This window comes from Tympanuchus pallidicinctus, unplaced genomic scaffold (assembly GCF_026119805.1).
Source record: "Tympanuchus pallidicinctus isolate F22 unplaced genomic scaffold, pur_lepc_1.0 scaffold10, whole genome shotgun sequence".
Taxonomy (NCBI): Eukaryota; Metazoa; Chordata; class Aves; order Galliformes; family Phasianidae; genus Tympanuchus; species Tympanuchus pallidicinctus.
The window spans coordinates 859,414-982,517 of record NW_026294619.1 but is presented as its reverse complement, the minus strand read 5'-3'; the positions used below and the strand labels follow the sequence as shown (position 1 = coordinate 982,517).

Sequence of the window (123,104 nt, the reverse complement as noted above, 5' to 3'; positions counted from 1 at the left end):
AATGCTCCTGTGCTTTACAAGTTGCTATAACACCCATCCCTGGGAGTATTAAACCCACTTATGGACTTCTCCGCTGAATGTCCTTCATGTCACTTCCACCACGGGGCAAGAACAGTCCTGTACAGGCTGACCTCTCAGCAGTGCAGAAGCATGCTTGTTTAATTGCCAGCAATATGATTCACTTGCTCTGCCAGGAACACCACACTTTCATTCTAGTCCACCTTCCATATTCCAGCTACAGATTTAGAGGACAAAATGGTAAGAAAAACCGTGCAAGTCTCAATAAAATGAGAGAAGAAGGGGAGAAAAGCCAAAGGACTGAACCAGTTCAGAGCATATGCCAGCTTTCGTCATCTGTCTGTCTGTCTTTTTCTGCTGCCCTGTACAGGAATGTGCAGCGCTCTTTTAGTAGGCAGTGCTACCAAGGAGAGCTTTGTCAAAACAAGCAGGACTAAACAAGGTTGCTGTATGCATATGAGGAAAGTGCCGGGGGTGCCATATCAGCTACTGATGGGAGTGGTTCCTGTACTGAGTCTGGAAAGCTTTGCCCCGTACTGAAAGGGGTTCAGCGTTAGGATGAAATGTGAGCCATTTTGATAGGATTGGATGTGAACCAAGTAGAACAAGACTGCTCAACAAGTCGTGGGAATGGGCTGTACATGTGAGAGTTTGGGTCACACTGAGTGAAGAAAGTGCAGCCTCGGTGACTGCAGCTGTTTGTTGGCACTGGATCCTGTCCCTGTTGGCAGCCAGACACCCACCTGCTGCTGCATCAGCCTTGCAGAATGGCACAAGGCAGGAGGAGGCAGGAGCAACTCCGAGTGACAAAATGCCAAAAGAAACATGACTCCTACCCTACCTCTGGGTCCCTGCATCTTCCTCCTGGGCTGCCAGACCATGAGTAGTGCTGAGCACACTGCGGTGCTGACTGACAAAAGCAGGCAGGCTGGAAAGAGACTCCAACAGCCAGAGGAACAGAGAGCAAGCACACAGAGGCATTGCATCCTGGCTACAGGAAGAAAAAGAGGGACCTGTGCTCTGAGTACACACTCCTGAGCCAGAGAAAAGCTATTTCCAACTGGGCCTCAGCCCACTGCAGGGGCGTAGGGAGGGAGACACAGGCAAAAATATGTGAATAATGCACACAGCCAACCTCTTCCTGGCTCACCTACCAGCTTCAGAAATTAACGAGTTTCATTTTCAGCAGCATTCCCAGCAGTGCCTCAACTTACTTAAGTCCTGTTTTGCTTCCCGTTCTTGGGGGAATCAATGAGACTCATTGGTAGTTAAAGCCTAATCAGAATGAAGGGATGCAAATAGCAGCAATCAGGCAGCAACTCAGAACCAGTTCTGCTATCATGACTCAAACACAGCAGCTGCCTCATAGAGCAGTGGCCACTTTTATCTTCCCATTTGCTCCAAATTACTGCTTAATTATAATGAAGTCATCAAGTTTGTTTATCAAAATAAGTTTAGTTCGGTGTCAGTCATTTCATTGATTAGCATCCCCATCTGGGGGCCTTGCTGAGAACCACCTTCTGCACTCCTAAAGGCAGTCAGTCTGCAGGAAGGGAATGCTGCCATGTGCCAGAGAGTGGCTGAAATCACAGAAGCTGCAGCAAGGCCTGAAATCCAGCACAGGTGCGTCACTGCATGACACCTAGGAACAGGAACTCATTCACAAGCTGTGTGAATCGGTAATGAATCCAACCCAGCATCGATAAAGGCAGAGCACACAAATGGCCTGACACCAGGGGGCTGCTGTTCAGGTCTGGCAATAACAAAGCTTTAATACGCCCAGAATAGAAAGGAAGCGACTGCCTTATCAAGTGAATGCCATGGATAAAGAGCTCGGCTGTCAGGTGACAGATGTGGAAAACCACCATGCAGAGAGGGCAGAAAGGAAACAAAAAAAAATCTCAATGCAAAGAGAAGAAAAACATAAATCAAAACAGGCAGGTGGGTCAGCTCCGTGCTGGGAAGGGCAATGGAGCATCGCTGCTTAGTGCCTGCCTCCATACCATGCATCTGTTCTGCTGCGTGCATCCTTTGCAGTAAGGGTGACAGAGCACTGGCATAGGCTGCCCAGAGAGGTTGTGCAGCCTCCTTCCATGGAGATATTCAAGACCCATCTGGATATTTACCTATGTGACTTACGTGCTTTAGCAGGGGAGTTGGACTTTGATATGTTGAGGTCTCTTCCAACCCCTGTGATTCTGTGATTGTGTGATTAAAGCCCAGGATGTGGCCTTTTGTGCATGGGCCCCATTAACACCTTTTGAAACTCACCATTCCCATGAAAACTTGGTGCCCAATGCTTCTTTCTGACGTCAGGATAACAGCCACTCCAAAACCACCACATCTGAAGTTCACAGCTCCAACATGCTCTCAGGCTGCTCAAAGCCAACTGCACAGGATCGCCAGTCCAGTTATAAAGGAAACCTCAAAAGGACACTTCTGACAAAGGATCTGGCAAAGTTCAGAAGTGAAAGGAGAACAACTAGGAGTGGAAAATATCTCAGAGGAGGCAGGTATGGGAAGATAGAGGTTGTTTGCACCAAGGAGTAGCTGCAGATGAGAAGACGTGATAAAGCAATTACAACAAAGAAGATGGCAGGAGGCACCCATCCTCCCTTTCTTTTAATATACGACGGCCACACAATGAAAATCATGAATCCAAGGTCAGGCATTGTTTAAAATTAACAAAAATAGTTGAACTTGCACGGTCCATGCAACAATCTGGAAGGGAAATGAAACCATGTGATGTGAAGCTTAGCCAAAGCAGAAGGTGTTAGTGAGCAGTGCCACCACACATGGGCAGATCACTTCCCTGCCAGCTCCTCCTTCAGTCTGAGGAGCCTCAGGTGGCTCCTGTGTGCAGCCTCCTCCTGCACAAGCAAACCTTCCTGCCTGTGTCAAAGACACAGAAGCTGAGCATAGGATGAGAGCCAAGCAGCTTTCAGCAGGCCACCGATGTGAGGCTTCCCCACAAGACCAGTCTGCACCAAGAGACACAGCTCACACCCACCGCTCAGGGAAACTCTGCTAACACAACCAATCTCAAACACCAGCAAGGTGAGCACCTGAGCTCACCACACCAAGATGTTTTTCATATTTTTTTTTCTCATTATTTAAAATGAAGGCTTTGGCTGGAGATTTTGTTAGTTACAAGAGTTCTAACACTGTCCCCCAGTTGCATTCAGTGTGAGCACTGCACAGCTGCTCCATGAGAAACGCAGCCAGCTGAAAGCCACCTCTGCACTTCAACATCAGCTGCAGAAACCACTGCAGAATGCTCCTAGTGGATGGCTGTGGAATTCAACAGTAACGTACAAACACGGTGATATTTTATTTGTTTGTCCTGTACACAATTACACATAAAAACTTCCATGTGATCTTTGTTTTAATTAAATAATCTAGTTCATTTCATATGTAGTAAATTCATTAGGCTTTGTTTTAAATTACAAGAACAATTAACTTAAATACTGTGCTTTTAGTAATTAATAGTTTCCACAGTTCCATAAACATGTCTCAGCACCATCTGACCTTTGGAAGGCTCAGCATGGTAAATTCATAGCAGCTTCCACATCCCTGTTCAGAAGATGGTTCACAGTGATGACCACAGAAACACAGGCAGGACACCTGCTGCTGCCTGCTGGTGTGCTGGGCATTGCCCCGAGCAGCTCATGGTGTCGTCCAAAAACGAGAAAGCCATGTTTCACATCTACAGCTCCAGGTCCTGCAGGTCTCCCCAGCTTGGTCCAATTTTCACTTTAACATTCAGTTTTACTGAGAGTTTGACAGCATTTTCCATCTCGTGCTTGACAATCTGAGCTACCTGCAAGAAAACACACACTGAGTTTTGCAGCACTGTGTAGGACCCAAAACACAGCAGCTCGGTGCTCTTTCTGTTGGTAGCTGTGGTGGTTGGGCATCTGAAGCTCTTCCATGCATTCACTGGCACTGACTTCCCACTGATGGACATGTAAAGGAACAATTCTATCCTGATTAGGATTTATGAACTGGGAAGCTGCTTGAAACAAGTAACATTTTATGCATTGCAGATTTGGGTTTCAGATTATTTAAAATTACTTTAAAAAAAGCAAAAAACAAAAAACAGAAGTAAATTCCCATTGAATGCTTCAGAGTACAGCACTCTCCTCTTCCACTTTGTTTGCGTAAGTGAGCATTTCATGGAGTCTGCTCTAAAAACAGCAATGTACAGGAAGCAACACAAAAAATAAGCCAGTGCAAAGAGCTGAAGAGCTGTGCTCGTCCTCCTTTCAGTGTGAGAGGCAACCTGTGAAACAAATTCTATGGAATGCTGAGAAATACAAGTTGATTTGCCCTCAGTTTGGTTGCAGCAACTCCAACTTGCTGCCCTCTGAAGACATTTCTAAGAAAATCTTCATTTAGGTACAGTGTTGGGAACCCAGAGGATATTTTTGCTCTGGACGTTCTGGATTGTGAGACTGGGTATTTTTTACCATGGTAAATAGCTGTCATGGACCAAAAGCCCACATGGAGCCAGCCTGTTCTGCTTCCTTGTATGAGAGAATCTTTTCATCCACACTCATCCCATGAACCACAGCTGAGTAAGAAGCAGCTCTGAAATGATTGAGGCACATCTCAGCCAGAAACTGCTGAGGCAGACTGTGAGAGCTGTCCAGATATCCAACCCTTCAGAGCTTTTCATTCCTCACGGAGCCCACAGGAAAAATTACCTCATAACACTTTCACAGAATCATAGAAATTTTGCTGGGGAAGGGACAAAGGATGCTGAGAAGATCATAGCAGATATGCTTACAACAGCATTACGAAGCAGAGGGAGATCTGTCTTACAAAATCTACACTCTTACCATATTTCATAATTTCTCGATAACCTAGAAAAAGCCTTTGAAATAGGACATAATTCAGTACAGACAAGTATAGAGAATGGGGAAGTAGGACAGAAAACTAGGGTAGAAATAATCTCCTGTTCAAAATTAGGATGAAAAATAACCATCCGTGGATGAGAAGAAAAAAAAGGCATTATCAGAAATTAAAAGCTGAACAGAGCCTAAGGCAGGCACACTGTTGTGTGAAAGCAAGCAAATGCAATTCTGGGATATGGAAAAAGAAAATGTTGCTTGTGTGACATATGGATCAGTTCTCCACTCTACAGAAAACCACTGCAGCCTTGATTAAGAGCTGGGAGCAGTATTCCAAAAGAAACGTGAACCCTGTAGAGGGAGTTCTCTGAGAACAGCAACAGGCCCAGCAGCCTGCCCAGTGAGCAACACGGGACAGCACCACTGCCTTCACAGCTACAGCCTACAGAAGACAGCAGTAGAGATGCAAGAACCTGTGTGGGTCCCCTGGGGAAGCTGATGGGACGAGACAGGTCGTGCACCAACCCTCATCTGGGGGAATTTGGGCTCTGAATTTCCTGCACATTAAACAAGCGTTGCCGTTTCCAGTGTTCTCAATGGCCAGCTAAAACACACTGGGAAAAATACTGGCCAACTTGTATACATAAAAATGATGTTGGTGGGATTGAGTAGGCAGTTAAAAAAACATCTAGAAAGCACCTAGCCTTTGATTCCCAATCTAGCCCAGAATTTAATATTCCTTCCTGACTCCTCCTTGCTGAGATCGGCACAGCAGGTTGGAGGTTGAGCCACTTTCTCCCATTTTGGTAATATTCTCACCATGTTGCTGTTGTGAGGAGCTCTGAAAGCTCCCTCCTTCCACTTTGTCATCCTGCACAGACTATAAAAGCTCTGATATCTCATACTTTTCATATCTTTAGCTCAAGGAAAAACAGCTGTTACCCCAATTTGGTCTTCTAAGAGAGGCAGGTTAGCTCAGAAATGAAATGAAAACCAGAGGATCACTTGCATTGTTTCTCTCCCAAACTGTCTGCGAGGACACTGTTGACTGCAACATAGACTACTAGATATATGAGAAGATATTTTTAGTTTTCCTTTGTGCATTTTCACAGCTGAAAATAAGCTGAAGCCAGCATCAAGCATGTGACCACACAAACTTGTCTGAATACAAATTACTATTGCAGCCAAGAGACACACGACTTACAGTGCAATAAAATTTTGGTGCCAGCAAGATGAAAAAGTCACCAACACAGCAACCAAGTTATTCTCATTTTTTACTAAAAAGTGTTTAGTGGGCATGGAGGTGATGGACTGATGATTGGAGCAGATAATCTTAGTGGCCTTCTCCAACCATAATGGTTATATGACTCTATGATTCTATGAAAAGGACTTATTAATTCAGACCCTACTTTGAGTAAGGGCTTGAGTGGGGTGGATTTAAAGAGATCCTTCCCAGCCTGTATCATTTCACTAGAGGAAAATTCTAATGGTGCATTTGAAAGCAGGCAGCATTATCACAAAAAGGGTCCTTTCTGGCCCTACAAACAATTAAGTGAAAGGACAGGAAGCATATTGTCATTTTGGTAGAAGGAAATCCTTGAAAAACTTGCAAGCTCAATCAGTAACACAAATGGAAAGTCTGGGAAATATGCCTTGGGTACATGACATGCATTGTTCTATTTGATTGCCAGAGAATCAATTCTCTAATTTCCTTCAGAGATCAGAAACCACTAATGATTGCACTGGAACTGAAGGCTGTTCTTGAAAAAATATAAAACAGTAAATAAGTATAAATAAATAATATGAAAATCCTTGCACATCGCCCCAGTTCTGCTGGGGATACCGTGGTAACTTCAGTTCAGTGTCTAAAGGCATTAAGGCCTATGCTCTAGAGAGTTTTCAGTTCTCTACAAAATGGAAATTAGGACCCTTTTAATATCTGTGAGCTCCTGCCCGGACTGAAGAAGCAGATGTCCGATTAGAGCTGGCAAAACAAGCAGAATCTGGGATTCAAGAGAATAATATTAAACATTTTGTTTTAAGAAATTTGAAAAATCTTGCTCAGATTCATCACTACTGCTGTCTCTGCTTGCTACTGGGACGTGGTCTTCTGTTGTTTGGAATGCATATGGGCAGAACTTAAACAGGAGGACACCCCAAAGATGCAGGGGCACATCCTGGGAGCCTTCCTGGATTTGTGCTCAGGAGTTGGGCAAACACTTTGCTGCCAGCACGCAGCTGAGAGGCTTACTGCTGAGAGCTGTCAGACACCAGCATGCAGAGGCACAGGAGCTCCTGAGCAGGAGAAGAGCATACACAAACAATTATGCACATTCATTATACCTTAAATCCATGCAGCACATTCATTGTATCTACCATACTGCTACCCCTAACAATATTGCCAGAAAGATGGGTATGCAGAGATGAGGAAAGAGTACCAAATGCAGACATCTTCTTTCCCTACATAGGATACAAACTACAGTGGTATGTACTACATGCACTGAGTTAGGCAGAAGAAGACAAAGAGAATAAAGAGAGAGGCAAAAATACATGCAAACTTAGGAATTTCCAAATGATAAATACTTTCCCCTGCAGCTATCAATAGTACTAAGCTATTTCACTCATGTCTTGAGGAGAAACTAGAAGAACTGCTCCAACAGGCACTGGAAAAGAAGCTATGAACTTCAGTCACAGGGATGGTTCAAGTCTGAAAGTAAAGGAATCAAGAATATAAATGTAATTTTTCAACCAATTTAATATTTCTTTCATAGGCCCTTTAGCACACATCAAGAAAGGATCCATCTTAATTAAGGCTTGTATAAACATCCTAATGCTGTAGACAGCTAAAAAAATCAACTGCACAGACCTACCTGGATCACATCATCTTCTGCAACTTCATAGAGGAGCTCATCATGGAGCTGAAGGATAAAGAAACCTCCACTGATGGGATGCAACATCTCTCTGTTTCTCTTCCTTGACAGCCTTCCTACATAGGTGAAGAGCACAGTTTGTTAGATACCACCAAACAGAAGCATGGTTTTGCAACCAAAAAAACCTTCACACATTCCTAATGCTATGAAAAAGAATACAATGAAAATGAAAAATCCCATGTCAATGGACAAAACCAGAAAACTTTTATATCCTGTCAATATTTGTTTACCTACTGAGGCAAAAAAAAATTGTAAAACGAAAAGCATTTTAAATACAAATATTTCAGCCTTAATTTGCAAAGATGTGAATCAGAACAGAAACAAGAGACAGTTGTGTCTCCTGAACCATCTGCTTTAAAAGTAAATTTTAAACAAAATCATGCTGAGTTTAATCAGAACTTGTCTATAATGTTCTCTCTGACAATGAATTAGGATCCTGGTTTTTCCCAAAATAATTTTAATGGCTAGTTTAAAAACACAGTAATCTCCACCTAAATGCAATTAGCTGAAACAGTAACTACTACTTCTGATTAAAAATGATAATAAAAATTAAAAAGCAGTTTTTGAAATAGCTGGTAAACAGCTGACCAAAAAAAAATATCATCCTCAAGGACCTCATGGGCACTTTACGGGTTCAAGAGCACCCTCAGCAAGTTTGCCAGTGACAAGAAGCTGAGTGGTGTGGTTGACATGTTAGAATGAAGGGATGCCATTCAGAGGGACCTCAGCAAACCCAAAAGGTGGGCCCTTGCAAACCAAATGAGATTCAACATAGCAAAGTACAAGGTTCTTCAGTCGGAGTAATCCCAGGTATGTATTCAGACTGGGAGAACTCCTTGAGAGTAGCCCTGCAGAGAAGGACTTGGGGGTTCTGGTGAATGAAAAACTCAACATGAGCCAGCAGCTTGGAAGGCCAATAGTATCCTGGGCTTCACCAGGATAGGAGTAGCCAGCAGCGATAGGGAGGTGCTTGTCCCTTTGCCTTTGTGAGGCCTCATCTGGAGTACTGCATAGAGGTGTGGGACCCCCAACACAGGAAAGATGTGGAGCTGTTGGAGAGGGTCCAGAGAAGAGCCACAAGGATGATCAGAGGGCTGGAGCACCTCTCCTGCAAAGACAGGCTGAGGGAGCTTCTCCAGGCTTAGTCAGAGACCTCATTGCAGCCTTCCAGTAAGTAACAGGAGATTAAAAGGAGGGGAAACAATTTTTTTTACTCAGATACCAAATGGGGAATAGTTTTAAGCTCAAGGTTTAGATTAGATATCAGGGGGAAATTCTTCACAGAGTGGTGAGGTGCTGGAAAGGGCTGCTCGGGGAGGCTATGGATGCTCCATGCTGAGTTGAATGAGGCCCTGGGAAACCTGGTCTAGTATCAGATCTGGAGACTGTTGGCCCTGCCTGTGGAGGGGGAGGGTCAGAATTTGATGATCCTTGGGGTCCCTTCCAATCCAAGCCATTCTACAATTCTTACTCACCACAAGTAACAGTTCTATGGCAAAAGTTGAATGCATACAAACAAAAATCCTAACACACACTCAAAAATTATTTGTTTTGCAGGTTAGCTAAAGGAGGACTGGAGCTCACAACTACATTAAGGGTTTCACTGCTTGTTCCTCACATAAACCTCACACTCAACATAGCTGCTTCAAGAAGCCACATGACACAGTGTGCATCTCTGAAGGGAGAGGCACCTACAACTTGCTCAAATGGAATTCTTTCAAGTTCTTGAAGTAGCTTGTGCTGTGAGAAGCAAAAACTGTCTCAAAGGAATCTACTCTCCCTCCTACTTATTCTCCCTGGTGGCCAAAGACCATCAGCTTCTGCCTCTGGAGAGGCAAGTTGCTGTAGATGCATGCCAACTGTCCATAGCAAACCTCTGAAATTTGCCTCCCTAAAACAAAGCTCCTTGAGATTTTGAGAGATTTGAGAATTAATTATTTACTTTTCCTTCTCATGTTCAAAAATCATTATTCACATTAAGACAGCTTCACGCTTCAGGCTGAAGCACAGAGCTATCAATGAAACACAGCATTCTGTCCCTTATTTCTTTCTAAAAATATATGATTGATGAACAAAACGCTGTCTACATTATACACAGGAAATCCTCATAGCACTTCTCTGGGAATGGGTACCCCAGCATAGCTTTGCTATCTGCAGCCAGAAGAAATTTGTGCTGATAATTGCTTCATTGTACCACCATCGTGGAGCCTCTGTACATCAAAGGTCAGCAAATTCTGAACTTAATTCTAACTAATGAAGTATATATATATATATTTGTGGAACTAGAAGTTATTTCACTCTATCTTTTCACAGCTTTTGAAGCCTGTGTATCTGCTCAGTCTCTTCTTCCTACTTTTCAACAAATCTGTAGCAGCAACAGAATGTGCAACATCTACTTTGAGGCAAAATAGAGTTTCTAATATAATCACAGCATTTTCTTTACTGTGCCTGTTGAACAGACATTCTCTCTCATTCCTTACAACTCCTTTGCCTGTTGAGCACATTCGTATTACTGTCAGGAAATAAAATTTGTGTCCCCCCGAAGACAAAGCCCCAAAGATTTTACAGACACTTAGTGCAAGGAAGAGGTGCATATACCTGTCTTATCTCTTTGGAATGAGTTCTCCCGATGTCCATGGGACTTGGTCACAGAAGAGAGAGCTTCCAAGCGTCTCTGAATGTTCACAGTGGCTGTTTTGACAATGTCAGCAGCAGATCCCTGAACAGTTGTGTTCACAGCCTGGCGCTCTGCCTAAACAAAAATACTTTTTCTCAAAACCCACCCAAAAAAATAAATGCCACTTGTACTTCATTAAAAAATAATAAGTGTATGGCCAAGTCCAGGCACAGTAAAACCTCCAGAGTTCAGTGTACCCACCTGAGACATTATAAACTAACTTCCTGCACAGTACTTCTCCAGCTGACTGAGAAGAGCAGTATATACACACATTTAAAATGCATTGCTGGTATCAGAGGCAATAACCTGAAAAGTCACATGCCACGAGAGGGAGAATGATAGTACACATGGTTGTGAGCTTTCGTAAGAGCCGGAAAGTCTCCCAGATAATCGAAGCACCATGCCTATCTTCAAAACTATCTATCAAAACTATTTATCAGGAATGGATAATGATCAGTTTTACTACACTAGCCTCTAACTGCCCCATCACAGCTGTGCAAAACCACACCAAACTGCACTATCATACAATGGCAGGTTTTCTACACAAGGAAAACTCCACCAGTCCCCTCCTCCAACAAGAAAAGTGTATTTGTAAATTCTTCTCTGTCTCTCAGCTTCGAACTGAGATGTGTCAAAAAGTAATGAGGAAGCTGAATAAAGGGGAAGATAATGCATTAATTGATCTTTAGTAAGATTTTAAAGAATAAATCAAAGTTGAAGAGAGAGTACATCCACAAAGCTTCCCACTGAAGATCCCTTCAGTTTAAATAGCCAAATAATCTCAAATAAAAGTTTTAAACATCTCCAGGTTTCACTTTCAACTACCTAAAGTACGAACTCCCACACCCTGTTCTTGTTCCACTCAAATCTTTAATTCCACACAACCTGACTCAGCTTCCTACTGAGAAGTGCAATGCTTCCTCCCCACTGAAATGCCAACACCTCTCCAGGAAGTCAATCACTCTTACTGAAGTACAGAGCCCATGACAGACGTGTCCAAAATGACCTTGAAAAAAATAACACCAATATGTAGGCATATACAAGTAAATATCTAACAAATCAGAGCAATTTTCCTTTGAAAGTACACAATAAAAGGAACAAATACCCCAAAATGTAGGACTTTTAATTCCCTTTCTTCAACTGATGAAAGCATGTAACACGCAAAGACTGCTGAGTGGGAACAGCACAGCCTGAAGAGTTAAAATGCATCACAATGTGGAGGCTTTTTAAAATCATGTCCACTTATATCAATAAATTACTCACTCAGTTCCAACGTGGGAGTTCTGAAGTGAGACACAGTGATGACAGCTGCACACCCAGTAACACAAGACTTACGTCAAACAGATCATGACAAAAGCTTTGTTATTTGCAGAAGAACTGGGGGAACAATGAAGTAAGTGACAAGGGGAAGCTGCAACCAAAATGGCTCACAGACCCTTTAGAACACAGCTGTGGATAATCTGGAGGAATTCAACACCAAAAAAGGGGAAAGTACTGCACCCAACTTACATGAGCTTTACTGTAGGGATTTGAATCTCTGATAGCTGGCAGGTATCTCCGTCTCCCCAGTATGGTCTGCACAAACCCATCTCTTCTGCAGTTCTTTACTGTTTCCTGCAAGAATTTCTGAATACCTGTAAAAGGAAGAGAAAGTGTTCATTAAGACAAGTTGATTAAGTTGACTAAGACAACTGATGCTTTACACTGATTCCTCACTGGTGTAAATAAAGACTGTCTGGGAAACTCAAGCCACACATTTTACATTTCCTTTAGACCCTGTCAGTGAAGGAGACAAAGCACACGATCACTTATTCAGCCTATTCTCAAGCTCTGCTGGGAAACTTATAAATGCTTATGAGGTACAAAAGAAGGCATAGTGTCAGGAATCTGGCTGTGCCTAAGGAAGTAGGAAGTAATTTCTGTATGGTGGCCAGGCACAGAGGATCATGTACACACTATTGGTAATGGAGAGGTCAGGACCTGGAGCAACACTGGAAAGATAAGCAGCAGAAAGAGGGTAAGTTGAAAGCAGAAGTCAGAGCTCTTGATGACTCAGGTTGGCTTACTTCAGACTGTCACTTCAGATTCTAGGATGAAAAGCTCACCCACCTGTGCTCTGCAAAGGAAGGAGTCAATCCATCAAAGGTGTTAAAAATAAATTTAGGTCAAAGAAAGATGAGACGCAGAAGAGCCCCTTTCACTGCAAGTTCAAGTAACAACTGCACTGAACTGGAAAAAGTTAACTTCAATTACTTTTCAAGGCTTTCAAAATACAAAACATAAAAGGAGCAGTTCAAGATCAAGACTGGCAGCAGTAGCCAATCAGTTAGGTTCGTAATTTAGCAACAGCGATATACAGAAGTGAAAATTCATAGGAACTGAAATTACAATATGTGGTGTTTGTATGCTGCAATTGCAATTGCACGTACATTGGGAAGGGAAGGACATGGGAAGTCATTTCTAACAGTCTTTGAAGGACAGACTATCAGAAATTACCGAAGACTAAACAGACTCAGCATCTGTCTCCTAAAGAAACAAACCCCAAACCTTGAAAACATACCTTACTTGTTCATTTCTAAGTGTTATGATTAGAGATAGTTCCTCCCAGTTGCCCTGCATTCATTTTCTGATTGTAGCCCTATTCTTTCTGTAGCTTTCCTAAAAATTTATGTGCAGCTTTGTAAAAAGACATTGCTGCATTTCTAAGCATGGAAGAACTACTCTGAACAACTGGATAAGAATGTAATAGTTACAAGCACAACAGCTAAAAGTTCAAAGAAATCAGAAGACAAAAACAGAAGAGACTAGTATTTATATTTAAAAATTATAAATGTGATCTGGAATCCATTACACATCCCTTAAAACCGTATGTTTTAATAAAGAAAAGAGTATTTCTTATTCATTAAAGTTGAGACCTTTAAAATTAATCCCCGGGGCTGATAAATGTAATAACCAGACAGTGGTTCTCTCAGGACAAATACAATATGAGAGTAGAGTAAAACGTTATGGAGTACCAAACTGGTCTGTTCATAGACTGGACTTCAGCAAAATGAAAAGCTTTTTCAAAAAAAAAAAAATTGGAGGAGTGAGAGAGCAAAGATGAATTCAGGATTTGAAGAGACATGGAGTGAAGGGAATTTAGAAACAGAAAAACAACAAACAAAACAAAAAAGAAAAAAAAAAGAGCTCCCAAATAGTCTTATCCTAACCTGTGTATCTTGATTTGAAGGATTCGATGTAATTGGCAGCTTCATTGTCATCAATGCCCATCTGCTCGCCTAAAGATTTTGCTCCTATTCCATAGATGATTCCATAGCAAATCTGCCAGAGGACAGGCAAAGAACCATAATAATGTGGTGAGCCATGCAGAGAAGAACAAGCCAAAACAAAATGTGATTCACTGGAAGGCAAGTGTATCGTAACAAGGGCAAGGATTCAGGAACAGAGACGACCTCTAAGTGCAGCCATTTATTCTCCATTTCTCCACTCTTATCCCCTAAAACTCAGAAGCTCCAGCTGAAACTTACTGAAAGCAGGAGGACTTACAAAGCAATTACTGAACAGTCACAGCCAAACTCAAACTGCAAATGACATTCCTGTGACTCCCAATGTTTTGAACACCAAACCTTTCTGCCCAGAAAGCTGATCTTTTTTTTTGTTTTCCTGAAATACACCTGCTTAGCTTGTTGCCTGGTGCTGTCTCCAACAGCTTCAGAATCAATCATCTTCCATTTTGCTGCGATGCTCTTAAAGACATCGGTACCCCTGTTCAAGGCTTCAATGAGTTGACAGTCACGAGACAAATGTGCAAGGATCCTCAATTCAAGCTGACAATAATCAGCAGCCAAGATAAAACCACCTGAAGTCAACAAATTAGGACAAGTCATTATTTTATATATTACTCCAACAACATTCCAACCACACAATTCTCCATCTCCTGAGAACCTTCAAACAGAAGGTTTGAATTGCATCTTCTTGACTGTTGACATCATTTATGCCCATGTGGGCATTTGCTAGTAAACCACAGAACTTCCTTTCATTTGCAGCTTATCTCACAGAGGCTAACCACAGTGAAAAGGACTGATGCTTCTTAGGTAGTTGCACCTTCTGCAGTGGAAGTTATATGCAGCTGTTTCTATGCAACTTCAGACTCTGTTTTTTTGTGAATACTTTCAGGAATCACTTTTGCACCTGGTAAAAGTTCTACTTGTCAACAGTAGAAATAAAATCGAACCTAATAATATCTAAAATCTATCAAATGTACCCAGACAATTATCTGTCCAGGTACTTGTGTACAAATCTAGCACCTGATGGGAATGCCCAACACAGAGACCAGACCAGCAGGCTTATATTGAGCCAGAGCAGTGTGAAAGCAGGCATTAGAATACAGAATGCTAGATACAGTGTGTATTAAGAGCTCTATAGACAGAGTGCAATTTGTGTATTAAAAGCTCTGCAAATATATCTCCTCACAAAATATGTATTCTTAAAGAGCAAATGAAGGTGTGAACATTTGATTTATAACATTAGAATATTTTACTGAGTTGAAATATTCTCCTTTACAGCCTTCCTGTGAGTAATTTTGAGACCATGCTACCAACTGCATTTGTTTCCCAAGGAGGCTACTCAGATATGTACTGTCAGCATTTCTTAACTCTTCATCAGATCTAGGATGTTTTTGTTAATTACATTCTTAACAAATAGCTTGCACAGAAAGGGATCTGAGTGTTACCTGGGAAGGGGACAAAGGCATGCCGCATGCTAACAGAAAACGGGATTCCTCTTCCTTCAGCTCTGTCTTCAGCCCAAGTATTTACACCATTAGGCAAAACACTGGAACGCTTTCTACCTCTGTGGAGACAAAGAATCACTTTTCTTCACCAATTTCTAAAACATTAAAAGATGCATAACCATTTTTGCCACAGAGAAGCCATGCATGCAAACAAGACAGTAACTTCTATTCCCCGATCCATAAAAAAAATTGACTATGGGAGAATTAGCCAGAGGCCATATGCAAAACTGAATGGATTTACAGAGCAGATTTAGAGGTAATTATTCCTACTACATTCAGAGTTCAGTTCAGAAATTGGGTGATTCCACTCCAAAACAGGGAAGATTAAAAGCTCCAGATCTGTGATAAATGCATTCCAGAAACAAAGCAAAGAAGCTCTACAGGAATCTTGGAAATTCAGTACTCCAGCCTGAGTGCCAGGTCTTTTATTAGTACTGGTCTCTTAAGTGGAACATCTATGCTACCCAATTGTAAAGAAAGAACTCCTCCACTCTAGCACCATGAGTGTATGAGTGCACACAGACATAGGCCTTTAAAAATAGAGCTGAAGTTGCAGATGACATGCTTATGACATACAGTACATTTCCTCGCTAAGGACTAAGCAATACATGGACCCCAAGGCAACCTTATTTTCTTTCTCTCAAGATTTGCGTCTCCTTGTTCCAAAGTCCTGCCTATCTGCAGCTGCAGATGGAATTGTATCCATCAGTGCAGCAACTAAACACAACTGTGACATTTAGAGTGCACACTGTGACTCTTCTTTCATCAGTCACCAGCCTACCAGCCAGTTGATTGTGTTCTTCACTGGAAGTCCAGTCAAAGCCCTTAATTAACCTTTGAAACTTGGGTTAGGGACTGTGAGATCCTAGCTAATTCCAGGAGAGCAAAGTGTGGAAGACATCATCTGCTCTTCCTTTGGGCACTCCATTTTCTTCTTATTCCTTATCTTTTCAGAGATGGTAGGGATCAAGATGAAGGACTGCATAAAAATCATGGAAAACAGGTTGTATGATGCTGTTGAATGAAAGTTCCCAACTTCTTTAAATGAGTAATGGTTTTTATCACTATGTAATTTTGTTATATTCCTTTGGTCAGAAGATTCTTAGAGCAAGATGAAAGAGAGAACCAAGCACAGTAATTACAGACAGTTTGGATTCAAGTTCAGGAGGCCTATCATATTTGGACTACAAGACAATCTCTTTTGTGCCAGCAGTCTGTGATTGTGCACCTTCCCAACACAATGACTTAATTAAGGAATGTAGAAACTTGCCTAGAAAGCAGGCCTCTCTCAAAGTTTAGCAAGGATTCCATTCCTTCAATGATCTGCTTCTCTACAGAACCCAGCCTCCTCTACAACTGTCCAGCTAAGCTACTGCAAGCCCAAGCACTGCCAGTGCTGTTTGTCAAGACAATGCTTCTGCCTCCATGGCTAGGTCTGGTTCCTTTTCTAGAGAAGAGGCATTGTGAAGATTCTGTTACTTCTGGGCTCTCTTCCTCTGACCTACTCAAGGCACAAGGATATAATACACATGGTAAGAAAAAAAAAGAGAGAAGAGCCAGAAAATTTCTGAAAATTCTCACATCTTTCTGTGCGACAAAGATGATAAAAGTCACTCAGGTGACGTATATATGACAAGAATCTGAGTGGAAGAAGAAAAGAAACTGAAAGGACAGAATCTCACCACTAAGTATGAAGTCCCTGGGCTCACTAGCTGGCTGCCAAAAGTCAACTTTGCTACTCACTAGACTTACACACACTTCTAATTTTGACATCACTATATGCCAGTGAATAGGGTTCTTAGATTAAAAAATAGATTCAGAAATCTTGCTTTGCAGCCTAGGTGCTTTTGAAGGCTGATATCTTTATCACACATGAAATTACTAACAAAGAACAAAAATGTATATCCGTGTTCCCTGACACAGGGAGATGTACAGCATAAAATGGCTGACCTCTCTTCTTCTTCTTCCACAATATCCCACCCCTCTTCAGCACAGCTTTTAGAAAGTTAAAACAGATCCTAACCAGTTAGTTACTTTTCAGACTCACACTTTCCATCCAACAGTAGCGTGTACAACACTAGTCTGATTGCTGCTGAAATTCATAAATGACTATAAAAAGTAACTACATGAGGCCACGTGCTATCAGTATTATTATATCTTTCACACGTCACTGATTTTTTTCTTATTTATACTTCTGAATCAAGCATTTTTAGTATTTATTCCCCTGAAAGTGTAAGGGAAACACTGAGAAATTAGTCACATTGATAATGACAGCAGCCACAGGCAAAGACAGAAAAAAAAAATCACAACTCAACCACATTTTGGTCAGGGGAGTAAACACAAACTTTGCCAAGATCCTCCTTACCTGACCCTGGAAACAGCACAAGAATAAACACCTCTATTGGTTCTGAAGGGTGGGCTTTCTTCAACTACAATTGGCATTTCAATCTCAAAATCTCTTGGCACATTCTGGATATTTGGCTCTGCAAAACTTACTCGACCTGAGAAGGAAGATGAGGTATAATTAAATAAGAGTCCAAAAAGAAGCTCTCCAATTGGGAACACACCAATCTCTCCAATTGGTTTTGCATTATAGTGCAAAACACAATTGCCAAGTGTTTTGGGGAAAAGAAAAAAATAAAAAAGAAAACTGAAGAAAAAGAAAAATAATTTATGATTAATGAGCTCATGCTCATTAAGCTGGTTCCTGTGCAACATTTTCTTATAGCTAACAGGAAATTCCAAGATCCAGAATCTGTTCTGGGGTCAGAGATTTGCAAGATAATATGCAAGAAATAAATTATACTTCTCACAGGACAAATACATCTATGTAGGTCTCTCCAAAAGTAATGCCTCCTATTTATTTTCATGGAAACTACAACAGATGCAAAGAGTGCATTAACACTATTTGGTAGAGAAAATTCTCAGCTACAACACACTATTTTTCAACATGGTAACCATAATTAGCTATGTATTTTTATCATCAATGAACAAGAGCCTGCAGACCATGTTTGTAAAAATCTGCACCAACAGAGGTGACTTACTGTCACTGTTGCCACTGTTGAAATGCACTACCCACTTCCTCCCTGTGCTCACACCCACTGTTTGGACTCCATAAACATTCAGCAAACATCAATGAATGTTAATGGATGCCATTTTTTTCCATATGGAGGACTCATGTTACATACCCTTGCTTCATACATGCTTCCACGTCAGTTGCCATTTCATCAGACTGCCCCTCTGCTGCCATCTGTCATGCAGCAACAACATGTAATGGAATATTGGTGGGAAGGTTCAGCCTCTACTGCCATACTGCCAACATCTAACTCTGACATTGTGGGCCAACATAATAAAACAGGAGGTGTTACTTTTGGAGTAAACCTCATATTTTAACACATTTGGACTTACAGGACAGATAAATGTGAAACAGATATTTACGTATTCTCATTTGGTTTGAAAGAAAGCACAGGCTTGATTTCTTTACTCTTTTCCCCACAGAAAAGCTGTCAAAATTCAATAACAAGGAAGGATTTTGCAGACATTTCTTTACCTGTAGCTGTGTGAGTTTGTGACACAGGATATATCCTTTCCATTCCTAGAGCAGAATTGAATCGTTTTTCCCTCTGTAGTGGAAACACCACTTTAGAAATGGCATTGTTGATTCTTCTCCATTCCAGTATGAGCCCTGGCAACGGGTGAAGTGTCTTTAATTTCTCCAAAACATCCTTAGTGGAGAGAAACACAGTTGTAATTAATTGCCTTAAAAGCTTTATTAATAAAGCTTTGTCTTGCAGCTTTGTGGGAAGAAGTATCTCCATCAGTGAGCTTCCAGTGTCACTGACTGTAAATCAAATGGATATCTCTTCTACTTATACTGTCTACACCAGAACAATGAAAACACCATAAGACACAAGCAAGGCAATGATGTCTCTTTGGACTTCTTACATCCACCATTATTGGTCTGCACCAATCGATAAGTCACCTGAAATGAGCAAAAAAGCATTGCTTGCCATGAGTCCTCTATGTTGCCTCCTCTTGCATAGTGTTAATGATTCTCTTCCATTAACTTGTGTATTTACCTCCCTGTTGGAGGTGGGCAGGCTTGCCCATGGTAGGTGTTGGAACTAGATGACCTTTAAAGGTCCCTTCCAACTCAATGCATTCTGTGATTGCTTCCTATTTTCATGCTAGGAACACAATGAAGCTCTTGAACATGCTCCTTGAAAGGCAAAGTTCATCACTAGCAATAAAGGGACTAAAATCAAAAGATAATGTCATGCAGATATTTCTCCAGTACAGCATTTTTCGTATGCAGCAGGCTGTTATTGCCTCTGCCTTTTGCATCACAAAAGGAGGGAATCCTCACTGTGCTTTTGCTTCTCGGTTCTTCCACCACGAGAATACTTAATTCTTCACTGCTACTTAAGTTTTAAAGATCTTTAAAGATTTAAATATTTGCTTTCCAGTCACTGACTACACTGAACAAGGGGACACAACAACACGTTAATGAGTACTGAAAACGGGGAACAAAGGTGTTAGCCTGCATCACTTGTCTGACAAGAGCACCTATTAGCCTGCAGAAGTTGATATTATTGCAGCTGCACAGTGTCTAGCACCTGCTCAGCATGTTGATCACCTTCACATACATACAAAGCTTTTGAACTACTAAATTCAACATGCCATAACATCAACCATTCTGAAGACAAATTCTGTGAAGCACCAAATACAGACTGGGCATTAGCTGGTAGGGAAGATACTGTATTTAATCACCATGATATTTAAGTGCCTTTCAAGCTTATGTTGAAAGACACTTTTACTATTGGCTTTACAAAATCATTAACTATTTTGGTCTTGATTCAAATTCTGCCTGACTATTCTCACTGAAACTATTAGGTTCTCACTAAAATTGTGCTTTAGAAGATTAGGAGGAGTTAACAGCTCTGCTAAATGAGAAGGCAAATTTAAATTTCCAGTGGTAACTGGAGGAATAAAAGGCAAGAAAAAGTTTACTTTTGTCTAAATCAACATATCTAATTCCAACAGCACACGTGTGAAGTAAGAATTTTTCAGACAATTTCAGATTAGAACCAGACTTTACTGTACCTTGGTTGTGCTGAACTGCTTGCTCAACCTAACCCGGTTTCCTTTAATAGTTGTTCTTCTGGTGTAACCCAGAGTTTTCTTGTTCCCTTGAGCTTTCGTATCTCCATTTTGTGGCAACTTCAGCTCTAGGAACAAAACCTGAAAAAGGCCAGCATCTCAGATCAGTTTCTGCACGCTGCTCCTAGGAGAATGTAGCACTTGAACAGCTTATTGCAGCCAGAGGATAGCAGGAAAGCTCCAAGTAATTAAAAAGCTGATTAAAGATCTATGCTATCAAAGTCATCTCTCCTTATTTTAATTAACTACAAAATGCAATCTAGAATATCATTTTCTAAGTACTGTAAGTTTGAGTTCAGATGTATGTTTTTAGGAAAGGTAATTAACTCCATCCATTAAGTGAGTTTACTGTTATAAAACATGGAATTAAGAAGACTAAAAATGGGAAGAACATTAGTGAAGAAAAGCAGTGTTAGTGGAGAATTATTCAGCATAACAACTGGCATATAAGAATTCAGCATAACAACACTGGCACTGAAGGAGGTGGCCACAGAACATTAGTTTTTCTAACAAATTGCCAAAATATGGAAAACGAAATACATGCTCACTACTTGACAGATACAAAGCAGTTCTTCACTTTCCATTCTGTGCAGCATTATACACTGTTTTACAGGTATTGCATTTAATTTCATCGCTGGGAGAAGGGAATAGAAGTTTCTCTATCACAAGTTTATTTAGCACAAAAGTTTTGCTGCCACAAAATAAGAAGAGCAAAGCTCCACTAAACTATAAAAAAAATACTTCATGTGATTTCAAACAAGATTTCTGTATGAAAAACAAGCAGAAAACAGAGAAATATTTCTTCCCCTTTTCTATGAAGCAGAATAAAATCAGAGTTGAGCATTATTTGAGGAGTTCTAACTCACACAAATACTGCAAAACAAAACTTCTGCATTTGCAACATGGGTGGAATATTTCTGGAACTTCCTTTAGTGATCACTGTTTGCAAATTCCATAACAAGCCCCTCAAAAAGAAATTAGTGTATCAAACAGAACTAATCTGAAGAAAATATATGCATAGCATTTCTAATCTATTCCTGGGATGACATGAAACATACATAAAAAACAGAAAGTAATGTTCTTCAGAAATAAAAGTATTAGTAATTCAAATCCAAATCTGTTTCTTAGGCTTTTTAAAAAGAAATCCATTCTATAAACAAATGTTCAGATTCTTAAAAACAGATTGCAATTCTTTCTAAACTTGTAAAACAATCTTCTCTTTCATGTCTGTGTTAAAGACAAAAGCAATATCCCAGCTTGTTCAGATCATGTGATACCACATCTAATGTATGTAAAATACTGCTGTTGCATCAAAGCAACAGCCTTGCACCATTAACCCAAAATAATCCAAAAGCTTTTTGACTGGCAGGTGATCTCATGCTTCATGAGGAGCCAGGTCCTATAAAGACAACAATTTCATTTCCACTTCATTTCTACCTCCTTCATTCTGCAGAACTTAGCAGAAATCTTAACGATCACTATCAAGCAGAAGATGCACAGCACCTTGCAGGCAGCAAGTTCATAATGAGCACAGACAAATAAACTCTGACCAGAGTTCCTTCTTCATACAGAGTCTTCCCATGAGAGTTTTTCATTCAATGAAAGCTAAAACACCTGGAGGATATCTTCTGAAAAGTACTCCACCTCCCATCCGAGTTCTCACATACCTCTGCAATGTCATCAGGGCTGGTCAAGGAGAAACTATGGCCTGCCAGTTGATAAGCCTTGGTCTCAATCTCAGTTAGTTTAGCTTGCATGACCTGTTTCTGGGTTTCATATGCTGCTGTGCTAAAACCAATGCCGTTCAGCTCCAGCAGAGCCAAGCAATAATGGTTGGGCATCTCCACTTTAGAAAACACATCTGGAGTAAGAACAAATGTCAAGAAAAACTTATATAACATCAAAAACATATTAACTGTCACAGATTTGTTAAAAAAAAATAAAATAAAAAAAAAAGCAACAGGGAACCCTTGGATTTAAAAAAACCCAAGTGTCCTGACACACTGAGACCTTTTAATAGACCTAGTTTAAATATTTCTTTTTCTGGAATATTTCATAGTAAAACATTTATATCAAAAGTTGGTAAGTTAACTTCTGTCAAAAAAAGTGGTTTTTTTCCTAATACACATCTCCTTGGATATCAACATTTTATGAACTGCGGATGTGATTAATGTAAAGCTTTCTAACTGGACAAACTTTCATTCCACCACCTACATCTTTTAAAAATGTTCTAAGGTTTAGCTGTCACAATCAGAGCCTAGACCCCATATCACCACAACCTCTTTTCAGGTAATTATAGGGAGCAATTAGGTCTCCTCTGAGCCTCCTCTTCTCCAGACTGAACAATCCCATCTCCCTCAGCTGCCCTCCATAAGACTTTTGCTTCAGACCCCTCACAGCTTTGTTGCCCATCTCTGGACACACTCCAGCATCTCAGTGTCTTTTTTGCAGTGAGGGGCCCAAAACTGAACACAGTACTTAAGATGTGACCTCACCACAGCTGTGTACAGAGGGAACAAACACAGAAAGACCCCTCAGAGTAGCCAAGGTACTCACCTGGGAGGTAAGGATCCTTTTTGATTCAGAGATTCTAAACACACTATAATCCAGATGGGTTCCTCAGCCAATGGAACCAATGGATACTCGGGATACAAAAAAAGCATCTTAAATCCTATAATGAACTCCCAAACTCTCCTCTGGTTAATTTGTTTTTGCAAAACAGATGTATTTCCAAAGAAAGTTCCCTCTTTTCTTCTAAAAGATTCGATTTTTACCACAGAATAAGTCCCAAACCTCTTCTGTTCTCCACTGATCACTTACTTTGTGGTAGTATAGCTACCCTATCTCTGCCCTCGAGAGGAGGAGGTCTATTTACCTGTCAGATTTTCCTTCTGTAGTTCACTATGGAGTTGGTTCATGACATTGAAGATGAGCACAGACTCTATTGCTGCTCTGTACCGCCCAGAATGATCTTCACTGGAGCTCAGCCCCAGACTCTGCACCCCCTGGCCAGTGCTTATCCCTTCCAGGAGAGGTAGCTCACTGGGTAGAAAGTTAGTTACCATGTTGTGAAGGGTACGTTCCTTTGAGCCAGAATCAAGCAGCCAACAAGCAACCTTAAAAAGACACTTCCATGAGACTTTTTCTCCATTTTAATCATAATACAACCTTAATACTTGACTGGGGGTTAAGGCAAGTTTATAGCGCACATCATTCTTCATTTGTCAGACAGACTGGAATAATTTGTGGAAAAGTTACGTGATTTCAGATGAAACTTCTAAGAGGTCATGTCACTTACATGCTTTATTCTCACTGAAAATTAATTCTACACATTTCAAAGTCTTGCCTATTGTCAACTTAAAGCATCTAAGGGTACTATTCTTCATTGTTTTACTTATATCATCCTAAAACAAAGAGGATTCAATATGACAACCAGGATCAAAATGTGTTTACTCTGAAAACTGAGTTTGTAAAAATCAGGACTTGCTATTGATCTAGAATATATGAGCCAAGCTGAGCTCTTCTATTTTCTCCATATCAGCACCAACAGCAAGAATATTGTGAGGCAAATTTTATTCTCAGTAAGCCTCATGCCTCCCACTGTTTTCAAAGCAATTCTGCTCATAACTATATTTCAAATTGTTGTGTCAAAACAGGATGAAGCACAGGTTTCTTTTACGTTGTCTCTGACATACAAGCAGAAGATTAAAAATGCGTACATATGTAGGGTCTGTGGGAGGTGTGGGGGTGTGACTGTGTATGTATGTATGTATCTATTCATTGCATTGCTACAATGAATAAGTATGACTCCTTTTCATATACAGAACAGTGTGGGGAAAGGTGCTACTTTTATTGCTCTATAATTTTAGCCACACATCAGTATGAAAAGCTAAGTTTGTCCTTCTGTTGAACAGCTTTGCTACTTACCTGCAGGCTTTAATATTGCCTTGATGCTATTCAGCCCACACGTGATGTAAGATATAAATACCGACCCTAGAAATTTCTGTACTTCTAAAGCTTTTCCTAATAAGGACAAGAAGGCCATTTTAACTCTTTCAAGAGTTTCACTTGAATTGTAGATGGCATTCATAACTTTTGAAATTACATATAAATTTAGTTTCGTTTTGAGAAAATAGTGGTAGTAGAGTAATCCAGACACACAGCAGATAAACTCTTTGGTAACAAAATCTTCTAATCTCAGATTCAATAATATGATCAGAAATGCTTCCAACATTTCAGTCTCTGGCTTTTTATAAGCAACAGTACAAGAGTTCAGCCCTGTCCACTGCGACGGGTGAGATTTAAACTCATCCTCTCAATTTAAGTATTCAGGAATGAAATATTAATGTGTTATAAATAACATTGAATCTGGCCTGTTTCTCTTGTAGGCAACATGAACACACACTTTGCATGAAAATTTCTCTTAATATTGTTCTACATTTTCCACTGGAAAAAAATTTCCCAAAACCCTCTGATGTACATTCATATTCAAATCTAAATTACAGAAGCACCAGAAGGTACTCCTGCATTTCCACTTATGTGTTTCACCCAAGTTAAATTTCTTAAACCTGCCAACCTTTGGGTCCTCAAAACTTCCTTCCAAGGAGATGCCACAAGCCAGCAGCAGGGTCTTGTAGTGCTGAATGAAGTTGTACATGACAAGTGAGCGCTCGTGCTTCTCCTGCAGGTACAGCTGCAGATGATGCAGTCTCTCTGTTACAGATAGGTTTTTGTCCAAAGGTGGTGGTGCCAAACTCGGACTGATTTCTAAAGTAGAAAATGCAAACGTAATCAACATTTTACCCAATGTAAAAGAAAAGAGAGATAATCTTAAATGCAACTAACTAACATAAAAAAAGTACACTAGGACAGTAAATTAGTAACAATAAACCTATACAGACTTTATCTATTTTTTCAAAATAGACGTGATTCCAAAAAACATGCTGTGTTTATACTACTAAATAAGGAGGGCCAGGAATCAAAACTTAGCGACAAGAGCAGACTAGGCCTTATTCTAATGTCAGATTTAGAGTGAAAGCTAAAAGAGGTTGAAAGAGAAAAGCAGGTAAGCTAAAGAGAAAGCAGGAGTAAGTCAAGATGTAAGTGGTCCACCACTCGAGCAGCAGTTCTTTGCTTGTGCCAATCACCTGGTAGTACAAATCTATAGATAGCAACTTGTTCAAGCCTGCTGAACACTTAAAGTGATGAAAAATAACATGGTTAAATTACTCCATCACACAACTGAGCTGAGTAAAGAATAACCGTAACACTTCCAAAAAACTATCACAAGTACTTTCTTGAAATGCATTGTCACATAAAGCAGCACAGCCTGTCTGCTCACTTACCAGTCTGGTCTTGCATCTGCTGTAAAGATATATAGTAGGCATCTTTTCCACCCCAACAGACTGCCAGTCCAACTACCAATATGTCTTCACAGTATTGGACAGGAAATCCATCATCTTTGACCTGCATCGACTGGGGAGAATTTCCTAAGGGAATATTTTTAAGTTATAATTACAAAATGACATCTATAAATATAGGAGAGTTTGGTTCTGGAAAATGTAGACACATACAGCTGAGCTTAAATTTGTTAAATGTGAATATATACCTTTATTTCTATCTATATGGAGAAAATATCTGTGTTTCTCTTTTTTTTCAGGGGGGGAGGAAAGGGGGAAGGTGAAGATGTTTAGGACGCAGCAGTTTCTCTTCTCTTGTAGTAGAAACAATCACAAATGCAGCATTCCTGCAAAACTCCTAGAAATCTCTTCAGAAGTTCAGGCAGAACAACACTGCTTCCTTTCACTCTGTAAAACGTTACAGATTTGTCCATCGAAACTATATTTTCATAGAGAAATATTTTTTTGTTGTTGTTATTATGATTATACAGGTAGCAAAAAATATAACTCCATCTTATGTTTGTAAATAAATAGCTTATATGGCAGCAAACAATCTGCAGCAAATGCATACTTCTGTGGGAAAGAAAGTTAAACACTATTGCAAGAATCCAGAGGCTGACCCTGAATTTCATACTCAGATACAGTTTATCAAATTAATATTCTCCAACCATGGAAATATTTGCTTCAGAAGCACTCTCACAAGTACTGCTGCCTGGTAGAGATCCTGAACAATCCCTAGAGGTCACTGTTAAATACATAATTTTATTTAAATTTATACTAAAATTTATGACATGGAATGATACGTGTGATAAAGGGACCGCACAACAGATTTGTTTAAAATTAGATATGAAATGTTAAATACGTTTAGATGTTTTCATATATACAGACAAGCTACTAACACTTCACTGCAACCAGCAAAGACCTAAGAGTGCAATGTCTGACATCAGTTCTCCATTCTCTACTAACATTTATCTCCTTTGCTTTACTGAGATAGACAACATTAAATTAGTGCCAGTAATTTTCCTCCTTTTTCAAATTCTTTTCTTCATCACTGCTGCTTTAAGCTGAAGATGCCATCATGTTGTTCACAAACATGGAACTAACCTTGTTTGAATCTGCCACCAATTGTTGATTTGGTTGACAAAAGACATTTTCTTCTTTCACATGCCACTGAGATGGAGAATCTGCTTTTCTCCTTCCATTCTGCAAGAAAAGTCTGGAAAAGTGTTTTGTCACCTGCTACATCAACAATAGTGAACCCTTCAGTACTTGAGGGAGTGAGTGGAAAAACATCCTGAGACAGCTGCAGTGAAAAGTCTTCGTCTATAGTGGAATCATCTTTTATGTCATCAGCCTCAGTTGAGGCTACCCTGTCAATTGCCTGCTGCTCCGCGTCCCTCTCGCAATTGTGCTGTGGCAGAACCAGTTGCTCTTCATTCATGCTGGCAACCTGTCTCTTCCTTGCAGATTTCACAGAGAAAGATACAGAACTTTTTGGAAAAAGCTCTTTGGGAGGTGTTGGAGGAATAAATCCATTACAATTATCTGGTGGAGGATAAGATGTCCTGTTGCTTCCCCTGAGCATAAGCGTTACACAGTCTGATTTTTGATTATCCGAGTCTTTTGTTTTGTTTTCTTTAACTTTGCAATAGTCTTTTAAATCCCAACAATTAGGCAAAGGCTCTAGCTGATGATGTTCAAATTCAAAAATTGCATCTGGCTTTTGATTAGCAATTGAAGCAACTAAATTTCCTTTCAGACAGGAGTTTCTTACATTTACTTGAACAAGTTCAGTGCCTGAAGGACTAGGCCATTTGTCTAGTACATCCTGAAGTCCTGGACTCAGTTCAAACGAGTGGTCAGTCCACACTAATGGATGGGTTTTCTTATCTAATATTTGCTGACTACACTGGAGCTTTTTACCATGATCCACTTCTAAATCCTTTGGATTGGAATCATTTTCACAAATCACCATGTTTCTTAATTTAGACTGACTGTGAGATGTACAAGGAAAATCTCCTAAAAAAGTTGGGGAGTTTGCATGATCTAAAACTTCAGCTATGGGATCAGAGAATACTAGAGATGCATCATTATTCTGTGCTGGATCCTCATGCTCCCTCCGATTGTCACTGGCATCAGATTTATTCTCAGCAAGACCACTTGCAGGAAACAAAGCTCCCTGCCTCCCCTCAGCTTCCTTTCTGTCAGTTTCCATGATGTTCACAGCTGAGAGATCACTGGCATTAGTGAAGCTATCATCAAACAACAAGCTATCACTCATATTCAGGCTTGTTTCCGTGACAGGATGGTATTCTTCTTCCACAAAGTTCTCCCTATCAAGAGGGCAGGTTGCATTATTGGGACCTCTAGAAGCACTCTCCCCTTTCACTGAATTTTGGGTCTGATAATACTGTAGAAAACTGTTTAGCTGAGAATCAGTCACTGAGTAGTCACTTCCTTTAAGGACAGGTGCAGATTCTATTTCTTTTGCTACAGGCTGTGCATTAAGGTCTTCAGATTCCAAAATTTTGTTATTGCAGTGCTGATCTGTGTTTTTTATAACACTATTTGTTGTGATAATACTTGATAAGCCTAGTTTCCTTACTGTTGCATCTAGCCTTTCCCCAGTAGCATTCCCAGACTGCAAAGTGCTCAGTTTCATGCAGATTTCCTGCTGAGGTACTACTGCCAGTTCTGAATCCTGTATTCCCTGCTGTCGCGTGATTTCAGCTGCTGCCTCCTGTTTTATTATCCTCTCGGTCTGAGTATCCAACTGGAAGCTATCTTCAAAGTCTGTAGAGACACAAATCAAACCAGAGGATGGACAATTCTGAACATCATCTGCATCACAAACAGCTCTGGATTTTACTATAGAGTCTTTCATAAAATCCTTAGGATGATCGTAGCCTTTTTGTAGTGCTCCAGCTTGTAACAATTTTCCATTGGGTATTTTGTTCCCATTTATACCACCATTCTGGATCTCAGCATGGTAGAATTTATCACCACCAGGACAAAAGTACACAGACTTCTGTTTCCTATTGTCATCAAGGACACATATATTTCCAGAGCAGTTAGTATTTACATTACAATGACCTGCAGCTAAAGCAGTATGATGCTTATGAACCTTCAACTCAGCAGAGCTCACATCTGTTTGCATTTTATTGATCTTATTGTACTTATCAGCAGTAGTTTTATTTCTCTGTATTCTAGCCTTAGAAGGTATTACTTTACTTTCTACATTATCATGTGTCTCCTTGTTGATGTGTGGAATACTCTGTAATGTAACAGTTGCCTGAAAATCTGCTCTCTCCATATGCTTGCCTTCATTGGACTTAGAAAGTTCTGTAAATAAAATATCCAATTTATCTTTTCTCCCTACATTATTTTCCCTCATTTGTACAGAATTTGAAACCTTCTGAGTTACAGACATTTTTTCTGGACATTGCTCATTGTTTTGGTCTGAAAATAAGTTATCTTTAGAAATGCTGGAGAGGAAAGCAGAAGGTTTTTTAATGTCCATGACAACCACATTTGAATCTTCAAGCAGTGACTTCTGCAGTTTAGAAGAAGCGTTTTTGTTCCTAGTCCGGTTTAAATGTGTGTCCTCACTTCTTAACAATCTAGAGGCTGAAGACATTTTTGCTAATGTTGGTGTCTTTCCTTGCTCAGTATGGAGTTCTGGATTTACTCCTTCGGAATCTGTCTTGTTTTTAACCCTAAGAATTCCTTCCACATTTTCTTTGTCTCTGCCTATATTGGGCCATTTTCTAGCACTGTGGGCAGCATCACCATTTCTTTCATCTGCTTGAGCCTGTTTTTTGCATGTGACTTCACCCTCAAATCTATAGTGTGCTGTACTACTGCTTAGCCGCCTTTTATACCCCTTTTTAGTATCTGATATGTTTCCAGACTGAGAGCCAAGGCCTTCATGATTCTGAACTCCACACTCTTTTTTGTTTAACATCACAGAAGATTCAGAAGATAGCTCTCCAACTGGCTTATGTAGTGTGTCTTCCATCTCTGACTCACTGCTGATCATAGATGATGCCTCAAGAAAAGACTCTGTGTTCCACTGCACTCCCATCGCTGCCAAGTCCTGCTGAAGAAGTTCCCTGGCTTCCTCCACAATGAGGGAAGCTGCTTCACTTTCTGTTAAGCCCTTCATTCCAGCCATCCAGATGCTGCGCACAGTCCGACGCTCCTCTACCGATTCTTCATCTTCATCCACAGCCCTGCGACCACTAAGGGAAAGGCAACAAAGAGATGTGAAATTTATGCAGAAAATAACAAACAACGTGAGGAGGTGACCTTATTCTGCTCTGCTCCTATTTCAGTTAGTGCTTCTGTGAAGCCATAATGCTATGTCCAAAATGCATCTTGCTTAATAGGAGATAACAATTTCAGTTTTCTACCAAATTTCAATGATGTCAGTGAAAGATATTACTGACTACATCTACAGTGCATACCCTAGAAGAATTCCAAGCTTCTGCATCCAAATACGTGCCCCAGATAAGTCTCAGCTCCCTCCCAGGATAAAATCTAGGTCTGAATTGATCCTCTTCCATGAAGTCATGCAAAGAAAGGTAATCTCAGGAGCACGAAATCAGAGAGGTATCATGGCAGAGTCCAACAGGTACCTGATGTACGAATTTTGCCATTACACTAACATGAAAATCTCAAGAGAATCTGAAATTAAATACAGTAATAAACCATGCACTCATTTGATCATATGGCAGAGCACGAAAGCATTAGTCTTTTAGAGGCAGCAAATAGCCTCCAAAAACCATTTTCAATTCAGGAAGAGGAAAATTCAGGTCTCACAGTCTCTTGCTGCAAATACAACATGTTATTATTCATTTCAAAGTAATCATGTAATTACTGTGATCAGTCACAGAGACTTACAAGTTATTTTTAAGTAACATTTAGCAACAAGTCCCAAAAGATTGTCGAATTTAATTACAGGTTTCATCCTGAAATCCTTCACCTTGTAAATGAACTTCTGACTTGACTTCTAGACTCACTGATTTCTCACCTTTTGAATGGTACTGAGTTCTTCAGAGCAGTTGCTACATCACCAGGACTGGCTTTAGCAAGATCAGCAACTGTGACAAAGCCAGCGTTGTAAAGCATCCTTGCACGCTGTGCATTCAGCAGAGAGACTCGTACCAGGTCACAAAGCTCCCTGTGAACCCCGAAAGTGAGGCGGCTCTGGAACTGGGAGAGCAACAGCTCCATGTTGTGCCAACCCAATCGATTACAGAAAACTGTTACCATGCCTGGAACACAGAAGTTGCATCAGTCTCAACTCCACATCTGAACAGTCATCCTCTTCTCATTTCTCTTTCCCAGTACTTACAGAAACGGCCACCTAATTCATGTTTATTACAACATTCTGCTTAGGAACTGCTCTTGCAGAAGTCAATTTTATCTAGAACTAATCAGTTCATAAGTGAGGTAGAAATTCTGAACAAGACTGCTTTTTTAAAGACTCTAGTTATGCAAATACGAAATGAAACACATGCATATCCTGTAACAGGATATAAACCAAACACACTGAAGAAGAGTGGAAAAGCAATGATGAGAGGCACTAAGAGAAGGCACTCTGCAGTGACATCCTTACAAGAAGAACTTGACTTGCTCAATTTCAGTTACTGACAGCACTACAGGAGCTAGCGAAGTTCACTATAAAGATTATAGCTGCAGTCCTCAGAACATGGGAGGAGGAAAAGAGCAGGGAAAAGACAGTTTCTTACTCATAGATTGTATTTATAAGAGTATGAAAATAACTGAAAGACGCAGCACACTTCACTGCCATATTTTAACAGTAATTATAGAATACAGCTCTTTTTATCATCTCTCCTAACTATATGTCATGTCAACAGTTCATTTTACTTTCCAAATTACTCTTGATCCTGCACTTACCTACTTGATTGCTGAAAAAATGATTAACACTGGGAATAGAGAATTGTGAAACCATTATAACAAGAAGTTATTTATACTATCAAAATTAATTTAAACTACTCAGCATCAGTTGGCGTGACCTTTTCATTTTGGGGCTTTGACTCATGCTGCAACCCACACATAGGGTTTCACAAGTTGAGATAAAACTATATTAGAAACTGAAGCTCCATCTACAGAGTAATGAAAGACTTGGTTTAAATAACAGAAAGAAATTATCACATGGTGAGCAGCTACCTCTACTCTTACACAGCTGTCTGAAAGAGGTTATGGTAAATATGACCTCTCTGACCTCTTGTTATTTGGTGATAAATGACCTGGAAACTATTCACTCTGATTTTAAAACTGTAAAATTATGTTTTATGATCTATTACCTTTGTAACCAGGAAAAAGCCACTCTGTCTCAGAGATCCAAGACCTAATCCATTCTGAAATGTTCTCTTTCTGATACAGTAAAGATTCAGAATTGACTTGTACGTTTTTCCACACTTAGTATCAATCAAACTTTGTTTCTGCACGTTACACAGATGGTTCCCATAGCCATTAGCATGCTTCAGCACTGCTTGATTTCACCCAGCTGGCCCCATTCCCACAGCATGCACCAGGGTTCCATCTTAAAGCAGGGGCAGCCACAGATAAAGCTATAAATTTGGAAGTGGTTTTAGAAGACTGCTTGTTGCTATACACTGTGACTCTTATCTCCTTACCTGGAAGGAAAGAAAATAGACTACCTGAAGTTTCCTGCTGAGTTTTTGCACACAAAACTCACCTGCATAGGTGGCAGCAGACTGCTGTAAGGACTGAAGTTGGCCACGACTACAACCATATTTGTTGGTCATATCTTTTAAGGGAACTTCACTGATCAAATCCAGGAGGGCAAGACTGGTGAAAAATCTAAAGAATAAAAAAAAAAAGCATCCTCAGAGATCATCATCCAGGTCACATTAGAGTACTCTGTGAATAGGATAGACAGAGTAGTACTATAGCATAGCACAATAAAGAAACACAGAAGTTGGCTTCCAAATAACACGACACAAACATCTTCTGGCAGTGCGTTTTTGGTACAGAGCACACTGAGCCCATGGTGTCTGTAGATATATCTGATCTGATCAGGTCAGTCAGCAAGAAAACCACTCCCTGAAAACAAAGAATCTATCAATTCTTCAAGCTACAGACTCCTGTCTTTGCACATTCAGATCTGTTTGTGGCTACCTTTTGTGGATGGCCATTTGTCTGTACTGTTTTTCGGTTTTAGCTGTAATTTTGCCTTTTACAGAGCGAGCCAGAAAGCCTTCTTCAATCCCCACCAGCTCAGCCACACGCTTCATTGAGGCAGGCAGCTTCTCCCATAAGCAGAAAAACTGGTACCAATCAATTGTGGTCCAATCCTCATACACTGGGGTGACCTAAGAAAACAAGATAATGCCAAAAACTATTTCGGAGAAACAGAGCAGCTCTCAGTAAACAAAAATGCAGTCTATAGAATGTGGTTGAGGCATCCCACACATAACTCAGAGGCACTGAGTCATAACCACGTACCTTGAAAAAAGTGAAAGATTTTCTAACCTAGTTTTTTAATATTTGTACTGATTAGATATGAGATATGATACGATTCATGTGGGTATTCTAACAATGAAAGAACTTGGATTCTTTGCCAGATTGCTCCATAAATCTGAGCCACTGTAAGATTTTTTAAGTAGTGTTTTTATTCTCTTTTAACAGAAGTGACAGATTATCTATCAGCCTCTTAGAACCACATACTGCCATAACACCTGATAAAGTAGGGAACACAGGTTTTGCCAGTAATTATTGAACCTTACCTTTACCTTGAGGACACTAAGTCTCAACTATTACTTACACTAACAAAAAAAGCTATTCAAAGCTTTCACATACTTTTAGACAGAAAAACAATTCTGTTATCATTCAGTCAGCACAGTCAGTTTGAATATACGAGGGTATAACTGGGGCTGTTCAGTCTGGGGAAAAGTAGGCTGAGGGGAGACCTTATTGCTCTCTTCCAGTGTCTGAAAGGTGCTGACAGCAAGAGCAGGGCTGGCTTCTTCTCACTGGTGACAGGACGAGGGGAGATGGCCTCAAGTTGTACCAGAGGAAGTTTAGGTTAGCTATCAGGAAAAACTTATTTATAGAAAGGGTTGTTAAGAACTGGAATAGGCTCCCCATGCAGGTGGTTGAGTCACCATCCCTGGATGTGTTTAAAAACCATTTGGATGTGGTGCTCAGGGACATGATTTAGCAGGGGGTTGTTAGAGTTAGGGTAGTATGGTTAGGCTGTGGTTGGATTTGGTGATCTTTAAGGTCTGTTCCAAACTGAGCAATTCTATGATTCTATGAGGGAAAAGAACATCTCCATATCTGTATCAACATGCTGCAAGAGAAAAACAAGACATAAAAGGTGGAGACCGTGTTTAAATGTCTGCTATTGGTTGTCTTTTTGCCATTTGTTTTTAAAGAAAACCCTTATCCTAGACTAACATTTTTGTTTTAATTTAATTTTCTAAAATACAACTTGTTCAAATTCATTTTTGTAGAAGTAATACAACTCAAGCCTGAGAAATTGAAAGCATTATAGTGGATAATTCCCCTGCACCTCATAAGAAACCTGTAAAGAACAACACTGCTATTTTAAAAAAAAATCTTCAGCCTTGAAAATGAATGAACTTTGCAAGAAAGTGCTTTAGGCTGGGTTAATGGAAGCAAATCTCAATAACATTTTGCTTGAAACTGTATTTGATTTAGAATAACATCAGACAATCTGCTGCAACAAGAAAATACAAGATAAAAACAATTTTTTTTAATCATTGACTCTACCTCAGAACATCAACAGAATTCTTTTTTTTTCTTTTTCTTGTTTTAGAGGTACAAACGGAAAAATTCACTGGTGCATAGCATAAAACAGATCACTTTGCCTAGCAGGAATAGAACAAAATATTATGTGGTCTTCTAGAACTACAGAATAATGGGAAACTAGTAGGTTCTAAATAAATAAATAGATAAATAAATCCATTTCAGTCAGTAACTAGGCTAATGAATACAGCTAAAATATTCCCAACATCCAGCCTCCCCTTGATTCCTACTTCAACAACACCTATAATGCCAAGCAGATTCTTCTCGGTGTGAACTCTTTTTTGATTAGTCTGGTAAAGAGAATATACTTTACATTTAAGGAGGCTAAGGACATCTGTGAAATCTGGGGTGATGCTTGAATGACAGGCCTCGTAGCCATGAATTCTAAGATGTTCACTGCAACTCCTCACTAATCTTGACAGGTTCATGATTTCTTCTCCAAAGGTCTCAAATAGCAGTTTTCAAGTGCATATGCACATAACTCTTGACAAACTCAAAGGATTTAGCACACTCCTTCCTTTCGCCCTGGCAGGATCATCAAGCAAATAAACTCTATCAGAGATAAATGAACCCACAAGCATCCCACTCACAGGACAAAAAAAATCACAGAGTTCTCAGAGACTTTTTGTGGGCAAAATAGATGCTAAACCCTCCAGTGTTTTCTGAGCCTCCAGATTCCAAACACAAATCAAAACCAATTAGTGTAATCATCTTCAAATGTCTCAGAAAAATTGCAAGTATTCCACCCCTAAACCTTACAAACTTCTGACATCTTTAGAAGTCAGGGGTGATAAAAATGGGCTTATATGGATATGCAGCATCAGTCTACACTATGGAAACAGGTTAGCTCAGAAGGACTTTTTTCCATCAAGGATTACTCAAGCAAGGTAGAAAAAAAAACAAACAAACACGTGTCCATGGAGCCATGAATTGTTTTCTCTCAATCATTTCTTTTGATTTTAAAGTAAAAGATTCAAAACAGAGAATGAAAAACCTACCAGATAGACAATATGCAGATCATTCTCCAAAACAAAGCTTTTCATAGCTCGCTGTAGGTCGGAAAAAATTTCCATTGCTTCCGTTGGTGAAAGAGAAGATGAAAGAGTAGCAGAGCCAAGATGTGTTGGGTGAAAAATCTTTGCTGTTAAAAATAAATAAATAACACATAAATATACATTCAAGTGTAAGTTTATACCTCACATTCATATTGCAGTGTGCATGGATCTCTCCAAAAATAATGCCTCCTATTTACTTCCATGGAAACTACAACAGATACAAAGAGCACAATTATATCAGTAGATAGAGAAAATTCTCAGCTACAAAACACTACTTTTACACAGACACCACCACTAGCTGCACATTTTTGACAGCAATGAACAAGAGCCTGCATGCCATGCTTTAAAATATCTGCAGCAACGGAGGTGACTCACTGTCACCACTGCTGAAACCACCACCCACTGCCCCACTGTGCACATCCACATCCAAGCACATCCACTGCTTGATCCCCAGAAACATTCAGCAAGCGTTAAGGAATGTCAATGGGTGCCATTTTTTCTGTGTGGAGGAATTCAGTGACACGCATTTGCTTCACACACACTTCCATGTCAGTGGCCATTTTTCAGACTGCTCCTCTGCTGCCCTCTGTCACACGGCAGCAGCATGTAATGGAATAATGGTGGGAAGGTTAAACCTCTACTGCCATGTTACCAACATCTGTCTCTGCCATCACAGGCCAACATAATAAAATAGGAAGCATAACTTTTCAGAGCAGGCATCATATTTTACAGATTCTATTAACTTTTTCCAACTGTTTTTTCAAAAAGAAATGGAGTACTGCTCCACATTGAAGGCAGGAAATTAGAAACAATAAATTAAGATATTTTCTAGAGCCTACCCTAGGTTTTTTTAGAGGCCAGATCACAAGTTTCGATCCCTCTAACTACTGAGAATAACACTTATGGCAGCTATTTTAACAAAAAGCATCACAATTCCAGCTGACATTCTGCCTAGGAGTTAATGGACTTTCCTTTCTTGAGAGCATCAAGTACATCATCTTTCCTTAATAAAAGACATACAATCAAATTGTAACGTGGATTCTATTACTGTAAAGAGTCTCATCTGAAGCCCATCTTAAGAACATTGCCCAAATAAGGAGAAAGTACAAACTAATGCAACAAACAGTTCTAGTACAGTACTTCACTCACTCATAATGTACCAGTTCTTCTTCAGAAAAAATTAAAATTAGAGTCTATAATTCATCTGCACAAATCCTGCAGTAAACGTTCACCATTTTTAAAGATAGCTGAGAAACCTGTAGATTAGAATGTATCAGTCTTAAGGGCGATGTGCAGAGGCCTTCCAAGAACTCAGGATGCAAAAATGTTTAAGCAGGTATGAAGACACTTCCTTGAAAGCTAAAATCTTCTTGACACCGTTAAAAAAAACAAATGCATCCGACATTTACTCATCTGCAAAAGGTACACTGGTTGAAAACTGCTAACTGCAATCACTAGTAAGAAAAAGAATGCAGAACAACAGGGTTACCTTTCTTATCATTGGCACATTCCAGAATCTGAATGAATTCATTCTCCAGCAGCCATGCTATACAAGCTTCAATAGGTCCTTTCTGCACTTTGTCTTGTTCTTTCTCATTTTCTCGCTTGTTCTCTTTCAAGCTGGATGCAAGAAGAGTGCAAGAGGCATAGGTCTGCACATCATCTGGAGTGCTGGCAACTCCACTCACAATGATCTGTTGAAGGAAATGACTTGCTCATCTTGTCAGAGAAACAGCAGGATAGAACACCAGATCTGAGAAAGGACTGATCCATCACCTACTCAAATTTTAAAGAACCATTACAAGAGAAGAACATGAGGCAAATTAACTGCCAACCTTTAAGAGTATCTCCTGACAAAAAGTTAGACACTTCATCAAAAAGTGAAGGACTTAATAATAACCTTATCCTAGTATTTTGAAAGTGAACATGAACAGAGTAGCAATTTAGAACTGGGACTAGATATAGGCATTTTGCTTAGATCATATTGCAATATGCATTTATCTATTTATTATGCTTAGATCATATTGCAATATGCATTTATCTATTTATTATTTGTTTTTCACATAACTGTTTTTCCCCTGTGGGTCACTTACCTATGTGCATCTTCCTTGAGACAAAAAGGTATTTCACTAAAAGCTCTCTTTCATGACTTCAGAGGATTTATTTCATGTAATAAAGTGCACCCACCAGAAAGGAGGACATCTTTAGATAGTTCTTATGTAGAAAAGTAAATTCAAATTTGGTATGGTCTGGTTAAAATTATAACCATGGAATCACAAACCAAGCTCTAAGTACAAAAGATGCTTTCATAAAAGATAGTAGGAACAGTACAGCAAAGAAGATCACTCTATTAAAATGTCTAAGCTCAGTTCAAGCCCAAAATCAACTTTGGAAAAGCAAATAAGCTCATCCAAGTGAAAAAATGAACATTTATTCCTTTTTTAATGAAGTTTCAATCATTTCTGTGTAAAAGAAGCAGATAATTTTAGGGCTGATATGGGAAAATCTTTAAGGCTCTACAAATGTTATTTAGCCTTATTCAGTCTAGCAAGCCTCAAGAACTGGTAATATACAAGCATTTCCTATTGAAGACTGACAGATTATGTTATTATGTTTGAAGGTTAAGAATTACACACAATTCTGCCTGCAGTTTGAGTATAAATAATGAAAAAGCCAAGCTTAATATCTTGCTGGAGAATTCTTAACATACAAAACAAAATGCTAAATATTGCAGCAAGCTGGCAGATTCAAATAATTTTTTTCTGAAGCTGCTTGGGTTGAAAAGGAAGAAACAAAAGAAGAAGAACGTGCACATAAAATATTTGATGGTGTCACAAAATAAACTGGCAGTGCAGGCTGTGTTCTACTTTCTCTCCACATGTCCTGTACCTCAAGTATTGCTCTTTTCATGCTAGAAGCAACACCTTCCCCTTCTCTTCTGAGCAAACAACTGCAAACAGGCTTGAGAGATCCCTGAAGTAGAGCAGTTCCTTTTGATCTTTCTGATGGCTTGCAAACCAAAATGCTCTCACCTATGTGGGAAGAAAATGAGAAGAAAAAAAATCAAAACATTAATGACATCACTGCATCTCAGTATTGAAATAGCTACATACAGGTCATTGAGGACATTGCTGGAATGGAAAGCTGCAGGCAGTTTTAAAAAAGCTGTGTAAAAATATTAAAAACCTTTTTGAGGTTTCAAAGAGTATATGGCCTTTGCTATTTAAGGACTCCAAAGATGCATAATATTTAAGAATTTAAAGCTCAGAGAAGAACAAATTTCAAACTTTCCTTAGGCAGGCTTTATCAAATCAGCTTTTACCATCTCCAGGGCTGGGGATTGCATAGATTCTCTGTGCACCTGCTTGAACCTGCTGTTGAACTACTCTTATTTCTTGTTGTGGAATTGACTGGAACAATGACACACAGTGGCATCATTCTTATTTTTTTTTCTGTGTTAAACTGTCAGAATTATTAAGTTGAAAGGATTCTCAAAAGTTAGAATAAAACATACAAGCTGCACATCACTTCAGCAGTTTGTGCTAAGTCAACCAGGTTCCATTCTCAGATATCAAAGTAATTCAGAATTCCTTTGAAGTTATTAATCTAACTATGCATTCTCTTAACTTTCATAAATATAAATCTGTATGCACACTGATCTATCCATATATGCACATACGTACACAGGCACATAAAATCTTAAGTATCCTGAATGGTTTCCACTGAAAGTATATCTGGGTATACCTTACCTAACAACATCTAATAAAGAATTTTGAAGTTACCCTGAAAATCTATGGAAGACAAAAAAAGGTGAGCTGTGAAACAAGAAGTAAAAATAATAAGCTAATGTATTTAGGAGATATTAGTACAGACCACAAGAGGGAAGTGCAATGGTTTCATAAAGCCAAGGTTTTCTTCAAACAAAACTATTACAGAGAAACTAGGTAACTAGGTCCCTAAGAGACATAGCTTTGCCAGTTGTCACAGAATAGATGAATTCTTGTCTCTGACAAAGAAGAGAGCATTAGATTTGGATTAGCTGAGCAACAAATATGTTTTATTATAAGAAGATTTAAGTGCACATAGGCTGAAAACCAAGGTAATTTTGTCAGTTGATATCTTAGTAACATTCTAGGAACATTAAGTTATGGTAAGACTATAGCCACAATAATGCTACAGTAATAAGCAAATCCAGAGCGAATGAAAACACAACTGCACAGGCACAGAATAAATACTACAAATGCACTGTAGGTTAAGTAACCATATACAACTAAATATACCTACATAAATGAACTGAGGGATGAAGGACATGCTTAGAGGATGTCTCTTTGGAATTCACTTATCCTGACAGGTGAAACTTTCGACACGTGTTGACCCTGTAACTTTTGCCATTGTTGAAAGAGGCAACATAACAAACTGCCTGTAAGCATTTTTGTGAAATCATAGCTTATTTTGATTTTAGCAATAAAGAATATCAACTCATTTCATATTTAGGTTATGATATGACCTAGAATTCTCTAGGATAACTTTGACACCTCAGCATGATAAATGTAACAAAAAAATGGATATTCACATTATGTGATAGTCACTCAAGATTTGGGTGTGGAACCCTTTCTCAAAGTGTTGCTGTGAAAATGAATCCATTAACTGCAACCTAGTAAGTAGTTTGAAAAAATAAAAGAAGCAACTGAGCTTTTTATAAGATTCCCCACTGAACATTTCAGATGAGAATAAAAGTCTAGGCTAGAACCAGATTCAATAAACACTAGACTGTTGGCTAGCCAGGCAAAAAAATACTCAATTAAAAACAGTTCAAGTTGGACATTAGGAAAAAATTCTTCTCTGAAAGAATGATTAGGCACCAGAACAAGCTGCTCAGGGAGATGGTGGAGTCATCATCCTTGGAGGTGTTCAACAACATTTAGATGTTGTAATAAGGGACATGGTTTAAGAGGGGAAATCTTGGTGGTAGGTGGAGAGAAGGACCAGATGATGTTGGAGGTCCTTTCCTACCTTGGTGACACTGTGAAAAAAGATTGTATTATGTTTTATACATAACAATGTATTCAACATATCTCTACCTGTAAGTGGAAAAGAAATAAATGTGTAACCTGGTTTCTAGTTTTGTTTACCAGTAAAACTTTACCAGTGACTTCCTGGCTAGATTCTCCCCTCTGATTACTACCCTTCACTGACAGTTCTGGCTGGCAGTGATGAATTTGATGAGAGAAGCCTAAGGGTTATCAAAAGGGACTTCAGAGGATTAGGATGGTTAGTTTTTGGAGAGGGAGTACAGAGTACAGCTTATCCCTTCAGTGGCAAGGAGGGATACTGAGAGGACCAGAAAAACCCATCTGATAAATACATAGTTTAGAGGCTGATACCACCACAGGAATTTTGGGTTTTTCTGAACATGGGGCAATTCACTCAGCACCTGGCCTGATGATTGCAGAAGGGTCTCAAAAAGAGAAACAGATCCTAGCCTAGGAGCTGGTAGAGCTCATTGACAGAACTTTAGGCTAGGTATGAAGAGGGAAGGGGATGAAACAAGGCTCACTAAGAAGTGAGTCTGGGGGAACAATGCCAGGACTGTGGGTGAGGCCAATGGCTCAGCTGAAGTGCATCTACACCAATGTAGGCAGCATGGGAAACAAACTGGAAGAGCTGGAAACTATTGTGTGGCAGGCAAACTATGACTTAGTTACCATTGCTGAAATATGGTGTGCTTGTTCCTGCAAGTGGAGTACTGCAGTGAATGGCTATAAGCTCTTCAGAAGGATAGGCAAGGAAGAAGGGGCAATGGCTTGGCTCACTATATTAGAGTATATTTCAGCGTTGTAGTGCTTGGGGCTGGGAATGCTAAGATCCAGCCTCTGTGTGTAAGGATCACAGGGAGGGCAAACAAGGCAGACATCCAGGTGGGGGTCTGTTATAGATTGCCTAACCAAGATGAAGAGACAGTCAAGGCATTCTACAGCTCCTGGCAGAAGTTGCACAATTGCCTGCGGTTGTTCTCATGGGAGACTTCAACTTCCCTGATGTATGCTGGAAATACAATGCAGCTCAGAGGAATCAGTCTAGGACATACATGTCCGACCCACAGCCTGCAAGCTGCAAGCAGCCCAGCTCAGCCTGCAATGCAGCCCGCCCACTGGCAGCAGGTCTTCCCTGCTTAGCAGGTATCTATCGCTCATACCAACCAAATGTCAGTGTGCAATCAGCTCTGCCTGGGCTGTAATCAAGACACAGGGACTGCACAGCGCAGTCCATTTTGATACATTGGCTAAACATTGGCTAAACACAGTTCTGTGATCAATTAAGAATGCGTGGCCTTGCTTCCCATTTTGATTCAGGAATTTGAGAATAGGCTTCAAGATTGTCAATATTAGTAAATTTTTGTTTGCAACTCCATTTTCATTTAACATAAATATTTTACCTGCAAGTTTTAAATGGAATGCATAGAGCTGCAATCAGATATTCAACTCAAACGTTTGATCATATCTTTTTCCAGACTTTTGTAAGCCCTAAATTACCAGAGAAAAATATCCCTCAGTTCACAGTCACAACTTATTCATGTCATCGCTTTTTGGCAGTGCATACATTTGTGAACAGCTGTCAAAGGGAAAAGTACAGGAAGAGTAAAATTTCAAAAAAAATCGCTGATGAACACTTTTGAACTCACTAAAAACTGCAACAACTGCCATCAGATTGGAAAAGGCAGCCCAAGGAAGTGGTGGAGCCACTGTTCCTGGAAGTGTTTAAAGAAAGGGTTGATGTAGTACTTAGGGACGCTATGGTTTAGTATCCAATATTGGTGGTGGACAGTTGGACTAGATGATCACAGAGTTCTTCTCCAACCTTCATGATTCTCTGATTCTATAATAATGAACATATTCACTTATTTCACTTTAGGAATATGACACTTGATGAATGCAAAAATAACCCCATCTCAATTTCTAAAATAATGTTTTTAAATTTGCATCCAATCACATATCATATTTTCAGCATGGAATTGTTTTCTTCATACTATCTGGTATGATGTTATGTTTTGCTTCTAGGAGAAAAACAATGTTGATAAACACACCGATGTTCATAGTTACTGCTAAGCAGTGTTGTACAAGAGCCAAGGCCATTCTCAGCAAAGGGCCCAAGGAGCTGGAAGGAAACAGAAGTAGGACAGCTGAGTTAAGAGATATTCCATACTATATACATCAAGTAGAAAGAGTTTAGAAGGAGGTAGGAGTTCATCTCGCTCTTCCATTGCTTAAGGGGCTAGCTGGTCAGGAGATGGTGAGCAATTGCTTTGTATATCAGTTGTTATATACATATATAAATATGTATGTTATAATCATTATCCTTTTCTCTAGCTAATCCCACTGGGAAGGTGGGGAGTGAGCAAATGACTGTGTGGTGCTCAGCCACCTTCCAGGTTAAAACACATCAGGGGAAAAAAAAGTTCTGAGACAATTCAATACTAATATGTTTGGGAGAGGGGAACCTTCATCCCAGCAGAAATTATATTTTGTCTGTCAGAAGAATTCTTATGGCACTTTTTTCCAGCTGAAGTTGCTGCCTTCCAGTCTTGTTATTCAGTGGAAGAGTAGCAGCTGGTAATGTAGCTTTATGTTCTCATTCAAAACACCACATGAAATGGGAAAAAATGGCACATTCATGAAGCTCATCATCATAATATCAACTGCTTACTGTGCAAAACAGTCACACCAGAACCGTCAAAAAAGGATACTAATTATTGTAACTTGAAGGGGAAAAAAAAATAATGTAATTTTACACCTGCCAGCTATTTTCAAATGACAAAGTCTGGAAAATTTCAAAATACAACATGCAGCTGCCTTTTTCTTCAACATAAAGAGATAGCTGATTGAGAAATAGGTCACAAAATGCCATGTTGCTATGCCATTTCAGCAAAAATAGGAAGTTAAATATAAGAACTGTTTGCTTACACAGGGCTCCAGCAAGCACCAATGAAACCATCAGCAGGGCAAATCTCACTTTCTTCTTCTGCTGAACTTCATATTTCAGCAGAAATGGGTTTATGCTGAACTGGATTTATACTCCTATAATGCTTTTTTTTTTTCGACTGACATCCAGAAAAAAGTTTCCACCACAAATTAAAATAGCAGGCAGGATTATTTTGTTGAGCATCAATTGGTTTCACTGTTTTCATGAAAACATCTTATCTATGAGCAACTGTCCGAATTTCCCTTGCATTACTACTTTACTACTTTCAACATCCACAAAAAGTATGTTTAGAGGAAGTTTAATAAACTCAAATCAGAACTTCAGACAACAAGAGCAGTTGTGGACTTCCTTAAATTTTAGACATGCCTATTAGCAGTTTACTTTAAATTTTCTCATTGAAACTGTAAATGTTTTAATGAACTGACCTGTATTTGAGAATTAAGACAAATGAACAGAGCTTTAGAAGATAACAAGAATTCAAAGAAGAAAATACTGCATTCTTAGAATAACTGACATGTAAATACCATAGTCAACCTCATGCAGTGAAAAGAGTCCTCTGGGAATTACAATTTTTACTCTATTAATACCAAAAAAATTCATCTCAATTAACTTGATCATACTGAATAGCAAAGAAATTCATCACGATTAGTCACTAATTGCAAAGCACTGCCCTGGATTTAATCAGGTTAACGCTGTTCTTAGAGAATGTTAATAAAGCCTCTGCTTACCCTCCGTGTCTACTCCTTTCCTGCCAGCCCTTCCAGCCATCTGTTTGTAAGTGAGAACATCCAGCAGTGTGCCACCAAACGTAGGAGTTCGTATAATTACTCTGCGTGCAGGCAAATTCACTCCAGAGGAGAGTGTGGATGTTGCTGCTAGAACTCTAATCACGCCCCGGCGAAAGGCTCCTTCAATGATGTCCCGTTCATCAAACGTGAGACCTGAAGAAGGATGACGTTTCGCAAACCCAGTAATGTAGGGATTGGATTAAAGAGCTGATGTTATTAGTCAAACAAAAGGAAGAATAAACAAACTCAATGAACGTGTGCCGTTCATTGTTAGAAACAAGAAATGCAACACTACCTCAGTTAATTTATTTCATAACCTAACTGAAACAAAATTTCCACAAAGCTCTCTTTGTGGAATTGTTAACCGACAAAAATAGTTATGAAGTAGCTTTCCTATGGTATTTGTACACATTGTAGCAAGATGAACAATTTACTACATATTTACATGTGTTGCAAGAAAATAAATAAGGAAAATAAATAAGGAAATGCAATGAAAAAAAGGAAAGTGGCTATAACGCACAGCAAGAAATTAGGATTCAGTCATTTGCTGGAATCCTACATCCTATAATCCTTCCTCATTTCCATTCTAGGTTACAGGTCTAATTTGCATCTTTCTACATTTCCTTGAGAGTTTTGGACCACATTTATTCTTCAGAAGAAAAAATTCATACTCTATAAGCATTTGGAGTTATGTCCCCTATATATTCAATGCCATAAATACTCTTCTATCTTCCGCAGTTGATTCTTTCCCTCAGTAAGTCAGCAGGTTACAATGTACTCTTACAGGTAAGAAATAAAAGATCCTGCCAGAAGCCTTGGTGGCACTCGTTTTATTTTGATTTTTGTAGTAAACTTCTTCTATTTACTCATCTACTTCATTACTACGTTGAGAAAAATTACTCTGAAATACCATAGCAGCTTTAGGAAGAATCTGAAAATCTATGGGCTGCAAATTGGTTAATTTTTTAGGTATTTCATATAAATTTTTATGTTGCACCTAGAAAGTTGCTGTTAACTAACACAGCAGAGAAGAAATTCATCATAACAATTAGTGAGTTAAGTCTTTGTTCACAATAAAAGAATTTCAAGTTCACCCCTTCCTGTATGTTGTCATAAGCTACAGAAAGCTAAAAGAAACTGGTAAATTGCTGGTAACTACAGCAGTAAGAACGCATACGACTTGACTTTTACAGAACTCAAGACCTACATATTCAGAAATACCTGCATGATGAAATGCCACTCCCCACGGTAAGGTACGTTGGAGCACAGAGTCCAGACCTGAGAGAGAGCGCCTCAGCTGATCCAGGACCTCATCTATACCTTCTCTGTCCACAACAACTGGGGAAAGGGATGAGTTTTTTGCAGAACCTTCAGAGAGAAAATATTTTTAGAAAATATTTTTCTACTAAAATTAACTTACATTAAAGTTATTACAGATACTACTACAGTCTTCAATTAAATACTTTTCTCTTACTTTCTGCCTGTTGCAAACTGTAGAATTCCCTGGCAATAATATCTGCCAGCTTCTCACACCAATTCTTGGATGGACAGAAAAGCAGGACTGAGTGGCCATCGCAAACAGTCTCGTAGCACAGGCTCACAACATGGTCTTCGTCTCCCTGAATTGAGATAAAATATTTTCAGCTCACTCTGATATCGTACGGGGTCTGTAAAGGCTGTCACTGCTCAGCTTTACAGTAGGAATCTTCTATGAAGAATTGGAAAGAGGAGCAAAGAGGAAGGAGCACTGTCCTCTTAGTTTCTGTTTTGTTTTAGAGAGTCTAGACTCCAGGATGATTATACTGTTGATGATAACCGTAACCATAAATAAATCTAAGGCTTTACATCTTGCTTTCATAAATTCGTTTCTGATCAAAGGCAACACAGTGCACAGAAAGTCACTGCAACCACCAAGTCACAGCTAACATCTGTGGGAAAGAAAAGGTGCAGATAACACAGGGATCTATTGTATGCTGTCATCTGTAAGGACAAGAGATGGCCTAGTTTTCACACCAAATAATTTAAAGGTAAAAGTACCTCTCTACTTCCCTGAGGACTTCTAAGGCCAATCGAAAGAAAAAAAAGCTCTGCCAGACAAGACTGCTTTAAACTTCAGAAGAGTTCTGAGGGAAAACATCCCTCCACAGTAACAAAGAAAGAAGACTTAACAGTTTGGCAGGTTGAACCAAAAGCATGAGGCATAGTAGTCTGAGCATGCCCAAAAAGATGCATGCTGTAAGTGCTCTTGACCAAAGAATGTGGGTATATACATGGATGTGCACAGAAAACCCTACTGTTCACACCCTGCCTTTTTGATCACAAGACTGCAGGAGAGTTCCTGCAACAAACTGCTTGGCTTGGCTAAGCCAGGTTGCTTTCCAGAAAGCAGGACATTGGAGAAAAAGGTAGGAGTAAAGAAACAAATAAAAAGCACTGAAATGTAAGCAAAAGTACGGGATCAAAGGCAAGAACTGTACATAATTGTCAGAAGTTCAATAAAGATTCATTCAAATTCAGCAGAAGTGGTGAGGTCATCAAATATTGTCCTGTGCCTCAAAATGGGCTTGGACAGGCAAGTCTGAAGGTCCAGCACCCAAGAGGATTGCCTGGTCTTATGAAAGAAGCTAACTCCCCTAAAGTGTTGAGTCACAAGCCTAGTTTAGTCCTTACCTTAATTTAGGACCCATCCAAAACAAGTAAATAAAAAAATATCTAAAAGGTTGAAATGCAACATCACATTCTCAGTACGAATACATAAAAATAAGCTTCCAGATACTCTTGTCATAAACACTTTATTTATTTTTCCCTTTTTGAGGACCCACCATGCTACTGCTGCTTGCACACAAGAAGGTGTGAGTGCTCTCAAGACATTTCTGACATTTAGCCCACCTTTTCCAATTGCCCTACTAGTATATACACACAGCAGCTCAAAGGACTGGGAAGAGAATTCACAGTTCAAAGACTCCAAATCTACAAGTAGGATAGGCACATTTCTCATCCATTTTGTTCTTCCAAATCATTATACTCATTATCCATAACTTTTTTTTTCAGTGCAGAGAAATAGTAAATACTGAAAATAGATTCAGAAGAATTAGAGTGGACACCCACCTTATAGTCATTGACAAAACTAGATCATTCAGCAGCTTAACATAAGCAGGTACAATACAGTATTTAAAGAAAATACATTTTCCCAATGATTAATGCAAATTTGTTGGGATATCTAGGAAATCTTTGTCTATGAAAATTAAGTCAATTTCAGGACACAAGGTAGAAGGGTGGCTAAGAGGGAGAACCAAGCTTGTTGTATCTATCAAGTGTTTAGAGAAAAGATCTAACTGCTTCAAATCTAACTTCTTCAAGTCAGATTCAAGAAACTTCAAGGAGTTCATGACTATTTGTTTGGATAATCAGTAACGGACAAAAATGTAGTACATTTTTCCCTTAGTGTAAGCATACAATCTATAAAATAAACAACGAAGGTGGGAATATCACCCATTAAAAAAAACTAAAAACATACCAGTAGCTGTCTTTTTAACTTCAGCTAGAGAAAAAGTCCTATGCCAAAAGCCACTGCTTAGAGTTTTGTTACCTTCAGTTGAAGTTTGGGCTGGAATTCTCGCACCAAATTCATGGAAGAGTCATAAATGTTGTTGCCAATTTTCACCCACTCCTTGAGGGGCACAGGGCGAAAATCTGTACGATACAATTCCGCATCTAACCATGAGGCTAGGAGTCCCAAGTTAGGGAGGGTAGCACTCATGCCTACTACCTGTATTCCTCCAAAACCAGGACTCGTCGTCTTTGCCTTTCTGGAAGCAGTTAAAGAAATTGAAAGTTAGTTACAAGACTAGCAAGTCTTCTGGAAAACAGCCTTCAGAAAAAAAAATGAACCCTATTTGCTTCAAGGGTCTAAAGGACAAAGCTATTTTTATAAGCTTCTTGAAAAAGATAGAAGTCACACTATGTTCTTAACAAACACATTGAAAAGATATGCATTCAATACTTTTTATCATTTTGAATCTAAACTTTATACTTCTTTAAACTGCATATTTGGAGAAACTGAAAGTAAACAACCAACTATTTGCAATTAACAAAAGCACTGAAATAAGCGAAGCCCAGTTTCCACTGCAGTGTTTCTACACTTAAATGTCTTAATTAAGATACTTCAATTTGTTTTGATTTCAGGACAAATAACACTAGACTAAGGTCTTCCTAGAGTTTGGAACCAAAGCCCTTAGTTCAGCAAAGAAGAAAGTAGCTTCAGTTCTCAGTGTCGATCAATAACTTCCACTGAAGTCAGTGGGAAGTAATGAATTCATAACAGACACGAAAACACAAACTATTAATTTAGATACCCAAGTATATATTGTAATTCAGGCTTTTAGACCCACATTATAATTCTGTGGGCTTTTTTTATGCTCCTGATCCTACATTTTAAATCTACTTGTTTGTACTGTCCATGTGTCCATATTAGTAACAAATTGAGGCTTTAAAAAACTAAAAATGTCTCATAAGTCAGTGTGAGCTCAGAGATGGCCTGAATCTGGTAACCCTGGAAGAGGTAAGATAAAGGAAACAAGACTACTCAAGAGCAAGAGTAAAAAAGCAAGACAGAAATAAGGAAGATGTGGAGAAAAAGACTCTTATCCAAGCTCTTCTAGCACTTGCTAGAACACCACATAGGTTGTCTGTTTTTCCTCCAGAGCAACTTTTTACCATGAATGATTTAAAAAAAACAATCCAATTCCAAGGCATTCTTTTTGACTGGCAGGAGACAAAAATCCACTGCAGAAATTTGTTTTGCAAAAGCTTTGCTAAGGAGCAAAAGCTCTGATACTGACAGTAGCCATCAGAGAACATTTCTTTTGGTGCAAAGACACAGATTCATACATCAGTGGGATATCCAATTAACCATTTAAGAAGCTCTCAAAAGCACTGGTCATTCTGATAATAGGTCAAGCTGGAATGACCTATTAAAAACTTTGAACAAATGGGCTCCCATTAAAAATTAAAAGTACAAAAATAAAACAAAAGGGAAAGGGTTGCATCCTTCCTGACAACAAGTGGCACGAAGGACCACTGTCCCCTTGGCCATGACAGAGATGAAGGATCTGAGTCTCAGTGTCTATATGGCAAAGGCTGAAGTATTGTGGCTTCCTAAGAACATTTCTTGATGTATCTTTTTTTCCCTGACAGATGTTTTCGCCTTCCCAGTTCTTCAATGCAAGGAAGGAAATTGAGAGTGGTCTTGCATCTATCCTGCACGTGCAAGACAACACAAGGGAAATTAAGTGTCAAAGCCACTCATGCTGATCTTTAGTATAGTGGACTCCAGAATAAGAAAAATGTCAGAAATGCTTCAATCTGGGGCACTGCTATATCCTGGAAATTAACAAGGAAAATGCTGTCTAGATGATCCAGCTGGGTGTCAGGTGCCAAAAAAGCAGTTACTCTAGAACTAATGGGGTACTGTAGGCTTACTCTAGAACTAGTATGACTCACAAGACAGGAAGCAGCTATGAAAAGCTGCCAAAATCTGAGTTTCAGTGTGCAGAAAAAACTTCATTTTAACTCTTCTGTCAGCTTAACTAGTAAAGACTAGGAAGTTGAATACAACATTTTTTCCATTTGCCTTTGTCTAGGAAAAATATTACAAGAAAACCTAAGTCAGTTTTGTTATTTTGTGGTTTGGATTGTTTTGTTGTCTGTTTGGTTTTTTTTAAATAAACAGGATTAAAAAAAAAAATAATAAAAGTAAAGGAAAGCTTCACCTTCTTTCTTTTCCTGAGAGAACGACTCCCAAGGTAGCACACAAATTAAAAACCTTGAGGAAAAGAAGTTTTGTCTACAAAAGCAGGACCCTGGAGAGGTAATATGATGAGATCTTAATAATCAAAATAGTCCAAGTCGTGTAAAAGCCGTGGAGCTAACCCAAATTTCCAATTACTCAGAGAACAAAATATTTAAGCCACCTGTAATTTGGCATTATAAGGCAAACATCCTGGTGTACTCACCTTTTTGCAGCTTTCTCTGTAATGTATCGAACTTTGGTCAGAAGGAGTTCCAACAGATATCCTCGATGAGAGTCTCCAAGCATATGCAACTCATCCACAACCACCACTCCTAATAATGAGAAGCACTCAGGTTATAACTAATAAACATCCAAACTATTGACAGCTTCAATCCTTTCATATTTCACATGATTAACTGAAATTCCGTAGCATTTGAAAGATCAGTAAAAATACTGGAAAAAATATTGTCTGAGAAACTTTCTGGGTATCAGCATCTGGAGATAACAGGGCAGATTAGGGTCTCCCCAGGGGTAAAATCACAGCATGGCAACATCTCAGCCACTCGGCATACCTTCTCCATACGTCCCAACTTGCCAAAGTTTGCTTCTTTTCTGAGCAGCCAGCAGTGCCACAGGAACCTGGGAGAGGCTGAAGAAAGGCTGTGCAGGTTTTTTGCTGTTGCTCTTTGTTTATTTTTAAAAGGGACAGGTCATACAGGACCTCAGGCTTCATTAGTTCTACTGCTGTGGAAATTTTCTTCTATGGCAGAGCTATGTAATATCTTCCTGGTACAACTATGATAGCAGGAGCTAAAGGGCAAATGTGACCTTATGTTATCTACTACAATGCTATTTTCCTTCTCATTATTTTCTCCTTCCTACATACGTTCCTTCTTTCTCTGTCTGTTCTTTCCTCCCTTTTCTTTCAAGCCACTTAAGTTACAAAAGCACTGCAGATGCTTTTACAAAATCCCACCCAGGCAATCCCTCTGTCTTCCTCTACTTCCTCTTTTTGGTGCTTTCTTGTAAAATTCCTGACTCACTGATCAAAAAATGCCTAATTATTCAGGTACCAGAAGAAGCTGTCCTTGCTTTCCCATACAGCAGTCCAACTAAATTCTTCCAGCAATTCAGACAGGACAGTATAATAAGTCTACCAAACCAAAATTCACACAACCTTTGTGTCAAAAAGCAGCAGATTTCGCTTCCTAAAATGAAATACAGGACACTAGTGGACAAGATCTATAGGACAAAACACAGGCCATGTCGCTATTTTTCTACACATGTTCTATACCTTTTATTGCTATTTAGCTATTAAAAAAAAAACAACAAAACATTCAAACCCACACTAAAGCTGTGTTGTATGCTACTATAGCAATGTCTATGCTGGTGAGACCTGGCTGTCACACACACATGGTTCCTCCCTCTGAGCAGTACTCAGAATGCATCACAGGGATGACATAGCAGGAGCTATCACATAAATGGTATTTTTCACAAGGCTGTTCTCAGCTTAAAATGGAACTGCGGTCAAGGAAAACTACATCTCCCAGCATTCTATGACATTTTATACTCAGCAATAAGCTCAGGAGTTATAGGGCCATAATTTCATCATTCTGCATTGCTACTGAAATGAGACTACCCACAGCTTCTGCTTTCTGCCTGCAAATTAGGTGCCCCTAGAAGACTGCTGACCAAAAAAAAAGGCTAGAAGTACCTGAGAAATCTCACACAGCATTATTTTACAATAACTAGACTACTTCAGGCCCAAATTCAGTTCAAAGATCTTAATGACAGGCAGGATTTGATTTTCTTTTTGCTTTCAAATACAAAGAAGCTAGAAATTTTTTAATCTCAAGTTTAAATTCAGAAACAACTTTGGTAACACAACTGCACATCACAAATCCACTCCCAGATCCTTCTCTATTCTGCTCTCCTAAAAACATCTCTAGCGTCAGTATCAAGACTCCGAACAACAAGAACAGCATTTCCTGTGCATCTAGATTTCTAAAACTGTCATACGTTGTACAATAATTACCAACATGAAAATGCTTTTAACTGTTTCATATAGCAAAGAGAGCTCTGCCAGGCAGGGAATTTGAATTTCTCTCAACAGCTTCCAAAGGCAACGTGAGCTATCAGCAGGGGGCTGACATCAACAAAAGGAACAGTTTGAGCTGAAGATGGAATCCAGCCAGAACTGCAGTCATCTCTCAATAACTCATCTCAAAGATAAAACACCCTTGTTACAAAGCAGTCTAAATTTAGAATTAATTAGAAGGCATCATGCAACCTTGCAGTATTAGACAAGTTTACTTGAGGTGATAGTTAAAAGGCATTTTCAGCTCATGCCTGTATTTTGCAATTTTTATGAAGATGTATCTCCAAATAGAAAAAGATGTTGATTTGTTAAAGATTATTTTTAAACTAAATTTTAATTCAAAAATTGCTTTCAGGTAAATAAATAAAGAAAAAACATTCTTATTTCAAGTGTATAGTCATGCTGGGACACAAGGAGAACAAAGGGTTGCAGCAGAGGTGTTTCCAAATGGTGAAAGAAAAATATCACACTTTAGAGCTATTAGTGCTGGGGACACAATACTGAAACTCAGATTTAGAGTTCACTTCTCTGGTTATACTGCTTTGTGAGAAGAATATGCCTGAAAAGAGCCATATAACTCCTGGTACTTGGAAGTATATGGCTCTTCTCATGCGCATTCTTCTTACAGAGTACCAAAAACTGTGGTGATGGAATGGAGTTGCCAACAAAAGGAACTTGGCATGTCACCAGCTTCTGAAAATTGCTAGCATTAAAAAATACATTTTAGTACCCTGGTTATGCTTACAAAGCACATAAGTCAACATAAATAAGGATGTTAGAACCATGCTCTTTGCATCGTGCTGGTAGTGCAGCTTGGAAAACATGGCGACCTATCACCAAATAAGCCCTACTTAAAACAAACAAACAAAAAAAGAATCTTTAACTGAGTAGCACACTTTGAGCCATATATTAAAATCAATAACTGCATGATTATCAGTTCTCTTGCTAGGGAAGAGATGAAGACATGCATTTGAGAACTGAGCCAGATTGCAGCAGCTTCAATTCAGATGATTTAAAAATGCAGCACAGCCATGGTTACCTACTCATCTTCCAGTCTACTGGCAGTGTAAAGAGTTCACAGTGATCCAGCCCCTGTTGTCCTGGTATGAATGTGCTATCTCATGATCTCATACTCCTACAAAATCTGAAAGGCTTTATTTCCCTTACTGTCTGTTGTGTTTAAAAAACTATTCTCAAGAATATTAGGACCCCAGATGAACATGGAACAGCAATTTTTTAAGTGGAAGTCTCATATCAGCTTAGTAGTCATTTATTTTTCCCGTTTTTGTATTTCAGAAATAGCAGCCAGCTATATTACAGGCCAGAGCAAAGACGGGAGGGAGTATTGTATAAAATAAAACTAGGTATGGTTTTTCTGAGCAGACAAGCAAATAGAAGAACAAATTTGTAATTGGTCTAGGAAAACACATCTTTCTCCAAGGGCACGTATGGTTTTTCCAGGTTTTATATCTCCTCCCAAGCATTAAATGAGTACCAATATTATCTAGTGGCTGTCAGGGCCATGATGACCCAGAAGTCTATGCCAGAAAGACAGAGAGATTTTGAGTATACTACAAGTGAGAAATGTGTGTGTCAAAGCCCTTCTAGTCACCATGCCTACCCAGAGGTTCTCTATGTATTCAATATTTAGAACCCAGTGAGCAATTAACTTAATTCCTCCTGTTCCTTAAACTACCTGAAGATATACCATTGATGGCATATGTACAGTCCTTGTCCCAAACAAACAAAATGTTCTTGGACCTAAATTTCAGAATTTTAACTCAACTTCACTAATTAAAAGACACTTTCTAGTTATGAGAATCACTTATTGCAAATGATTCCTACCCATGGACTGTCTTTCATAGCAGACAAAATAAAGCTGCAGTTTTACCAATATACTTTCCTGCCACTGGGCTACCTAGAATAGCCCAGACTGGATTCCTAAATCCAAATCAGAAATGCTCTGAAAGAAGAAAAAATTTTTTTTCAGATTTACTGTACATCATGCCTGTCAGACAGGGAACTGAGTAAACACAAACTATCTCATGAATTTAGATGTAATCAGGTTACGTAAAAAAAATCTCATCCCCTTGGCAATCAGGCCTTAGCATTTTACCCAGTGAGTCCATTTGGTTTTCTTCTATTAGCCTATTGATTAGACCATTGGCTTTCTCAATGGTGCAGACAGCAACATCCAGCGAGGAGAAACGTCCAGCAGGAGAGATGCTTCCCATGTAGCCTTCAACTCTCACATTCACCTCCTGAAATAGGGCCTGTTTTCCAAAGGATACAGAATGTTGTGCCAAGGTTATAAATCTGGATTCTGACCGACACTTGCTGGAATTACTGAAAGTCTATGCATGCTACAACCATGATCCCTAACACTTTTAATGCCAACAAATCAAATTAAAACCGTAGCTCTGACAGTTACTGCTCCTTATCCCACACTCCACTGTCATTTGTATTTATTCCCAAAGCCAAAGAAGCCAAACAATACATATTGCAGGATAATGTAAACATAACTGAGACGGAGAACACTTTTTCATATGAAAGCGTAACTTACTATTAAGGAAGTTAGAGAGCACACAGTACAACAGTTTATAATTGCAGTTGTACAGAGAAGCCTCACTCTCAAAAAAAAATATGGAGCAAAAGCTAAATGTTGGGCATCAAACACAGAAACATCAAATATCTCAGCTGAAAGTCAAGGAACAGTGACTTCTTTTCTTCCAAGGCACATCATTGTAATGACAAAGCTTTGGCATACTACGCACATATTAACAAAACATACAAATATTTTGAAGCACATGAGTAGGATATCTTATGATTTCAAGTGTGCAGCTAAAACCAAACCACTGGCCCAAAGAATCAGAATATGATATTGATAATTCTCCAGCTTTACAAGATTAAAGAAATAGCACTTTTCTACTATCAGTCTCTACAAAGTAGCTTTTGCACTCAGCTGGTATCTTAACTAGGAAATATTACTAAGTTTAATAAAATCTAGCGTGTCAAACTAATGGGAAAAAAAAAAAAAAAGGCCTTCTGATTTCACTGTTGCCTTTAATAATTTTTATGATTTTGACACAATAGCTAATGGAAACAATATTTTACATGAAAATCTTTCCCCCAAAAAAGTATCATTCTATCTACACATTCTCTCTGAAACAACTCTGGAATATTTTTTTCCCCCCAAATCCATGAAAATCATTTATTTAATAAACATAACTCAACAGCTATAAGCCATACAATCAGTATCCTTGCATGCTACTCACCTGCAGATAACATTTCTTCTCTTTGGCCACAGAGACAAAGGGAAGGATGAAAAGAGCTTTCTTACGAGTCTCTAAGACTCGCTTCAAAATGAGCAATTCTGCAACAAGAGTCTTTCCAGCACTGGTAGGAGCTGAAAATAAATGTATATTTTTATTAATTTTTAAAGTAATAGAAAAAAAAAAATCAAAGAATCAAACATCTTAAAACTAGAACAGAAAACAATAGGAAGCTTGGGGCAAGACTCTTCAATTTTCTTCTCTACAACTGCTTTTGCAGTTATCCCCACAAATGGGTCAAGAGGTCTGCAGACAATTTCTCTTCTAGCATCTTTTACTCTGTTTTCACTAAGGCTTGTGCTCTCATTTCTGCTCTGGAAGAAACAGCACCTTAGATAAGCAAGTGAGAGGGAAGAAATGAAAAAAGCACTACAGTCTCTTGGTTGGAAAGGAGAGCTTAGCCACCTTCTCACTGACCTAGCCCCTCAATATGCTAACCCAACATCTTCTGGAGCAAAGTAATAAAACTCAAATACAAGCCTCAGAAAAATCATTCTACCCCTCCTCTAAGCTGATCATGATCCTAGTGCTGATTGGGACCAATTTGGGGTAGACATCCCAAATTGTAATTTCCTATGGATTTCAAGCCCACCCATCCCACCTCCCCTTCTATTCCATGCACCCCAACCACATTAAGAATAAATGATGGAGGTATTGAAGGAATTAGATAAAAAAATAAAAAAATTCAGGAGTATTTAAATCTGACATTGCTGGTATCATTCAGTTCCTGGTTGCCTAGTCTGTAATGAAAGAGAGTATGGACTTCAAATTATTAGTTTCTAAAGGAACTGTAATAGAAAAAATAGAAAATTACTCTCCCCATCTGAAAAGCGGGCCATCAAGCCATGTACCTTTTACAGCAACAGGACAGAAAAGTAAATTTTCTCTTAAGGGAGTCTCTCCAGAATAAAGAGGATGCTGACCTTTTAATCTGCCAGTTCAGCAACATTCTGCAGCAGTGTGTTCTTGGAATGGCACTGGGAAATTTAGGGGGTTATATATAGTCCTGTTATGTTTGCATACCTGAGTAAACCAGGTTCTTCCCTTCCAAAACTTGTCCGAGCATTAGGCACTCTGCTTGCCATTCAAACATCTGTACTACTCCTAGACTGTGATATTTCTCCAAAACTGCCTTAGGAAGACCCCAGCTTGCAAGGAGCAACTTGTCAGCTTGATCTTCAGGAACATTTACCTGTTGATATTGCCCTTTGGAAGGAAAACAGAAACAAGAACAGAAAAAGTACTACCCTTGAACATAAGGTCACTTTGGTAATATACCTAAAGGTCAAACTTCTTTACAGCCTTGTAATTATGGAGAAAACTTAACAGAACATTAACTTGCCTATATTTTTCAATATTTCCCATGCATATTTTATCATTCTTCTCATCTCCTGACATCATCTTTTTAATTTCTCCTCCAATTAGTTTTTTCACAGACAAATAATTTCTTCACCAAACTCTCACTCTGATATTTGCTTTTGAGACAGAGTAATCAGGACCAAATACAGACTGGAGCAGAATTTCAGCACTGATTAGCTTAGCAGCATTACAATGTATTTGCCATCTTAACCTTACTCAGACCATTTGCTTTTTAGATTACCACTGCAGAGCCCTCAGTAGTTCTCACAGATTACAGAACTGCCCAGGCTCTCACTTCACAGAAAAAAAATCTAAATAAAGTAAAATCAAAAGGCAGCTCAAGCTACTCTGCACAGTTACATCTGTTTTTCAACACTGATTAGTATCTTCACCACACTGCCAGCTCCTTTAGTTTAATTAAGTTCTTTGCTTCTCATTTCTTGTCTAAATACTTTTGTGCTGGCTACAGATACTGCCTCCTCTAAGGTTCTCTCTTTTTCCTAATCATTAAGGAAACCCAAACCTTTTGTCCTTTTCCTCATCTGAGACAGAAAACAGATTTCTGATCCACAATAATGCCTTCCATGTCTACTTAGTTCCCATAGCAGCACTTTGTGAAAGACATCATCAAATCCACATGAAAAACAAGTAACTGTGTGTAATGACACAATTGCACCCATTCCTCCAACACCATATTAAAAAAAGTAATAACCTAAAAAGGGTTTAACGTCGTTGTAAAAGCATAAGGGCAAACATGATCAGGAAAATACAGGCTGCTTATCTATGCTAGTATTTGCAGATAACAAACAAAAACCACAGCTACTTTTTTAGGCTAACTCCAATCTAGCTATCAGTGGTGCACAACCATTCTCCCCTGCACAATTACATAAAAAGCTATCACATCTTAGCTCTGAAATAGTTGTTTCACTGTTTATGATTTGGGCACTATGAAATACTAAATAAAATGTTCAGCATATCCAGAGTGAACAACAGTGTGTTACAAGCAAAACAAGTTTCCATGGGGCATTTAGAAGCGGCCAGATTTCCCTACCCTAAAATATCACTAGTATGGCAGAATTAGGGTTCATAATAACTTAAAAAAAAAAAAAAAAAAAAAAAAAAAACAAATGGATGTATAATTGGATCTCAAGCTTCTCTCCTAATGCTAACACCAATAAGCTGCCTAAGAAAGACTGCACAGGTAAAGGATGACACGGCTCTAGTGTTGGAAGAATTCCTTTAGATTAACACTGAATGTGAGTTTGAAAACTCGTGCCTTAGGAAGCTTCAAATTTAAAGTTTACGTGCGTAAGTATAATACTGCATCAACCTTTTTTTACCTACTAGAAAAACGCTAAGAGAGAATAAAAAGCAGGATGATGCACGTTAACCAGAAACGTGGTGCTTGCAGATGCAACCGTTCCAGCGGCTGGAATCGTTAGCGCAGCCGGACAGACGGCGCTGATTGCTGTACTAGGGCAGCACCTAGAGGCCAAGGCCCGCCGATACACAGCGTGCACCATAAACGAGCCCCGCTTCAGCGGCGCGTGCGGAACCAGCACGCTTTTGCCTTCCTCAGCTAAACGCCGAATTTATGATAAAGACAGAAAGACCCTTGGCTTCACCTTTGTGCACTGCCGGCCTTTTAGCGCGAACGCACACCCCAGCTGCGGCCGCTTCCCGCAAGGAGAAACCAGCCCGTGCTTCACACCGGCGAGCCCACCCGGCTCCCCTCCTCCCGCCGGGACGTCCCTTCACCCACGTGGGGCCCCCAGCCCAGCGCATCCCGCCGCCCCTCCGCCTGCCCTCTTGCTACCTGCCGAGCCACCGCCGGGGCTCCCGCTGCATCGTAGAGAGACCTCGAGGCCGGGCGGGGGGCTGAGCACTGCGCGGCAGGGAGCCGCGGGGCCGAACGGGGCAGCCCGGGCCGTCCTGCCGCCAGCCGCGCCGCGAAGTCCCGCCGCCGAGGCCGCGGCGACGCTGTTAGAGGTGGCGCCGCCATCTTCCCGCCGCGCCATTCAAACGGCAGCCCCGCCCCGCGGCTTCCAGCCCGGGTGCCCCTAGCGGTCGGGTCGGCTCCACGAGGCGTAAACCGAAGAACAGTATAGAAATACACCGTGTTTCTAAAATGTTTCTTTAATCAGTCAACGCTTAAAGGATGTATGCATATTGCTACGCTGTAGGCCAAAGGCTAATCACATCAAAGGGACGAGAGGTGTACTTAAAGCCCTGGCTGAGGACTCGTCGCTGCAGAAGGCAACTCCCAAGGCAGACCAATTTCCTGCATTTGTACGAAAATACTGAAGAAAATATTTCAGCAAAGTACTAGTCTATAGTTCAGTAAAGTACTAGTCTACATACTAACAATGTATAAACCTATTACACAAGATAAGAAAAAAAAAAAAGAGCATTGTCATTATTTGAAATGGTCACAGCATAGATGCGTTTCACTGCAACACATAGTTTTATAACTGAAAAATAAGATATATTACTTCTTCGTCCTTCATTGCACATGAAGTCATACTTCATGTACTCCTTGCAGTTTTTTTTTTTTAAAAAAAGCTATTTAACATTAAAAAAAGCTTTAATTTTCATTTTACTAATGTTTAAGAGGAAATCTTATTTTGCTAACCATTTAAACCATCAAAAATAGTTTATAAAACTTGAAGACTCATTTTTACCCAAGTGAGATAAAAGGCTAACTAGCAACCAACCGAAGAACTTGGTTCCGTAGGTATGTGCACAGCTGGTTCATTAAGTCTCTGTTCTGTCCTTCAACCCAGTGCATTTCTACTAATACATCACTTCCTTCTTTCTTCACGTTCATTAAACACTTAAAGAGGAAACACCTACTGGTTTCCTTGGGACTTTGTCCTTTTTCAGCTGATAGATCACTAGTTTGCTCTGAAGGCTGAGGTCCCTGCTTTGCACTACTGGAACCTTCGTTAAATGACGCTTCTGCCTGCTTTGCTTCCATCTCCTCCTCCTCCATACACTCACTAAGTTCTTTGGTGGCCGATTCGTCCCTTAGCTCATTGTCTGCAGTCAAGTGGACGTCCTCATCACATGCCACAAGCTCAGAGTCTTCAGTCTTGGGTTTTTCACAGTCCAAACTGTTGCTCACACTGTTCTCACTGTTTTTTCCCTCTTCCATTGCTTGCAGAACATCATTAGAAGCTCGAGGAAGTTCTCGTAATTGCCTTACTCTCTCTCGTTTCTTTCTCCTCAGATGAACCCAGGAGTTTTCAATGGCAGTCACAAAAAGGCTAACTTCATCTTTCCCACAAGGAACACGCTTATGCTGAACCTTGAAGACAGAAGAACTTCAAATTATTCATTCACACACAGTAAAGTAGGCTATTGTAACATCTAACACTTAATATTTTACCTTTAAATCAGCAAGAATCTTCTCTATCCAGGCTCTAACAACAGCAATGCCTTCTACAGCATCCCAGCCCATCGCTGCAGCTTTGATGGACAACTCTTTGACTGTAGAAGCCAAGACTGTAAATGTAATTGGTTTTCGAGGTTTTTCTAGCTTTCTTCTCTTAGAGGGAGGTGACTAAAAGAAGAAACAAAAACAGTATAACACCAAAAAAATACAATGCTCTGCAGTATTAATGACTTTTGTACTCACAATATGTGTTTGTACTCACAATACCTATGAATTAACAGTGTATCTAAAACACTAAATAGTTGCTAACATACCCTGTGTTTCACTTTACTCCAAAGAGTTATCAGATAGAAAGATCTCGAATGTACTTTGTGCTAGTCTGATAAACAGATGGACTTTATCTTATGTCAGCCAAAAACCTTAACCAGTTCTTTCAAACTGTTAGCTCTTGGTGAGCTGACAACATTTGGCTGCTCTTGAGAATACAGATCAGGTGCTAATATCCACACAGTGATTCAAGTTCATTGAAAATTTACTTGTAAGATCCTCCATGTTTGGTTATTGCCTGTACTTATCTTACGTTATGTGTAGATATAGATCAAAAAAGCAACAGTCTCACCTTAAGGTGAACAAGCTCTATTTATGATCATGTTTGGACTTTTTTAAACCATGCCCTGATTGAGTTCATGATCTCAAGGAACACAGGCCTGGCAAAGAATGAAGTTAGGACCTTAAACTTCAGAGAGCAAATTTCAGGCTGTTTAAGGAATTGTTGAACGAGGTCTCCTGGGAAGAAGTCCTTAGAGACAAAGGAGTGGAACAAAGCTGGCTACTCTTGAAAGATGCCTTTCCAAGAGTGCAAGAGCTCTCCATCCCTCAGAATAAGCAGGCAGAGAACACAGGAAACCAATGTGGCTTGGCAAGAACCTACTGGTCAAACTGAAAGAAAAGAAGGACAAGTACAGGTAATGGAAGCAACGATGTGTCACCTGGGAAGAATACAGGGATGCTGTATTCCCTTCTAGAATATTGCCCTATTCTGGACTTGCAGAGATGGGATTAGGAAAGTCAAGGCACAGCTGGAACTGAACTTGGCGAGGGACATTCAGATCAACAAGACGGGATTCACAGGGACAATGGTCAGGACAAAGAGAGTGCACCTCCTCTGCTAAATGAGAAAGGAGAACTGACTACAACAGAAATGGGGAAGGCTGAGGTACTCAATGAGTTATTTAACTCAGTCTTCACAGGCAGCCAGGATTCTCACATACCTGAACCTGAACCTCCAGGTAGGAACTGGGGGAGCAAATTCTCCCCCACTTGTAAGGGCAGAGAAAGTCCGAGACTGATTCACAAGACTGAATGGGACCAGATGGCATGCATCTCAGGGTCCTAAGAGAGCTGGCTGATGTGGTTGCTGAGCTGCTCTCCACGATATTTGAAAAGTCACTGAACTCCCTGGGGACTGGAAAAAGGAAAACATCACTTCCATTTTTAAGAAAGGGAGAAAGGAAGACCTGGAGAACTACAGGCCTCATATAGCACCTCACTTCTATGCCTGGGTAGATCATGGAACACTTTTTTCTGGAAGACACATTAAGGCACATGAGGGATGAGCAGGTGATCCAAGACAACCAGCAAGGCTTCACCAAGGGAAGGTTATATCTCACCAATCTGGTGGCCTTCTAAGATGGAGTGGCAGCATTGGTGGACAAAGGGAACGCAACTGATGTCATCTACCTGGACTTCTGCAAGGCCTTTGACATGATCCCCCACCACAGCCTTATCTCCAAATTGGAGAGAGATGGAATGAAGGGTGGACTATTCGATGGATAAGCAATTGGTTGGAAGTTCCAATCAGAGGGTTATGGTCAATGAATCTATAACCAGGTGGAGGCCAGTAATGAGCAGCATCCCCCAGCAGTCCATCTTGGGTCCGGTACTCCTTCAATGCCTTTATCGATGACATAGATGAAGTGGGTTGAGTGCACCCTCAGTAAGTTTACTGATGACACCAAGTTGAGAGATGCAATTGATACAGCAGATGGAAGTAATGCCATCCAAAGGGACCTTAATAAACTCAAAATGTGGGCCCTTTTGATTTAATGAGGTTCAACAAAGCAAAGTGCAAGGTATTGCATTTGGGTTGAGGTAATCTCAGATACGTATACAAGCTGGAAGAAGAACTCCTTGAGAGTAGTCCTACTGAGAAAGACTTAAGGGTCATGACTGATAAAAAACTTAACATGAGCCAGCAGTGTGTACGTGCAGCTGGGAAGGACAATGGTATCCTCAGTACCATCAGAAGAGAGGGGGGCAGCAGGGCAAGGGTGGTGACTGTCCCACTGTACTCTGCCCTTATAAAGCCACTGCTGGAGTACTTTGTCTAAATTTGGGGCCTACAACACAGGAAAGATGAGGAGCTTCTGGTGAGGGTCCAGAGGAAGGCCACAGAGATTATCCAAGGGCTGGAGCACCTCTCCTATGAGCTGAAGGAACTGAGCTTGTTCAGCCTGGAAAAGAGAAAGCTGTAGGAAGACCTCATTGCGGCCTTTCCCCTTTAAGGGGAGTTTATAAACATGAGCAAAATCAACTTTTTACAGGGGTAGATAGTGATAAGACAAGAGGGAATGGTTGTAAACTAAAGGAGAGAAGATTGAGACTTGATATCAGGGGAAATTTTTTACTGAGAATGGTGAACGATGAGATGCTGGAACAGGCTGCCCAGAGAAGTTGCAAACGCCTCATCCTTTAGGATGTTTAAGGCCAGGTTGGATGGGGCCCTGGGAAATCTGATCTAGAACTTGATTTAGCAGTTGGCAACTTTGCCTGTGGCAAGTTGGAACCTGATGATCCTTGGGGTCCCTTCCAACCCAAGCCATTCTATGATTCTATGAAATATTCAGGTCTAAAGCAGCTAAAACATATTCATATTTATTTGGTAACAAGAATCCACATGAAAATTAAAATCAAGTTCTCAGGAGAAAATTTTAAGTTTAAATCTAGCCCAAATTTGTAATATCTACATATGCTTTCTGGAGTTACAAGTGACCCATACCTCCACTGAAACTCACAGGAAATCCCTGCAGGTTTCTTTTTCCCTCCCGATACACAGGTCATAATGGATCACATGTAACAACTGCTAACTGACTGGAAGCCAATTAACAAAACCCACTGTCCACACAGCTTACTCCATCAATATTCCTTTCTGATGGAGAGCAGCTCCTTTCACAGCTGTTGTACTTACATCTCATTAGGCTCTTCCTCAAATAAGAAGCACAGACATAGAAAAGCAAGACAAAACTAAGGTACTTACAGGTACTTGCACATCGTCATAGAAACTCCATGCCAGTGCCCATCTCATAGTACGTCCTTGACAGAATTCTGTGTGAGTAACTTTAGGAACCTATGTGAAGTAGCAATATAAAATTTTCGTTTGTATTAATAAATAACACTGTTGTACTCCACACATTCTTAAGCAACAAGAGTTAGCACAGTTCCTCAAGGCAGGAATGGAAATTCCTTCTGACACAGCTCATAGTTGTTAGTGACACATGAAGCTGTTAGGTGCCAAGGCTGGTAACGTTGACTGAAATTTCCCATCTCTATCTACCACATCTGTGCAATCTGAGGACTCCAAGTTTAAGTTCAGAGACATACAACACTACCCTTTAGGTGCATTCTGTCTCTGTAAAAAGCACATTCTTTTTCCCTGTTCGGAACCTGCTCCTGTTCCACATTTGAATGTTGAATAAAAGGGACATAGAACAAAGGCAGTGTATCACTGGGAAAGTAAGCAGGGCCATTTTTCTGGGCATGTCTGTATCTTTGTTTAAAAAAAAAAAAAAAAAAATTGCCCTTAAACATAAAATTCAGACCCAATGTTAGCATTATATAGTCCTTCCATACATGGATGTCATGAACGTTGTACAGTATTTATGTATGGTATTAAGGATGTGCTATATACAGTCCAGGATAACTACCAACCATCCCAGTTCACTCTGAACTGTTACCAGCTCCAGAGCATAAGCCCCAGCTCTATACAGCAAAAACCAAACAAATAGAAAAATGTAACTTTTGAGTACTGCCTAAAACAGAGCACACATGTACAAGAGAGAGAGAAAGAGAGGGAGAGGGAGGGAGACAGAAATGAGACATGGAGACAGATAGACAGAGGAAAATCTCTATTCTAGTTTTTCCTACCTTTGAATTCCTTAATCTATCAAAATTCCAATAATAAATTGAATTTTTTGAAACATGAATGCCATATTCTAATCTGAACCATCACACAGCTTGGTTAAAACAAATGTAACTCCAGATCTACTATAATAGTGATTATGAAACTAATCAAAATGGAATTCATAGTCCCAAGAATACAAAAGGAAACCTCAGCTCTTCTGTACGAAGCTCACAAGGATTTCTCTCATTTTAATGAGGTGCTGACAGTACAGCACAGGGAAGAAAGTGTGTAAAAGTTCATAATAAATTCAACATACACAGGATATGTTGAACTTACCCCCTGGATTTTAAGTTCCTCTTTCAATGGTGCTAAACTGCATTTCTTCCCCAGCATACAACTGTACCATCTGCAGACAATAAACAACGAAGAGTTTTTACAAACACAGATCAAGGGAAAAGGGAATCTAACAAAAAGAACTATCTGGATCAGAAATCTGCATGAACAATATATATTAAATAGAGTACTATGACAGTACAACATGAAACAGGAAAAGAGCAAAGACAGACTAGAGAGGAGAATGTGTTCTCAGAAAATATGATGATATTAATATTGAAACAGCATCTGAACAAGCAGGAATCATGTCTCAAAAAGTGACCTTAATTACATGTAAGATATCATTCCTTACAATAATCTATAACTTTCCTTGGAGCACAATCAGGGTAAGAAGAAATATTCAGTTACTGACAAGCATATGTGCTTAAGAGGCTGACCTACTGATTGCCAATTCTGCTCATTCATAACTGATTATCCAGGTTCCTATTACCATATGAGAAATAAAACACTCTCCCACCTTCAAAAAAAGAAATTTGTTTAGCTGGAGCTAATCCTTTCACTTAGCTTCTCATCTTCAGTATCTCCAAGCAATACACTTCTGTTCTTCATTTAACTTACTTCTCAAGTCTTGTTATCCTCTCTTAAATAACTGTTCCTTAATACTGCAGTTAAGTTGATTTTCCACACAGTACAATATAAAGAATTTCACATAGTAATACTTACATAAAATCCCAATATTCCTGGCAAAAATAAAACACACTTCTTCCACAAAACTGCTAAATACTAAATCTTCAACTTCTAGTTGAAGAAGAAGGGACGAGGAGGTGGAATAAGTCAATAAAGCCTCCTGGCCAAAAGGAGTCTCAGTCCTCTCTATTAACAGTTCACAACTCATGCCCTTTGGTACTGTTGCCAAACCTTGTTTCTAACAAAACACGAAAGAGTATTTTAAGCAAGCTGTTATTTCTGTATCAAGTTCTCCCAGGTTTACAAAACTGAAACCTCCATTTTTTTTTTCCTTGAAAGAACTACAAGACACAAGCACTTCTAATAGAGTCCTGTTTCACTTTGTCCTACTTTTCCAAAAAATGAACATATTCTTTATATATATTTTTTTTTTCCCACAGATTCATCAGTAGAAAACATACATTCTAAATAAAAGAACTGGCATCAGATGGATGAGATCATAATGCAGTGCCCCAGAAGAGTCTCAAGAAGCACACCTTGAATATACAGACAGAAGGCTGAATTTCCTTTGCTTGGAACACTGACGAAGCTCTGGTAGTAACACAAAAATTGTGGCAGCTGTATTTTAGAAGTATATTAAAAAATCTGAAGGAAGCTCCCATCAGAGCTAGAGGAATAACATACAGAACAACACTGCTTGGTGGGAAGGGTTGTCTGAAAAACTGAAGACATGCTATTTTTTCTTGTTCAGTAGAAGATCTCACTACAATTATCATTTCAGCTTATATTCACATCAGCTAGCATTCAGTACAACAGTGCCCATTAGTAAATAAATCTGTAAGATATCAAAATTCAACCAGGAAAAGAGAAGAGCTTCCAGGTGATGAAGAGATTACTAGGAGTTGACATACATCCTCCTATCCCAGATGAACCTAACAATAAATGGTGACCACCTTTAGCAGGTACATGTGCTAATTCAGATGCAAGCTATGAGTGCCACTGGTAAGGGCTTTTTTGCTTTCTGCCTTCAAACATCTTCTCTAATGACTTGCAATCATTTGATGTCAGAAACAATTAATTTGATATAAACTGAGGCTAAGTAAGTGAACTAAACAGGACCACAGTTACATTCTTTACTAAAACACCACTTTCACATTACTTCAGACAAAGAAGCAAGTCAACATTTAACCAGAAGAAGGCACTTACCGTAACCTCTTTTTCAGTTGTAAGCTATCATGAATAATTCTCTTGACAAACTCCAGCTCTCCCCCCTCGGCCATGATTTCAGTGATCCCTCCTGTATTTACAGAACTTGGAGGAGGGCGCCGTGGGTTTCGAGAATTTACTCCCTGGATAAGAAACATTATTTGAGATTAATTAAAATTGTTAAACATTTTTTAAAAGGATTACTTTCAAACTATATCCTAACTCAATTTTCAGTCAGTACCAAAAGTCACCGCCTCTATCCTCCCCACATTGCCACCATGGGTAACAGACAAAAATACGTTACAAATAAGCCTATGTAGTGGGCACTGAATTTTAGACTTAGTAGCAGTCTACTTTCTAAACCAATTCTCAAAGACAACAAAATCTTGTGAAAAAAATCCACTTGAGATAGGATAGCAGTTTCCAGTTCTTCAATATTTCTTTTGGGGCACAGGGGCACAGAAAGAAAATACTTCAATGCTATTTTGTAACAATTTGGGATTTTCCATAGAACTTTCCCAATGAGAAGAGGTTTAAAGTGATAGAGGGTACCCTACCCTCCCACTCAGTGAACACAGGAGTAAGAACTCACTCACAACTTGTAGTTTGCTAACTTACCTTCGCTTCCAATTGGTTGGCAAAAAAAGGAGGGTTGCACATGCAGAAATCGTAAATTATCTCAGATTCTTCTTTCAGCGCATCCATTAGAAGAGTCTTCTGTGGTACCTTAACCACTAATAGCAAAGAAGGATTTAGTCAGTAAGGAGTGCTATATTTCATCAAATGTGTCATTTTTATTTCTGCATTTCTTGAAGCAATATACTGGATAAAAACTGCACTTTCTTAGCAATATACTTTACAAAAAAAGCATAACATCAGCATGCAAATAAAGACTTTAGGCTAAGGAGTAGCATATAAACAGCTTATGGGTACACATATAGTAGAAGACGTGAGTGTCTAAATCAACAATTAACTGCATGAGTTGCACTAAGTTCTCTGCTGCAGCTACAAATGTAAAAGCTTTCATATTTCAAATTTATGAAAGTAGCTTGCCCTATCATTACATATGGGGCGCCGATTAAAAAAAAAGGGCAAGAAAAACAGATTTTGGCAATCATCCTATTCCAATAAAATGTATCTGCAACTCAGAACATCAGGTAACTTTTTTCTACTACTTACAATCAATCTTCAGGTTTGTACATACAGAAAAAATTCTTTTGGAAGAAAGTTATGGACAACAGTATTTCACTTTCAGACCAAAAAAATCCTTTTTTTTTTTCTTTTTAATGTTTCTACTATCTTTTTTAATTAACCTTTTCATTGAAGTTTGAAGAATAAAGATTATATTGTAAAATAACCTCCGGATAAAGCTACCCAGCAAAAATTTCAAGGCAGTCTTTTGAAACATGACAAAAATCATTTGGAGGAAAAAAGGAACAGATGCTGAACCATTTTCAACCTGACTCCAAAACACACGTTGCTAAATTAGTTACTGATTACAGCAGCATAATCAGCTCTAGCTAAACACTTCAGACCCAGGAATTAAGAAGTCACAGGGTAGATCAATTACAGGAAGCTGCCAGCTACATGTACCCTTAGTGGCACTCCCTGCCCTGTTGCTCTGCTCAACAGCAGTCAATTATTTACCTCAGACTATCACTGTTGGCATTACAGCTACAACTAAGACATTTTCCTATGCTAGAGCTATTTCCTGTGAAGTGTAACACCACCACACCACTAAGAATCCTACGATGGCAGTGGTTAAATACCATCATTGTTCCCCACATCAAGATCTGGGTCTTCAACACTGACAGGGACAGGCCAAGAGGAAAACATTCCGGTAGAAAGAATACTCCCAAAATCTTGCAGAACCAGAATTTTTATTTCAGAGATGAATAATGGACCAGCTTTACAGTGTATAAAACCCTCATTGGTATCTTTCCAAGCTCTTCCATAGATAGAGTCTAGCACTCTTCTACTACCACACTGTTAAGCACTGCTAAGATTTAACTCAGAAATGAAGAATAAGGATTGACTCTGTACAAAGTATATGTATTAGTGTCATGTAAATTATTTGAGGGGAATACTCCATGTCTCCTAGTAGCCGAAACAGCACGGACTCTAAGAAATGCTTCAGTAACAGAAGGAAACATGGAGAGAGAAAAGCTCCCTAGGATTTAGTTTAACTTATAGATTTCTGTAAAGATGAATAGCTCTTTTTCCACACTTGCCATTTTGAACAAGCTGTGACTTTTCGTTTTAAGCATATGTGGACCTTAGCAAACACTGTGCCAGTAAAAATGACAGAGCACATATTGGCAGGAATATTGGTTCTGATATGCCACTTGAACATGACAAAAAAAATAGGCCACAACATTCGTTTGCCACTAAATAGCCTATTAAATCATACCTTTTATAAGATCAGACAAGTTATTCTGTTCCACATTCTTCTTGGCATAATTGAAGCACATGTCATCCACTTCTGTTGCAAGAAAATACCAGCCATTCAACGTTGATCCAAGTAATGGGTATATGCACGACGCCCCTGTCCCTGCAGATGTAAAAAACATACGAAGAAAGCAAAATAAGTCTCTAGCATTATACACAGCAATCATGCACGTTAAGTAACAAAAAGAATTAATTTCAAGAAAGCACTGCTCACCAATCACCCATTACTCAGTTCTTTAGTGAATAAATTTAAGAAGTAATTTAAAACACAGTATTGTGAAAGATGCATTATGAACAGAGAACGCTGCAATCCTCCCTAGAATACGTTTTCTAGCAGATTATCAACTTCTTTTCTTCAGCAATTTTCCCACTTTTGCAATAATTTATACAGAGAAAGCCAAACGTATCCTGTTTTACTAAGAAAAAATGCCAAAATGTATCTTTTTCTGTACTTTTCTATCTTCTTTCAAGTATCACGAGTAATTTTACTTTGATGCACGCAGCAACCACTCACACACAAAAAGGAAATCTGATATCACAGACTTTTTTCCTATTGACAAAAAGAAAAAAAAAAAATAAAAAAGAACAGCAGGGGTGCCAGTTAAGATCTCTACAAAGGTAACCAGATAAAAACTTGGTAATGAACTGAAATACACTGCAGCACAAAAGGATTATTTTTAAAACGTATGGCACATCCAGGTGATCCAATTACTAAAAACTTTAACAACCAGAGATCAGAGATTTATCAGGCATCTACTATTATACGGATTTATTGAAACATAAAAAAACCACAACAGTAAGCAAGAAAAAGCATGCACACTTATATCCAGAGGTCCATGGGAAATGTTTTTGAAAGTACTATCTAATGACAACTGTGTTGAAGTCAGCTATCAAGTTTTAAAGTTATGAAAGTAGCTGTGCACATGCCACATGATGATACAAATCTTCACAGCCTACTTGAAACCAAGCCAAGAATGCAAGAACTGAAAAATCACACCAACAAATAACAATAAGCTAGAAAACATTCATGACAAATATTTGCATAGTAACTGAGATTACTGAACCCAAACTTTGAGGAAGTCAGTAACTGCAGCATTTTCATAATAAAGACAAGCAAAGCTCTCAGATACATGCACTGGCTGGTATCATGTTCAGTCCAATTTAAACTATATCTTGTTTTCTACAGAAAATCTTTTTCAATCAAAAGATGCCTATGCTAGTAGCTTCCTTGGCTCCTAACTAAGCCTCTTTTAAAACTTAAATCATGAAAGAACTAAGAAAATAATAATTCAAGGTTTTTGTTGTGGTTTTTTGTTTTGTTTTGTTTTAAACACAGACCAATCATCTGTCACACACACCTGAAACCACAGAATTTCAGGTGGGACAGAATATCCTTCTAGTGTCTGCTATGATGCTGTGCTTTGGCTTAAGGATTGATTTGATTAAGTTTTGATAACACGCTGATGTTTCAGTTGTTGCTGAGCAGTGCTGTACAGAGCCAAGGATGTTTCAGTTTCTCAGCTTCTCATACTGTCCTGTCTGCAAGGAGGTTGGAGGCACAAGGAGCTGGGAGGGAACAGAACCAGGAGAGCTCACCTAACCTGGCCAAAGGGATATTCCATACTGTATGACTTCATGTGAAGATAAATTATAAAACTGAGGGGAGCAGGCAAATGGAAGGGGGGAAAGGAGGGTCTGTCACTGCTGGGGGCTGGCAGGGCATTGGTTGTTGAGTAGTAAGCAACTGCACTGTGTGTGTGTGTGCGTGTGTGTGTGTATATATATAAAAACAATTATCATCAGAATTACTGTTCTATCTTCCTTTTCTGGCCCAGTGAACCGTCTTTATCTCAGCCTAGGAGTTCTGCCATTTTTTCCCCAACTCTCCTCCCCATCCCACTGCAGGGGGGGAGTGAGCAAAGTGCTGAATGGCATTCAGCTGCTTGCTGGGTTAAACCACAACACACAGAAAAAATACCTTATTGAAGGAACCCTAGAAAGAATTACAACGCAATTCATAAGCTCTAATGTGTGTGTCTAAAATGCTAACATAACTCATCAGTTAGAAGACAGAGAAAAAAAAAATACAACCGACTTCCCACACATTTGCTTTCTCAGAAACACTTCATTAGCCGTAAATAACGGACTAATTAAACAGTTCGCCTTACAAACAGCTCGCAGTAAATACCTATGTCAATGCCCCGCCTAAGCACTCGCTTGTCAGCATCCTGATGGCCAATGAGATCCTCCACCCAGTGGATGTAGTTCAGCCTCAAGGGGACGGTCGGAATGAGCCTTTCCAGAGGGATGTCAATGGTGAGTCCAAAATCCTCCTTCAGAAGGGTACACGTCAGAGCTCTCACCGCCTCGGGGTCCTTGAAGTTCAGGCTGAAAACACAAACAGGCGTCGCGTTGGGGCCCGACACGCGCGCAGCTCGGAAACCCGCTCCCCGCGGCCGCCTACCTCACCCTGCCGGCCAGGGTGGTCTGTACGTGCTGCCGGAACTCGGGGTACTTGCCGGCCAGGTAGGCGAAGTCGGGCGGCTTGTCCTTGTAGCGGTTGCGCGCGTGCATCGACTTGTTGAGCGCCATGGCGGGAGCAGCCCGCCGCCCGCACCCAGCGGCCCCACCGCAGAGCCTCCCGGCACGCACCGCGGGCCGCCGGGACGTACCAAAGGCGGAGGGCGGGGGGAGCTGCGAGGGGACGGAGCGGTGGGTTGGAAAACCTGGAGGTTTGATACGCTCGATGGATAACGGTGGCTTTTTTTTTGTTTTTTTTTTTTAATAATGTGCACACAAACATGCAAAAATCCCATTTTCCTGAAGGTGGCCGTCCAAGATCGGAGTTGCTTCTGATTGGAAGAAGTATTTACTATAAATTACTTCTAATAGGCGTTCTACTGAGCGCGCAGCAATGAAAGCTCATCCGGAGGGCAGGCGAGGAAGACCATTGGCTGAAGCAAAAGGCTGTCTGCTGGACTGTCATGATGCTGAAAGGACGCTAGACGGTAGAAGAGACCATGGAATAGAATCACAGTGTGGAAAGTGAAGATGTTTCTGCATTGTATATTGAAAAGGGCAATTGATCTAAAGAAGTAAGCTATAGCATATCCTTAGAAATAGCTGATGTGAAAAGTAGAAATACCATATACATATTAATAACATATTTTAGAAACATAGTTACCAAATTACTCGACAAACTCTTTCTCACAAAGCTGCAGTAGACTTCAAATGCTCTGAACAATGTGGGCACAGTATTCTGAACTAGGAAACATACTGTAAGGTTGTTCGTTAGGCCAGCAGAAGTGAAATACATTTAACAAGCTTTCAAGGAGTCAGGGCCTTTCCACAAAGCAGAATTGTCCCACTCCGTGGGAATGTTAGGATGCCATAGGCAGGCTCCAAGATACTCCCCTCTGTCCTCCTTCCAAGCTTATCTCTATACAAGGACAGACGGATGACCAGGACAATGAGCCAGTGTAAAGGGCACAAATGCTAGGGGTTAATTAAACAATTAAGAGGTTACATTTATGTTGTAAAGCAGGCATCTGAAAGTTATGACCAGATGTTTAAGAAAGCAATTGTTAGAAGGCAATTAACCAATTAAAATATTTGAGTTTGGGTGGCAAGGATTTGTGTTTACTTGGTATTTGTATGATTAGTGAAGCATTGCAAAAGAGTGTGAACCTGCAACACCCAGCCAATGAGGAACCAGGGGAGAAAGAGATAAGCCTCAGGCAATAGGGGATAAAAGATGCAACACTGTTTTCTGTGTGCGCTCCTGTTTGCAGGAGGCCCGCCATTGCAATTGCAAATAAAATCTGCTTTATCACAGATACCAGCCTGGAAAATTATTTGGATATTTCCAACACGTAGAATCACAGAATCGCGCAGGTTGGAAAAGACCTTCAAGATCACCAAATCCAACCACAGCCTAACCATACCACCCTAACTCTAACAACCCTCCACTAAATCATGTCCCTGAGCACCACATCCAAATGGTTTTCAAACACATCCAGGGATGGTGACTCAACCACCTCACTATGGAGCCTATTCCAGTGCTTAACAACCCTTTCTGTAAAGGAGTTTTTCCTGATATCCAACCTAAACTTCCTCTGGTGCAACTTGAGGCCATTTCCCCTCGTCCTGTCACTGCCACCAGTGAGAAGAGACCAGCCCTGCTCTTTCTGCAATCACCTTTCAGGTATTTGAAGAGAGCAATAGTGTTTCTCCTTAGCTTCCTTTTCCCCAGACTGAACAGCCCCAGTTCCTTCAGTCTCTCTTCATAGGGCACATTCTCCAAGCCCTTCACAAGCCTTGTTGCCCTAGAAGACTGGAAACCTCATTAATCACTACCTGAGATAGGCATGTATGTGTTAATTATCTCACAGATAATTGACGAATATGTACTACCAGTGGAAATATAATGGACTCAGAATCACATCATCTTGGAAGGGCTTATGGTGCAAATACCCCAGTGCTTCCTGATGCTGCTAATAAAGAATGCCTGACTTAATGGTAGAAAAACTTTGCCATTCAGTTTCAATGCATTGATTTCTATCGTTCGCTTCTCAGAACTATACCCACAATGTGCCAAAATGGCTTAGTTACTCTGAAGGTATCTTTAAAATCCTCTGAAGCCTCTCAACACTGTGAATTGCTTTCTGTATAATCAGTTTGGGCCTGCAGCCCCCAACGGCCTGGCAGCAGCTTGCCATTGGCATACCTGGTTTCCCTGTTTCACCCATAACATGAAGAGTACACCCTTCTAGTTATTATCATACTGCTGTTTGTTGAACACAGATTTCGAAAGAAACGTAACAAGGATTTTATGATGAGCTTTGATTTTAAAAAGTGGCAAAACAAAGGCTGAAAATGGGACTTAAAGCAGGCTTCAGCTACCAGCTGTGTTCTCAACAGCTTGGGCACATTTCATTTCTACACAAGTTTTCCCATCAATACAGGAGGAACTTACTGTCTGATTATAGTGTTTTGGTTCCTTGGATAACTTGGATAAATACTTGCCTCAGCAAGAGTAACACTGAAGTATAATCTATTAGTATTCTTTTATAATTTTTTCATTGTTAAACCTCCAAATGCTTGCACATTGTTTCAAAATGAATTTTATGTAGGTATCCCAGTTGACTCTCAAATGTCTGAAATGACTTGCTTTCATTCCTAGTTCCTGCCCTCACAGCTGTCTGTGTCTTAAGGGCACCTAAGCTGCTAAGCTTCACACAGAAAAGACTAATTTTTTTTTTATTTATTTTTAATTTTTTTAAACACAAACCTTTTTCACCAGAGCAACATCCCAGCTCATGTACAACCCACCCTTTCTGCTTCTGGAAGTCATTCTCCACTTTCTGCCCCCACCCACAGCCAGAGAAGTGAAGCTGATATGGACAAAAGAAGAATGGAGGCAGAGTTAAAAATATGAATTTTAATTTGGAGCACTTAGTGTATTTACAGTAGAAAGGTTCTCTCTAGTCAAGAGACAACAGATTTTTAAAAATCCACATTCACAAATATGTGGACCTGCACCTGATGCAGGCTAATTGCTTTTTGCTACTTCTGCTTCACTCAGGGTAACAGCCATGAGAAAACGATGGTGAGAGCTTGCAGATGGAATTAGACGTCTCTTATACCCAAGTAGCACTTACATAATGGAGTCCAGAAAGGAAAGTAGTGTGAAGTTATCCAACAGCTGCTAAAAAATGTCTCATATATATGTACATATACACAGTCCCATTTGCAGCTAGGTCAGATTCAGTGAATCATTCAGGGAGAGACAGGCAAGCAGACACAAGCCTACCAACCTGTGTGCAAGCACAGGTATTCAGGGACACTCACTGCCAGGTACAAAGGTACCTCCTCACCCACACAGACACGTGCATTCTTTTCCACTCAGCACTAGAACACACATACACACATTTTGTTAATGCTGTTTCACATGGTTTTTACACACAAAAGAATCTTTAGAAAAAGCACCAACCCCTTCATCTGACCCGCTGGCTCAGAATCCTTATTCCTCTTGAACCAGAGGGAAATGGGAGCGTGAAAAGGATAATGCCCTCCTGTTTCTCTGAGCCACCCCTTCTAAATGTCTGCAATGTCTGCCATAGTAAGAAGGCTGAAGGTGCAGCACTTTGTAGCTGATACCAAAAGGGAGCAATCCCCTCCTGCTCCCAGAAGTAATGTGCCAGTTGCAGGCATGTCCTCTCACAACTTCCCTTGAGTCAGATTTCACAATCAAATGGCTGCAATGTGAGCCAGTTTAATTATCTGATATTGCAGAAAAATAGATCTGCAAAAAGTGAGTAAATATTTTAGCATTTGAACAGCCAGTTAGCCTATCACGTGGTGAGTGAAGCACCTGCTTTAGCAACAACTTGTCTGCAGAGTAGCTGAGGTATCACGTCACTCTGAGCTCCTGTTTTCATCTTGATCAGAATCCACGTATCACTTCCTTTACGAGGTGCTTTCCCTCTTTGGGAAAGGAGTCGTTGCAGAGGTGTCTTTTGGCTTAAAAGGAGTTGAACTAACATGGTGGTTGCAAAGCAAACGTCCAGCATATGCTGCTGCTGTTTCCAACAACCCATTTAAGGAGGGATAGAAAGATAGGAGGGAATGGAAAAAGAAAGACAAGAAACGGAGTTATGATCCTCTCTCAGAAGTCAGAGCAAGGGGAAAGATCAAAGATCACTGTGGAAACTGCAAGGTTGATGAGAGTTCTGGTTTAACAAAGCCTCTTGAATAGCTTCACTGCAGCCACTCAGCTCCATTTGGTTGAGAACGCAGTTGATGTGCTCCACAGTAGCAGCATGGCCCATCTGCAGTTTCCAGAGTCTGAGCATTTCATACTGGGCATCTCGTAAACGTCGATGCTCCATCTCAATTCGCTCCAGATCATAGTCAGTCAGACCCAGACGCCTCACAAACTCTTTCCACCGAGATGGTGGTACATGATCCACCACAGTGTACAGAATAGCAGGGTCTGAAAGAAGAGAAGAAATAAAGTGTGAGAATCAGGGTTCTGCAGCCTCAAGGGGAACATGTCTTAGGACTGTGCATTGCCCCCTCCTGTTCAGGTCTTCTATAGACCCACATGATGTCCAGACTCACTCTTAACCCTCAAAAAACAATGTGATACTTCCATATGCATTTATAAGGTTACGAGCAGACTTAAACATACAAGCTTAGGGCCTTGCTGCCACATTTTTGTTAAAAACAAAAAAAAGGCATTAAAACTGACACTATGGCAGCATATGAGACAATCCATTTTGCTGATTGCAAAAAATGGGTGACAGGGAAGTATGCATGCTCATACACAGGGCATGCACACCTGGTAAGGTCTCATCCTCCCAGCCATATCTGCATAATCAACTCCTGATTTGCCTAGGGAGGGATACCGGAGTTACACTTACTGTCTGGAAGCTGCCTCTTCCTGGCAGGTCTGACACAGTCTGGTAGCTCATGTGAACTTTGTAGCAGAGGTACAGATGGTGGTGTTGCATTCACTAGCAATTCTTTTTCTTTCTGGATCTCGGGAAGGACAGCAATTGCACTTCCTTTTACCTCCACCTGAAAGAGACAATGTCTCAGTTCACAATCACCCACAGTAGCACAGTACTCCCATTGCAAGGAATCACCAGCTTTGTAAAAGAAAATGTTGCAAAGACAGGTGGGAAGCAGCCCAAGTTTGAATTTTCCCTATATCTCTTTTTTAAGCAGAAGGCATCAAAAGTCTATTTCACAAGGAATTCAATTCTTCTTTGAACATCAAGAAAGTGGTAACTTCGAAGAAAGCCTGGAATCCCAACTCATCGCCATTCTAGAAGTTCCACAGGCCACCTCACTCATCAACCCTCTTTGTAACGCTGTGGGAACCCGACTTTGACTATTGCTCTTAATTGCTGCTGATCAACAACGCACCTGAGGAAACACTGTAAAGCTGGACTGAGAGGCTTATGGATGGAAGTTCTGAAGTGAAATAAAACCATCTGAATTTTCTCATCTTAAAATATATAAGGAGACAATGGGATTAAGGATTAGCTATCTGAAAAAAGCAATGCATCCAGAAAGAAAAAAGTCAGGAGCTTGAAAAGCATCTCCTAGCAAAAAGAAAGTAAAATTTTAATGGTTCCACCTGCTACAATGAAAGACTTTTGAATTAAACAGCCCTATTATTCAGCCTGTTTGAAAACACAAGGTTTGAAAACAGCCCATAGGGAACAATTTTACTCTGGATCCCAGGTTAACATGGTTGAAAGAGGAAGGGAAGCTCTTATAATCACCATCTTGCTCACCTCAGCTACAGGCTCCTTGCTTGTCTGCGGCAAAGATACTTGAATGAAAAAGAAAGAAAACAAATTATTTTCACTTCCTCTCTTCCCAGAGAAAACAGGAAAGCAGCTATTCACAATCCTGACCTCAAAAGGTTTTTATAGCAAACTGCCATCTGCCAGAAATGAGCTCACATGCACTTCCAGTCACAACACAGAAGCAGAGCTGCAGGAAGCATACCAGCAAGCTTGGCTGTTGAGTTTTCATGTTCCTTCTGGCCTTGTATCAGAGCAAAGTAATGAATCCCACTGTTTTCCTCACACACGTGTGCATGCATACATTCACACATCTGAGTGATGTCTATCACAGTATCACAGCATATGCTGCTATACTCACCACAGGAGTAGAAAGAAGAAGCTATCCCATTTTTCTGAACCAGCCTCACTGCTTTATTTACAATGTAGAGGACACAGATAACTACAATTATCGCCACAATGATGCCAAGAACAAGGTTCCCATCTGGACAAAAGGGAGAGGGCAAATGAGTGAGTGACTGAGAAAGGAACAGGTAAGTACTTAAGTACTCGAGAAAGAAGAGCAAGGGAGCGCATGCAAATGGTAATGAGAAAAAGAATAATGATTTGAAACAGTAAAGAGAGCAAGGGGTTGACAGGTAATGTCAAGAAAACAAAAGTTCACACTGAAAAGATTCCATTGTCCCTGAGGTTCCCCCAGTACTCACTCAGCTCAGATGAATTCGGAGAGGTAGTCACTGGGCTATTGCATTGCAAGCACTCTTCTCCAATGCAGCTGAAAGAGTAAATCAGAGATGTGAGCATGCAACACCAGACATTTGCAGCAATCCTAGAATGAGTCCAGAGGAGCCTGCAAAGCAAAGCAATGTAGTGTGTTTACTGACTGTGGTCCTCAGTGGTTCTCCACAATGACTACATGGAGAGGACTGGAATGGAGGACAATACTAATTGCCCCGAAAAGCCAGAGTCGTGTAAACTCAAGATGGACAGAACCTTGAGAAAAATTCCCTCCCCTTGTAGAACTTGAATCATCTCTCTCTCCTATTTGACAGTCACACAGAGAAAAAGAAAAAAGCCTACCTGTTGCAATGCTTGCAAACGTTATTAAGAGTCAGGAAGAACATAGGCTTACACCTGCAAATTGCATCTCTGTCCTTTGAACCTGCAGAGAAAAGAAGAAAGTCTTGGCAAAATATGGATAACAAAGAAACCAAAAGGAGAAAAATTCATCCCAAGACAGGTGAGAGATTATTCCTCTTTGAGCCTGAACTGTTACTGGAGAAAGAAGACTCAGTTTACTTGGGGCAGGGGAAGAAGAAAATAATAATAAAGGTGAGGGCATCACTGTTCAGGTAGGTCAGACACCTCTGTTGAGGTTGGGAAAAGAAAAAAAAAAAAAAAAAAGACTGCATCTGAGATTCTGAGCTGGGTCTGATGGATAAGAATTGTTGCAATGCAGAATGGGGAAAGTCACTCCAGTTCAAGTGTGACAGGAAGGGGAAATTGCATTAGGCAAAAATAAGGAAGAAGTGGTCTCTGAGCAGCTGGGACTGCTGAGGAAGTCAGTCCACGGCAGGGAGAAATCACTTCAAGCCATAGGACACACATATTCACGCTTGTGATCTGTTGTTCTGTGATTATGAAGGGTGAGAAATTGAAAAGTTATTGCTTTTAAGCAAGCCACAGCACAGATGCTGAAATTAACAAAAAACAAACAAAAAAAAAACAGGCAAGAGTAGTGAAGAAAAGGCAAAGTTAAAAGAAGAGAGGTAAAAAGGCGCTACAATAAGCAGCATACATTCTGTTACACATGAGGGACAAGACAAAGATCAGACAAGGGAATGAAGTCACTCAAGGACAGTGTATGATGATGACCCTTGAGAGCAGGTGTAAGCACAAAAACTGTAACCGAGTTCATTAAACTCCACAGGGAATGTATTTAAAAAGAGACCAAAAAAATCACATTGAAGGGGACAGGAAAAGCAGAATTTATGAGGAAGAGGGATTGCTTTAGGACAGTGAGGTAAGGAGCATTTAAGGGATGTGAGCAGAATTAGACTTCAGGACAAACTGGAGGGTGGCAAACAGAATGGGGTTAACATCTCTGATCCCCCACTAGAAAGGAGACAGGTTTGGGATAGCTAACGTGGCTAGCTCTTTCAGACATCTGCACCATCCCCACATCCCAGTGATGGCAATGAAATGCAGTTGGTATACTTCAGTATTACATTAAGATGCTGCACAGTATACTGTGATGGTTCAGCATTCAACTGGACGTTGACAACAGTGGCATTTTCAGCCTTTATACCTACAGTGTGTAGAGCAGTTAGTAAGGGAAATGCAATGAGCATAAGGAGAAATATCCAAGGAAAGACAAAAAGAGGAAAGAAAGTAGGAAATTGGCATTCAAACATAAAGGTCTTAGTTCAGTACATGCAAGGAAGGCAGAACTACTGAAATTAAGTAGCAAATATATCATAATAGCCAACACAAGAAAACACACGTTAAGGTATAGCCTGTGACAGAAAACAGGAACTGATTCCAAGGCAGGCAAAAAATGACAGTCTTCCTCAGGAAAGCAGGCAAGCAAGACAGAGTTGTCCCAAAGCTAAAATCACTTAAAGGCAAGCTGCTGCAGCACGTTAGCAATCAAGGAGAAGGATGCTAACATCTATCTTAATGGCATCTGTACCATACGCATGCTATACTCACAGTTGGCAATAACTCCATTAACACATGGGCTGCAGTTCTTGCACTGGAAGAAATCAGCCTGGCCAAACTGATATTGATTCTTCCGACAGCCACACACAGTATCCTGCTTTAGGGTGCATGGGGTCTCTTCTATCTGCTGCAATTCTGAGGAAAAGAATGAAAAGTGACTGTACCGACCCCACCTTCAGCTCAGACCACTGTTAAGACAACAGGTGTTATCAGCCCCTAATCTACACACAGGGAAAAGAAAAAAAAAAAAAACAAAGGCTGCAAAGAGCATCTCAGACTGTAGTAACTTTGCAAGTCTTATCCCTGTTGTCCCTGAATCCCTTCCCCTACACTGTCCCTGTACCCACTCAGTCACTTTTTTTCCAGGCTTGCTCACTCATCTTGCCATCCCCTCCGGACCCTCACCTACTAACATCACCCATGTTTCTCAGGACCCACAGATAACTCACCTGTACGGCACCGTGTACACTGGAAGCATTTTTTCATGATGTTGTCAACAGCTGTGAACGTGCCATTAGGACAGGGAAGACAGACAGGGGCCTGGTCAGGCCATTTACAGTCTTTTGACTTGTAGGTACCTGCAACAAAAACAGCTTAAGAGAGATCTGACAGGAAGATACACATGTTGTCTTACGGAGAATTGGAGTCACTGAATCCTCAAAGAAACCCTGGAGTCAACACAGAAAGGACTGAGCATGCTGCTTCTCGAGCATGGAGGAGACTGACAGTCCGAGAGAAGAGGCAGGGAGAAAGAATTCCTATCAAGGAAATGGAGCACTGATGTAGCTAGAGGACAAGATAGTTTGAGAGCACGGGACAAGGGAATGCAACTGAGGTGAAGAGTAATGCACTTGTTCTACTGTACTGTACCTGCATGGCACCTCATGCAGCAGTGGGTCCCTTTGGGATGTAGATATTGTCCAAGCTGACACCGCACTTGCCTCTTTTCTCTCCTCAAGATGTTAAAGGGATATCTTCCATCCAAAGTCACCCGACGGAGTTGCAGCATATATGGCACTGGAGCAATTCCTTCTGATTCATCCATCAACACACAGACAAATGTTAGAATAACCTGCAAACAGGGAAAGGGAGAAAAACAAAGAAAAACATTAGAGAATCTCCCATCTCCTGGCAGACTGCACAGTTGACTTCAGCAGAGTACAGTATTAGAGGGAGTCATGCCTGTCACCTCTATTATTAATACAAGCTAGCTGTACTCAGAGCAAATATTTTTTGTGAGGTACAACATATAGATGGAATGCCTTGAAGATGCTGCAGCTTGCAGGAAAATTACTCAAGAGCAAAGGAATGCTTTCATTAGGGAAAAGAACAAGTCAATCTAGAAACAGTTCCAGAGAGAAGACTGCATCCAGTACTTGCAGAACAACTGAATAACTAAACCAGATGGCAAGTCTGCAATAAAAAGGCGCAGAATGATATCACAGTAGGCAAAGTACAGAAAAGCTTCAAAACTTTTTTCTAAGCAGGCCAGCCCTAGAGAAGTGGGAAATATAGGTATTCGACTTCTCCCCAGCAAGTACACTTTTTGTTTTAAACTAATACTGTTAGCAGTCAGTCTGAGCAGCCTGCCACAAACCTCCAGACTTTTTCTTTTTTACTCCTTTAAGATTTACTTGCTATTTTTAATTCTGAAGGTTACTGCTACCAAGAATTTTAACAACAAAATCTTATTATATTATAATCTAATAATTTAATTAGGATTACTTTATAAAATGATTACATTATTATTTATTTTAACAATAAAAATATTATGATTGCCTTGACTGCAGTACGATGTGTGCGTGTATGCACTGGAAGGAAGAGCAGAACAAAGAGTTAAAAGAACAGCTTGAATTGGTAATGAAGGACACCATTCCCAGCAGTAGAATTGAGAAATGTGCTTTCTGTGTCACGGCCAAAAGGTCTGCATCCTGCTAGGACCACAGAACAGATGACTCATCAGCCAAAGACCCTGCGCATGAGAATGTAGGCAGACTCAGCACAACACATGAAGAAGAACCTTAGTCTGCAGCCCCAACAGAAAAAGTAGACCCTGGACACGTATTCCAACCATGCATTCAGACAGGCCAGAATTAAACAACATCAACATGAAAAGGAATACCATCTCTCCATCTCTCCTGCCCACACAATTTCACACTGAGCTTCATTATATTAACATTTCTACATTGCAATGTGTTCCCAGCTTTCATTTTTGAAATCAGTAAGGTACCTTGCTGCACAAGCTCAACTACAACTACAGAGCTCTCTTTTTTGCTCGCTTTTTTTTTTTTTGGGGGGGGGGGGGGGGGGGTGAGGGGGGTGGGGGGGCCGGGGCTAGAAGAGCAGTAGCAAAAGAGCAGCAAACCAGTAAGGGTAAACCACAACGCTGATACCAGTTTTGTGGTTGCAGTCTTCAGAGAGGATATGCAAAAAGAGATGGCTATGACAGCCCCACACAATCCTGTTTCTCTCCCAAAACTGAAGCCCTGGAGGAGAAAGTTAACACATTTAAAACCTTAAGAAGGATAGGGCTTGGCAAACTCTGACAAAGCAATAACTCATTTTGTTCCAAGAATTTCAGAGCTCTTTGTCACACAACAGACATATTCAACACACCAGCTGCTAAAATGGTAACAATTAAAAAAAAAAAAAAAAAGAAAGAAAGAAAGAAATCACACATGCAAATAGCTATCATTTCAAGCTTGATTAGCTGACCACAGGATAAATGCAAACATTCCAAAATTAAGTAAGAAACAAAACTTGTTCCAGCAGCTGACAGCCTCACAAGATTGACTGTCTGCAGGAAAATGGGTAAAAGATCATTCACACAGATGGTCTGATAGTAACAATAAAAACTGATCCTTCAGCCAGTGATGCATCTTCCAGCAAGGGAATATATACAGCTAGTCCAAAAGTCAAACAAGCCAGTAATATAAACAACAGAGGGAAGCATCAAAGATCAAGCCAAAAACAGATGCGAGATTGGACAGATACTTCTTCAGAAAGGAAAGGAAAACAGGAAAGGTGTTTGCAATCATTCAGATTAAGTGAAAGCATATCAAGAAGTGCAATCAAACCAGAATCAGCACATTAATTATTACTGATCGAAATCTGAAGATCAGATTGTGTCAGACCACAGATGACTCACAGCCAATGATTCAGCCCTTAAAAAAAAAAAAATAAGAAAGAAAAAAAAAAAAAAACATCACCATCTTAAACAACTCCCAGACCATTCAGCAACTACACTTGTTTACACCCATTATAAACCTAAAAGAGTTCAGGAAATTATCAAGCAAGGAAGCCTCAAGTCTAGGCAGCAGATCACCAAGACAGAGTTTACAGGTCCTGTACAAATGAAATGGGCGATTCTCCACTGCTGGATATACAACTCTATGCTCCTATCTCACTTGCCAGGAGAACAAACAAGTGCCCAAAAACCAGCACCGCTCAGAAAAATGGACAGCCTGGATTACTGAAGCTGAATGATAACTCAAACCACCAAACCACATTGTGCACACCGGTGATTCATGGTTTTAGCTAGCGGGGACTGCCCAGGAAAAACGAGTCAGCAGAAACTCAAGGCTTCACTTCTGAAACTGACGCAGAAATAAACAAAATACTGCAGGCGAAAACATGCACAGCTTTCTCAAAACATTTCACTCCTCCAGGTGACAGCCACACATGCATGCTCATCACCTGGGAGGCAATCCTAGCTCCTTTTCAGGCCTTCCACGCAACTTAGTGGCTGACAGCTCCAGTTGATACAACAGTGTCATGCAAACTAGTAGGTCTGGGAGTTGGGGAAAAAAAAACAAGAGTGAGGAGACTCCAAAGAAATCAGGGTGCAGTAACACCCTTCTTGTGTGACTGCTTCAGCCAAAAGCTCCTTCTTTGAGGTTTTTAGAGATTTTGATGTACAAAGATGCATGGGAAACCGGCACTTCTGCTTTCGGCGCTGAGAAATGTATATTAAAGCAACATTTACAGGAAGCTTTTTTCATTGCTCACTAAAACCTGGAAAGGTCACGAGGAGGATACATTAACTATTATTATATATAATCTTCCGTTTTATGAAGATCAAATGGTGGAATTCTGGGCCTTGTCTAAAACCAGGAGACTGTGCCTGCGTCCTGAGCACACACGCACAACCACCACCCAGCAGTCTGACCTTGAGGGTGCAGCCACACACCTCAAATCAGAGCACTGTTCCAATGGGGGCCTCCCCCTTCACGCTTCCCTTCCCAGGGCTTTAATTTTGAGAGAGCAGCTGCTAAGCTGGGCAGCTGTCCTGGAGCCACGCATAGGTCCCTGTATCAGTGATTCACTAGGTGGATTTTTTTAGGAGTCAAGTAATTGCCACATGCTGAATCCAATTCCTTAGAATCGACAACCTCTGTTTAACAGAAAAAATGTAATGATGTTTCTTTGAGATCCTCTTTCTGTTCTCAGGTTCACTAGGCTGGATTTTCAAGCATGCCAAGAAAGCACAGGGACAAGGCCAAGACCATAACGTAGAATCTCCTGCTCTGTCCCAAATAAAAGCAAAGCCACCTTGCAATGACCAAAGACAATATTGTCTTTACCTCAAATAATAAGACTAGTTCAAAGAAAACCTGTAGATTAAAAAAATAAAGCCATCCAAACTGGCAATACTGATTGCTTGTGAGAACTGAAATTACCATGTAATGCTGATTGGCACAGGCCCAGCTTCATTTGGCTGGAAGTCATCAAAAATAGAAATGAAAACTGCATTAATAAGCAGATACAAATGGAATGACAAGCAGATACAAGTGGATGGACAAAGCAGAAATCCAAGCAGATGCTATGAACTCTTAGGAAGAGACTTAAGAACAAAACAGAGTGTGCTGTTACATACAAATCCATAAGGACCCCGCACTTGGAATCCAGACTATTGGGCTGGTCCCCAGTCCTAAGAATGTGAGTTAACTCAGAAATGACAATGGTCAGAGCTACAGAACAGCTGCTACAAGAAAAGTGATTTTAAAACACCACTCTGTAAAAGAGCAGCTGAGAAGTGAGTCCAAAGTCATGAACACCATGGAGAAGATGAAACAGGATGGCTGTCCTCCACTTCTTCCAAAGAAAAAACTGACAGATCTCACAAGAAACATACAAGTGACAGGTACCAAACACACAGAGAGGTATTTTTTAGGCCAACACCCAGCTAAGGAGTGGGGCTCCCCACCAGGAATATGCCAGGACTCCAAAAGCGACCACCACATCTGTCAGCAGGAGAAACATGCGCAGGGCTCCTAGGACAAAGACACTGTTCTGACTTGGGAATTTCACAGATGTCTGGAAGCTGGGAAACTTCTATTTTCCAGTATCACACGCTTGCCCTGGTCTGAAACCTCAACAGACAAACAAGATATGGTGCCCAATGCCTCTGGTAACAAACACGGCAGCTGAATTTACAGCTCTTGTGAAAAGAGGCTTCCAGTTTCAAAACCTTAGCCTTCAACATCAACCACTGTCAGAAGCACCCTTGTAACTGCTTCATCATTTTTTCTCATAAAACCAAACCAACTTTATATTTATTTATTTATATGCAAACACTGGCCTCAATGAAGGGAGCCATCACTTTTTCCACTACTAAAGTTGTGGGAATACATGGTGAAAACACAGAGGGTGAGGAAATGAGGTTAAGAATGCAAAGAGAATGCATACGAACAAGTTATAGTAAATTTTTAAGAATCAGAAGAACAGAATAGAGACATCAAAGAAGTAAGAAAGGCCATGAGAGCATGAGGGTGAATGCAGAAAGGAAAATAAGTGGTAGATAAATAGACAAGCAACAGAGCAGGAATTGTAACGCTGACGAAAATAGCATGATTTTATGGAAAAGGCATAAATTATCTGTAACGAGCGTGTGGTGCAATTACAAAGCTGACTTTGACCAAAGCTAAGTAGGAGGGAAATGATTCCCTGAAAAAGAACAGTAATCCTACTAAGGAGCACTCTTCCTCCACCACACTATGTAACTGAGGACAAGGTAACATATTAAGGAATTCAATGCCTTCTGCGCATTTTGTTTCTAATAACATCAGTAATATTACATATGGCATATGAATTACAGAAAAATACACATACCACTATCATTAGGTCAGAAATGTGCTTTTTCAGGTTTGCTGCTTTAAAACCTGTATGCAAGCCACCTCTACAAATCCCAACCAGGCTCTGAGATGCCAGTGCTCTGCAGTCAGGTGAAGGGGTGGAGTGCTTCGCAGCCCCAGCCATGCTGCCTTGCCAGGAGCTAAAGGACAAGACAGTCAGCCAGCTGAAGTTTGAGAAACACTTAGAAATTGGATCGCGAAGAAGGAAATTTACCAGCCAACTCGCTTTGTAATGCCCCCCCAGCTGCAGAGGTCGGGCACAGCCGCCGCTCGCCCTGCACAGGGCAGCACAGCAGACAGCAACAGCGCCCACAGACACCGGGACTGCCCGACCGCGGAGCTTCCCCAGCGCCCCGGGGCAGCGGCAGCCTCGCGAACGGGAGCGGCCCGCGGTGCCTCGGGAGTTAACGGCGTCTGGGAAGCCGTCACGCATTCCTGTAAATCCAGCGGTGCGTTCCCTGACTCAGGGATAAATCCCGGAAACGGCGCAGCCCCGCCTACCCCCGGGACGGACCTCCTGGCCCGCGCCCCCCGCTCCCCTCAGCGAGAGAAAATGGGCGCTGCGGGGCGCTGCCGCAGGGTAACACGAACCCCGGCAGCGGGCTACGAATCGAATCCCTGGATCGATCCCACAGCGGAGAGCTCACCCTGCCGTGGATCCGGGGCCGACGTCTCCCAGTTTGCCCCCTCCGAGCCGCTGTCCGAAGCCCCGTCCCGAGCTCGGGGTGCGGCGGAACCCCCTCTGAGTGACTTACCGTCCCCAGCGAGCTGCGGGGCAGCGCCAGTCCGCGCATGGCTCTGCGCCCCTCTACGTCCCCATAGCGGGGTCCCGGCGCTCAGAGAAGCCGGCGACGCAGCCCAGCCCCGGCCGGAGCGGCGCGGAGCGAAACCAGCCCGTCTCCAACTTCCTGCCGGCGGCAGCAGCAGCAGCAGCTAGGCGGCAGGAAAGAGGGCGGCGAGACACCGAGCTCCCTGCCCTCCCCCGCGCAGGACGGGCGCAGATCCGAAGGCAGCTGCCTTGTGCCGGGGCGGCGCCACTTCCAGCCAGGGGCGAGAAGAACGAAGGTCTCACCGCACGCTGAGCGCAGAGCTGAACTGAGCGGCGGCGGTCTCATACGGCAGATCTTGCCGCTTTCTGGCAAAAAGTTATCTGTTAGTGCCGGTTTTCTCTGAAGTGGGCAATCTGGAGGAAAGTAATGGGTAGTATCGTGTGACTGAAACAATAAATATACGGAATTGGAGCAGAATGAAGCTTGCTGCAATCTTACATTTCCTTGCATGTGGTCTTGGTGTTCTTCAGGTACAAGCTCATGGGAAAGTGAACCACTCAGCTGTAAGGCAGTAACTTGGCATTTTAACTGCCTTGTAAACACGTTTGTTTGTTTGTTTGTAAGATTTCTTGGTCAGCCCAGCTTGCATATATTTCAAGAATACATGCCCTGCATGTACTATTTTTGGTAAAACACGTTTCCCATATGTGTCAGTGAACCAGCTGCATCAATGTTGTAAGGCAAAAGTGCAGTGCAGTGCAAGCAACTTTTGGGATGAGCTCTGCTTCATTCAGTATTTACTTCTAAAGGCAGCATTTAACAGTGTATTCAGAGAAGTGGCTTAATCATCCAGAACTTGCCTTTATCTGCTGCCCCTTAAGCCCTGAGTTGTTTCAGCTCCAGGTGCAGGAGTATGTTAGCCAATGGGGAAAGGGCTCACTAGCATTGGGGTATAGGGATAAGAGAGGGGCTGTGTTCCCCAAAACTGTGAGAGGCCCCACAGGGGTATGCCCCAGTGGACTCTCCCTTTATTCAAATAAAGAAAGCTGAAGACTCTCTTCTGTCTCTTTTTGGGATAAAGATAACTGAGCAAGTCTATTGGAGCAGAAACCTTCCCAACAGCACCATAATCATAGAATCACAGAATCATAGAATGGCCTGTGTTGAAAAGAACTACAATGCTCATCTAGTTTCAACCCCCTCTGCTATGTGCAGGGTCGCCAACCATCAGACCAGGCTGCCCAGAGCCATATCCAGCCTGGCCTTGAATACCTCCACAGACGGGGACATCCACAGCCTCCTTGGGCAACCTGTTCCAGTGTGTCACCATCTTCTGTGTGAAATAGGAGGTATTATTTTCAGAGCAGCCCTCATATATACTATGTCTATTGGTTGTTTTGTTCCATGGGCAGGAAGGTTCACATGTGGGAACAGCTGTGCACCATTTGTCAGAAAGGGAGGACAGTCTGCCACAGGGAGTGCTCCTGACAGGGAACACTGCAGTTATCTCTGTGCTGCAGCCTCAAGTTGAACTGCTATGCTTTGTTTTGGAAGGATATTCCTGTCCAAAAACATGCACACAACCCACACTAAGCCTTCTGTGAACTGTTTCAGATGAAGCCACGAATCTCTGTTCCTGCTTTTGCTCTGGGCTTGCTTACCTATTGTACAGGAGCCAGCAGTGGATATGCACGAGACAAAGCTGGAGCTGTGTAGCCACACAGCACTTCCACACCTGGGGCAGCTCTGACTGCTCTGCAAGAGGGTTCCAGCAAGGCTGCAAACAGCCAGGCAGCTTGAAGCTGGGCAGCATCTGTCTCTGGGATGGTGATGGAAGAGGCTTAGCAGGTTTGGTCTGGTTTGTGTCCTTGCTTTGAGCAAGAGCAATACTGAACAGGCCCTAAAGAGAAAAATATTCACACACTGATGGAACACACGGGAGAAAGTTACAAATCTCACAGAATTTTTTCAAGTTTACCTCAGACTGTCACTTAAGTGAATGAGAACTCAGACTGCATAGAGCTTCAGGGAAAGGGGAGAGAGGAGCTTATTGAGAATGGCGCTAGTGGCAGAGAAATCCCCACAAACCCCCACATTTGATACTTCAGAAGAGTAGCCACACGGCTCGCAGCACGCTCGACATTTGCGGTAACCCAAGCACACCTCCTCCTAGCTTTTCATACCAAACCAAGCCGTCCCACCCCTCCCTCACAGCAGCTTTTTCCGAGCCGATGCGCGGCACGCAGCCCCTGACCCCACCCCCCCCTAAGGGGAGGAGCGGGGGGCGGGCAGGCAGCGTCACGAGGGCGGCAGTGATTGGCCAGATGGAGAGAGGGGGCGGAGATCGGCGGGCGCGCGGCTCAGCGCGTTGCTGTGGTGACGCTGTCATGGCGGAGCCCAGCGCGGCGGTGAGTGACCCGCGGGTTGTGGGCCCCCCTCCCTTTGCCTCCCCGAGCTGAAGCCCCGTGTTTCTGCTTCTCCCTAGGAGCAGCGGTGGCTGCAGACGGCTCGGGATTTTGTTCTTCGGGCTCTCCCAGCCAGCCCGGATCCTGGCGGGACGGAGCGGCCGCCGCTGGACGCGGTGCTGAGGTGCGTGAGGAGCGCGGGCGGCGGGGACCTGCCGCTGGGCTACAGGTAAGGTGGACGGGCCGTCGCGTTGCCGTACGGGGCTGCGGGGTGTGGAGCGGAGCTGGGGTCCCGCTGCTGAGCTGAGGCCTCTCCGGATGCCGGGTGTGGGAGGGGTGTTGAGGGCTGGTAACCGCACGCCTCGCCTAGGCTTTGCCGCGCCCCCGTGGCGCTTGCGGTATGACTGAACGGCGCATCCGCCGGTCTGCGGCAGGCTGGGGTGCCGGCAAACTGAGGCACCTCGCCGGGACACGGCTGCTGCGCTGCGCCGCGGCTGCAAGGCTCGATCCCACCGGGCTGCTCGGGCTCGGCCTCTTTCAGCTCAGCCAGGTGAGGGTCGCCCTCGAGAGTGGGCTCTCACAAATGAGCAATTCAGGATAGGGGTGTCCTGGCTTTAAATGGTGAAGGGCTTTAGGGTGCTTACCATCATGAAAATGTGCAGCTTAGAGTCATGGGATGGCTTGGGTTGAAAGAGACCTCAAAGCCCGTCCAATTTCAACCTACCTGCCACGGGCAGGGCTGCCAGCCACCAGTTCAGGCTGCCCAGGGCTCCATCCAACCTGGCTGTGAATGCCTCCAAGGATGGGGCACCCATAGCTTCTCTTTCTTAGAGACTGAAGGAACTGGGGCTGTTCAGTGTGGGGAAAAGAAGGCCAAGGGGAGACTTTATTGCTCTCTTCCAATATCATAAAGGTGCTTACAATGAGAGCATGGCTGACCTCTTCTCACTGGTGACAGGTGACAGGACAAGAGGAAATGGCCTCAAGTTGCACCAGGAAAGATTTAGTTTGGATATCAGGAAAAATTTCTTTACAGAAGGAGTTGTTAAACTCTGAAATAGGCTCCCCATGGAGGTGGTTGAGTCACTGTCCCTGGATGTGTTTAAAAATCATTTGAATGTGGTGCTCAGGGACATGGCTTAGTGAAAGGTTGTTAGAGTAGTATGGTTAGGCTGCGGTTGGACTCGTTGATCTTCAAGATCTTTTCCAACCTGAGCAATTCTATGATTCTGTGATTCTTTGAGCAGCCTGTGCTAGCATCTCACCGCCCTCATTATGCTGAGAGGGATTTAGACTAGAAGGTCCAGCACACTTGAATCTATTTAACTCCAGCTCCAACCCATGTTAAGGGAATGTCTGTTAAAGCCCCTGGCTTGCGTGAAGTCAGTGGGCTGTTTGTTTGTGAGTAGGCTGTGCCCACAGCTAGCTGTCAAGATTTAGAGCATTGTAGGGTCCAGGATTTAGCTGTAGTGACAACCAGGATCCAGTGTACTGCTGTTGTTTTGGTTTCTCCCAGGAAATGATCAGTACATATAACTGAAACAGGGGTGGCACCGTGTTCTCCTTGTAGGTCAAAGGCATCAGTATTAATCCCAGCTTTGCTCTGTCGCTGAAGGTGCAGCAGTTTACTTATATCTTTTTCAGATAATCCATTTCCAGTTCAGGTTCCTGTCAAATACACAAGTACCTGCATATATTTAACTCTTCTGATTATTTTTTTAATGAGAGTACAGTTTACAGCTTATTCTGACCCATCACTTGTCTGGATTAATTTCTGGCTTTGAACCTTTGATACCTGACTAATCATGTGAAATTCTTCAAATTCATATTCTCTGAGTTAGATTATTTTCTGCCACTGAGCAAGTGGGTGTTGTGCATACAGCCGCTGTTTCACGACCTAACATTGTCAGCTAACCTCAGTGGAAACAGCTATCAAAATCACAAGATGGAAACCAGTTTGTAGTAGCTCTTTAACCTTGGTGCAGACAAAGGACTTTTGTTCTCTAGCATAGACAGCCAGGATGTAAACAGTGATGATGAATACTACTATGTTGCATAAACCCTGAAAAGGTTAGACTCCTGTGAAGATACTGTCTTGTTCTCCCTTATTCACTACTGTGGTCAGTCTAAGCGTGACAGCTGGGATCAGCCTCAATTGTGGTGGTTACCTGACAGTATTTCTCCTACCCCGCCAAAGCCAAGAATTTAGGCAGAAAGATTCAGGACTGCATGCACTGGTGTACTTGAAAACATGTTCTTTTACACTCAGTTAATATTTTAAGTCAGCATTCTGTCTCTGTTTTCAGAGGGGATGCTCAGGCAGAACTGACACATCAGCTGAGATGTGAGAGATTCCTAATAAATGCCAGTGGGTGGGTTGATTCTTGCCATATGATATCAAACTATGCCAGCAGCTGAGGCTCTGCTGACTTAGCCAGGCTTTGTCCACTGCACTGATCACTGTAATCCCCCAACTTTGCAGACTGAGTTCGTCCTTCTGAGTTCTTGCTTTTCTTTCTTTTTTTTTTGTTTCCCTCCAGTTTCATCTCCATCTCTGACCTAAAGCATCAACAGCATGCTCCGTGCTGCAGCCACCTGACCTGGAGCACTAACACATTTAAAGAATGGGCTCACCAAGGGAAAGGTGCTTTACCCATGCACAGCTCTTTGCCACGGGCTTACCTGATCTTGGTTGGCTATTTAACCGATGGAAGGCAAGAGGACAAAGATGGTTGTCTTTATGTGAAAGACAGTACTGGGATAATTGCGTGTGAGGTATGTCCTTGGCCTGAGGGAGTCTGTGTTTATTTCCCCTTCAGGGGCTGTATCGCAGAACACTGCAGATTTCAGATGGTTTGCCAGAGTCTGTACTGAGAAAATAATGCATTTTTGTAAAAAGCAGGAGAACAGCATGTTCAGATCAGATTCTTTTCCCAGAGAAAGGACAGACAGAACATGTCAAATTTGTCATTGCTAGGAGAGCAAATATCAAGTCAACTGTCATGGATTAAAAAGATAAGTAAGTTTAATGTATAGTTCTGTTACACCTTGAACTGCATGAGGTGGCCTGAGACATGGAGGTCTGTGTTTGTTGAGCAGAAATAACCTTCTGGAGAGGTGTACTGGTCGTTCATTGATGCATTGATGACATACTTTCAGGAAATAATAACCTGTGTGACAGTGATATTGGATGAAGAGTCTTCTAAAATTCATAGGAAGGGAATGTAAATACAAAATAACTGATAGAATGGGAATGAAAGAACAGTGAGGTTGTGCCTTCCAGGGAAGTGAAGACTGGGTGAAAAAGTGCATTAGTTGTATTGGTATTAACTTCTAACTGAAAACACAGAGGAAAAGAAAGGAGATGAGAATTCTAGAAAAACAGTCTGGAAATAATGAATTACAGTGAATTATGACTTTACTGCAAAGGAATATGTGTAATCCAGGAAATGCTAAGTGTGGAGCTCAGCAAGTCTCCAGATTTGTGTCTGGAAGGCCAGAAGTTCTCTGTGCAAGACAGAGAAGTGGACAGAAGACATTGTTCTCATTTAATGATGAAGCCCAGAAGTAGAATAAGAATTTATGATGCTTGTGCAAGGGCAAATTAGTAGATTAACTTTGTAAATAATGCTGAGAAAAGGTAACTTAATTCATCTCAAGCTTTTTTTTCACTGTCTTTTGCCTTAGCTGCTGCGTTTTGAACTGGAGTGGCTGGAGTCACTGTTCCTTTTCCCAAGCTGGGCATATATACCACAGACTGACCACAGTGCAGCAGGATACATAGAAATCCTGGTGGATCCAGTGCCAGTAAATCGCCTCCCAAAGGAAGTGTCTGAGACCATCCCAGTCATCTACCCAGCGTTGGCTGAGCCACTCCTTGTCTCCAGGTAAACACCAAGCATGGCCAACTGCATCGTAGTGCTGCTGCTCTGGTTTCTCAGGTATTGTGAAGAGCATTTGGCTTAGGAAGCACTTTGTTAAGCCTCTGCCAGAGGTGGAAGCAGGACAGTGAGTGATGGAAGTAAAAGTTGTATAATAATGCTACTTTTCACTAATAAACTGTTTTCCAGGAGTTGACTTGAAATTTTGATCTGTGTTTTGCAAGAATAAGAGAAATTATTTCCTGGTATATTTTGATACTATAAAAAAAGCATGAGAAGAAAACATTCAAAAGAACTTTCACTGAATTTTTTACTGTTCACTATTTTGATTAGCACTGCTTTTTTTCTTCATTTTTTTTTAACCTATAGTGAAAAAGAATTATTATTAGAACCTAGAGTTACTTTTCAGTATGAAATTAATACATACCACTGGTATGGACCTGCAAAAACTGAGCTCAGTTTTCTGCTGAAGAATTGCTTGTGACTTTTTTATCCCCAATTTGGACCTATGATTAGCTTCTTGTATGCAGTACAGGTTCTTGTAATCTGACTCTTGTCTTGGAACATGAATCTTTGTAATAGCTCTATTGTCTTCAAATATTATGGTTTTTTAAAGTGTTGAAGTGATTTAGTATAAAAATTGAAGTAATGTTTGAAGTAAGTTTGTTTCGAAAAACTCTCTGACAGATGATCAGCATTACTTTGTTAGATCCATTATTTCTAGAAAAGTGCATTCTACACATTTGTGCATCTTGTTTTTGGGATACTTCTGAGTCCTTGACTGATTTTTCTTTGCTTCCTCAATTGCCTTCTAGGATTCCTTGTAAGAAAAGATCAAAGCTCAGTGTGGCAGGTGAATTGTCCAGACTCAGCCCTCTCCTTTGTATCCACCAGAAGACATTCTTCTTTCTATTTTTGAAGTGCTTCACCTCAGTTGTTTGGGTCCCTGTTCTGGTGAAGGTAAGTAAGTCCTTGTAATTTTGCCCAAAAATTTGCCATCCATATTTGCATATGTGTTGGTTAATCCATTTTTCAAAGCCCTTTCCTTTCAGTGATTTATTTATCCTAGTAAAAACTACTGATGCTATTTTTTTTTTTATTCCACACAGTCTACAATAATCCTTATGCATTGATCGCTTCAGAAGTAATGCCTCCCATTTATTTCCTTGGAAACTACTGCAGATACAGAGAGTACAATAACACTGATAGAATTGGTTCTTAGCTACAAAGCGCTCTTTCAACATAGTCACCACCATTAGCTGTGCATTTTTGCCAGTGATGAGCCTGCATGCCACACGGGTCAAAATCTGAACCAGCAGAGGTGACCCACTGTTGCCATCACTGCTGCTGAAACACACCACCCACTGCCTCTGTGCTCACATCCACTGTTTGGTCTCATAGCTGTCCAGCAAGCATCAATGAATGTCAATGGGAGCCATTTTTCCACATGGAAGAGTTCACTGACACACCTTTGCTTCATAAGCGTTTCTGTCAGACTCCATTCTGTCAGACTGCCCCTCTGCTGCCATCTGTTGCATGGCAACAACATGTAACAGAATGTTGGTGAGAAGGCTCAGCCTTCTCTGACATTGTGAGCAACATAATAAAATAGAAGGCATTACTTTCAGAGCAGTCATAGATAAGTCTATTGGTATTTCATGCTAAAGAAATACAACCTTCCTCCCTACTACAATTGCAATGCCCCTGAGAGTCTTGCAGATACCACTCTTTTGCTAAAAGGAGGAGGTGATCCTCCCAAAAGGGAAGTTTTTCATGTGGGAAGAATATTTTTCCAGTGGAGGAGATGCTGATGTCACTTTTGGTCTCTCTGCTCCAGAAGCCCAACCAGCTGGCGTGGCACCATACCCTCCAGTTGGGCCGCAGGTACACGATAACAGGCCTGAGTATATCCAGCCTGAAGAAATCTGGGCAAAGGATGTTTGTCACCAGTATTTCTTCCCGCCTTCTGCCTTACTGTGCAGAGAAGGTAAAGGAGCAGGCATTGGACAGTTCTTGGCAAGGAGAATCCTCTCTGTCAGCTTCACTTGAGACCACAGAGCATTTCAATGACTCCTCAGAGCTGAGCGCTGAAGAGTGGCCAGGATTAATGAAAGAGTCCAAGATCATCTCGTATGTGGTAAGGATTCGTAGCATTAGCTTTTACCTACTCATGGTCTAGCAAGATCTCATTGTCATGGTGAATTTATTTTCTTTTTGCTCAGGCCTATGGGTCTCTTATGGAATAAACTCACATAACTTTCTGTTCACTTTTTGTGTAGGGAACTGTCACCAAAATACTCAATGCCCAAGCTGGTCTCTATGAGCTCGATAACAAAGTCTGCTTGTGCCTTGCTTACCAGCAGTTGTTGAACTCTGCACGTGGAATCCGACCAGGAGCATGTGTGGAGGTAAAGTTGAGAGACTTATGAAGTACAGCAGGGTTTTGATCGTGTTCAACCACAAAACAGACTGCTCTATTACTTCTCTTAAGGCAGACAGAGGAATTAAATAATATGGGGAAAAAAAAGCTTTTGAGTTGAGAGGGAGATCACTCATCATTATAGGCAGAACAGACTCAAAGTGAGGAAGCTTAGTTTATTACCAGTGAAGAATAGAGTAAGACACTGAGAAAGAAAAATGAAACTCAGACCACCTACCTTTCCTCTGTTCTTCCCAGACTCAACTTCACTCTACTGCTTCTGACTCTGCTGCCTCTTCTTCCCTCAGTTCCTGCCCCTGAGTTGTACAGGAGGATGGGAAATAACACTTTTGTCTCTACCTTCTCACACTTTTCCTCTGCTGTAGCTTGGAACACTTCTGAAGGGCAGCAGTTCTTGAAACACTGCTTTTGTGGGGGCTCTCCATGGGCTGTGGCCTCCTTCAGGCCACATCCACTGCTACACAGTGGGTTCTTCCGTAGGCTGCACATGGAGATTTGCTCTGCATGGTGCCTGTGGGCTGCAGGGGGACAGCCTGCTCTACCATGGGCCTCTCCACAGGCTGCAGAGAAATTCTGTTCTGCTCCTGTAGCATCTTCTGCCCTCCTGTAAAAACCTGGGTGTCCGTGGGGCTGTTTCTCTCACGTTTTCTCACTCCTTTCCCCAGCCATTGCTGTGCAGCATTTTTTCTTCTTCACACTCAGCACTGCTCATGACTCAGCTCTGGCCAGCAGTGGGTCATTTTTGGAGCCAGCTGGAGCTGGCTGTTACCTGACTTAAGGTGACTTCTGGGCTTTGCTCACAGAGGCCACCCCTGAGCCTCCCTGCTACCAAAACTTAAAGCATCCAGTGAAAAATACTTACACCCCCAGGGATGGCTTGCAAGTGTGTGTGGGTCAACAAAAGGCTGCAGGAACACTGGAAGTTTTTCAACAAGTCCCTGAAACAAAATCAGGGATTTTGCTTAATGAACTTGGTCATGAAAGTTGAAATGCTAATTATTTGATTCCTCCTTAAGCGGTGCCAGGTCCTTCAGGTCTACAGTTCACAGACAATCCAGCAAAGTGAAAAAGGTTTTAGAGTTAGGTGATGGTTTGGGAGAGCGAAGGCAAACTGTACTCCTCCATGAAGTCGTAATGTCTGTTTTACCTCAGCTCATCGATGTCCACCTCCTACAGAAGCCTCTGGTATCCTCTCCTTTCATTGTACTTGGCGCTTGCTTGAACAGCACAGTCTTGCTGAGGAGTTTTTCAAGGCTCAGCACTCCTTACCACCCACCAGTCACTTCAAGAAATCTCTACCTACAGTTGCTCTTCCGCTATAATCTTGGTATGCCACTCTACCTCTGGCTGGTGAGCCTTCTGGAGACATTTAAGGAGAGGTAAGGACAGTTCTGAAGTCAGACGATGTGCAGATGTGCTTTGTAAGCTACCTGAGCATCTTCCAGACCAAAGGTTCACAAAGCTTATGTGCTTGGAGACTAATGGCAGCAGCAACTGTGTCTGGTTTACTGGCTTAAGCTGTTTATCTGGATTCCACATCTAATGAAGCTTGTACCTTGTAGTTGCTCTAATGAAGAACTCATGTATATTTTTCAAATGCATGTAAATACATGTATTTATAAAATGCATGTAATGTATTTTATGTATTTAATGTAAATACAGTAAGCCCACTGCTTTCTATAAGCTGCAGCACTCCAGAGCATGTGCTGACCTGTCCCCACCTATGAAGCCTTGTTCTGGAGTATGGAAGCACAGTAGGGATGAGTGCCTTCCAATCTGATTTGCTCGGCAGATTTGAACTTGAGCACTGAGGCTGTAGCTGGAAACTGCTTCTACAACCAGATTATAGATGATACAAAGGCTCTTATTTCCTAGCTCCTCACAAGAGTGGCAGCAACTGCTCAGTATTATCAGTAATGTGAGCACTTGTTGGAGGAACTTTGTTCTAGCAGATTTTCCCACGCGTGCTTATGTCAACTTTAGTTCTGTTCCCAGAATGTTGCTAGCTATCTGTTTCTTTTTTTTATTATGTTTTCCACTTGCTTTAAATGTGATTATTAAGTTTTGCCACTGCCTGAAAGTTGTTCCACTGCTTAGTCACTATCTCTTTTTACTTGATTTCATCTTTTGTTATTAAAACTACTTTGACTGGTAGCATGATCACTTGTGGGTGTTCAGAGTGATGGGGTATCCTTCTGAAAGGATCTGAATGCAAAGAAAGTATCAGAACAAGAGCAATCTGTGGCTATTTTGTTCTGTCTTGTGACTTGCATCCTGTGAAAGAAAACCAAGTATACCTAACACAAATAAACATATCAAGTCTAGTTAAAATGCATGAAGATCCATTTGTGTAACTTACAAGGAGATTTTCTTTATGTGTTTTTTTTTGTCCATTTGAGTCTTGAGATGTTGCCAATCTGTCTATTTCTCATGGCTTTTTGTTCCTTGTCTGCTTGCCTGACATCAATCTGCCTCACCTTTAGATGTTCCTTTTTTAACCACTTTGCATTCTTTTTACACTCTCCTTAATTCTTGCCCTGCACAGCACATTCACTGCAACAAGCAGAAAAAATTCCTGACTTACATGCGAAACCCGCTTTAAATTGGGATTGCTACTGCTTCTAACTGCTTTAAAATTTTTCAGGTTTTCTTGTTTCTTTGGGCACCAGCGACTGTTGCTTAGCTCTATACACCAAAACCCTGGACCTGCAGAGAAATTCCTTGTCCCAGTTTTGCAAGCTGTGGTACCAGACAGAAGGGAAACAAGAGATATTTATCAAGAAATTCTAGCAAAAGTACACCACTGTCCCCTGCAGAAGGTAAATGCACTGTGAGCTGTTCTTAGTTTATTTGATGGGAAGAAACTGTTGATCTTTTTTTTTTCCCCCCTTAGTATCTGACCCTGGATCCCCCATACCAGGTCCCATCTCTGTCAGCACTGGGTCGTGTAGCAGAACAGAAGGGCTGGGAAGGCTTCTGTCCATCCCAGCTGCTCTCCCCATTAGAGGCACAACACATGGGCACCCAAGAGCTGAATCGCAGGCTGGCCTGGTCCTACTGCACACTCTCAGCAGGAAGTTTCCAGCCCCGGCTGGTAAGTGCCTGGTTCTCTTTAATGTCTGCACCCTGAGAGCTCCCAGTTCTCCTAATGCCTTCCAGCACAGCCACTGTCTTTTTGCCCACTCTGATGAGCGCCTGTTCCTTTTGCTTGGCAACGATGCTGATTTTCTTACCTGTGTTGTGTTGAATACAGCCTGAATTTGGGCTGCTGCAATGCGCACAGATTCCTAGCTTTCGAATGTGGGAAGTGTTTGATACTTTGTACATCTTCCTTTCTCATGCAGATCCTACTAGGTGTGCTGCGAGTCTCCTCCAGGAGAAGTTCCCTCCAGCTGCAGGACAGCAGTGGCACACTTCCCTGTGTGATTTCCCATAGGGATAGTAGCCCCTTTGCCAACACAGCTCTCATAGGTATGTTCCACAGAACTAAATTTGAAGGTGCTGAAATTGTGGTGCTCTTCCATCCAGCTCCAAAACAAGGAAGAAAAGACTTGGTGTGAAGATGCTGAAATGTCACTGCCTGGCCTCATGACTTTAAAATGAGGAAATTGAGCTTGCTCTTTTTATGTTCTCCTTTCATTAGCTCAACTCCTTTCTCTGTTGTGTTTGCAGGATCACTCTTGCAGGTGGAGAACTATCAACTTGTAGTGGAGAGGTTCATTCAGAGTGATTTTCCTTCCTGGGAGCAGCTAGAAAATTCAGAGCATGTGAGAGAGAAAAAAACCAGGTGGGTTCCTTTATTTGGTGCCCTAGTAAAATCATTACTCTGCAGTTCCATAGCTATTTTGGATTATGGTAAAACTGCATATTGGCACAGTATTTTGGTGCTGAAGTCCTTTGCTAGTTACAGGAGCAAGACCTTTATTGGAAATAAATCCACCATGTCTATTTTGTTCCGAATACATGCAGCCTGGTAGCTGCCCTCCATTTCACCCTTTCCTGCTTCTCTTTTGAATATCTGCTGATATCTTACTTCCAGGTAGTTGCTTGTTTTAGACAGCTACTTGTCAGGAGGAGAAGATTTCATTGCTTTCATTGTTTGTCATTTCAGTATCTATGTGCAGTTCTACTTTGAGGATGTTCAGGTTCTCCATTCCGTGGAAGGACAAATACAGAAAGATCGTCGGAGTAACAGCAGGAAAAAGAATGATGGCAGCTCAACATCTGATCTGGAAACCCCGGAGGCGAAAGTGCTGAAATTGGAGGATCCCACCCCAGATCCTGGCAGAGATGAAGGCTGTCAGAGGGGCCAGAGCAGCACTGGAATAACCAGCTGTGTTTCTCACCTATTCCTGGTTACCCAGAAAGAGGGGCTTATGTTGCGCAACTACCAGCTACTCAGAGAAGGAGGTGGAGAAGAACAGGAGCCACAGCGCAGTTTTCAAGCCACGGTGCTGTGGCTGGGCAGACCTCAGCTGTGGAGCCACCCTAGAGAGACCAAGAGTCTGCCTGAGCTAGAGGAGGCCAACCATGATGGAGGAGAGGGCATGACACGGCAAGAGGTGAGGCAGGAGTGGGCTTCAGTGGGTGGTTTGATACAGCTGGCAGCTGGGTACGTGGTAAATTACAGATCTAGATTTCTAATCAATAGAAGGGTGATTCATGTCGAGCAGAAGAGTATGTTTATGCAGGTAACTTCCTTCTGCCACTGCAAGGGGGTTCAATCTCCTCACCACCAACATCCTGTAAATATATTCACCTCACCTTGTCCTTGATGGTGCCAAATTTGCTAGTCAATCATCTGCTGGACTTGCTCCAGTTTTGCTGTGCTTTTCATTTTTCACTTTTTTTTCCCTAACATTTCTCATCACTTTTGCTCTTTTTCTCCCCATCTCCCACCAGGCACTACTGCTTTTTATGGGGAAGTCATTGCAATGGTTTCCATTTCTGCATCTGGATGGGTTGTATCGCTTTATTGTGCCCCACTGCTCGGTAAGGCAGAGGTTATCTTACGGTTTCCCATTGCAGGAGACTAAATTGTATATGGGAGATGAAGTGTCAGTGACTAAGCTCTTTGCAAGGTGTGGAATTCCCATCTGTCTTGCCAAATTCTGTGTTTAGTTAAAACTCTCAGAGCTTTGAGTTCAGTGGTTTTTGTTTGTTTTTTTTTTTTAATTATTGTTTCTTATCAGTCCTCTTTTGCTTTCATCTTCCTTTGATAATAATTTTCTTTGCATTATGGCTCTTCTTTCAGGACTTGGAAGTGTTTGACAAGCTCAGTTTTCCACCTGTGCCAGCAGAGTTCCTAGGCAGGCCATCCTGCCCTTTATGCCTGCCTGTCCAAGATAACTGGCACTTACAGCATGAGACATGGCTCCCCTTCCCAGCTGAGTGCCAGGTACTGCAGCAACTTTACTGCTCTGGGCTTTCATGGCTGACTTCCTGTTCTCTCCAGAACTAGCTCAGAAAACGGTTGATATAGAATCTCTTGTTAACAAGACAGGAGATAAGCCCCATAAAAGATTACTGCTGGGCCTCATATTTTCCTGCCTTGGAATTAATCTGAGGAGGAACCGTCAGTTGTTTGATGTAAAGTAACTCTAAGCATGCAAAATTTGTCTCTACTGCTTTGGCTAGTATAAATTGAAACCAAATCTGTGTCTCTCTCATTTCCAGCTGGCAGCCAGGGCAGCACTGACAGGCATGGATCAGAGAGTTTCCTCCATTCCAGAAATACTGAGCAACAGGTTTGTTGGTCTGCCTTATGCTTGATGTGACTGCCTTAGGGAATGAGGTAGTGTTGGTCATTATTGGAGACAGTACAATATTAAAAATGAATAATTAATGAATAATGAATTTGCTGCTCTAGAGATACCGTTTGGAAATATTTTTGTGTGCAGATAGCCCTGGCTGTGAACCTGTCTTGTTTATCAAAGCTTAAAGGAATTGCAGGTTACAAAGCTGCAAAATGGTGTCCAGAAAAAGTTTGAGCTAACTGCTGGTGTAGAGTAGATGCCAAAAACCTATGCTAAATTCTTGTCAAAAGTAGAAACAGGTGCAGCAGGGAAAATGGGGGTAAATGTGTGAAGTTTGTGGGGTTTGGGTTTTTTGTTTGTTTAACTTGCTTAAGTAAATAATGATGTAAGAAGCTTTTCTTTTCAAAGCATGTTTAATCTGCACATGCACTGAAATATTCACCAGTGCCTTATGGTAAGTTGAGTTTTCTCCTGCTTGGCTTCTTCTTCTAATAATGGAGTTAAACAGAAGGGTAAGCTAGGATGTCTCCCTCCTTTCCAATTCTCCCATGCCTGGAAAAGCAGAAGTGACTTCAGAGACCTCTTGGGTAGGCTAGGCTGCAGCAAGCTGCTGTAAATCTAGTAGTGGGGTGCCCAAGGGTAAGCTCCCCTGAAGCCAGACTTAAATAACAGCACTTCTCTTCACCCTGTTCTTTGTTGCTGCAATCTTTGGATCAGGATTTTTTCCACTCCCTTCGTCTTCCAAGACAGAAATCCAACGATTCTGGTCTGCTCTCAGTTTCAGAGGTTCCCTTGTTTCTTTCTCTGGAGAGATAGTAGAGAGGACCCTGTGTGCTTCTCCTAAGAATGAGAAGCCATCTGCGACTCTCAGCCTTAGAAAGCAGAAAGGTAAGACCATGGAAAACATTTGAGGTGAAACAGTAGCCTTGTTGTGATGCGAGGAAAACACCTCCAGCAAATTCAGCTAAGTGGCAGACTAAGCTGTCTGTGTTTGAGCTCATGACGTGTGTTTTTCTGTGCTTTCCCAGGGAGTCTGCTGGCCAGTGATCACAGCGTGAAGCTCAGCATTTCAGCTGTTGCAGGCTCTCCTGTTGTGCTGGACATTTACATTGCTGCAACCTATCTGCAGCATCTCAGGGGTTTGCTACCTGGAGCCAAGATCCTCTTTCAGAACTTGGAACGCAAAATCTCAAGGTACCCTGAGCTCTGCTCTGGTCCTGGACTGGATCTGACCTCCCTGCCTTTCTTTGAAATGATCTCCCCTCTTCTTTGGGTTTATCCCTTGTCCACACTTGCCTAAGTCCCCAGCCCTTACTACAAATGGCATTCCTACCATGTCAGATTACCAGACCAGCCACCCAGGGAAAAAAAAAAAACAAAAAAAAACAGCAAGCCATTTGTTTTCTATGAGCTGTTTCTGACATCTGTGCTCTCATATTGCAGATTCCATAATGTTTACTGCGCATACATTGCCTCCAGCTGTGTGACCATCCTGTCTCTCCCAGCTTCTCATCAACTTTTTACCTCCAGGTGAGTCCAGGTTCTGTTCCCACCTCTCAGTGTCCTGAAGAAGATTTCCCTGTTGCAAGTTTCTCATGGTCCTGTTTCTTCTAGTTGTGCAGGAAGAGCCTCATCCCCTTCGCTGGTGTTTATATCCAACTTACAACATCACTTACAAAATCTGCCCCAGGCACGGATTTTGTGCCACGTGTCCTGTGTGTTGACTCTCTCCCTGCAGTGGGTTTGCTCTCTTTGCAGCAGCATCTTCAAAGAGGTATGGAAGCTTCCAGAGAGAATCTGGCAGAAGGCCTGCAGACTTTCTACTCATATATTTTATGCTACAATGTAGAAGAAATAAGTTCTATCTAATCCTAGAACCCTTTATTGTAGTGTCTGAAAAATACTTGCATATTGGAGAAGGATCAAAATGACAACTGATGAGAAGTATGCATCTGGTATCAGGCAGGTTTGCAGTGAGGAGCAGGGGTAAAGTGAGGACTTTCAGAGGAGAATCCTGCCATGCACCGTGCTCTGCTCTTGAGGTGTATCACACCTTGCAGTATGTTTTTTCTTCTCAAGAAGAACTTTTCTCAAGGCACCCACTGAAAATACAGTGAAGTTCTTTATTCCTTTGCATAGTTAGTTAGGGGAGTTAAAAGAAACAGTGGCCATTCACCTTCTCTCTTGTAGCCACCCATACATAGCTGTAGCTTTACTCTTCCTTCAGGGGAAGTGCACCCGACACAGTCCACCCTGTCCATCACACACTGGAGTGAGGCAAGCCAGTGCACGGTAAGCATGTAGAGGCTGGACATGGGAAGAGGTGGGTAGGAGGGAACAAATCGTGTGACACGGGAGGGGACAGGCCAGTCGTGGATGGGATGTGGACAGAATAGTGAAGATAGGAGTTGAGATTCCTCATGACTTCCCAGAGGTAGACAAACCTCTCTTTACTGGGACTTGTTGCCTGGGAGGTGATGTTTGTGATGGGGCAGGGTGTTGTTCTGACCTCCCTCCACTTCTTCATTGCCTGCTCTCTCCATAGGGTGCTGGTGGAGGATGGAACAGGTGAAGCTTTGGTGTTGTGCAGGAACCAGCACGTGGCAGCAATGCTGGGCCTGAGCCTTCTTGAGTGGGAAGCTGTGCAAAGCTGTGTGCAGAGCAGAGGCAGCCTGTTCATTCAGTATGGAGAAGCTACTGGGACTGGGGTGAGTGGGTTATTCAGGCAGGGACTGCTGCATGCAGGGTGTGACTTTCACTGGGACTGGATTTCCTTTTGCTGTGGGTGTTTCAGGGGCTCCCTGCCCCCCTCCACACATACTGACAACACACCCTTTCCTTCCTCAGTGTGTGGAGGAACTGGAGGATCCCATTGCTTGCTACTTAAGGAACCTCTGCAGGAGTTCTCTCATCTGTCGCCCTATTCTGCTGGATTTCAGCCTAGACAGGAAGCCCTCCAAAGTCCTGCAGCCTGGTGAGCAAACACTGTTGGCTTTTGTAATAATGGGTGTGGGAAGGAAGCTAGAAGCTGTTTCACCACTCGGGAAGGGAAGCTGCCTTCTCTGCCTGCAAAACAAGACCTTTGGAGGATTTCCAAGGAATTTCCATGGATGCAAAAAATACAGAGACAACAATTACAATACAAAAAAATACAACAACTAATATTGTTGTATAAAGTGACACTTTCTGCTTTTACTTTACATAAAAGCATATTAAAATAGTATTGAATCATCATTATTGTGGTGATAAACTTGGAATACTTCTGTTCAAGTTTTAAGTGGAAAATACATCATCTAGCCAGGATAGTGGTTGTTCAAAGGTATCAGGCTGGAGAGTTGGGCAGAGAGGAACTTGGTGAGGTTCAACAAGGGCAAATACAGAGTCTTACACCTGAGGAGGAAAAACAGCATGCATCTGTAGAGGTTAGGTGCTGACCTCATGGAAGGGAGCTCTGTAGAGAAGTACCTGGGTGTCCTGGTGGACAACAGGTTGGCCATTTGCCAGCATCATGCCCTTGTGGCCTAGAAGGCCAGAGTTACTTACAAACAAAGTGGCTTTTGGCCGTAGGCAAGACAGCAGGCAGAATTGGCCTTAAACAAGACAGAAGGTAGAATTAAGCATAGGTCTGGAAATCCTCACCACGGCCACAGAAATTGAAACACTGAAGGATTTTAAATTCATGGGTAGTGATGTCTGAGCTCATGCTGCCACAGCTGTGCAGTTACTCATTTAAGGGGACGTTCTCTTCAAGCCACCTTGCTAATACCTAGCCATGTGGGTGTGGGTCCAGGCATGCAGAGGCTGATTTGTTAGGCTCACCAAAAGATGCTCTGCTGTTGACACTGTCTTTGGGATATTATGTAACTCTGTAAGGCCAGATTGCTGACGGTAAGAAAAGATACAGAGCTCAGTGCAGCAGCAGTGTGCACAGCTCAGCAAGCAGTACATTGTCCATAGCAATTCACAACATAAAATGTCTCTTTCCTCCTGTATTTGTTAATCTTCCTGTCCTTTGTGGTTTAGGAGATGTCAAGCAGCTGCTGCAAGGCTTTCTTTCCTGCAGAACTTTTAAATTTGTGTGCTAGAGCTTAGGAGCCATGTACTGAGCAATTACGTGTTGTGTCCTTCCCCTTCAGCTCCAGTGCAAGTGAGAAATTTTCGGTGCGGTGAAATGGAGTTTGTGTCACAAGTGAGACCTCGACAGAGCCTGTTGTGCCTGAATGTGGAAGAAGTAGGACAAAAAGCCTTATGCTGTCTGAACAGAGAGAGGATCGAGAGGATGTCTGGTCACTGCCAAGTGGGAACCACTACTTAACATCTTCCCCAGTGGGAAATGAATCATGGAAATGCCTATGGAATTGGGAGGGGGTTTCTTCCCTTCTTTCCTCCTTTCCAGTGGGAGCACAGGCCTGTGAGCACAGCATGAAGACTGTACCCAAGAAGCTGCCTTGACTAGTGGAATTCTTGAACTGGACCATTGCCACCGGCCATTGCGGGCTATGCTTCAAGGAAGAAATGTTCATTTGTCTCCTACGTGGTAGCTATTGCTCAGGGCCTTGGGCATGTAATGTGTTTTTTATGTGGCAGTATCTAGTAAATAAGGCTATCACATTGCAGTTTAAATAATAATATCTATTTTAATACCATTTTACTTGCTATATGGGGAACTGAGTCAGGTTGTAGATTAATTTATGAGCCAGAGACCGGCATTTTGCAGTTCATTCACTGTCTTCATGGAAAAGTGTGTAGTTTCCTTAGGGGAAATTCTCCTTAACATGTTTGGAATGACTAAAATGTTTTTAAAGCACTTCCTTCCTCGAAGAAGAGAAAAGAAATAAACAAGTTACTGTTTGGAGACTAAATCATGGCACTAACAGTACTATGCAAGCATTGTTTTGCAGCTTAAACATTATTGCAGCCTGAACATTATTTGGGGCTGGTAACGAGGAATGCAGAGAGCTATGATACGAGTTGACAATACACTCCAGGCTTGTCCATCTGCTGCTGATTAGTAAGTTGGGGAAAATATAATGCTATGTGCCTTTATCTGTAGTGGCATAGCAGCCTTGCTGGCACAAAGCCATTTAAAGATATTCCACTTCCATCTGTTTGCAGCAATAACTGAGCATTCTGCACTTGTATAAGTTAATAAATTCAACCCAGAATTACTTCCCCACCTTACTCAGTGCGTAGTACCTATTTGAGCAGCTCCTCAAATAGAATTTGGGGTTTTGTTTGCTCATTCTTTCCTTCTGTCTTTTCCCCTTCCCCCTTAGTTTGAGCCTTATATTAATTTTCAGGTGATGGTTTTACTGAGTGTGTGGAAAGTATCTTCAGTCTGCTTGCCTCTTCTAGACCAAAGCATGAGTTCCCAAGACCTGACAAATGCTGCTGCTCAATAAAGTTCTGAGACTCCATCCTAAGGGAGGTCACAAAAAGAAGAAAGGAAAGATCTTTGAGTTTTGCCACAGTGGCCTTTTTTTCCAGTAGGTGCTTTCTCAGAAAAGGTAAAGGTTTTGCTGAAGCTTGCCTATCTTCCCAAGGAGAAAAAAAAAAAGAAAGAAAAAAAAAAAAAAGAAAATTTTCTCATCGTAAAGAAATGTTGACCTAAGATGAACAGATCAAAATCAAATTAGAAACTACCACTGAAAGTATCCTGTGAAATGGGTTAGCATAGTTATAGACAATGCTACAGTGGTAGATAGGAAGTGCCAGATAAGAGGCCTATTTAAAAACAATAAGGCAGATTTTCCCTATGTAGTTGAAACTGTTGAAAAACTGGGTTTAATTCTGAACTGGAACTTTCCAATAGCACTAATCTCCCTCTTTTCCTCCTCATTATTTAGTCATCTGTGCTGCCACAATTAATCTCTTTCTGAAATCAAAATATCCTGTTGTTGGCAGGGATAAGAAATACAAAGGAACAACTGGCTTCATTTTGTGGCACTGCCTGACTCTCAGCTCAAGGTGGAGGAGAGCACAAAGTATGCCCTGCCATCTGTCTGTATCTGCAGTGACTGTTCTGCATGGAAGGACAGAGGTGTTCAATTTAGCTGATTGATTGATTGATTGATTTTTGGTAGCTCTCCATCATCAGTTTACCTCTCGAGCCCCACACCCAAAACTGATGAATCCTGCAGGCATTTGACCTATGCTTTGTGATGGCCCCAGTGCTCCTCAGTCTAGGTGGGATTGCTCAGGCTGGCAGCTCCTTATAGCCCTGTTCAAGGTGTCCCCAGTAAGCAGCATTTACTGTAGGTACCACACAGTGCAGTAGGATTATCTGAGTAAAGGGAGTGCAAGCATGGCTTGTGCTACTTCTCAGGGGGTAGAAGAAGACGTGATCGTGGCCTAGCAGAAGTGAACTCTATTAGAGACTCATAGCCTCTAATGTGTATTTAAGGTGTATGCTTATCAGTTTCTCTTTTGAAGCTTACCTCCTCGTCCAACAGCATTTGCAGATGGTCTATATTGACAGCAGACACATGGGAAGCAGGAGCATCCAGTGACAGGCTGGAAGGGAGGAAGACACTGACTCCGTGTTCAGGTTCACGACATGTAAGCTGGTCTCTGTTGTAATGTTGAAATCTGCAGCGGATGAATAGTGAGAGGAGGCTACCAGATGGGAGAACATGGCAAAAAAAGCAAAATCAGTGGGTAGACCTATTGCTCCTAGCTTTTCTGAATGCTGATACCTCTTGCTGGACCACACTGTAATGAAGCCCTCACTGCAGAAGAGCCCTGACCCTTTCCATGTAGAGCACAAAATAATAACCAAGTTCAAGGAGTGTTTGGACAGGGCTCTCAGACAAAGGGTTTGAGTTTTGGGTGGTTGTGGGTAGAGCCAGATGTTGGACTCAGTGATCCTTATGGGTCCCTTCCACCTGGGGATGTTGTGTACAGTTCAATGATTCTGAAAACTGATTGTGTATACTAGTTTTACAGGAGCAAGATGCTGAATGGTTTCTGAATTAGGGGAGATAGGGATGATTGAGAAAATAAATCAATGAAAAAAACAAAAAAAGAATTCTGTGATCTCTATTAGGTAGACATATCAGAGCTGAAGTCAAGTATCCAATGAGTTCCCTTCTGCACAGTGTTCCTCTTCAGAATAATTGAGATATCTAACTGAAAATACAAGCACAAAGCCTCCATACCCACCTTGGAAATATACATATATGGTTTTAGTCTTATGTGCAATAGAAGATTGCCAGTAGTTAAGCATGTGTCAATCTGAGTGGTACTACAACTCTTCATGCTGTGTCAAGTGTTGCTAACACAAGTTTGTCCTAAAATAATAGACTCTAGATTTAGGACGGTATAGATGACAACTGAACATTCTTAAATCCTGCTACATTTCCTTTCAAACTATGCTTTAGGCTCTCAATTATTGCATGCATCTTACTGATCAGATTCTGTTCTGTACAAGCACTGCTTTAAATTTAAACACAGCTATTCCTAATATATTAAGACCCTTCTTTTAATGTGCACACGGAGGTGGCAGTAGTTGGTCGTTAACTTAATTGGATAGGATTGTGAAGCCTAACTCTGTTTCTAGAGAAGCACTGATATGTATAATTTATGTATTTGTTTATTTATTCATTTTGTAGGAACTGAACTAATGAATGAGTCTAGCACCAGGAAAAAGGAAAACCTGGTGTTATGGTGATACTAGGTTGTGTACACCTTCCCAAACTAGTTTGAAAGCTGTAATTCTGTTGCCAAACCACAGATTGTGTTACTATTAGTGCTTCAGATATGAGAGAAAAGGATAGAACACCACAAATTCCAGCTGAGGTTTGTTTGAAAGTTTGCTATGCTGTGAATAAGTACTTCTAAATAAAGGGCTGGAGTCAGAGACGCTGATACCAGGAACAGCTAAAGGTCAGCTGGTTTGTTACAAATGCAGTTATCTAAGCTGAAGTGGCTAAAGAAAGAGTCAAAAGTTGGAGGATTTGGTTTGAGGTTTCAGTGTTTTCAGTGTGTGCTCAGCTCCTCTGCTCTGTGCTGAGCACACACGGGACCTCATCTACCAAATATGCTAAATAATGCTCTGCTATTTTGAATCCAGCAGAGGAAAGCAAGCAGTGGCTCCTGCCTTCTCCTCCTTTCCCAAAACTACTCCTCAGTACAGAGGAGGCAGTGCTGCAGGATCCCTCCATCACACACCACACACTGACTGAACTGCCTGTGGTCTCTGGGTGCCGTTGATCTCTACCTGTCACTGTGATGTTCCCTGTAGCCTTGGCAACGCTGTTTTCAATCACACAGGTGTACGTGGCATTGGCTGTAATGTCGCGCAGAAAGGAAACCACTTTCACAGTGATGTCCTCAGAGTTCAGCTCATAGCTGGTGTTGGCAGCATGAGGCAGGCACTTCCCAGCGTTGCTGCATGCCGTCCAGCGCACGGTGGGCTGAGGGAACCAGCGCGGCGCTTTGCAGCCCAGTGTGTCCCCACTGCTACTGGTCTGCACGTGGACCCTGAGGATGCTGAAGGCTTGGGGAGGGAAGCAAGGAGAATCAGAAAGGTAAACATCTGAGAACCAGGCCCTACTTGCTTGCCAGTTCCAGTCGTTCCTCACATCTCACATCTCAGTGCTGCATGTGGCCAAAAAACACGGGCTCAGGCAGTCTTAGAATCATAGAATCATAGAATCACCAAGGTTGGAAAAGACCTAAAAGATCATCCAGTCCAACCATTCACCTATTACCAATAGCTCCCACTAAACCATGTCCCTCAACAGGGATGTCTGTAGAAGAGCAAAGTCTCCTTGTGACAAGGCCCTCCAGTTTGACCAGATCTGCTGAGGTTGTGGCACAGCTTTAGTGTTTTTAAGTAATTCTGCTAGTTGCATTTGAGCTTGGTCCTGGACACACAGCCCAGGAGGTTAAACGGTTAAATCTAGCAAATACATAATGCTTCAGGTAACTATGAGATAGGTTGTTTGTTGCTTTGATAATCATGTTTTAAAGGGGTATAAATTATAAAAACAGGATAAAGATTGTGAATGTACTAGAATTTTGACTATGCAGCAGTTCTGGCTGGAGGTGTGTGTTAAGGTATGAGAGAAAGAAAAAAAAAACCCTTTTATCTTTAACAGGCATAAAATCTGGATCTTTCTGAGATCATTCAGCAACACCCATTCTAAAAATAGGGGTTCTTCATAGACAGATGATTAGCTAGTAAACTGCATGTGGGAAATGTAAGAAACACAAGATGCAAAGAAATATTAAAATAGAAATCTCCTTTCTCTGGAGCAAGGATATGGAAAGAGGATAAGGCCATCAACATCTCCAGAAAGCCAAAAAAACCCACTTCTTATCCTCTTGTGCATATTAATTTTTGCAGCTCTGGATATTCAGCTTGGAGCATGATCAAAAGCCTTGGCAGAGCCAAGCAGCACTTTATGTCCTTCAGGTGGGAAAAAATTGTGTCAGCTTTCACCTTCTGTCATGCCAGGGAATAAAGGAAACAGCACACTCACACAATGCAGTTTGGCCTTTCACAGAAATAACGTTTCAGACTTCACAAGAAGTTTCCAGCTCAGCCACTGACGCTGGGCTTTGCCCCCTTCTGAACACGTGTAATTCCTTCACCAAGTCTGGTTTCACTGAAACAGCATCTCAGGGAAAAGATCCTCACAACCACCATCAGACTGTCCTACTCAGGTGTGAAGAGCCCCATGGTGACTGCCAGATGGGTCCGCCTTGCCCAACTCCTGCTCAAGCAGGAAGAGTAAGGTGCCCAGGACAACGTCCAGGTGGCTTTTCCTGCAGGCGACCTGTTCTAGAGGCCTGACCTGGCCACATCATCCTATGTTTCACAGCCTGGTTTTCTTTTCCGTATCCCCAGACAGCATTTCCTCACCTCCCGTCTGGTACCGCAGCACTGCCGCTCCACTCCCTCGGGATGTGGTGACGGAGCACCTGTAGGTACCAGCATCGGACAGCTGCACCTCTCTCAGCTCCAGGGAAGCATTTCCACCCATCACCTGGTCTGCAAAAATGGCCGTGCGGCCTTGAAACACCACATCTTGTTCTTGCAGGTGGTCCTTCCCTCCTCTGAACTCATGAACCAATCCGGCCACTCCAACTTTTGCCCATCGAATCACTATGCTGCCCATCCAGATATCAGGCTCAAAGGTGCAGCCCAGGAGGCCACTCTGGCCAATGTTCCCAGGCGACATCAAGGCGGTAACGTTGATGGAGCGCTTCCCTGCAAGGAGAAAGCACGGTGGCATGAAGTGCAGAGAGACCAGGCCAGTACCAGATTTGAAGACACTTCCCATCTGTGAGAAGGAGAACGGGGTCTTCAGGATTTTCTGCATGTTTGGCTTTGGGGCTCTGGACCCTGGGACAATTTCCTGCTAACACAGTGTCAAACCCCCATCAGCACAGGCTGCTCCACACTTTTCCACCCCTTTCTTCAGCAGCATAAAAAAGTAAATGTTTCAGTTGCCAGAACCCAAGATTAAAACAACAAAACAAAAGTCCCTTTAATTCTGCTGTGAAAGCAGAGGTCAAGAATTCACTTACTGGGTGAACTGGAATTCAGCCTGATCAGCCAAGCTCATTCATGCCTATGACAAATCTTCTTGGAAATCCTCTGTGTGTAAATCTCTGTGTTATTTAATCCACACGGGAGCTCACAGTCTCCAAAGAGCACAGTACAGAGCCTCAATGAGGGGGGAAAAAATGGCTGAATTTTGAGAAATTACCAGTCCTGAAAAAAAAGTCCTGAGACACCTCTCAGAAAGGATCCGTCTTGCATACTTGCTGCCATGACAGGGAAGCAGAGCCCTAGAGTTGACACCATGACAACTCATGTCTCTTGCAGCATCGACCAGTGTCCATGTTCTGGGAGATCCACCATTGCCTCACAGGCAAGGCTGATCTCAAGTGTAGCTGGCAATGCCTTGTAGGTGGCCTGGGTTGAAAAGGGCCACAATGCTCATCTAGTTTCAATCCCCCTGCTATGTGCAGGGTCACCAACCAGCAGACCAGGCTGCCCAGAGCCACATCCAGCCCGGCCTTGAATGCCTCCAGGGATGGGGCATCCACAGCCTCCTTGGGCAACCTGTTCCAGTGTGTCACCACCCTCTGTGTGAAAAACTTCCTCCTAATATCTAACCTAAACCTCCTCTGTCTCAGTTTAAAACCATTCCCCTTGTCCTGTCACTATCTACCCTTGTAAGCCGTTCTCCCTCCTGCTCATACGCTCCCTTCAAGTACTGGAAGGCCACAACAAGGTCTCCCTGGAGCCTTCTCTTCTCCAAGCTAAACAAGCCCAGTGTTTTTTTTCCCCTTTTTCTGTACTTTAAGAGCTATGCAACAGCCAGGCTGTGGTTTAATGCCACGGAGCTTTGCTGAGAAATGTCAGAACGGAAGTCACCTGTGCAACTTTCACTCAGCCATCTTGCAATCATTACATTACATTAAAATGAAGCCTTAACTAAAAGCTGTTGGATGGCCCTTCCACACAGGATCACACCTCAGGATGGAGGCTACGGATGCCAGGGCAGGATTGCGTCACCCCTGGCACCAGCAAGGAATGCAAGTGGTCACATACCTGAGATACCAAACCCGATGATCAAGGCAATCACGGCAGCTAGGATGATAATGACTGTGGTAGTGCTATTCAGGGAAAAAAGAACACCGTTACCATGCAACCTACCTCCCTCACACCTGGCGTATGTCTGCAGAGCTGCTGGTAGGAAAGAGGCGGAGGCAGGAAAGTGACAGACTTGAAGTGAGGTGTTCTGGTGAGGTGCAGGACTGTGGTAGCGACGAGGGTTGCTGTGATTGCTCTTTGTCAAAGGTAGCGGATCATGTGGTGGAAGGAGGGGAGCCCCAGGTTCTTCCCCCAGAGCAGAGTTCTCCTGACTGCAGCCTCTGGTTCATGAGTACAGCCCTTCCCTACCAAATCGGATCGTCCTCACTGATGAGGGAACAGTTCCCCAGAGAGGTGAGCAGAGAGCACTGAGACCCCACACCCCAAGCCATGCATGAGTAGCACGTTGATATCCACTTTGCAAGCTGCCCAAACCAAGGGGATGTGAGAAAGATGGAGCATGGCATGTGCACAGACCATCCTGCTCCCAGCTGCTGCTCAGCTTGCATGGGACACGCTCTGAGCAGCTGAAGCCTTTCCTACAGAATAAATCCAAGTGCAAGTGTCTCACACACCTCAGTGGAACCTCTGCCTTCATCCAGCTTGGAAAAGCTCATACATGAGATGAAGAGATGCAGCTTGTTGGTGACTCAACAACAGGGACATGGAACCTTCCTCAAGCCTAGGATACCCTAACCTACCAGAGCAGGCACAAAGAGCCTTCCTCAAGCCATCACTGCCCTGGTCTGCAGCAGCATTCACTTCGAGATGGTATTTATTCCACCCATGCAGATTCTGGGACGTCTGTCTGCATTCTGGGTGCAATTGATGACCTGCAGGAGGGAGTCCAACAGATGCACTGCCTTACTGACAGTAAAAAAGAAGCTATTCTGGTATTTAAGTAGTCTCAGTGAATGCAGTATAGGGTCAAGCTGCAAAGAACTCTTCTCTAGAAAGCTACTGGCAGCAGTGTGATACAGTCAAGCAGATTGGAAGAAGCAGCTACCTCCCTCCTCTCGCTCCCAAAGCAGACACAGATTATACTGTACCTCCAGAACATCACCTGGCCTTGGGATGCCATGGTCACCGCACTTACAAAGACGAGCCAAAGACCAACTGCCCGAAGATTGCACACAGGGTGCAGCACAGCCCCTGTCTTTCACACGATGCATTCTCCCAGGCTGTCCTGCTTAAATAACTGAACCCAGCTAAGGAGTGGTGAGTCCAAGCAGTGAACTCCCAGGAATGAGGAAACAGCATCTTGGCTCCCCCCACCAGGCCAGTCACTAGGGGGACAGGAGAGAATTCTTAAACCATCCATTTAAGAAGCATTTAATTTGATTTAAACTGAAAAATAGTCCAGCTTATGGTTTGGTAGCTGGCTGTTCCTGCGATCCGACTGCAGCAGTCTCCCATGCAGACCCACAGCTGACTTGCCATTGTATTCAGGACTACCTCTGGTCTCCCAGCTTAAAATCTCCAATTATGCTGTTGTCACTGAGTAGACAGGTCCTCCTCCTGGCTCCGTTTGCAATGTACACCTTCTGTTTCTCTGTACTGTGCTAAGAGGCTCCTCTGAGCTCAGAATAGCTGCACAGGTTTGGTGATGGTCACTTTTCTGACTGCTATTTTCTTCTGCTAGACTCTTTCAGACAAAATTACTCTTTCCTGAGCCCAGCTCCTGCTGCTCTCAGAGCTGTGGACATGTGAGCATGTAGAAGAAAGAAAGTGGACCAGACCTTCCAAGTCTTTCCCTCCACGCTTGGTCTCACTCATGGCTGGGGTTGGACTGAGTAGCTCTTGGGGATGAAGAGGTTGAGAAGGGCAGAGATTTTGAAAGACTGGAGAAGGGAAGGCAGCTTGCACCACTGCTGGGTTTCCCAAAAGGAAACCTGAATATCCTGTCATTTACATATGGATGGTGTTCCAGGGAAGATGGTGAAAAGGGGATTTTTCACAGTTCTTAGATACCTCCAGTATGTTTGGATGGTTACTGGGAGCTAACAGATTTTCCATGCAAAGATGATGTCTGGAGGAGCTGTCAACAGTCCAGCACAGTGACCAGCCTAACAAACAAAGCAAATTTCTTTCTCTGCAACAACCAGAGGCCTAAATGAAGACCCAGCATATAATCAAAACTCATCAGTGACCAAACCAGCAGCAAAGACTGAGTGATGTTCAGGAGCACAGTAACCAGGTAATGATGTATGTGCAAGATGTCAGATGTGTGTGTGCTCAATCTTTTGTATCACAATTCAACTTTTAACATTAACTTTTTAACATTAACAGCTACAAGGAACAAATGTATCCAGGCATAGTGCATGACGGGTAGCAGACTTTCTAGACAACAGGAGAGCTGTAAGAGGCTGTGAGTCTTGTATACACATGCATTGAAGTCAACCAAGTATTCCAAGTCATTTAGCACCCAGAACTCACCACTTCCAACCTCCTCACACCAGGCTGGTTACATGCCTCAGCTTGTGTGGAACCTCCTCCTATGTCTTACTGCCTTGCACTGATGAGAGTGTTGAGAGATTCACTCAAGAGAGATGAGAGATTCAGTGATAAATCTGCACTATGCCTAATGACCCGGTAAGAAGCAAAGGAAAATTAGAAAGCAGATGGTTTCCTGCTGGGTTAGGAGGCTGAATTAGCTGTCCATAAGGTCAGAGGAGTGCCACATGCAGTGTTACTAGTGTTGGGATAGGACTGCAGGACAGAGGAGCCAGGCTGGGACCTTCTCCTTTCAATGGTGGGTTTGTTTGCTGTAGGATTTCTGGATTTCAGTTCTTGATGTGTTGCTTCAGTAGGAGTGCTTAACTGCTAAGGTAATTGCTGTACAGGTAGAGGAGATGCCTGAACACCTTCAGCAAGGCAGAGATGTGGGCAGGGCCTACTTCCAATGCTCCAATTCCAGCTGCTACTGACAGCTCATCCATCACCCTACTGCCTCAAATAAAACCGAGGAGGGGCAATATTTCATTTGATAATCACTGCCACTCCGTGATTTTTGCAATAGTTTAAACTTAGAATGCAGATTTCATACAGCTTTTACTTCCCCTCTCCTTTAGCTTGGAATAAGTCTTTAATCTGAAGAGATCTGATTTATTTTGCAGCATTCTACTGATTACTCAACTTACCATAAACTAGTACAGCATTACTAGAAGCAAATAATAGTTCTGGGACACAGTGATCTGATGGGAAAGGGACTTCTGAGAAACATCCAGCTACCCTCTCTGGGACCTGATTTACAGCTGCCTTTGGTGCACTGTGCAAAATGGGCATCTCCTTTCAGCATTAGTTCACTCTGGGTTTATGGTTGGGTTACTTCCACTTGGAAAAAACAGGTCTGCATCTCAAGGACAGACTGCACTGGTAGGACAAGGGCAAGACCATTCACCCAGGGTAAAATCACATTAACTAGTGAGCAACTCATGCCAGAGACTAACCCTTACCACGTTTATCCTGTAAAAAAAATGAGGTATTTGGGATATTTGCCAGGAAAAAAAATATCCAGAGTACGTGGCCACAGAGTCTGCTTAGATCTTACTGGATTTATTAGCAATATCTGACCAGATATGACAGCAGGATCTGGTCCCACCTGATCTGGAAGCTGGTGAACACCTGGAGAAGGCAGACATGAGCTCTTGGCTGAGGGAAGGCCACAGCAGGCAGTAGTTTTGCTGGACCCACCAGCCAGTGTCCCAGAGCTGGCCACATCACATGCTGCCTCTTGCCTGCACAAGGGAACAGTGGGACCAGGAAGGACTGAAAGTTAGGAAAAAAGAAAAAAACCAGCAGGGCTCAGGAAGTGGCCTGTGGGAGGCACATGTACAAGTACCAGGCCAGTCACTGCCCTTCACAGTACAACACATTTCTTTCCTCAGAAGCAGTAATTTTTTCAGAACAGTTCTCTTACACCAAGTTCACGTCTTATTTCAATGTCAATGGAAAACTGGAGCAGTATCTGTGAAGGAGAGGAACTGGGAGAAGATGGAGTGGCATACTGACAAGCCAAGTTTGATGAAACACTGAAGGTGAAGGCACAGCAGGCTGAAAAAGAAGATGAAATGCTGGAGATCTTTCCAGCCTTCCGCTCTTAACATGAGTAATGATAGCACTGAGGTGCTTGAGAAGCATTGCAAATGGGAGCACCAGCAGACCCACCCTGAAGGCTGGGAGGAGAGTGTGACGCTGCCTTATCAGTTCTACCTGTGCTTGGCCTCACCTGACCTCGAAGGGAAGAAGGAAGCAGCACCAGTCAGAACAAGCTCTCATATTTCAAAATGTGGTGATGAGCCATGTTGAGCTAGAAGCTGGCAAATCCACCTACACGACCTGTGTGCTCCTGCCAAGGTCTGCCCTGATGTGGAACTCCACGTGGTCAGTGCACTCCTGTGGACTACCTTCTGCCTTGGAAAAGCCAAGAAGCCCTGCTGAACCAGCTTCTGTATTTCTGCAGTCTTCTGGGGACAAGCCAGACACTCGTGCATGGAGGTACAAGCACAGTTGTGTCACTGGTGTGCTTTGCCTCCTCTGAGAAAGGAGAGATGCCCTACGATACCCTGCCCTAGATACACCCTCTCTAGAGTCTTCCATGCTGAGGGGACTGTTCCAGGTCTTCCAGTCCCTTGTTCTTGCTGCATTTTTCCCTCCAGCTTTCTCACATTTTCCTGTTTTCCCAGTCTGGGGATTAAGTCCTCCTCTTGCCTCTCAGATCCCATCCTCATCATTTTCTATTTTTATTTTTTATCAGCAAGAAAATTTGTCCCGAGAAAAACACGTATCTTTACTGTTGCAGCACTGTGCATACGTCTGTCTTGAAAACGTCTTCATAAACAGAAGGACCAGCTGGTCTGAAATGACATCGTGCAAGCCAGCAGGATATCACTACACCCTAATCTACCAACTGCCTAAGACAGATCACCAACATAAGAGTTGAAACCATTCTTGGGCTATCGGGGACCTGTGCAAGACTCCTGCAGGTAAGCATGATACTCAATTGGCAAAACATTTTGAGTAAGGAATACTGAAGGCAAACTGCTTGCAAGTAATGGAGGACAATTGCATCTAACTCCACAGAGGGGCTAAGGTCCTTAAATGTTTTCTATGCAAAATTCTCCAGGCTACCATGACACACAACTTTCTTTGCCAAAGCGCAGCGAGGTGGTCAGTCCATGAGACTGACTGAACCTTCAAGTCTACAAAAAGATTGTAACAAGGACCTGGCCCTGGCAGGTTTAGCAGCCCATGCTGTCCAAACACTTCTCTCCCCCTTTTAAATGTACAGCTCAGACAAAGCTGACTTGCAGTTCTCTGAAATTTTCGGTTCACAGGTATCATTCTCACAGTTTCTTGGAAAATGCCAGTGACTGGGTGTGTAAGGACGGCCTAACATGAAAACACATTCCTTTGTCTGAGAGAACTATGATGGTTTTAGACTGGAATTATGTGCTTAGAGGACAGTCCTGTGCTTATGTGTTCCCTCTGTAACTCTGCATGGAAGCTCCAATTAAAAAATACACATGTAAGAGCGGGAAGACAAAAAACCAGACAGATGAGACATTTCTTTTCATGTTGCCTTCTGGTACTGAGCACAGAGCAAGGACAAGAATGGGTTACACTTTGTTCCATTAAAGGTTACTTCAAGTTAAACTTTCACTTTGTATTTTCAGAGTCAGCAATTTGGAGACTTAAATTGCCTAACTTGGAGATTTAAACTGCCTAACCTTCCCATGTTTGACAACCCTTTCTGGATGATTAATGGAAAGTTATAAACACCATTTGCATAAGAGTATCTGTCTCCTTTGCTGGGAGGAAGAGGTTCCAAAACTGGCTTTGTAAGATTAAAGAACAATATATCAGTCTTCTAGGTCTAAGCAAACAGTGCAGATTTCTACTATTTACAACCTAGCTACTATTCATCAGAAATCAAGAACCAGTCCTCATGTTGACAGTAGAGCAGCATTCCTCTCACAGAATGACCAACAGTCAGACCTTTGTCCCCACCCCAGCTCCCCAGGCAGCATTACAAGCCCCTAGAAAGAGATAGCTGTGACTGAGGTTACCTCCAGAGCAGTAGCATTCCCAGCATCAATGCCACGAACGTGTTTTGTTCCAGAAGGTACATGCAGGGTCTGCTTCACCCAGGCAAGTAGCAGGCAGTAAGTGCCTCTTCCTCCTATCACAGATGTTGCTTTCCCAGCCATGGGTTGGCAGCAATCATACAAATCCAGGAGAATAAGCCCTCCCTTCCATGCAGAAATTAGAACAAGCTCTCATTCTAAAGAGAGAGCATTGCCAGGGCCATGAAAGACAAATCCAGAAGTTCTGCTTCAAATGCATGCTGCTCTTCCTGTTTGGGACAGATAACTGCAATCTTGTACCTATGGTTCCCACAGATAGTCATACTGACTGAGCTGAGTGCTTTCCTGGATCCCATTTCACCCCCAGCAACGCTGTGCCCCACACTACCTCTGTGGACAAAAGGTGGCATTGTAGTTCCTGTTCCCATCACTGCCATGGGTTTTCTTCAAATTTCTTTCAGTGAAACTACTAACCTGCCTTCCTCCTACTTTGTGGGGAGACTGTAATGAGACTCCAGCTCACCTGGAAAAAATAGGAGCTGCAAACAGAACAGTGGCTTCCAGGGAAGTGAACTGTACTATGAGCACACACACAATGCCAAAATCCAGCTGGGTACCTGAGGTGAAGGCAGAAGCCATTCTGAGGCTGCCAGACCTCTCCAAAGCATGAACACAAACTTTCTGGAATGTGCCCCAACAAGCAGCTTTGGCCATTTTGAGAAGGACAGCAGACTGTCTGTCATGCAGAATGAGGCACATATTGACCCTCTTACGAGGTAGCTCCAAGTTTCCTCTCAGAGCCTGAACCCACAGGTCTTGAGTTGTCAAAAGTGCAGGCACTGGTACAATTCCTGGAATTTGCTCTTGTTTAGGCACAAAACAACCTTGCATACACACCCCAGGTAGAATATAAGGCACAGTTTTATTCTCCCTCACCCTCCTTTCTCAGCTCATACCCATCACTGTGTTGTTTTCTGGCAACATGGCTCTTCATTAGTTGTGGGGATCCTTGCGCCATGTGCTCATTCAGCAGCCAGTAGGAGGCCCCTGAACTCAGCTGAGCCCCTGAGGCTCAACTGGCTGCTCAGAGTTCCACTGTCCTGAGTAAACTCCTCTGTGATCTGTCGCTGGGCAACGCGCTCAGACATTCCGAGCTCATTTTGACTTGTCCACAGCATGACCAATGGGGACATCCAGGGTGACCTTTGTGTCCATGGCCACAACCTTGGTACCCACCTGCAAGAGAAGAGGCACTGTCAACTTGAACTAAAAGGAGGCCAGAAAATCCCAGCACCAGTGGCTTTCAGAGGGTGCTTCAGCTCCAGGATTTGTCTAAGAAAGGAAAGCACACGTGTATTTAAAACCAAAATTGACAGAGTCCCATAAAGAAAAGGGAACAACCATGAGGGATTTCCCCCTTCCAACCACTAGGGAAAGCTGAAGACTTCTGCGTCTTCTTCCCTGCCAAGTAATACAAGACATGGGCCTTCAGAACCTCCTGCCAGCTGCTATGGCCAGAGCTGGATACAGAGCAAGCACAAAAAAAAAAACAACAGAGAAGAGGCTGTGTAATAAATTGTGTAATAAAAACATGCAGGATGCACAATGAAACATGCGGGCCAAGGTCAAGGAAGCTGGTTGGGATTAAACAAATACGGCAATTGAGCTCTCATCCTAAACAAGGAATGAGACTTCTCCAACAAACATTGGACGCTGTGTGGCACAGCCAGGAAGCTGCCGTGTTGGCAGCACTACAGCAGAACAGTCACACTCAGCCTCACTGAGAAGGGCTGACAGATGATCATGAAGCTGCCCTGCCACATCTCCCACAGAGCAGACTCAGGTCTCTTACAGGGAATGTCCTTTAAAAACCTTCAACACATCTTGCAGCGTTTCTCACAGCTGCAGTCCCTTCCTACCAGAAGGTACATGCACAAGTTATCACAGTCCTGGTGAACAAGCAAGGGAGGAGCTTAGCTAGAATTATTCACACCTATCTACATTGTGAGTCTGAATGCAACAAACCCTTCTGATAGCAGTAGCAGAGGGAAAGCTGCACACTCACCTGGCATAGTCCCTCCACAGGCACAGCGAGCAGCTTTCTTTCCTCCACTTGAGCAAAACGTGCAGCAGTGGAACATGCCTTGGTGCTTGCGGAACTTGCTTTTCACCATCACAATGAACGGAGAGCCCTGCAGAGGACAAGCAAGCAGAGAAGCTGCTGCAGTGCATGCTACCCAATGTTGCGTCTGCATTTCTAAAAAGAAGCTGGGTGATCTTGTCAGTCACAGATCATTGAGACATGTCTCAACTGCCAAGTGATAGAACCAACTCTTAGAGAGATTTAAAGCAAATACTTAGAAAGGAGAAGTATGTAAAGAAGCAATGCATAACAAACAAGAACTGCTACCTGTACATGCTGCCCTTTCACATAGACGCAGACAGCATACAAGCCTGGCTCCTCAGGGCTGTAGGAAATATGGTAGGTCCCATCACCATTATCACACACTGTTGGTTTGACTGTACTATGAACAGAAAAAGAGAAGCCCAAGAGATGAGTGATTGACAGCAAATTGCTGTACCTGTGAACTACTGTTTGGCCCTAGATTTCTGGTCAAGTCCTCATCCTCATCCCTGTTCAGCAGCTGTGGTTCTTGAGTGAGCCTGACAGAATGCATAAGCAATGCTCAGGCACTGAGTAGCTTTCACACACACCTGCTACAGGGAGCTGCAGTACCCATACAGAGGAAGTCGCACAAAGCTAGCTGTGCTGCAAGGATCTGCAGTAACCCAGAGCTCTGAAGGAGCAGATGACTGACAGAACACTTGCAGGTCAGATCATCCCATCCGATAAGAGCCCTCCAAAAGGGGGTAAACACATAGTTTTGTAGAACAATTTACTTTTAGAGGAGCCCATGAGGAAGACAGGACATAAGCAGGGTAGGTTTGAATCACTTCAACTACTGCCCCAAATACACTGACCTCAACTCTTCTGTGACACTCTGATCAGCTCTAGGTCCCTGCTGGCCAATTTCCCTTCCCAAAATGAAGCTCAATGGGTGTCACACTACTTGTGGACAGTGACAGGAAAAACCATAATCCAGTTACTTGGGAGCTGATTGCCTACTTCACAGAAAGAGCCTTCCACAAAAAAATTAGCAGGCAGCTCTTTAAAGAGGGAGGTAATCTTCCTAATCTTTACTATTTAGTCTTATGTGCCCCACAACATGGCCATTTATAGCCTCACAGATTAATAGGTTGTATTCTCCATCCCCCACTATATATTACATCAAATATGACTGCCTGCATCACTTCCTGCCACGAACTGCGTGCTGACACTTGAGGCTCTTCAGCAGCTGCTGTGCCTCACCCTGAAGCCAGACAGCTTTCAGCAACAGATGTAGAAAAACTGCCTAGGCATATGAACAGGAAACTGAGTTAACGTGGCCACAGCAACCTCTACCCTACCAAGCAAAAGCCACATAAATCTTACATGTACACCTCCTCGTACCATCTGTACACCTAATGAAGGTACAAAGGAGCAATATTTTTGAACAATGATCCTTCACTGGCAAGCATCTGTGTACCCAGCTCTGTTTCTGTATGAGCACATCAATACTTTCTCATATGAGAGAAGTTTAGCATCCTGTCTCTTTTCAGGTCATCCCACCAAGAAGAA

The 123,104-nt window shown here is 41.9% G+C and overlaps 6 protein-coding genes across 9 annotated transcripts in view; 1 reads left to right on the top strand and 5 right to left on the bottom strand.

Annotated features, from left to right (window-relative positions):
- Positions 1-3,325: 3,325 nt before the first annotated feature.
- On the bottom strand, positions 3,326-59,073 carry POLQ (DNA polymerase theta). The gene is made up of 30 exons (XM_052665986.1): positions 58,872-59,073; positions 56,720-56,902; positions 55,640-55,770; positions 54,481-54,637; positions 50,490-50,598; positions 48,065-48,284; positions 45,950-46,094; positions 45,697-45,843; positions 44,416-44,628; positions 38,597-38,739; positions 37,197-37,401; positions 35,651-35,793; positions 33,000-33,193; positions 32,557-32,681; positions 30,862-31,105; positions 26,934-30,070; positions 25,776-25,919; positions 25,007-25,197; positions 23,306-23,546; positions 22,098-22,291; positions 20,374-20,511; positions 18,821-18,995; positions 17,636-17,771; positions 15,211-15,329; positions 14,153-14,337; positions 13,688-13,799; positions 11,988-12,112; positions 10,400-10,553; positions 7,742-7,857; positions 3,326-3,838 (listed from the first exon to the last, which is right to left on the bottom strand). Exons 1-30 carry the CDS (start codon positions 59,071-59,073, stop codon positions 3,725-3,727), a joined length of 7,842 nt encoding a protein of 2,613 aa, XP_052521946.1. The 3' UTR covers positions 3,326-3,724.
- A 102-nt stretch (positions 59,074-59,175) lies between these two features.
- METTL16 (methyltransferase 16, N6-methyladenosine) lies at positions 59,176-71,958 on the bottom strand. The gene is made up of 9 exons (XM_052665972.1): positions 71,768-71,958; positions 71,492-71,691; positions 69,266-69,406; positions 67,474-67,589; positions 66,856-66,998; positions 64,966-65,035; positions 63,766-63,855; positions 60,444-60,617; positions 59,176-60,362 (listed from the first exon to the last, which is right to left on the bottom strand). Exons 1-9 carry the CDS (start codon positions 71,893-71,895, stop codon positions 59,754-59,756), a joined length of 1,671 nt encoding a protein of 556 aa, XP_052521932.1. The 5' UTR covers positions 71,896-71,958; the 3' UTR covers positions 59,176-59,753.
- Positions 71,959-74,728: 2,770 nt separating this feature from the next.
- TNFRSF1A (TNF receptor superfamily member 1A) lies at positions 74,729-87,405 on the bottom strand. 3 transcript variants are annotated; one of them, XM_052665958.1, is made up of 10 exons: positions 87,232-87,405; positions 81,213-81,414; positions 80,792-80,920; positions 80,334-80,477; positions 78,702-78,783; positions 78,329-78,396; positions 77,983-78,105; positions 77,610-77,647; positions 76,728-76,884; positions 74,729-76,297 (listed from the first exon to the last, which is right to left on the bottom strand). In XM_052665958.1, exons 1-10 carry the CDS (start codon positions 87,268-87,270, stop codon positions 75,996-75,998), a joined length of 1,284 nt encoding a protein of 427 aa, XP_052521918.1. In that variant the 5' UTR covers positions 87,271-87,405; the 3' UTR covers positions 74,729-75,995. The 3 variants fall into 3 exon arrangements, with proteins under 3 accessions (XP_052521918.1, XP_052521899.1, XP_052521909.1); XM_052665939.1 differs by lacking the exon at positions 87,232-87,405 and adding an exon at positions 86,691-86,924; XM_052665949.1 differs by lacking the exon at positions 87,232-87,405 and adding an exon at positions 86,454-86,615.
- A 2,159-nt stretch (positions 87,406-89,564) lies between these two features.
- Positions 89,565-106,590, top strand: CTC1 (CST telomere replication complex component 1). The gene is made up of 24 exons (XM_052704387.1): positions 89,565-89,654; positions 89,732-89,880; positions 92,192-92,426; positions 93,339-93,538; positions 94,348-94,492; positions 95,370-95,669; positions 95,812-95,940; positions 97,125-97,351; positions 98,617-98,791; positions 98,866-99,066; positions 99,317-99,443; positions 99,645-99,759; positions 100,084-100,534; positions 100,875-100,964; positions 101,227-101,370; positions 101,649-101,719; positions 102,507-102,616; positions 102,757-102,922; positions 103,172-103,258; positions 103,343-103,502; positions 103,956-104,020; positions 104,274-104,436; positions 104,576-104,702; positions 105,865-106,590. The coding sequence occupies exons 1-24, from the start codon at positions 89,571-89,573 to the stop codon at positions 106,041-106,043; spliced, it is 3,900 nt and encodes a 1,299-aa protein (XP_052560347.1). The 5' UTR covers positions 89,565-89,570; the 3' UTR covers positions 106,044-106,590.
- Positions 106,591-108,132: 1,542 nt separating this feature from the next.
- Positions 108,133-114,550, bottom strand: VTCN1 (V-set domain containing T cell activation inhibitor 1). The gene is made up of 5 exons (XM_052704394.1): positions 114,389-114,550; positions 113,298-113,362; positions 111,597-111,944; positions 109,947-110,225; positions 108,133-108,316 (listed from the first exon to the last, which is right to left on the bottom strand). Exons 1-5 carry the CDS (start codon positions 114,418-114,420, stop codon positions 108,195-108,197), a joined length of 846 nt encoding a protein of 281 aa, XP_052560354.1. The 5' UTR covers positions 114,421-114,550; the 3' UTR covers positions 108,133-108,194.
- A 5,778-nt stretch (positions 114,551-120,328) lies between these two features.
- Positions 120,329-123,104, bottom strand: part of TRIM45 (tripartite motif containing 45) — a 7,411-nt gene continuing 4,635 nt past the window's right edge. For both annotated transcript variants that reach the window (XM_052704562.1, XM_052704571.1), the window contains exons 4-6: positions 121,836-121,950; positions 121,491-121,617; positions 120,329-120,661 (exon numbers count right to left, since the gene is read on the bottom strand). In XM_052704562.1, the coding sequence (XP_052560522.1) occupies positions 120,510-120,661; positions 121,491-121,617; positions 121,836-121,950 (394 nt within the window). In that variant the 3' untranslated portion in view covers positions 120,329-120,509. The remainder of the gene's footprint in view (positions 120,662-121,490; positions 121,618-121,835; positions 121,951-123,104) is intronic.

Coding starts and splice junctions, on each gene's coding strand:
- METTL16 (XM_052665972.1), bottom strand. CDS start 71,895: ATGGCGCTCAACAAGTCGATGCACGCGCGCAACCGCTACAAGGACAAG. Junction 71,692..71,767: donor ACCCTGGCCGGCAGGGTGAG/GTAGGCGGCCGC, acceptor TTGTGTTTTCAG/CCTGAACTTCAAGGACCCCG. Junction 69,407..71,491: donor TAGGCGGGGCATTGACATAG/GTATTTACTGCG, acceptor TTACATCTGCAG/GGACAGGGGCGTCGTGCATA.
- POLQ (XM_052665986.1), bottom strand. CDS start 59,073: ATGGCGCGGCGGGAAGATGGCGGCGCCACCTCTAACAGCGTCGCCGCG. Junction 54,638..55,639: donor AGAAGAAATGTTATCTGCAG/GTGAGTAGCATG, acceptor TTTGGAAAACAG/GCCCTATTTCAGGAGGTGAA. Junction 12,113..13,687: donor CTTCAAATCAAGATACACAG/GTTAGGATAAGA, acceptor TTCCTTTTACAG/GTATTCAGAAATTCTTGCAG.
- VTCN1 (XM_052704394.1), bottom strand. CDS start 114,420: ATGGCATCCCAAGGCCAGGTGATGTTCTGGAG. Junction 111,945..113,297: donor CATCGGGTTTGGTATCTCAG/GTATGTGACCAC, acceptor TTCTCCTTGCAG/GGAAGCGCTCCATCAACGTT. Junction 110,226..111,596: donor GCTGCGGTACCAGACGGGAG/GTGAGGAAATGC, acceptor TCCCTCCCCAAG/CCTTCAGCATCCTCAGGGTC.
- CTC1 (XM_052704387.1), top strand. CDS start 89,571: ATGGAGAGAGGGGGCGGAGATCGGCGGGCGCGCGGCTCAGCGCGTTGC. Junction 100,965..101,226: donor TTATTGTGCCCCACTGCTCG/GTAAGGCAGAGG, acceptor CTCTTCTTTCAG/GACTTGGAAGTGTTTGACAA. Junction 102,617..102,756: donor CAGCCTTAGAAAGCAGAAAG/GTAAGACCATGG, acceptor GTGCTTTCCCAG/GGAGTCTGCTGGCCAGTGAT.
- TNFRSF1A (XM_052665939.1), bottom strand. CDS start 86,909: ATGCGTGACGGCTTCCCAGACGCCGTTAACTCCCGAGGCACCGCGGGC. Junction 81,415..86,690: donor ATTACAAAGCGAGTTGGCTG/GTAAATTTCCTT, acceptor CCCTGTTTGCAG/GTTATTCTAACATTTGTCTG. Junction 80,478..80,791: donor GTGTACACGGTGCCGTACAG/GTGAGTTATCTG, acceptor TCTTTTCCTCAG/AATTGCAGCAGATAGAAGAG.